Source organism: Pavona decussata, unplaced genomic scaffold, assembly GCF_977016875.1.
Source record: "Pavona decussata unplaced genomic scaffold, jaPavDecu1.1 SCAFFOLD_441, whole genome shotgun sequence".
NCBI classification, from domain to species: domain Eukaryota; kingdom Metazoa; phylum Cnidaria; class Anthozoa; order Scleractinia; family Agariciidae; genus Pavona; species Pavona decussata.
In genome coordinates, this window is record NW_028145795.1 from 136483 (window position 1) to 242500 (window position 106018).

Here is a 106018-nt window from a genome sequence, read left to right on the forward strand (position 1 = left end):
AAATGACGTACGGCTTTTTCGTGAACGATAATTTAATCAAACGCCCAAAATAAATAAATAAATAAATAAATAAATAAATAAATAAATAAATAACTAAAATTGCCATATGCCTTGGTTGCCTCATTACTGGGATGTAACCAAACTATCCAATCACTGAATACCCAGGAAAGGCGTAAAAAGTGGAAGGACTTTCAACTGTTGCGTTCACGTTGTCCATATTAAGAGTGCCTGACTGTAACTTTCGAGAATCGCTGGCCAAGCTTGAAAAATCGAAACTCCTGATAATTTGCCTGAAGTTTACTTTTGGGGAACTATCTTCGAAAATATTATTTGAATGTTCTGGAAATTTATAGTTTTCGAGAATTTTGGAGAAAACAAAATTACGGGTTTTGCCTCATTAATTATGCAAAAATCTTACTCAAAATTAGCCAAGTTCAATACGCTTGTGTTGAAACAGTACGCATCGTTACAAAACGAGGTCGGTTTGAATAAGAGCATAACTCACCTACTTTCTATCAATGGGACCTATGTAAACTTTTGTAGAACTTTGGAGGGTTTATGGCTCTTTGAAAAATTGACATTTTGAGGACTTCGCGATGAGGTGAAAATTGAGTAAGATTGAAGGTTTAAAATGCATCTTGGTATGTCAGGTATCGACTCGAGAGGAACATTGTAATAAAGTTTGGGTCTTTGTCTTTGATAATATGAAATAAAAAATCTGGGCAATCAATGCACCCGCTGACGAAAACCAAAGTTAGCGAGGCTTCGTTAACAAATTTGCATAATTCGCAACTGTTGAGAAAAAGCTGTTGTGGCGACTCGGTGAAAACATTGACCCAGGCTATCTTCAAATGGTCATTTTATCTCATATTGCATTTGCCTGTTTCGCTTTCTTGTTTAATAACGTGGTAGAAAAGGTCTGGACAAAAAAAAATACGCGCCATCGGGAAAGAAAACATTCGCCAAATTCTGGTGGGAAATTTGCATAATTAATGCAAATCTCCCAATAAATCTTTCTGCAAAGGAATCTGATTGGGAAAGTTTCGTGAAGAGACTATTTGACCGAAACACTCCATATCAAAGGAGTCAAAACAACCTTTAATTATCCGATTTCAACAAACAATTTTCGAATCTTAACCTTTAAAATTAATAGTGCCAAACTGACACTCGCTATTGCGTTACCTGCGTCACGTCAATACCTGTCGACATATTTTAAATAATATGATGCCCAGAAACCAACTTGTGCTGCGAAATTGCCATTTACAACAACTAGAATAAAGACCTTTATTTGCTGGCAAATAAGCGGTTTTGATAAAAATAAAACATTCACAGGACACCGGAATCACGTTTAAAAAATACACGCTTATCAAATGAGGTAAGAAAGTTAGACATAGAGTAGGTCAAAGCGAACATTTTAAATTAAATCAAGTTTGTTTAGTGGAATGCTTTTCAAATAACCAGTCCAACCTTTTTTCAGTGGCTTCCAAATAATGATCACTCAGAAGCGGGTCAGTTAAAAAAAACTCTCTGTTCGTGTTGTTTGATACTGTACCTTCGCAAGCGACTGAAAAACAATGTCAGCCGGCGAGTGATAAAAATCTGCGAGTCAGCGAGCCATGCGAGCCAAGGTGTGAGCCATGCGAGCCATGCGAGCCATGCGAGCCGTGCGAGCCATGCGAGCCGTGCGAGCCATGCGAGCCATGTAAGTCACGCGAGTCATGCGAGCCACAGTATAAATGTTAAGAATTTTTATTTGTTGTATTTACATTCACATAAGAACAAGAACAAGAGCATCGGAACAAGATGAATAACATCGCAATATTTAATTCTTACAGTGGGACAACGCAAACCATCATATTTCAGTTTTTTGTTACAGTCAACCCAGGTCATGCGTGAACGATATTTTTATAATTTGAACGGAGTGTTGAAATTTACATGTCAGTTTTGAAAAATCGCCAACGAGATTTCAGAGTTCCCGTATAAATTTCCCTAGCTTATTGACGGTATAAAGCTATGAATTTTTCTTTACACTGCAAAATTGAATATTTCAAGAATAACAATTGTTTCCCAAGTATTTTGATTCTTTTTTTTCAGTTAATGCGTCTTTTTCGGAACGATTTCCAGAGAAATGTCCAACATTCCATTCACGCGTCGGACATTACAAAGGGAAATTCGAATGTTCATTTCACTCTTGGAAATACTGTTCACGCTTGACCTGGGTTGACTGTAATTGACACGTCAGGACTGATTGTCAGTGTCATTCCAATCTTGTAAGGTATGATAAATGAGTACTCAAAGATGAGCGAAGTCAATATTGTTGCACTAAATTCAATTTGAAAAGAAGCAGCGTAACAGAAGCATTTGTCGTCAGCTGGTGGGTCGAATGCTATCTCGAAACCAGCCTCTGCCACTCTAGTGGCGAGTTTTGAAGAAAGACTTCTCTAAGGGAAAGGACAACCACATGCAGCAGTCAGCCAACCGACAGAGTTCTGATAACTCTGATTCTCCACTAAAGACCAAACCTGTTAAAATGGCGCGATTTACTCACCATTCTTGACGCCAACACACGGAGTTGAAGTGCTGTTCTTTTCTTCTTTTTTTTTTTTTTTTTCTTGAATGAAGTTCCACGTGGATATCAATGAATGACATGTGTCAATAGATACCTATTCGAGTAGCGGTGCAGCCGTATGTTTTTCTCGGATTTTTTTTCCCTGAAGTCTTGAACCTTAATAAATTTTTGCGTATTGTTTTTATTTTTTTGCGCATCTTGGGCGATTTTGAATAGGCAAAATTCTCTCCAAAATTATAACAAAAACGAAAAAAAAAAAAAAAAAAAAGAAAACCAAAGAAAAAAATTCGTCCAATATTTTCTCACGCGAATGTAAATAAAACAATTAAATAAAAATTCTTAACATTTGCACTGTGGCTCGCATGGCTCGCATGGCTCGCATGACTCGCGTGACTCGCATGGCTCGCACGATGGCTCGCATGGCTCGCTGGCTCGCAGATTTCGCAGACCCTCAGCCGGCACGCCATACTTTAACGTAATTACTGGTATGAAATATCACACATGCACGAATACCTGTGTGTCAATTTCTGTTTAACCAAAAAATAACTCAGTTTATACCTACAGTCCACATTGGCTGTAAGGCATGCATTTATCTTTGTTGAATGTCAACAAGAGAAACACGGGTATCTCAGTGACACTGTGTACACGCAGTGTTTACCTTGTCATGTCACGATGAGTGTTACACAATGGCGTAAATTATAAGGGTTTGTATTGGAATTTACGAACGTGTTTTGGAGTCGAAAAGTAAAGGGCATGAATTGAACAAAAATGGCTTACCTTTTCTCCTTGATATGTTGCCAGTGTTTGTGTGCCATATTTTGCCCATTTCAGTACGATTCCAGTGGGTTTTAGGTTCGCTGAAAGTTTTCGTTTCTCTATACGGTATCCTACTATATATATCTATACCCCCAAAATCTTGGTCACTTCGGTATCAATAGTATTTTTAGAAAAAAATTGCAACCTTAACAACGCAGTCAGTATAAAACGTGAGTCGCAGACGAAGAACTGTGGACCACGGACTGGGTATAAAAGAGGTAGTACTAACGATATAGGAGGACTATGGACTACGGACTACGGACTGACTGCATGCTCTACAGTCTACATTGGCTGTAGGGCATGTATTTACCTTTGTCGAATGTCAACAACAGAAACACGGGTATCTTAGTGACACTGTATACACGCAACGTCTACTGCATGCATGCACGACATCTACATGATTGTGGACATGGGCTCATTGGTTGATCACGATCAATGATCATCAAACATCCTTTTGCGCATTTAATCTGCACTGCAAGAGCAAGTTTTCACCAAATCGAGCCCTGAGATGAATGCTAAAAATCTAAAATGCCGGGCTCTCTTCAGCGCGTATTGAAAATTCAGCTGTTTCGCTGAGATAAAGCAAGATTTTATGTTTGCACTGGCGATCCTCACTATTTTATTCCCAGTCCATTTTTTGTTTCTCAAAAACAACAATAAAGGGACAAAAACAACTACCGAAACTTGTTTTAATACATCTTAAACTTATTGAAAATGAATACATGAAAGATATGATTTTCAGACTTCCAGTTCTCCTTTAAGCCTAGTGCGTAGTACGTAGTCCTCCTATTATACACTTACCTTAGTACCTCTTTTATACCCAGTCCGTGGTCCGTAGTCCTTTGTCCTCGCATTACGTCGTATTCTGACCGCGTTGATAACGTGCGCAAGTCTTCGAAAGTAAATTACAGGGGACTGAAGTGACCAAGATTTTGGGGATAGATATAAATATAGCAGGATATAGAGCGAGGAAAATGTCCAGCAAACCTTTAAAAATCCACTGGAATCGTACCGAAATGACCAAAATATGGCACACAAACACTGGCAAGAGATCGAGAGACAAGGTAATCCATTTTTGTTCAATTCATTCCCTTTATTTTCGATTCCAAAACACGTTCGTAAATTCCCATACAAACCCTTATAATTTACGCCATTACGTAGCACTCATCGTGACACTCAAATTACAACATGACAATAAAAAGGTCAAAGGAATTTCTTTTGAACGCTCATAGAGCTTCGGCTTCCTGTGATGTATGCAGTAGACATTGCGTGTATGCAGTGTCATTAAGATACCCGTGTTTTTCTTGTTGGCATTCGATGTCCAAAGATAAATGCATGCCCTACAGCCAATGTAGACTGTAGGTATAAACTGAGTTATTATTTTGTTAAACGGAAATTGGCACACTATTGACGTGACGCAGGTAACGCAATAGCGAGTATCAGTTTGACACTATAATTTAATTCGACAATTATTTGTTGAAATCGGATTATTTAACGTTGTTTTAACTCCTCTTATATGGAGCGTTTCGGGTCTCTTCACGAAACCTTCCCAATCAGATTCCTTTGCAGAAAGATTTATTGGGAGATTTGCATTAATTATGCAAATTTCCCACCAGAATTTGGCGAATGTTTTCTTTCCCGATGGCGTGCATTTTTTTTGTCCAGACCTTTTCTACCACGTTATTAAACAAGAAAGCGAAACAGGCAAATGCAATATGAGATAAAATGACCATTTGAAGATAGCCTGGGTCAATGTTTTCACCGAGTCGCCACAACAGCTTTTTCTCAACAGTTGCGAATTATGCAAATTTGTTAACGAAGCCTCGCTAACTTTGGTTTTCGTCAGCGCGTGCATTGATTGCCCAGATTTTTTATTTCATATTATCAAAGACAAAGACCCAAACTTTATCACAATGTTCCTCTCGAGTCGATACCTGACATACCAAGATGCATTTTAAACCTTCAATCTTACTCAATTTTCACCTCATCGCGAAGTCCTCAAAATGTCAATTTTTCAAAGAGCCATAAACCCTCCAAAGTTCTACAAAAGTTTACATAGGTCCCATTGATAGAAAGTAGGTGAGTTATGCTCTTATTCAAAACCGACCTCGTTTTGTAGCGATGCGTACTGTTTCAACACAAGCGTATTGAGCTTGGCTAATTTTGAGTAAGATTTTTGCATAATTAATGAGGCAAAACCCGTAATTTCGTTTTCTCCAAAATTCTCGAAAACTATAAATTTCCAGAACATTCAAATAATATTTTCGAAGATAGTTCCCCAAAAGTAAACTTCAGGCAAATTATCAGGAGTTTCGATTTTTCAAGCTTGGCCAGCGATTCTCGAAAGTTACAGTCAGGCACTCTTAACATCTTCAATTCAGTTGTTTAACGTTCCTAGTATCAAGGTCAACGTATCAACGTCAGGGGTAAAGGCAAGGGGAAAAAAGTCCTAAATATATTAATAACTGACGTCGAAGCTTCAAATAGTAGTGAAGCAATGAAATTTATTTTACAAAAAATAAGTTTATTTTCTGATCATGATTACACAAATACGAAGAGTTTAAATTAATGGCTACAACCTTCAACAAACATGGATAAATCCTTTCAACAAGTTCTCTCCACATCTTCTCGCCTAGGGTAGCGTTTACTTTATAATTTACCTTACACCAATGACCTTGTTTCAAAACAGATACTTAATACTCTTCGAAAGAAAACTGAACCATTCGTTACGAATAACGAACATCAAGCTGTACATTCTACAAATTCCAAAAAAGGGACATTTTTAATGAATCCGCTGCTGTGAAAATGCTTCTCAGTGACAAGCAAACTGCAATTATCTCTCCTTTAACCTGGTTCTTATTGATGGAGTAGAAAGAAAATCGCAAGGACTTCCGTCAAGAACTCAACAGCACTGCATATGCTTACGACGCTTTGCTTATTAGTGAGGAAAAATGCTGCTACGTTACCCACAAAGTGGGAACGCCATTGTTCTATTAACAAAAATAATTTTCTATGTACTTGTTCTTTATCTCACAAAGCAGGAACCAGGCTTTAGCAAACACCTGTTAAGGATGGCTTGTCATGAAAGTAGGTATTGGGAGATTGGTTTCCTACTTTATATTCTCCTCCAAGGCCGACAGCTTTGTAAGAAAAGAACGTAGACTTGGCAGTCCGTTTTTAGTCTTACTCTATTGATACTCTAGACGGAACATGGTTCTGCTTTGCAGTGTAGTGAAAGTGTATTTCATAATCGTTTGTTTATTCATCAGAGAAGTAGTAATCGTCTCCACCTTCCTCTGAGTCGTGGTCTGAAGCAGGATGAGCTTCGAATATCTCGGAACCTAACACCGCGGGAAAATGGCGGCTTGGTGGTGCCGGCTTTTTTGGGGTGGACGTCCTCATCTGCTGTTAAGAAAATAAATCGAGTGCCAATAGTCAATTCTGATTCTCTTCAAACGATAAATAACTTCATGAATGAATAAGTTGAGAATTTATATTGCTTGGCAAACGTTATACGGGGAGCTGGAGAAGGCTAAATATTTTGACTGTTGACTTTTAGTATTTGCCGCTTGTTACCTTGTTCAGTTCACCTCAAGGGCAACGTACTCACAAGAACGACATACAAGAGCTTGATATATTAATATTCACACAAGCGGGTCAGGCACATGCAGTCAAACCGGTCTGACCAGTTCATTTCGATAGCTCAGTGTACCAGATAGAGATTCTCCTACCAGTGGAAAGCTCATCAGATACAAACCCCTTTGTTTGTCTGTCTGTTTCAACCTTGTCGTTGCAGAATGAGGCTCATATCGCCATAAAAAAAATTGTAAACGCAGAAGAAATTTTTCATCTCTGACCGTTATCGTAAACATCCCTCCCCTCCAATAAAAAATGATAACGAATTACAAAACATTTTACGCTTTCGTAAAGATGCTTTTGATTGCAAGGAAGAGTGAAATTGAGAACGGAGTCCAGTGCCAAACCACGGAGCCGCTAAGCCATTTATGTACCCTATGCATAAAGTTAACGTTTAATACCTTGGCCTTGTGTTTTCCATGTGCGTGTACGCCCCGCTTTCCCTGTTGCATTCTGTAAATGTAGTGATCCATGTCTTTTCTGAAATGTAATGTGTACATTAGATTTCACTACTGCTTGTAATAGCCACTTTTTCCGTCAATCCTGTTTCTGCTTTATAATTTGTAAATAACTTAATTTAATTTGATTTATTTTGTAATTGTAATTATTGTAATTTAACAGGGAAGAGCCACCCAGTGGATCTGTTATAAACCATTATTATTATTATTATTATTATTATTATAATTATTATTATTATTATTATTATTATTATTATTATTATTATTATTATTATTATTATTATTTTGACAAAAGCGTTTTCGTTAAGCACGGAAACCCTATTTGAGTGTTTTTTCGCTATGAGTGTGTTCATGGTACCAAGACACTGTTTTGCCTAACGTCTAACTGAGTACTTAGGAAGCAAGGGAAAGTAGTACACAGTCTGTACCATTAGGAAACTGACCTGTTGACTTGCTGTAGCAAGCTTGGGCTGATAAACTCTGAGCTGGGAGTAGATGAGGTTGGCAAAGGTCCCAGAGGTCGGAATCGACTGCTTGGTGTGCGGCTACTGGGTGTCTTGTATGATGCGCCGCCATGTGCTGTTTCACTCTCATCGTCGTCATCATCATTGTCATCATCATCTTCGTCACTACTGTTACTGTTCAGGTTAAACGGAAGCTGAAACAAATGAAGAAAATTCTTCTCCATTAAGCATGGACATGAAAGCCACCTAACACTGGGTAAACAAATTACAGACAAGGAACTTGAAGTTGAATGATTTCCTCTATTAGTATGTCAGTCGTGGGTTATGAAAAATAAATGGTTGGCTGGTTCACTAATTGTAGGTTAAAGCACAATTTGTAAGCTCAACTTGTTCCGCTCTATCTCTCAGGTGAAGTCCTCAGAAGAACGTCAATTCTCATGATATGGCTGGAATTGAGCTTTGGCGCATCCGAACCAAAGAATATACTGTACGGGGGACGGGTGGGTAGAGTCTGGAAACAGTGTAAACCTACAATGTAGGCAATGTCTACCTCTGGTACATGTGAACACTGATCAATTTTCAAGCTGGCTGTTATCACCGTAAGCAGTCTCTGGACAACCTTAAAAATTTCAAGTACTAAGTGACAAACAAGAGTGCTGAAAGGATTTAATACCTTGAGATCTTTCTTTCTTTTGAATGGTGTAGCATCAAAGATATCGTCCTCGTAGTTCACGTCTTGCTGTTCAAGCAGTTCTCTGATCTCTCGTTTTCGCTTGATTGTCCCTACACCACCAGTAACTGTCTTCACATTCTGTTGTGAAGAAGCTGAAAAACAAACATCGGACGTTAAGAGCAGTTTTCATTGAGTGTCAAAAGAAATTTCGCGTTTGAATTGGGTTTGCTTTACTACACACTGTGATTGGTTATCAAAACTCGCGCCATTTTCTCTACCAATGACAGACAAAACCCAAATCAGTCGCGTGTCGCTCGCGCGTGTTTTCCCGCGCTTGACGCGCTGGTTACACGCGTTTGTCTGATTGGTTCATTGCACTGTTTGCGTTTGTTACTTCAGTTTCGGTTTTACAACACTCGACTGAAAGCTCTGTTGTCAGCTTACGACAATGGACGTGAAACCATTCCCATCAATCACACGATCATAATTAGCACCTTTGGCTCCTGCTGCATCGTCCTTTCCCTTAGCAGAGACTTTCTTGGCCGTGGAAGATGCTTTCTTGTTGGAAACAAGCACCTGTCCTTGATGCTTCAACTGACACTCCTGTGCTGTTCTTGATGCAACTTTCCTCGAAATCTTTTGCCAAAACATTGGAGTGTTTCCAGGAATGGTGCAGAGTGCTCTGAACAAGAAAAATAACACAGGCTTCATTAGTAAACTTTTTGATATTGTGATTGTACATATCTCGGAGGTGTGGTGTCAGACGTGCTCTGAAACTCAGTGATTCAATGGCTTGTAGGGGATTCTTTACATGGAGGATTTGTATTCTGGAGCAATTAGTATTGGAGAAAATGGTAAGTAGGTAAGTAAAAAAGTAAAACCTTTATTAAAGCGTCGATGTATTTAGCCTAGGTAGACTAATTGGGGACACTAATAAAACATCGTACTGGTAGGTTTTAAAACAGGTTGGGCTTGTCAATAGAAACAGTAAAAGTTCTGTAAAAGAACTTTTGCCAGCAATCTAACATCCAAATTAATAGGGCTTATATCAGCTGACCTTTACTGTTCTTGAGTTTTTCTTATTTTCAGAAGGATGTTTGGACGTAAGAATTCCTGGGCTTATATTCTTAAGGGGGGAGGGATCTCATAATGATCTCACCAAGTTTCAGTTGGTCATGCTGTAAAGAACATTGTTGTTAATACTATATAGAACACATACCCATTCAATCTTTGAATCTCCTCATCGCTCCATGGTGTTTCATCAGACATCTCATTTTGCTTTCCGTTGCTGTGTTTATTTCCTGCCTGTTTCGACACTTTGGAAGCTTGGTTTTTGCCTGAGGCCCTGTTGCTAACATCTTCAGTTTTCTCTTTCCCTTTGAGTGTACCAGTTTTGGCTCTCTTATCGTTTCCTGAATCCTGTTGTGCTTCAGTGTTTAGTTTGACAACTTTTGAAGCCTTTGGACGCGTCTGTTTTCTTGTTGGTTTCCGATAAGTCTCATCAGAATCTTCCTCTGATGACTGTGTACTTGTCGTTTCTGTCACCAGCGTTCTCACTCTCTTATGGACCAGCCTTTTGTCCAGATTCCTTTTTCTACCCTTTGCCTTGGAGCCTTTTCCTGAATAAGCAGTGCTGTCAGAGTCTCCATCATATGATATGGAGGCTTGGGTCTTCTTAGCGCCATCCTCAGAATCGACATCAGATATCTTCTGTATAGTTTTCACGTTATTGGATTTCTTACCGCGAGCTCTCAAGAAACGTTTAGGAGGAGATGGAATCTTGGGAGCTGGAAGCTGCTCAATGGCATCATTCTCACTATCTGTGTAAGCATTTGTTGTTCTTTTCCCTTGGTCCTGGCTATTTTCTTCTGCTACTGAAAGCACGGTTATCTTTTTCCTCAGTGATTTGTCGTTGTCTGAAATTTCCTCCTCAGTGGCTACGTGTTCTGTTTCATTCCTTAAACTGCGCCTTTGTACAACACTTGTAACTTTACTTTTCTGAGCACTGTTCTGATTAATTTTCCTCTTATCAGCTCGCTTTTCTTCTTTATCCAGTTCATCTGTTTTACTAACTCTCTGTACGCTTTGCTTTTTGTTTGGGGACTTCTTGGGTGAAGAGAACAACTTTTTCTTCAAGTTTTCATCTGAATCTTTTTGTGAACTGCTACTGGTGTTGTCATCCTGATCGGAAGCAGAACTCACTATAGCATCTCCAGCATCATCTGAATGTTGGTCAGTCTTTGAACTGTTTGATGAGGGTTTCACACCCGACACCCGCTGAACAGCTGCTTGTCTTGTAATTTCCATCATCTTCTTTCCTGATATTTTCTGCAGTAATCCTGCGCCAGGGGATTTGTCAGAGCTTTTCTGTGTGTTTGTTTCTTGCTGTGTCATTCCTGTGCTCCCGAACTTTTCATTGTCATTCGTTTCTCGTGTTGATTTTCCAGTATGTCTAGCGGATTGTTCAGAGCTGCTTACTTCTTGTCTTGAATTTGCTCTGTTAGCGAACTGTTTAAGGCTCTTTATTGCTTTTGGTGAATTTCCTCTGATAGTAGTCTTTGAAGGGCTACTCGCCATTCTTGGTGAATTTCCTGCACTAACGACTGACTGTCTGTTGCTGTTCATTTGTTGTTGTGGATTTCGTCTGCCAGTAAACCTTTTAGGGATGTTTATCTCTTCCTGCAACTGAGTTCCTGCACTAGAGGATTGTTCTGTGTTGTTCATTTCGTGTCCTCTATCAGTAGACCATTGAGGGCTTTTGATTTCTTGTTGTAATGCAATATCAGATTCCTCTGTGGAAGACTTTTGTTGCGACTTCTTTTTGGTACTCATTGTTATTTTTGTTCGTCTTTTCTTGCCTTTTCTGCCTTCACTGTCAGATGCAGCCCGTCTTTGTTTTAAAGGGCTAGATTCCTCAATCTATGGATAAAGGAAAAACAGTATTGTTAATATTAGATGTACATAAATATAACAAGTAAGACACCAATACACAGCAGTGCTACATTCCGGTACCTAACATTAAGCATAACAATCAAATGTCATCTGTTTGATTCTCACACTCTTTACCTGCAGTATTCTCACCTTTATGGGAAGCTTAATGTCAACATTATACAAGGAAGAAAGAGTGGTAAATTCCTCTCCGCCAGGGTCGATTCCTTCAAAATTGTGGTCCCTGTCAGTAACAATCCTCTGTCCTCTCCACCATGCTAAAGGTGGCTTCACCATGCGACCACTTCTTGTAGTCTGTGTGGGAAAGGTTTTTAAACATCTGTTACGTTAAACTACATTTACCTCACATGTGCACCCACCGGTACCCCAAGCTCTATGAGGGATATAGGCTGTGACCTTTGCGTGGGTGTTGTAATTTGAGCGTCACAGTGAGCATTGCGTAGCGGCAAAATTGTAAGGATTTGTATGGGATATGAGCGATTCCTACTTCCATCTAAAAATACCAACGAATTTTCAATAAAAATATCCCTACCTGAACTCCAACAGACAAGGGAGTTCAGGTAGGGATTTTTATTGAAAATTTGTTGGTATTTTTAAATTGAAGTAGGAATCGCTCATTTCCCATACAAATCCTTATAATTTCGCCGCTACGCAATACTTGCCGTGACGCTCAAATTACAACACTCACGCAGAAGTCACGGCCTATATCCCTCATAGAGCTTGGGGTACCTTTGGGTGCACCACATGCTAACAGTTTACTTGGTTTATTTGCCGCAAAGCCCCTGTTTGCCTGACACCTACATGTAGGGATGTACCCCACCTGCTGCCTGCAATGTTGTTACAATTTCCTAACAAGTCAAGTTACAGTTAACAGGAAGAAGACAACATGGAGGAAGTCTCCTGTCTGAGGAACAACATAACAGCTTAAAGCTGGATCACTGCCAGATTAACACTAGTTATATTTATCATTTTCACAATGACTGAAGAACATAATACGGAATCATTTGCATTTAGGTGACAATCGTGACCAGGGAAACTGTGATGTCTGTCATGAAGGGCATGCATCTCATTTGTTTACATTTCTGGACATGATGCCCTAGTCAATTCATCTAACAGTAATTGAAGGAAGTCAGGTCTTTGATAGAAATGGTTTTAAAGTGCCAAAATGAAAAATTACAAAATTTTACTGACTGACAAATGTGGTAGGTGTAACCCAACCTATAAGTTATTTCACAGCTTTTAATCTATAGAAAAAACTGAGATGCCAGACTCAGTAATTGCCTTAAATTAAAACATTCCAAAAATTGTAAGGGTGGTAAACCGCATCACAGTTACTACCGGCTGGGACACCATTTTCCCTTCAAATTTCACTAAAATTGACCAAATATTGACCAAGTTATGATTTAAGGCCCCACTATAGCGAGTCTAAAACCGCTGATGCACCACATCGTACCTTCATTTCCACCTCTCTTGGTAGTTGCCTGTTTTCTGGGGTCTTCAAATCTTAAACAAAATTGCAACAAAGGTATGTGGTGTGAAACTCACAGTCACCAGAACAAAGTATACTGTAATACTATCTATCAAGGAATATATCAGATATGAAACAGAGCTCAAACCAAGACCTAACAAAGACAAGCCACCTGACCCAAACAAACCAGAAAGGAAACTTGTCATGACCAGACAAGGAGGACTTCATCTTCGGTAAATTAGTTTTATGAGTTACTCTATGCAGCGGTAAGTACGAAAAATTCCAAACAAACATTCAATTTCCCTATCACGCATGCACAAAATAAAATTACAAAATTGAAATGAAATGTACCTTTCCTCTTCCTTGTGGTTTTGGATTCAGTTGGAGTGGCCGTTTCATTCGAATGCTTGTCTTCTCTTGAAGGCTTCTTGTCCTTTTTATCCAACTGTTCTTCATTTTGTTTCTCATCATCACTTTCAGAGCTGAAATATAGGAATTCACACAGGCTTGTCAACTTTTTTTGAATTACCTATTTTGAATAACTTATTAGTGTCAATCTATTCTTGGAAGCAGCCTGTCCATCCTGTATTGGATAGGATGCATACAGGGGTTACCCCAAGAGAGTTAGACAACAAAAAATGCTACTACATAAATTTGTATGCTAAATGTTACTATGCTACAAGTTTGTTAGTGTTAGGCAGTATTATGTATTACCCTTGCTAAATAAAACTCTTCTTACTGTTAATATTTGAACTGCTGTGCTAAATACCAGTGAAAGCTGTATTTCAATATTCAATGCAAATTAAATATTGCTTCCATTTGTGATGAAGTATTCAAACTACAAACCTGCTTTGAGAATAGAAGTGATCAGCTACAAGTGAAACCCAGTTGGTAGGAAAACCATTCTTGAATGATTTTACAAATTCTGGTGAAAACCCTGAAAAAAAATTCAGACTTGATTGAATATAAATGTCTGGAATGTCCTAGCTTGCCTTGCTAATAACGGCTTAGATATAAAATTCAATTTGCAAAGAAAGCTTGAGAAAAAGTAATCCAGAGTTTAATAAGGCTTTTACCGAACGGTAAAATGCGCTTAATGGAATGTGATGCCTTAGGGGTGGTAGGTCAGGCAATGTTGTGTCGACCCCAGACAACAATATATACAATAACATGAAAGCCTCATTCATAAATGAATGCTCTCTATTCAGTATGGTTAGGATAAAAGCCTTTCATGGCTAGGAAATTGTACCAGTATGTTGCACAATTGTCTAGAAATGAATCTTACCTTTGCTGGGATTGGTTCATGTTTTGTAAAGCCCCATTCATGGCTAGTAGTTTGCCATGTTGTGTTTATTTAGTTTATCATACATTTTTACTTATTGGTTGAACTTTGAGTTACTGTCTTGCTATCAAAGCGTCAGAACACTATCCCAGGGCGTTATCCTGGCAGTATTGCACGAATGCAAACAGTTAAAAAGTGTATAAAAGCATGCATGTAACATAATTTACACGTCCAGTAGTCCATGGGCAAATAGAAAATATTTCTTGGAATAGTTTTAATTATGAGACCCAAAAAAGTAAAAGAACATTTATTTTAATCAACCATGGAAGAACATTTTTTTTTGTGGCTTCTGTGTGAAAATCATAATCATGTAGTGAATACTGATGTGAAGATGTTTTGTTTAGTTTTGTAGACAATGCAACCTCAGCATTTTATTTACAAGGAAACAACAGTATCAGGGGTTTCATTAAGTTTTGAAGTAGGGGGGCACCTACAGGAGAGTAGCTGGGCAGAAAATTACACTTGAAGTGAATTTCTTTATGTTCAGTTTGAAAGTAGGCAGGTACTGACTCTTGTGTATCCTGGTACTGGTACCCGGGTCCCGCCTTCTAATGAGAACCCTGCAGTATGCAGATTAATGACAGCTTGTTGTATTTTATTTAATAATTAAAATGAGATCTTTCCCAGGGGTTTTAGCTTATATCCTCTCAGGGATAAGGTGAGGTTGGCTAAGAAAGAGACCGGGAAGAATCTTGGCCAACTAAATGTCCAGTGGGTTAATAGAATCATTTCAAAGGTCACTAGCCCAGTGGATAATGACTCAGTTCAACAGATTTGGAATCCTGCTACTGGTTCCCCTTCTAATTTTTTTGAGCAATTAACATACAACTATGCTAAATGTTGCTTGATATAATTTTTTTGCACTAAAAAAAAAAAAAAAAAAAAAATTTAAGGAAAACTGTAAAATAATCCTTTTGCACACTGTGAGCATTAAAAAGGCACCCTTTTCGCCCAGTCTTCCTTTTTAGCCCGCTTTAGGGTGAGCCCCCAGCAAACGCCTTCAAGTTGCTTGTATAATGGAGTACTCCATTCCCTTGGCTGGGGATTGCTTCAAAAATTTTGACATTGTGTTTGCTTTGTTAAGTACTACCTTGTTGAAGAGTGAGCTTGTCATTGATAGGTCCCATCAGTTTGTATTGGGATCCACTCTTGGTTTGCACACATCGTGGGCCTACTCTTAAAACAATGGCCGTACTGTGCCACAACTCACCAGCAGGATCCTCACTAAACGACACAACATAAAAATCATTACACTCCGCAGAGTCTGACAATGTCTGCAGGTACTGATAAAGTGAAGCAACAAATCAAAAAATGCGATAAAAGTTAATGTATCACTTAAAAGTTGATGCATTATTTAGAACATAGAGAAAGGCATATAACATGATGTAAATGTCAGCAGCCATGAAAACGGATATACAGAATTCATGAATATAATTATTATAATTATAGTAATTAATTATTAATTACTTAATTATCCACTCCCCGAAAGGGGCTTTTCAGGGACAATGAAACAAAGAGGAAGAAATATTTAATATTTCAAATACAACATAACATGGTTAAGAATCCCAGCTGGTAGGAGGCGGACCAGCTGGCTATTTACAAATGAGGCCGAGGAATTGAACGGGGGGCTACCAAGAAACAACTCCAGATAGTGGTCAGAACGGGACTGAACCCTGGACCTCCGGACTCCGAGTCCGGCGCCCTAACCACTCGACCACGCTGCCTGTCTGCCGGTCTGCCTGTGAAAAGCTTATTGACATGATGCTAGACATGCAATGCTCTGTTCTGAGCTTCTGATTTATGAATAGACGCTGTTGTTCATGAGTTACAGCACAGTAAATAGAATCTCACTTTCTCTGTCCTTCAACAATGATTCCCATGTGTGTATGAGTCTTCACTGCTTTTATGGACCACATCTTAAGGACATTAATCTTTGATGTCTTCTGCTGCTAAAAGAAAATGAACAGGCAGGAACAAAAGGGAGACATATATAAACTTTATTTATTCTTTACAGAGTAGCATGACTGCTAATTTCTTCGAGCTACCTAGTGATACAAAAATGAATAAATTAAAATTGATAAAGATTTATGCAATATGATTATAGGATAAAATTAGCCTGCGAAAGGAGTTGAAATCAGTTACAGTGCAGTAGTAATTAGGAAGTGCGTTCCAGGATTTGGCTGCCAAAGTGGAGAACTCCATTCACTTACAGAAATCTCTGTAAGTACAGTAGAACATAATAAATAAGTAATAATACTGCTTTTGACTTGACTTCAGCGAGTGAAATAAACTGCTTGATAACAGCAAAATGCTGAATGAGATTAGGGCCTGTACACTATGTATAATTTTATCAACAGGGGCCTGGCAGTAGCTTATTGATCATGTTGTTCTTGTTTTGTGCTGAATGATTCATGGCAAATATTAAATACAGCAAAATGTATTAAAAAAACTCAAAATATAACTCCATGCCTCCCAGTTTAACTACTTTCCTCACATCATTTTGACTAGTATAATTTCTTGGCCATGTATGTGAATAGTTGAGCAGTAAAATTTATTGAAATCAGATTCCCATACAGCAATACCTTTTCCCTGTATCATAAAAATAGTGGTCCTGGCCATGAAACTTTCAGAAAGACACACAAGACACTATCAATCTGTATACATGATGTACTAGAAGTTTAAAAATGCATTGTAAGAAAACTGAACTCAAGCCAAGAAAACCTTTTACACGAAGACAAAACATGGAACGGGAAAAATGCTGCAGAGTGTCTAAGGATGGATTGTTATTTTTGCTCTACATTTATTTTAACCAGTGAGCACATGAAACAGATTTGGGTAGTGTTAGGTTATCAGCTTCCAATAATTATACTGTTTTTTGTTTACTGTTACTAGTTGTGTGCTCAAAGAAAAAACAAGGCAAAACCTTACTAGAGTTTTTTTTAATTAAGGCAATTCATAAACAAAGCTGAAAAATGATGCTGGCCTTTGGCCTGCATTTAATTCTCACCTGTCCTCTGGCCAGCTCACTTGAGTTGCTTTGCCTCTGCTCCACAAACTTTTCAGGGTTTTTAGTGGTAAATCTGTTGCTATTGTCCTGAGTATTGTTACTCCTTTTATCATCATCTTTGTCACCACTATCATCAATGTCATCATGATCACCAATGCCATTGCCCTCACCATCGCCAATACCAACACTATCATGATCACCATCTGCATCGCAAATACCACCACCAACACCATCACCATCACCATCGCCATCGCCAATGCCACCACTATCACAATCACCAATGCCATCACCATCGCCTTCATTGATGTCATCAACATCACCAGCTCCATGACCATTTTTATCATTATTGATTTGTCCATTCTCCTCCCCACTAACAACATCTATCTCCTGATCACTATCACTCTCAAATGAAAGGCATATTTCTTCTTCACTATTGACAGCTGGAGCAGTGGATGAAACATGATTGTGATCATCTATTCTAGTTGGATTTCTTTGCTTTCTTTCTGAAAGCATGCTCATTCCCTTGTTCACAACATTGGCAAATGTTCCTTCACTACTCCCCCCAGAATCACTTTGCATGTCATTAAATCCAGAGTCTACATTTGCACGCAGTTCCTCATTTGTCTTTGATCTATTTCTTGTATTCACAATAGCAGTATCATCACTTCCCAATCTGCTGAGAACTAAACTGACCTTCTTTTTAATTGTGCTATCATTCACAGATGGTTTAAATGGACTCACTTCAAACTGCTTCTCTTTCACGAAACTATCAAAAGGCTTTGACTTTGCTGAGGTCACTGACTGATCAGACAAAAAGGAATGGAGATTTGAACTATGCAAGCTACTGTTGTTGTGGTAAACCTCGGCCATTTTGAACACGTCATCAAAACTCCTGCCTGTGGCTGACTTTTGTGGAGTACATCTAGGGCCCACAGAAGCATAAATTGCCTATGTAAAAAAAGAAGTAACAGTAGTAGATACGTCAATAATATTTTAGTTTTCTTGGTGTTCCAGAAACATAACTGGTTAGCTATTGTCTTGGTGTAGGTATTGATTATTGTCATTTGAATGTTTTAAGGACGGTGCCTACTAATACCGAAGTATTTTTGTGCGGTTTATGACTATGCAGGAAAAGCAGATCTTAGCAAGGGCTATTGAAATCCAAAAAGAAAATTGGGGGTAACCACGCATTTCTCAGAGATAATTAAGCAACAATATTTCCAAAAAGCGCCAAAATATAAAGCAATGTATGGCAGTTTTTTCTAAATAGAAGCTTGTTTATCTCACAAAAAATGCATGGCTACCCCCAATTTTCTTTTTGGATACCAAGAGCACTTGCTAAGTTCTGCTTTCTCCGCATAGTTTTAAACCGCGCAAAAATATCCCTGTATTAGTAGGCACCACCCATAGGAAACCCGAGTATCTCGAGATGCGCAGAACGTATGCGCAGTAACAATAGTAGGCACCGTCCTTAAGTCATAATTTTGGTAATACTAACATCTGCAACACCAGGTACTAACGATACATAACCAATGGAGAAATAGTTCTAGACAACATGTCACTAAGGAAGCCAGGTAAAAAAGAAAAATGTCTGTATTTGAAGAAGAGGGCCTTACTTGAAAATTTCTGCAGCATGTGTGTCACTGTAGAACATGGAGCTTCAACAAGTATATGATATCATCACACAATTATGGTTAACCGGGTTTATCACTTAGCATAGTGATAACGGAATTCAAGACATGTGTCATAAACATGTCTAAATGTTTTTATCAGTTGTCACCTATTTCAGACTCTTATCTGCAATCAATGTTTTCAAAACAAGGCCAAACTACTTGTGTTAAATCTTGATGGTTGTTTAAATATGGGTAAAAAAAATAGAAGAACCCTCATCGGGCAGACTGCAAAAGATACATGTGGCCGCTCAATAGAGATGGCTGTTTAACAGGGGTTTTATTTAGTGTATTACGTATACTAACCATAGTTTTGGGACTTTGATAACTGGCCGCTTTAAGAGGGGATAGCCGCTAAATAGGTGGCCACTTGTAGGGGTTGGCTATTATTATTTTGGAATAGCACATTACCTGAGCTCGTGGACTTTGAAGGAAAACCTGCTCAAAACGAGAACGACTATCAAAAGTGTCTCTAGTTGCTGCTAAGTTTTGCTGAAAACTGTTTACTGGGCGATTCTGTTGCTGCAATGGAGTTTGAAACACTACAGGTTAAAATATTGCTGTGAATATGTTTTAAAAGTATCCTGGCTGGTCAATTTTATGAGCAAAATAGAATGACGGAGTTCTGATGTTTATTTATTTAGCATAGCAAAAATCATTGTTTAATGTTCTTAGTTTGCTGAGTACAAACAAATTAGACCCAAAAACTGGCATTTATTTTGCTTGTGTTTACTGAACTTGAAAACTATGACCAAAGTGAGAAGGGGTGCACTGTACACAAAACTCAAAGTATACTCCTCATAAGCCGATTTTGCGTCGTTTGGAAAACAATAGAATTTTGACTGAAATTACACGCAGGTCGAGAATGTGCTCCTTTAAAATAATGCAGTTAGAATAGCAAGATATTTACTTCAAATTTACCACATTTAAGCTTACATACAGATTACGTACATTTTGAAACTAGCGGCTTAGCCGCAGAATACCCTGCCACCCCAAAGCACCTCCAATATTCCGCGTATCCTGCTTTTTCAGGGGCATAGTTTGATGTGGCCGGGTACTCTACAGTCTACAGTTACTACGAAATAGTTCTTCACATCACCTGAGTTCCGGAACCGGAACAAGAAAGGAAAATCCGCTCAAAAGAGGGAGAGCTGTCCAAAAGTCGTCCAGTCGACGATCTTCTATCCATGAACGATTCTGTTTCGCTGGAAAGTGCTCCCTGCGCGACTTTGCTCCTTTGGTGGAGGTTTTCAGGGCCCTAAAGTGTGATTTTGTCTTGCTGTAGTCGGGTCCATCACTGGAAATCTCTTAAATGTGAAATGATTCTTTTACTGGCGTTCCAAAGTACAGGAACTCCAACAAGAACTCAAACTCGCGCCAAAAGCGGTCAACATCCGGGATTTTTTCAGCGGCTTTGTTTGTAACCTTGTGTACGTCATGTACGGTATCTTTAGTTATCCGTTGGAGTAGGCCGGAAGATATCTACCGCGTACCGAGGTTTACAGAATGGCAGGAATATTTACTAGGTGGTACGGAAAACGTCAAAGAGAGAGCACTGAAACCCCAGGTAAATTAAGTAAGGTGCTGTGATGTGCACGAGTGAGGATTCCACATCCTTCCACCTTTGTCAGCACAGAATTCCAAGATTGTATATTTCCACTAAAGCTTATGTCAAGCTTATTGCTCGTTAAAAATTAATAGCAAAAATCATAGTCATTGAATAATAAACGAGTTTACAGGATTTTAAATTTCAGACATGTAGCATTGTTAGTACTTCTTTTCTTCACAGAGGCCGCTGAAAGTGAGGGAAAGTCGCCGTGGAGCAAATTTGATGATTTGCCTTTGGAAGAGAAAAGGAAACTTTACAAATGCGGAACAAACTATGTGACTTTGAAGAGCATCCCAACCTGGTCGGAATACCTACAAGAAAATTCGTATGCTATTTATAAAAACAAAGGTATCGCTTGCAGTGATGACAATCTCTGCAGATCTCTGTCTTTTTGCCAAAGCCCCTCCTCCCCACTCCCCCCCCCCCCCCCTTACCCAGCAGAGCAAGAAAAAAACATTTTCCTGATGCCTAATGGGGCGTGTTTATGCATAAAGGTGCTGTTACACTACTGGGCAAGTCTTCTTGCAACTTGTGTTGCAATTTTGTTATGATAAGTTGCACAAATTAATTGTTTCCTAGTGTATAAACATACCCTGAAATGGACATGTCTCGTAATAGGTTCCTTTTAAAATATTAAAATTCAACTTGATCATTGTCGAGCTGAATTTTAATTTATCAAAAGAAGCCTATTTTGTTGTTGCTACAATGGTTGGAAGAAGTAGAAGTCAGTTCTACTTCTTACAACGGTAACTGCAACAAAACCATTGCAAGACATGTTCATTTCAGGGCATGATGCACTAGCCAACAATTTGGGCAACTTGTGTCGCAATGAGGCAACAAAAAATTGCCTAGTGTAACAGCTCCTTAACAGTCTAGCTCTTATGTAAGCCCCTACCCCTACACAGAGACTGCAACAATAACAAACATGTTGTTTTGTTGGAGAAAATTGAGCCCATGGCAGCTCAGGTGACCTGCATCAGTGTCAGTAAGCTATCAAGCATACTACAGTTTACAGTCCATAGTAACAGCCTATGTAGGGTACAAAGTTTGAACATTCTGGTCTAACATAGTAAAACAGAGTATGTTTTGCCTATTAATAGGGCAAAATTATCCATATTTAAAACATTTTGGCTTTGAAGGAGGCACAGCTTTTATAAGGTTTTAATTCATTGTTACAGATAACAGAGGGGTCTTATGTCAAAAACCTGTCTGATAAAGCCATTGGACCCAACAACTTGACTTGTTGGAAGCAATATTCCAACTAACTTTCAAAGTGAGGGAGTCAATGAAGGATTTTGAGGGGTCAATAGCTCTGGTTTTCTCCAAATCTTCTTAAAGTTTATCATTCATTTTGTCGGGTCAGGAAATTAGCTCTCACAGGTTTTTGACCAGAGACTCCGCTTTTATCTGGAACGCTGAGAAGCACTTCCTTCTATGAATGACTAAGCTGCTTTCCAAATGAGTAGTTAAAAGTCAAAGACTGCAATAATAAAAATTAAATACCAGAATCTTTCTCTGTCATGATAGGAAAAACAAGTGAGGAAACGACTTTTGAAGTCAACAAAACACTAAATGAAAAAGTTTCCTTATGGCAGGGAGATATAACATCTTTAGAAATTGATGCTATAGTAAATGCAGGTAAGATGTTCTAACTTCAGTCTTTCAGCAAGTTTGCTCTGGATTCGAATAAAATCCTAATAGGACCTGACAAGGGTCCTCAGCAAAGAATCTGTATATAGGTAGTATCCAATGTTTGTTCCCATTACATTCTGTACAATGCTATTTATTAAAATCCTGTTAAGGACCCGATATGCAGGATTATCTAAAATCCTGTAATGATCCTGAGAAAAATCTTATAGAATATATGGGTAGCATTTCACAGGATTGTGCAAAATCCTAAAGAACTTTCTAAGATTTCTACCAGGGAAAACCATACAGTCGCTTGTAAGTAGTTTAATATTGAAGTAGCTTGAAAAGACTGTACATTTTTAGTCTGTGTTACACACTGTCTAGACATTGTGTGGTAAATACTTTGGTTGATGAACTTAAAACTCTTAGTTTGCATTCTGACTTTCAACTCTGTGTTAATACTGTTTGAATCATTGCCCCTTAAAGTTGTGGAAATTTGAGGTTTAACTGTGTTGTTTGGGGTCTTACCTATCTCCCCCCTTAATATATATTATTCAGATATCTCTGATAAAAGGCTTAATTAATCATTATTTTCCTTTTTCTCAGCAAACAACTCTCTTTTGGGTGGAGGTGGAGGTATGACTTATCAATGACATCCTTTAATGAATTGTAAATAGCAAGTATTATTTTAACAATATTTGTGATTTTAGGGGACTCTCCCCCTCTTCCACCAAGCTCATTATCCTTCTCCCAGAGATCTCAATGCTACTGAATGTGCTTGAATGTTTGTTTTTCTTAGTTGATGGCTGCATTCATCGTGCAGCTGGTTCAACTTTACGACAGGAGTGTGCTGGTCTTAATGGCTGTTCAACAGGTGATGCAAAGATCACTTCAGGTTAGTTCAGGGTTAACAGTTAATAGTGTAAATATGTACGTAGTTAGTTGTTATAGTGGAATTCCATATTATGCGCCGATCAAATCGAAACTTCAACATCCCCCCCCCCCGGGCAAACCCCGGGCATTTGACTATTTTCTGTGCCCGGGAGTGGGGAATTTGACGGGTAAGGCTTTCCCGGGGGTGGGGAATTTGACCTTGCCTGGGTGGGGTGGGGAAAATTGAACCGGAAGTGTCAGGTTTCAAATCGCTTTTTTTTTTAAGGGGGGGAGGGGGGGGGGCGCCGAAGTCGCTAACAGCTATAAACACGTGTTTGGACGAGATGGAAGAGTTTAAAGGAAGAGATACAGCATTACCAAAAAAGCTTACAAAAAAAGGTCTTCAAAAGTGAGAGTGCTTAAATATTAATTATTTTTATAGATTGTATATAAACGATGTAGATTTTATATACAATGAGTCAAGCTGCGGCTTTGCCCCGCAGTGAATAGTGAAAGAAATAAACACTGTCGAATGGAAATCCGCCATTTTGGCTTAAACTGCAGAATGCCCTGCCACTCGAACAGTCTACGTTGCCGGCTAACTCATTTTAAATATGTTATTGTGTATTTCTCTTTAAACAACCTTTGCCGTATTTCGGAGTTAGAGCAGCTTACACTTGCTGATTGGCATTGTCCGACTTAATAAATTCAATTTCCAATCATTAGTTTCAATGTTAAAGTAGTGGGTTTTTTTAGTAACTCATAACAGGAACCGACAACGATTGTTCTTTAGGATGGGTATTTGACAGACAAATCCGACGATAAGGTAGGGCATTTGAACACCATTTTGGACCGAGGGGGCGGGAATTTGAACGAACCAATCTTCAAAAGTTCAAATGCCCGGGGTTTGCCAGGGGGGGGGGGGGGGGATGTTGAAGTTTCGAGTTGATCGGCGCATTAATATGTTCAGTTCATAAAGTTATTATTCCTTGAATGAAGAGAGATCAGAGATCAGCTTATTCCAGAATTGTACAGCAATTTCAATCACTTAATTCATGATGTACGTCACACCACTTTACCATAAATGAATGGGAACAAGTCCAATTACAATGGAACCTTAATTTAGCGAACCTCTATATAACAAAGTCCTTGGTGTAACAAATGATATTCTCTAGTCCCACCTTTTAAAATGTATGGAACAGAACCTTGATATAATCAACTGAAGGTTCCACTGTATCTCAGTTATTCCAGCATTTGCAACATCTTTATGTAATGACTTCATCTTATTTTTTGGTGTTTATTTTGTTTGTTACAGGACATAAGTTACCAGCCAAGTGTGAGTTGTATTTTGCAGATAATGTCACATTTTTAAATTAAGAGGTGTCTTGTAACTAAGGTAATTTACAATAAAATATTGTTTTGTCTTTTGAGACCCAGGATAGAGATTTTACATTTTTATTAGAAGTAATTGCACATTCCTGTTTTTAAAACTTCTCTTGAAGATTTTTAGAAGTGATGTTAGCCATATCTCTTGTAAGGGAATTTTGAATCAGCCCTATGAATTGACATTCAAATGCTTTTAGGTACTACATATTTACACTTTTGTGGCTCTTGAGCAATTTGATATTAACATTTTTATGTTGCTGCTGCTTTTTAGATGTCATTCACACTGTTGGACCAATTGGAAAACAGGAAAAACAGCTGAGAAGCTGCTACAAGAAATGCTTGCAACTGGTGAAAAAGTATGGTGTTCGCTCTGTGGTAAGAAAGAGATGCTGATAAGTTTTGGCAAATAATTTGGATCATAATAATTTTTTATGATACATATAAAATTAACATTTCGGTTCTCCTTCCACAATATATGCAAAAACTTAAAGTACATAAAATCCAATTACACTGCAGTACTCCCAGACATCATGAGTGGCTACATCAAACCATGCAAACCAGTTTAACTATTTGAACTTGACTGTTCAGAAATCTCTCACTATTTATAAGTCAACTATTTGAAGTAAGAGGTATTAGCAATCACACCATGTTCCATTTTACAATATTATTATGTTAATTAAGATTATAATTTAAAATTGCTTTCATTTTTTTCCCTCTGGGCACAGGCATTCTGTTGTGTTTCAACTGGAATTTATGGTAAGGACTGGCATTTAATACATTGTGTTGATTTCTTGAGCAGAAAGTCAGTAAAGCAGAAGAAACCAAAAGAATCTCCAACTTGTCAGCATTGTTACAGAAGTAAACAGGAATACTACTGCTTTTATGGTATCATGTGACATAAGAGATATCAAACTGATTTGTGTCCTGTTGTGTCATTATTTCCTGTAAACTTACAAAATTGAATACTGTTGTTGTTTTGTGATTGGTCACAGGTTACCCAATTTATGATGCCTCCTGTGTGGCTTTGAACACTGTCCGTAAGTGGCTGGAGCACGTGGATGGCGAAGGAAACAAAAATGCAGACCTTGTATGTTTTTAAATTTTGCATTTATGGTATTGATGATACACAATCCACTGTACAGAAAAAGATGGCATCTGTACATTTTACCACAATACCTTGCAAAACTAACACAACCAATACGCACATAGAAAGCCATATTTTTTTTTGTGACATTTGTCCCCGACTACTAGCAACTTTGTGTGTGCCCGGTTTGAACTTTTTAGAACTTTTCTGTGCGTTTTTGAGCAATTTTAGGTTCTTCATACGCTAAGAATTATAGGTTAAGGTACTAGGCGCTTTTTTTTTTTCGTATGATGAATTGTTGTACACTTCATATTATAAGATCCGATTAAGATCCCAGTGGTCCATTTCATGAAAGCCCTGCTAACTTACGCATCAGTCAATTCCAGGAGTGCCCTGCCCACCACCCCCCCCCCCCCCCGGCCAATCCCCAGGCATAAGGATTTTTAAAAAACAAACCGGCAAATGCCCTACCTGCTGGGACAAAAGAGCCTTTCAAATGCTCCAACGTACCGTATTTTCTCGATTAAACGCCGGCTTCGTATAAACGCCGGGTCAAAACTGCCGATTTTTAAATAAACGCCGGGTGCGTTTAATCGGGGCCCCGGCGTGTATTATTTAGCATGTAACTAAAACTTAAATAATCAGTTTGCACACATTGGCTGACACAAACGAGGAGCACGTTCGCGACATTACCGTTTATAAACTTAAATCTTTGTTCTCAGATCATTTACTTGCTCCTACATCATTCATATATTGTTTATGTGCTGTTTGTTAGTGATACAAATCTTGATTGCAACATGGAACACGTGTCGTATGTACGGTACCATAATAATGTAACTTTTGGAAATCCAGGGGAAAATTGTCCAGCACTGGCAAAATGCCCCTAGGTTTCCGAGGATCAGTAATAATAAATAAACGTGGAAAAATGGCTGAAAATCGCATTTCATTAATAAACGCCGGACCCCGATTAAACGCCAGCCTCGAAAAAACGCCGGGTCAAAACTGCCGAATTTTAAATAAACGCCGAGGGCGTTTAATCGAGAAAATACGGTACTTAACAAAAATAAGTTGATTTCTTTGTTTCTGGGCCTACCTTCATTTTAATGAACAGTAATTCACGCTTCAAAGTCTCAAATCAGTCTCATTTGTCATTATTGTTCCAATGACCTTTCATTCTGTGGATCTACCATCACGAATTTATTGTCTTTGCTAGTGAAATTTTCATTGAAGGAAGTAAGGGTGCTATGAAGTATAAAGTCGCAAGGCTGTTAAATACCCCCGGGGTAGGGTAATGCCCGACCTCCGGGGACGGACAATGTAAAAAAACAAAAATGCCACACTAATGCCCGGGGGGAGGGGGGTGGGCACTGTTGGACTTGACTGATGCATTACTGTACGTGAATATGACAAACGAAAACTATATTGTGCACAGTGCTGGCAACCTGAATCCAATATTTATTGGTTTGAAAGCTTAACTGTTTAAGAAACTGGCATATGGTGCTAAGAATTACCAGCAAGTAACTGAAAACGAATAATAATAAAAAAAACGTATCTGGCCTGGTGACTTCTCTGGCTTTCGAGGGAGCAACTAATTGCAGACATTTAAAGTGGGAGACTTAAGACTTTAGGGGGTGCACAACGCTTGCTTCTGCTGATTTTGTTCATGTAAATTAAGGTGTTTTTTTAGTATTATCTTATTCAATGGCTTTTCTCTCCAAGATCAGTGAAATCAAATGTAAACTCTAGAAAGGATGTCAGCTGGTCTGGCTTATCTTTGATGTTGGAAACTTAGACAAACACTGATGAATGCACTTAATATTATGTTTCTATAGGTGGATCGCATAATCTTTTGCGTTTTTCTTGGTGGAGATCTTGAAGTCTATCAGCAACTTTTACCGAGGTATTTCCCTTCAGCTGATAAAACTGAGAAAAAAAATGGCCAACAACAAAATGAGATTAAAAAGGAGGAACTTGAGTTGGGAGGAAACAAAAACGACCAGTGTCAAGAAGAAGGAGAATCAGAAGAAACACAAGGTGTGCCAGAAGAAGGCAAAATTGATGAAAAAACACAAGGTGTGCCAGAAGAAGGCAAAATTGATGAAAAAACAGAAGGTGTGCCAGAAGAAGGCAAAATCGATGAAAAAACACAAAGTGTGCCAGAAGAAGGCAAAATCGATGAAAAAACAGAAGGTGTGTCAGAAGAAGGCAAAACCGATGAAGAAACACAAGGTGTTTCGGAAGGTGGCAGAACCGATGAAGAAACACAAGGTTTGTCAGAAGATGGCAAAACTGATGAAGAAACACAAGGTTTGTCAGAAGATGGCAAAACTGATGAAGAAACACAAGGTTTGTCAGAAGATGGCAAAACTGATGAAGAAACACAAGGTGTGTCAGAAGATGGCAGAACCGATGAAGAAACACAAGGTGTGTCAGAAAATGGCAGAACCAATGAAGAAACAGAAGGTGTGTCAGAAGATCGCAGAACCAATGAAGAAACACAAGGTGTGTCAGAAGATGGCAGAACCGATGAAGAAACACAAGGTGTGTCAAAAGAAGGCAGAACCGTTGAAGAAACAGAAGGTGTGTCGGCAGGAGAAGCGGAGAAAAACGATGAGCAACAGGAAAAAGGAGAATCACAACAAGAAGAAATAGAAGGTGTGTTTTCCGTGGGTATTGAAGGCCTTTTTCTTTCGGAATAGTAATGCATATATCGCGGCGGAAATTTCAGATTTATAGGTCGGAGCAATTTGTCAAGATTAGTGATATCGGAAGACAGATGAGATCGAAAGCTGACCAGCACTGACTGGCAGCACATGGGACCCCTCACCCACCCAACCCATGTGACAGTGCAGATCAGCAACACTGGGAACCCCCACTCTTGGCCTGCTAAGCAATGAACTATACTAGTCTAATAATGAGCTGTAAGAGACATTCATGATAACGGTATTGAGAAAAGCCACCGAGCTACTGAGAGTGGTGCTGTTAAGTGATAGCGTTGTTATCTGACATTATGTTCGCTCTTACAGATGTAGAGATGGACGAAGCAGCGATAAAACAAGGCGTTCCTGACCCACCGAAACTTGAAGACCTGTTAGATTCACCAGAATCCGACATGAACGTCGACCTCGAAGAGCAAGTCAATATGAACGCACCTCCAGAAGACCAGGACTCTAATAAAAATGAAGAGATAAAATCCGATCCCGGCGTTGATCAAGCCAAGACTAACAGTTGCGGATGCACGATTTAAAGAAATTGGACGATAAAAACAAAACAAAACAAAACAAGAACAGTTATTTATCAGAGGTACCTGAACACTTATAAGCGTGACACGGAAGTTTTATTGAAGTGAACCTGATTCACATCCTCGATGGTTTATTTTTACCATGTTATTTGTTGTTTCAAAGCGTTTTATCACAGAAAGAAAATGACGTTGTAATTCATTAAGAGAAAATATAGTATTAACGAGCAGTTTTTTAATCTAACCTTCAAGGTAGCAGTCTCCGCCCCCACCCCAACCCTGTGATTAGAACAACAGGAACACCATTAACAGAACGATATGAAGAGGTTAGTGGGTGGGTGGGTGTGTAGGGGGGGGGGGGGGCGGTATTAGCGGCAGTTTTGCGTTCGACGTAGAAAGAACGCACTCCTAATTGCGTTTGGAGTCGAGATGTATGGGATAATTAACGAATGAATGGATCATGGGACGCGTATCTGGTCCCCCCCCGCAGATTTTGCAGGGGCGGATGACGTCATCACCAGCCTGGGATCGAGATCATCGAACGCACTCCCTAATCTTTGATTATTACCAATACGCTATTCTACTCAACACCTGTCATTTGAAATTAAGGATTTTATTAGGAATAGCGTGGGAATGACAATGGAATACTTGTGTTATTCTTTATAGACAAAGATAATCAGTCAAGTTACATTTTGACTTGTTTATTTCATTCCTTTACCTAAAGTTATGTTAACCTTACAATCCACTTTATTGTTCAACCTCTTAAAAATACAATTTTATAATTACTTCAAGCAATTTTGTACAACGCATTTACTACAAAGATGGTTTCTCATAAATAGACTCCTGTGTCAACGTTGATTAAAATAATTGTTCACATAGCTAACTGCGTCCGATACTCTACAAATACGACATGAAATTTCTGTGCAGTTTCGTTTTGTGAACAAACATTGTTTTTCTGATATTTCATACCGGCATTTAAGACATTCTGTGCCGTAGTTATCGGAAAATTACAACCGGATTTGATGAACTTGAATGCAACAGCCTGCACGCATACGAGGATCACCCGTCTGTAATTGGTGACATTCACATGGTGATTTCCGTGGAGTAACTTTGCGCATTACAAAAATTGGAGGGGCACTTGGTTTTTGCGGATCACACAGAAATCTAGCTTCCCACGCAGTCGTTTTTTGGGGACTCGTATGTTACCTCCTCCCCACAGGAGGTAATACGAGTCCCCTAAAAACGACTGCTTGGGAGGCTAACAAATCCCAATGAATTGGAAACAAGCTAAGAATTTCATGCCATAGAGTACGAGTTTTAGGAGATTGTCTGCTACAACTTGCTATTCACGTGGGTTGGGCGAAGTGACTCATGTATGTAAACGTCTGAATGGCAGCGAACAACTCGCCGCCGACAGATAAGCACGACTCCACAAGAGGATGAACCTTGGTAGATAGCCTGCTTCTGAAAAGAAACTTATCAACGTACAAATTCTCTGACTACATTTCGTACATTTCTTGTAACGCCTGTTGGGAGAATTTGGTAACAATAAGTTAGCTATTATACAGACCAGCCAATTCGATCTGTTAGAGAAAAGAATGTTGATGAATTCAGTGTGCGAGCCAATCTGGTTCTCTTTTCCTATAACAACATGTTTAGCAGATGTTATCTTTGTAAGATGTTCTTTTTTCCAGTGGACGGTGAACCTCTGTTCATTCTGAGCTCGTTTACCGTTCTCCACAAGTCATCAAGGCTTTTGCTTATGTCTCCCAGTCCACTGAGATTCTTCAGGCTTTCCTTGAAGAAGGCGAGATCAGAGGTGACAAGCCTAAAATAACAACATAATTCCAAAATAAGATATTTATTTGTCACTCTATTCCAGTAAGCCTGCACCTTTCAAAACCTCAATTCTCTGGACCTTAGGAGCATTGATCTGCTGTTCATTCTTTTGTTCTCTCGACCAATAACATGACACGTTGCAAACCGTGCACTGAATAAAGGGGCAACCTAGTAATCACACGAAACAACCTAGCCCAGTCCTGGACCCTCCGCTCTCTGTCACGCAACTCACGGTGAGTTACGTGACAGAGAGCGGAGAGGCCAGGAGACAACCATGTACACAACCTGTTTGAATGGGTGTCCTGGGACCTCGTTCTCTTTTAACCTGAAACGCATGCGCTCTTGAAAAGCAATCGGAGCCTGTTTGAACTCGTCTGAAGCGCTCTACACTTTCAAAGAGTCCGTGTTCTCGTTTGGCCGGAGGTTTGACAACAACAATTCAAACAACCTTTATTTTTTACTCAAACTTCGTGCTAGACTTAGCATATGTAATACATACTGTCAAACATGAAGTCGCATAAAAATGACAAACAGATTTGTCTAATGTGAAGTGCGCAAATTCGGAGTTGCGTTCAAATTATTCAGGACATGAGTGGGAGTTTCACAAGTTCGTTTAACCCAGTCACTTCTTTGAACACGAGGCTGAAATTTTAAAAGACCGAAGGCAAGACAGTCCAGGTGATGGTAAATTTTAGTTACTCAGTAGAAAGGAGACTGAACACGTTTAACTCGGCGCATAATTGTGCTCAAGTTTGGTGACAGTACTCACCCGTGCTGTGGACCGCCATCATTACTCACTCCAAGCTTGTCCAACTTGTGCGCTAGACTTTCCTTGAAAGCTCTTTTGATGTCGCGGAATATGGACTGGCAAATATGAAAAAAATACACGGCCCATCAACAAGCATCTCTTTATACTCTCAATGAAAAGGAAATAATATCAGCTTTGCAGTGTGTTTTACAGTTAATCCGGGCTAACTGTTACCCGATAAACGAAGGAGAGAAAAAGGAACAACAAGAAAGCAAAAAGGAGTTGACAGGTACTTTGCAGCGCCAATTTTAAACTTTCCGTCTTGACAAACAATCCGGTACAAATTAAAATGCGTTTTTCTTTCCCTTGGAAAGAGAAACAAATGGCGCTGGTCCTGAAACAGAAGCTAAGTGAACACCAACTAAAACACGCTAATTGTTGGCGCAGTCAATTCAGACAGCACATCGAATTCTGAACTGCAAGAGTGTTTTATTGGACAAAATCCAGATGTATTCCTAGATAACAAAAGCTCGAAATCTCGCACATACCCCTCTTCCAAAACATTAAAAAACTTTTTTCGTTTGCTTGGAATTTGTAACGGCAAAAATCGTCAGGGGAAAATCTTACAGAAAACAGAATCAAGTATCACATTACCTCAACTTGAGCTTCAGGTAAAACAGGCGATAAAGACTCGTGGAGTTTAGTGATCTGCTTGGCCGCGCTGCGCATGGACTGGGACGGCATTGGAGCTTTCACTTCCCACTGTTGAAGACGTAAGATGCGTTAAACACACGCAGGAATAACACAAAGGACACAAAATGGCTTAGATTAACAGAAAGGCAACAGTTTGCACATACCTTTGAGAAAATACTTTTGAATAGCTCTTCCATGAGATTAACAATCTTACTAAACAGTTCCTGGCGATGATTGTTGTAATCCTGCGAAAAATAAGGAGAATAAACTCAGTTAGTTTTTTTGTCGTTTGATAAGCACAGAAGCTGTCATGATTCTTACCTTGAGTATCTGGTCAAACTGTGATAACAGCACGTACTGTTTAGGAGGAAGCCTTTGTTCAAAATGTGTTTTGAATACAGGAATATGAATTGTAACAACTTCTAAACAGCGCGCAGCAAGAGCTGTGAATTACAAACAACACCACGTTAGAAATATACACTTTCGCTACGGTTCTTGTACAAAGATCTTCAACAACTACAACTGCTTCTGTAAAAAATACCGCCAGTTGTGCCCACATAAAGAGCGTCACTTAATCACGACCAACATTAAGTAAAACAATCCACATTTTTACAAAGTACGCCGAAACATAACTAGTTTTTTAATGTGTATAATTGTGACCAGTTTCTCTGTGCGTCATAAAAAATGGCGGATCTTGACTTAATCCTAATCTAAATTCACAGCAAACAGAGCGCTTTTTCTCTTGCCAGTTTAAGTCATTTTGATATCTAGCTATTTGTTCTTATCCCCCGGCAAAATAACTAACGTAGCAAGCATTTCTGAGTAACATTAAAGGAGTACCAAGAGTTTAATTCGTTTGTCTTTTTACGAGTGTACTATGTTTGTCTAATTTCTTGTGGTTTGGTTAAACTTACTGCACAGTGTGAGGATATAAATACCTAAATGCTTGGCAGTGATTGTCTTGAGACCAACAAGCTGAAGAGCGCCTGCTCCAAGGACCAGCTGGCATGTTCTGGAGTTGAACATCTAGACGCACAAACAAAAATAACTATGATGAACTTACATGGCTTCACGTTCGCTTAACAATTAAATGAAAAACACATTTAACGAGAAGAAGGAGTCTTCGCCGCAAACATGGACTGGAAGAGTGGTCTCCAAGCCTCGACAGAGTGAATGATCTGTGACGCCTGCAAACTATCGGTCCTAATTGATGTCGCAGCTTTGTAACAGCTGTAATAACCAAAAACCGACCAAAAGAACTCACCTTCAGCGTCTCAAAGAGTTTATTCATGATGTCTGTGACCAACATAGGAGTGTCATCAACACATTGGCAGTATTCTACCAACATGTTCACTAGTAACAACACGGTCCTACAGTCAACAGGAGAAAAAAACAAGTTTTAGTCAAGTGTCCAGCTCGCAAGGAATCACGCACTAAATTTTGAATCAGTGACTAACTTTTGAGAGTAGGGATGGAGCATGATAACGAAACCGGACTTCACTCCTCGGTTGGAGTCTAACTAGTAAATAAATACATCAGCCGTTCCTTTTCCCCCTTTCCCTCTCCTCTCCTGTTCGCTTTTGTTGTTTTTGGATATTTTAGGAACTGATAATCGAGACTTTCCCCTGTTTTAGGCTGGAAGTAAAAGTGTTGAACTGAACATAACAATAAGGAACATCCAGCTGTGTTGAAGAGCCTGGTGGGCACAAAAAGGGATGAACTTGTCATATAATATTTTAGATTTAACGCCATGTTACTAGTGCCAAAATTAATATTAATTGGAGTTGTGAAATGTATTTCTACACTCACCCAACAACTGCAAATCTTTGTCCATTAACAACTAATTCTGGGGATGGTTTCTGTTCATTTGGCACAGTGGGACCTGAACAAGACAGGGCTCCAGTTTATTGGTGCATTATCATAACAGCTAATATCTTTCCGTTAGCTCCCCTACTATAGACAAACTCACTACAATCTAGGACAAAAGGGTTGGGACAAATTCTAATTTACGATGTATTCATACGCACGCGACAGAAACACGGCAAGCCAGAACGAAAATATTCGGTCACCAACCCCCACCCCCGTACAATGTTGAGTCCCTGTACGAAAAATGCCTCATGGGACTTCAACATTGTATGGGGGGGGGGGGGGGGAGGGGGGGAGGGTGAGGGGGAGTAAAATGCGTTGTAAACAAATAACATGGCTCGGTTAGTCACACTAAATTAGCGGTTAATAGAATACTTTGTAAGATTTGTCCCAAGACCTTTTGACCTTGATTGTACATATATCTGTAAATACATCAAGACGGTGTTAGCCTCTGGTGAATAAGAACCTTTAGACTGGGTTACAAGGGAATGTTGGGAAGGAAGGAACGCAGGAAGGAATAGTTGAGTTGTAATGAAGTCGTTGGAACTCCAACTACGACGGCGACGGCAACAAGGTCGTCACAAAGAAAGGTAATATATATATTTAGGCAAACCTAAAAGCGGAGCTCCACTTGTTCGTCGCCTGCTTTCTCGTTTTCTTTCTCTCTCTCTTTCTCTTCTTTCGGCGTTTCTCGACATATTCATATTCTTTATGAATTTCCGTTTACTTTTCTAAAAAGCTCAAAAAGCAAAACTTTGGCAAAGTAAACTTCCCGCCAAAAAACGGTAGCAGTTCGCCATACAATTTCCCGCCGAAAAAACGCGGGTGTCCGCACAGGTTGAGTGTGGCATTTCACAATAGCCTACATAGAGGGGCGGACGTACGACGGACGGTCGGAGAGTGACGTCATAACCAAAATTTTTTGCTTTCATGGGTATACCAAAATCTTTTATCAATGGGGCTTTTTTTTCCTGCATTGACACTGCGGATGCTAGAGTTGCCTATTGGTGTGATCAGTCACAATCTCACTTAGGCCCCAATCTGCCATATCTCACGCCAATGTTTTTATATTCTGCTGTAGAGGATATTTTGTAGTGTAACCCGAATGTGTTCCTTCTATTCAAAGCTGTGGTTACACTGTTTATATAACTGAGGAAATGTTGAGTAACATTTCTATTCACACTTACCAATGGAAAATTTGGGTTCTTTACCCCGTGGGTAGATTCCTGATAAAAACAAACGCACAAGAAAGGTAATTAAAAAAACACACACAAACACAATAAACTAAACTAATTAATGCAAAAAAATTCTTACCATCAACTAAAGAATCAACTAAGGACTGAAGTGCTGATGGAACGTCTGCTTGCTTCCATCTCTCATTGTCTAATATCAAACTAAGGACAGAAAAATGTTAAGTTAACATCAAACTAACGAAAAGAATGTCAAGTTTTAAGGACATCTATCCCCTTTAGGTCAATCTACTACCAAGAAATGACACTTCATCAGAAGTTCAGGGCCCAGCTGCTCGAAGCATGGTTAGCGCTAACTCGGGTTAAATACCATAACAACCTATAGGTTTTAATACTTCTTAACCAATGGTTAGCGCTAACCATGCTTCGAGCAACTCAGCCCAGTCAACAAAGCATTGTCTTACCACGGAAAAGGAATGAGTTCAGACCTTGTTAAGCCTTTTTTTAAAAGCTTCCTTTACAATTGAACAAATCATTTAAGCATTGCAAGAAAATTATTCTTTTTTGGTTTCAACTCAAGTTAAGTTTGAGATGAATATGACGATAATTAGTTTTACATCACAACTCTATGGATCACACATATTTCTTTTTGTGGACCTGAAATGTAAGCATGGTAACCACAAAGTTGTCACAACTGGTATAGAAGAGTTGCCACAATGACAGTGCTGTAATGATATCTATAGGTTACCTACATATTATTAGAACTTCGTTTTTGTAATCTTCAATTGTCTCAAATATACTACATTGTACGTGAAACCCTTAAGCATCCATGAAATCCATGAAACCCTTAAACATCCATTTTTCAATGAACATTTCCATGACTTCAATTATTGTCTGACTCACAGCACTTATATCTAATTTCTTTACATATAACCTTACCTCAATTTATTCTTCCGTTCTTCGTGAAATCTTTCCACAAATTTCTTGGCTTGTGTGAGTAGAGTGGCCCTAAGGCTGTGGCTTTGTCTTCCACAAATCCGTTCACAGTCCATCACAAAGTCTTCCACCATGCGAGTCAGTGTAACAAACTCTGATGACGTTAAACTGTCCAAATAACCAGCCTACAACAAATAAGACACTTGTAAACTACCAATCATTAGCTGGGCTTTGATTGATACAGTCTGGCTACAAAACAGTGCAGTAAAGTATATGTATCAAATAGAAGAAAGATCCTTGCAGTTACTACGCAACTTAAGCAGTTGCGAAAAGAAAGCCTGAATCCTTCACGGGTATATTACGAACTCACAATATGACCAGATGACCAGCTCCCAGTTGGCTTAATAGCTCAGTTGGTAGAGCACTGCCAGTTTCAGGCTTTCTTTTCGCAACTGCTTAAGTTGCGTTGTAACTGCAAGGATCTTTCTTTTATTTGATTTTTCATCCACAGTTCAAAATATATGTTTCATATATTTACATTTATTTAAAGTATATGTATGTTCATTACAAATTTAATGTTACTAACAAAACCACAAGTAAACAGCCTCCTATTGAAAATTTTTCTCTATATGAAAAATAATCATTAGTCACAATAATCGTTTATTAACAAAAATTTCCCCCATAACCAAATGGTACCAAATTTTCAGAACAGATAATGTGGACAACAAAGACGCTACTTACTTTCCCTCTGACATTGATAAGTTTTGCGCATCGTAGCTGTGCCATTTCACATGTTGCACAAAGCAGCTCCTTACTCTCTTGAGTCAGTTTGCGACAGTCAGCTGAGGATATTAAGATATCCATACCACTACTGGAATGAAATCAAAAATAGGGTGTAAATAATACTTTTTACTATATACCACACAAGTGAATGGTACTTTTCGCGCGCGCTGATTGGCTAGCTTGGAGGTGATTAGCCAAGTACTATTCACCTCCGAGCAGCCGAAGAGAAACAAGATAGCTTCCTGTTTCACCACGGCTACTTAAGAGGAAATTATTTCGATAAACGAGGCAGCTGTTAAAAAAAGGACATAAATGATGACCAAGTTTAGTTTAACAGCATTTAATGGTAAGTTATTTAATCTTTTGAACTATACTGTAAGGCGAAAAATGAAAATACAATCCCTTGTTTATGAAGACTGCCGAGCACTAAAATTACAATGAAAACAATGAAACATTTAATATTTTTCAGAAAGGTTTCAACAACAAGACGAATTTCACAGAAAAATTGAAGAAATGACACTGTAGGAACTAAACAAGTGCCTCCAAAAGTTTTAGTTGCCTGCAAGAAAGCGAGATGGAACTTTCTACAATGAGAAATCACTTACCGCGTGGTGCGCGAGATTTTAAAATTTCATACCATTTGTCGGTATATTGTCAGAAATAAATAATGTTTTGGTCCACTAGTTATTCAGCTTGTGTGGCATATGCTAAAACAATAATTATTATTCTCCTCAGTGTTGGTGAAAGTGATGGATTTGTTTTAAAAACATTGAAAGGTTAAAGGAAATCATTTTCAAGAAACAGAAGTCAAATAAAAGTTTTTCCTCACCAGACAGGTTTAAATGAGTCAGTTTCAGATTCAAACACATCCACATTTTCCAGATCTTCAGGATCTAAGTGTGAGCGGGATTTGGAACCACCAGCTGCCATCACCAATACACGTACAATGCTTAGGTGAAGTACCTAGAAGCAAGTTGCCTGGTTTAGTTCTGCTTTTTTTTTCAATGATTCCTTACGACAACTAAAGGAAGTCTGTAGTCATGCAGCACTGAAATTTTCAAGTGAAACTCAAACATTGTGCCAAATCTACCTGCATTCTCCTCAATACGTTCAGTGACATACTGAACACTTTCTTCAGCATGTCCATCCATTGGAGGAAATCCAAGCTTCTCATAGCTTCAGCAAGACTTTGACTGAAGTAATCAGAAAAAATTACAACAATTTAAAGTAAATAAACATATATTAAATAAATATGTGATGTACGCTAGAAACAAAGACTTGATCTGATGGTGACCAACAAGACTGACAAGTGCCTCTAAGGAAAGCACTCTTGTTTAAATCCACAGTAGTCCAGGAGGTGTAACCTAGCAACTTACCTTGTCTCTTCTTCACTTTCAGTAGTCTCTGTAACAACATCTTGAACTGTCTGTTCACAAGAAAAGAGGTAAAAACGTAACTATACAAAAGAGCCTGGATGCATTTTCTGGTGATTCTGTCAAATACAAAATGAAATAAGGGAAAACTCTAGCCACAGGTTAGCGAAATATTTGTAGCATTTCCATTTTGAACTGTGGCATAAAGCAACTAGGGTTGTTAGTAATCCCACCCTGAGTGGGATCCTAGACAGTGAATGGGACTGAAATTCACATTGTTCAGTATGTCAACTTGAGGATAGGAGATTTACTGTTCCAGATAGATTTTATTATAACATTTTGGGCCATTAGATAGCTTGCAAACATAACATACCTGTCTTATTGTGGTCTTTATCGTTGAGTATGCCTCATCACGATAAGGATGCAGGAAGTGAAACTTGTGTTTTCGTAGCAGTCCAAACAAGACTGACATAAGTCGATCCTAGTTTGAAAAGAGTGTACCAAACTTTACAAGAATTCAAACCACTTTGTACAATTTGTATTTAACTTCACTAGATTAACATTTTTGGCTGGTGCATAATAATAAACATCACAATATTCCAGCGTTTATTTTTTTTTTGGCAGTAACAAAATATGGTACATAGTTTGAATTAAAAAAGTGAAAAACATGGCTTTTAACTGCAGCTGATCAAACACAGTAAATACCTCATCAACCAGGTCTTCACTGCCCAACTCATCTTCTGTCACCCTGCTCAAATTGGCTGTAGCAAACTCGACAAAATCTGCTTCCATCATTCGTTCAATCACTCGCTCAAGTTCTGCTAACTGTGAGCCCAAATGCCTGCATGATTGTAATTAAGCAAGTTTCATTATAGATCCACAATCAACATAAATTTACAAATGAGTCCTATTTGTAAGTACTATACAAACCTAAAGCTCTGAATGCCGGCCAGTTCCTGCTCAAGTACCTCCTGAGTGGTAGTGATCAGATCCAAGGCACCAACAAAGTCAGATGTCGACAATAAAAGCTGAATGGTGGGCTGAGTTTGATGAACTGTGGCCATCAGTTTCAGCTAAAATCAATTTGCACAAGGAATTAGTTTTATTCAAGTAGTTCCTGTTATTAATTAAGTGATGCAGTGAATGTGAACATAAGAAATACAGAAATATCAAAAACCATGTGATCATTAGGTTTTTGACATTTTCCACGTTTGCAATGTGCTAACCTCTGCACATGGAAATTGGTAGGTTGATGTCTCTTGGAATTGCTGATACATTACAATTTGGTTAAATGTTTTGGTCACTGGATTGTTATTAGTTGAAGTACGCAGAAAAAAAACGCAGCCAGCTTTGTTTTAAGAGGATTTAAATCTGATTAAAAGAGCATCCTGGCAGACTTTGTGATCCGGGACGTACATTAATTACGGAGCTTGAGAACAGATGTTCATGAGCCATGGACAGCAACCGGAAGTCGAATTTTTCCTTTTTGGAGGGTTTTGATGCCATCACATTTGTGACATCAAGCCACAGACGTCCAACAAGAGCTTTTCCTGTCCGTTGTGAGGAGCAAAACACCCCAAAGAAGGAAGCATTTAACTTACGGTTGCAGTCCATGGCTCACAAACGTCTGTGCTTAAGCTCCCTAATATTATTGTTCACTTTACTGGCTCTTCCTGGCCATAAAAAGATCTTTATAATAAAGCAACATCATCAGTTTTACCTTCTCATAAACACTAAGGTATCTGGACCGCAAAGATGACAGCCGCAGAACATCTAAAAACCCTGAACACAAAACTTCTTGTACCTTCTGGACCTTCATTCTAAAAAATATAGACAATTTATGTCAGTAGTGAAATAGGACATAAGACACCCTGGGTTTAAGCCTACCCTCTCCTGAATACTGCACGGGATGTGCAAAACACACAGCTTTCCAGGTCACTCACCAAACAGTTGTAATCCAAACATTTCTATCAAGGCATTACCTTTCAATTAGATCTATGTTATGTCCAAAGAAGAAAGTTTTGTGTCCAAAGGATACAGTAGCTATGGCCGCTGGCTAGCCCCAAGGGCTTGAGTCATAGTGGGGTCTAAACATCACTTCACATATGCCATCTCACTACCGTAAATATCCAGGGTGGTTTAGTACCTTTGTTGTTAAATCTTAAGGCCAATTTAGACGGTACAACTTATGCTTACAACTGTCGCATGCGATTTCTAGAGCGCGTGCTGCTCGCGTCATGCAAAAAATCGCACACAACTCTCGTCATTCAACATGTCTATACCTACGACATTTTTTGTGATGTACACGACAGTCGTAAGAGAGTTGTAAATTTGATTTACATGAAACAATTCGTGTCGTAGGCCTGTCGTAAGCTTGTCGCATGCGGCAAAGTCGTACTGTGTAAATCGCCCTTTATTGATTGTCTGCCATGAGTGTTTATAGATCAGTCTGGATACAGTAAAGAAACATCAACCAGTGGTTACCTTAGATGTTTGATCTCACTAATTGTTTGTCCCACATGATCCTGCAGTTGATCCTGAGATGCCATGGCACTGAAGAAGTCCTCTGATCTCAAAGAGATTTGATGAGCAAGGTTCACTTCTGTGATATCCAGATAGTGTGAAAGCTGACAATAAAAAGTAGTGGTCTTCAGGCTTCCAAAAACTCATTAATAATTCATAAGCCCATTGACCTATCAAATGGTTGATAAAACATCACGTGCAGTGGTTTTTAAAACCTGATAAAACCTCCTCCTTATTAGTATGCGGTGTTTAATGTTTAAAAAATTCTCGTATGCTAATTTCCAACATTCACAAAAGCATTGATCATTGTTATGAACTCTCTTGACACAAGTTTTTCCAGAAATGTTTTTGAAGCCGTTCAAAAAAATCGCAGCACGTGTTTTATCGGGTCTAAAACCACTTGGCTGTGCCTCGTAGTTTTAAATCCCGATAAAACACTGCTGCTCCTGTTTTAAACATTACAATAAATAGGCAATCTCTGAGCTTCCCCAGCTTTTTATGGAAATATTACTATGAAACAAGGGTAATAGGAAAAAAGGTGTTTTGAAACCCCAAAGCCCATTTGGTCTTTACTCAACTTCTATAAATAACAAGGGGTACTGCCCCACCCATGCTCTTTCAACAGCCCATTTGTCAGTCACAGGTCAGCCATTACACAGTGGAGACAATGTTAAGCTGGTTTGCCAAAAAGTCTTTAAATTGTAGTAACCTTTTCCTGAAGAAGTTTTGCTGAGTTTCTTGGTACATCCTTAACTCCATCTTTTGATTCCTGTGTGACCATGCTCCAAGGAAGGACATTGTTAAAAATATCTGGATCTTCAAGGGCAAAGCTGGTCTGCATGAACACCTGAATGTGTATAAACAATTTATCATCAAGAAACCAATGGACCATTGCTACAAAAAAATCATAATAAAACAAATTTGTCATGCAACCAACCTTAGGTATCAAACTGACATCTGAACCAACTTTGTCAACTGTAAACACAAAGGTTAAAAGACTTTTAATTAGCTTTAAAAAAAATAATAGGTCATTTATAACTATTATTAAAAGTAAGGATGTATATGCTGGGTTCAAAATTTATTTTGGTATGAAGGTTTGATAATGGTGCCAAGATGACACCGAAACGTCGTTCTGTTTTTTCGCTAATTTTTAAAGTCAACTATGAAGGTTTGAAAACTTTTATTCCAAAAAGAATTTTAAACCACAGCAAATATATGTTGTGGTTTAAAGAGGAGAAATGGACATAAAAGAATATAGCGGCATTTTAACTTTCCTTATTTTATGGATACTCAAAGGTCAGACTTGCCATATAATATACTTACCACCGCTCTGTCTCTTGGCAGCAGCAATAGCAGCTGCAGTAAACCCAGTGTCACCAGGAGTAGCTATAGAATTCGCACCAATGGACTGCCTCTTAAGCTTATGGTGAACTTTAATTCTCTGAAACAGCAAAAGAATACAACAAAGAACTTAATAATAGAAAGGAAAGCCATAGTATACTTAGTTTCTTTATAGCCACCAAAGTCCAACTGGAATTGAGAAATGCTGTGTTTTTGTGGATCAGGGAGAAAAACCAGAGGGCCTGGTCATAGAAGAAAACAACTGAAGCAAGGTCCACAAGAATCAACTAAAATGACACAAAATTTATGCTTTGAACCTGGGCCACACTGGTGGGAACACAGGCTACAAGCATGGAAACGAGCTCTTTCATTTATGTGACACACTGGGAAGAATTAGAGGAACAGTGTGCATAATTTGTATTGTGGTTTGAACATTTTCAATCTGCAAACCAGTCAAAATTGTTTTGAGTAGTAGGCAAGATGGTTTGAGTAGTAGGTGACTTAAGTAGACACCTAGTATTATTTTTTGAGATGTGATATTAATTTTTGGTGTGAAACAGGTGGCAGATATTTCGTTAAAGGCGGCAAAATCGCCAGTTACTAGAACATGTTGATTGGGCTGAATCTGTATTTCCCTTTGTCTCAGACTTATTTCCAATCTAGGATAAAATGTCTTTATGTTTATACAAATCTTCTCAACTAGTAAAGTAAGAAATATGTAACAAAACTGTAAGGAGAATATGTATGTTAACATTGTGGTATCACCAGGAGAAGCTGTAGAGTTTCCACCAATGGACTACCCGTTAAGGCCTGTTTAAATGCTTTCAACATTTGCTTCAACATACGTTCAACACTTTGTTGAACCAAATGTCGGGGACGTTTCAAAAGATCGTTCAACATTGTTAAAAGTGTAAAAAAAATATTGAAAGCCTGTTGAATGCTTGTTAAATCGAATTTAAACTTTTATTCAACATTGATTCAACATTTCCTTTGCTCTCAAAAATGTTAAATGGTGTTGAAACCGTTTAAACACTCCCTAGTTTTTGCTTCCAACATTTGACCAACACCAATGTTGGTCAAATGTTGAAACCATTTAAACAAGCCTTTAAGCTTATGGTGAACTTACAGAACTACATGCAATATAAAAGAGAATCATTAAGTAACTCACAAACTCTGTTTTCTTTAAGTAATCATCAAAATAGATCTGTGGAATCTTAGGAAGCAGTGTGAGTGGCGGCACTCCCTGTGGTATAAAATCCTCTCCCCATGTTTTTGTAAGGAAGTCTGTCTGGCGTTTAAGCAATCGAGGATCATTTAGGATGGCAGGGAGGTTCTGTGTCGATGAGTAGACAGTGAATGAGCTTGCATTTGGAAAGGAGATAGGAGGTAATCTTGGTCTTGGATAAAGTGTTTCTTCAGCAGCAGTTGTAGTACTTTCTGATTTTTCTGAAGACAGATATGTAAAACTCTTAGAATAAAACAAACCAACAGTATGTCTGAATTATTTTCCTTAATTATACTCAGTGCTCTAACTACTAAGCACTCATATTATACCATAAATACTTCCTCAGTTAAGGTGGCTGGTACCGGTTTCCAGCACTTAAACTTTGATGGATCATTTATCAGTTGATACAACAAATTATAATGAGATCAAACAAATGCCTAATTTATCAGTCAACAAGTAATAGTTGTTTTCTTGACTTCACAGGTTACCATAGCAACAAACATGACCTGTAAAAAACAACCCCTAAATTTAGCTTTAATGATTATAACTAAAAATGAACCCAGTGACCCCATTTTTAACTATCAATCAGCATACCAAGATGTAATGATTTGGCGAGCCATAATTTGAGGTGCTGTAAATCGGTTGAGTATTTAACAAAATAGTGTAGTATAGTTCAGCATGTACTAATGAGTTATGGATGTACACAGGAGGTTGCTAAGCAAGAAGAAAGCATAAGAGATGCTCAAAGCCAAGCTGAGAGTGACTCTAGTTTGTAACGGCCAGAGCATGCGCTAGCTTATTTTATTGCTATTTAATTTTTCCTCCATTTCTCCATTATATAATAATTACAGTTACTAATAAAATAGAACTACAGGGGGAGAAATGGAGAAGGGCAAAAATATAGGTTAACTATTATTATGTGTCCTTTTGGTTTATTACAGTTTTTAAGGTAAAAGAGAAAAACTTACACAAGAGAGGAAACAAGAAAACCAAAAGATAAGGAGGTATTATAAGTATTATATACGCGCTAGCTTATGCCAGTCTACATCCATAGACAAAAAATAAATTGACCAATCAGAGCATGCACATTCACTGTACTTATCAGGGCTTCTGATATTATGCGATGTTGCGATTTCGCATAATTGACCTAAAATCGCAACAAATCGCATAATTCATGAAAAATCGCAGAATTTGTACAAAATCGCACAATTTAAGAAAAAAAGAGCAAAAATCTCGCTTTATGTTAAGTTCTCAGATAATTTAAGCATTATCTCAAGGAGTTTTTTCTTTCAAAAGGCGTCAAAAATCACCTGGAAGCGTTCGTTTGCTGATGAAGCGAACAAACAGGCGTTCTATGCTTCATTTTACAAGCTGGGGACCTGGTGCTGGTTTTCAATATTAAACAAGTGATCCTTGGCCCAGAATAAACAATCCTTTTATGTAAATACACCAATCACAATCATTGATATATTTTTAAGATGTCATTCGATCCCTTCATACTTGCGATGTAGGTATTGGCATAAAAACTGCTTGATAGTCGCTTGCAATGTAGTTATTTTGTTTTAATTGAAACAAACATCCTAATTATGGATAAGTTTGTTGTTAAAACATCGAGCGCTTCTTCACAGGAGAAAAAAAGATCGCACCTTCCTGTAAATATTTCGGCAAAAGACGGCAAGAAAGTACCCGAAGGAACGTTTCATGTTGACGATAGTCTGTTGTTTACCCTGCGAGCAGTGTCTCCTTCGATCTTCCTAGATGTTTTGCTCTTCGTGCAACATAGTGGTTGATCATCTTCGAAAATTTTTTTTGACAAGCACATTAATAGAAGCTTAGTCACATAAGCGGAATGCGGGCAGGAAGCAACAAATGCTGACTTGACCTAATTAGCAATATCTGATTTTCAATAATTTGAAATGAGGCAACAAATGATTTATTTCAGCTGTTTCTTCATTTCTCCGTGCTCTAATTGCTTCTTGAACAGCAAAAAATGGATTGTGCTCCTCTTAGACCTAATAAAACAAAGTTAAATTAGCTTAAATGAAATCGCATAATTTGCCGCATAATAGACCTTTCTTGCCGCATAATGAGACTTAAAAGTGCCGCATAATTTCCAATTTTTTTCCGCACCCTATCAGAAGCCCTGACTTATGTTATTATGTTGGTTGTATAACTTTTTTCACCACAATTGTTTCGAATCTCACAATCTGATTGGCTAATTTTACGTTGTTGATAAGAGTCTAGACAACACTGCTCGCGTCAATCAGCACGCGGAAATTTTGACAGTTAATGTAAAAATTTTCTATCTTTCTTATCGACAACGATATTCGTCATCACTGTGGTGAAAATTTTGTTCCACAACATTTTGACCACTGTGATGACGAATATCGTTGTCCATAAGAGTGCAGACAACACTAAACCACATTCGATTTCTTAAATAGCTCATGCCTGGATAGCAAAACAGATATAAAATGCCTGGATGTCTTTATTGAGCTCAGCATTGGGAGGTATTTAGATTATTTCATGATATACTTTGTTAATTTATGACAAGCTTAAAGCATATCATAAGTAATCACACAAAAAATATAAGTAAGTAAATGATGTCAAGAATTACATGATTATAAACATGTAAAGCTTACACAATCAGGCAGGCCAAACGTCTAATCTCAAGCAACACCCAACTTAATTTGACTTCACCTGTCAGTTAACAATTATTTTAAAGAAGCATACTTACTCTCTTCCAGCTTGGTGTGATTTTTCTTCACATGTGCCTCGTAATCTTTGTCACTAACACCCTCAACAGGTAGAGAAGGACAAACGCCATTCTTACCATAATGGCAAACGAAGGAACCTCCCTCTTTTGTACAATGTACTTGTCTTAAGTGAGCACTGAACTCTCTTGGTGTTCTGAAAAATATCTTGGTGCTACAAATTGCACAGCTCTGCCACGGTTTTGCCTCATTTGGATCCACTAATCGTAGCATAATCAAAGATATCGAAACCAATAAAAAATTGTCTGTCGACCTTGTCCGGGATATATTTTAATAAATAATATCTCGATGTTGATCCCCTTCCATTGCGGTGATTCATTGGGATTCTTGATCCTTATGATGTAAAATACCTCTGCTTCGTCTCAACCCATCTTTTTCCCTTTCCATTACCAAATGAAGCGTTAAAAACTAACGAAGTACAGTTTATGTGTTCACAAGAAACTATCGCTTGATTCCGTAATTGCTTAGTAACCACCCGTTTCTTGTCCCAGTAAAAACAGTAGACGTCATCGTGAACTTTCGACTAGTTTTCGAAAGAAATCGTGAAGTGTTCGGAAATAATCCGTTTTTCGTGATTCTTTGTATCATCTTTGGATCTTTTGTCCAATAAAGTTTCGTCTTGGTTATAGATAAGTAATATTGAAGAGGAAAGTCCAAATTTAAAATGTTTTGGGGATTGTTTTTTCCGCTTATTGAGGCTTATTTTGGTGTATTTGAACATGTTTGAAATCAAGTCATGTGACTATTTCACCCAATACAATTTGTTTACCGTACATGACGCTATTTGGGTTCCCGCGTTGTTTCAAAATCTTTGGCATAAAGACAAGAAAGGTTTCTTTTGAAAATATCTGATTTGTCCCTTCGAAGTACCGAGGAAAGTCTTTTTATTAACTTTGATAGCAGGAAATTGCTTTCTCTATTTGTTGCGAGCATTATTTCCAGAGGAAAAATTATGCAGCGGGAAAGACAACAAGAACAAGTTGAGCATGACGCCTCGATGGAAGAAAACGCTGGGCCATTGATGATCAACAAACTCGAGGTAAATCTCAGCTGTATTAAAATCTTGACAGTAACATATGAGTCTGAATGGATGGTTTTGAAAACAATGCAAGGCTTTGATCGTGACTCTATTAAATCATTTTTTTAACTTGACCAGTTGAGAGTAGTCGCCAGTGAGCATGCTGACGCGTTAACTTTCTTACATAACCAATCTTTATAAGGGAAGTGTTCAAAACTACTATATATACTTGAACAGGACCCACCGAACCACAAAATAGATGGTGGTCTCTGCCTGTATGCCCCTTCCTCAACCTCAACACACGGTGTCTTCATTGCATAGCCACCCCTCTATCCAGCAGTAAAAAATGACAATGAGACTCAAAGTTCGCTTTTCTTATTTATCTACCAATACTGACCCTTGCTAGCTGAATATTTCTGTGTCAACTTAAATGTTAAAGCCGATAAAATTTTGTTGGTAATGTTCATGAGATAGGGAATGTCTTTGATCATCCCATTAATACCCTAGACAAGGTGGGTCCTAGATATATCTGAGCAAACTTGTTATGACCAGTTCCCAGACACACGCATACACAAGAAACGGAAGCCTTCTAAATTAGTCCTAACTTAGTCGTCGATCTCAATAATTGAGGCCTGTTCTGTATAGAAGCTAGCCTGGCAATAGTCATGGACTTGGACTTGCTGGAAAGCCAGCAGAGTTTTCAGGAACTCCCTGCGTGATCCCGTGTGCCTGATATGTATGTTTAATAACATGATATAGTATTGATTGATGGATCATTATTACTTACAATACTCTGATGAAAGTTGCTCAATCCAATCTGTATTTGAAATAGCTAGCATCTAAGCCTTGTAAGGGAGGTTTTCAGATTTATCTAGTACAGGCTTTAATAAAAACCCTAGCTAAGGTACCATGCGACAAGAAAAGTTTCTCACTAGATTTTTAAGAAACATACAAGTAGGAGTGATAATTTTTTTAGGGGTGGCTTGACTTGAGTTTTATTTGTTCTTAACTTCACAACTTTATCATTAATTTGACACAAACCTTGTTTCATTTACATTAGGAGCATGGGATAAGTGCAAATGATGTGAAAAAGCTACAAGAAGCAGGTTTCCACACGATTGAGTCCATAGCATATACACCCAAAAAAGCTCTGCTTGCTATCAAAGGAATCAGTGAAGCAAAAGCTGACAAAGTGCTCAACGAAGCTTCCAAACTGGTGCCTATGGGGTTCACTACTGCCACAGAATTCCACATGCGGCGATCAGAGTTGGTCATGATTACAACAGGCTCAAAAGAGTTAGATAAACTTATGCAAGGTAATGTTCATGAATATCCTCGCACAAGCACTCTTCCTAAAAATCACAATATTATTAATTGAAGCTGGTGGCTAGGCCGGGTATTTGGAGTAACATTATACATGTATCCTGATCTGAAGATCATTTAAAAAGAAAGTATTAATCAATTTATTGCATAATCCAGGGAGTCTATTAGTATCAATGTACTGTGGAAACTTGATTTGCAAGTTCATCTTTGAGCAAAATGAGTTCAAACTTTCCAAGGATAAAAGAGGCTTCAAGTTTCTGACTTTAACTTGGAAGAGAAGGGTAAACATGGTCACAGGTATTTTAGCTGCTCAATACAAATTGCTTTTTGTCTGCAGGTGGAATTGAGACAGGAAGCATAACAGAGATGTTTGGAGAGTTTCGTACTGGAAAAACACAACTCTGCCACACAATGGCAGTTACATGCCAGGTACAATGTGAATTCAAAGGCCTGTTCTCTACATTACAAGTAAATTAAAATACTTGAAGGTTTGGTATTAAAAAGTAAGAAAATACATGTAGAAAGGTGAGGTGTCTGAATAGCTTACAAGTCAACAAAGCCAGCCTCAGGAAACCATTTGGTTGGCTACTTCCTTTATACCCAAGGGGTTGAACAAATCCTGTCTGACCAAAGATTACAAATAAAAGTATCTTGACCATTCTTACTGTAATCTTGTCAGGTTTTTTCTTGGTTCAAGTTAACACAGTAATGCAAGATTGATAGTCTGTGACTTGCAGTTTCATGTGTCTTTTCTAACTGCCATTTTGTAGCTTCCCATTGACCATGGTGGAGCAGAAGGCAAATGTTTGTATATTGACACGGAAGGCACATTCAGACCTGAGAGATTGCTGGCTGTAGCAGAAAGGTAATTGCCCACTGCATACTTTACCAATAATGGCCAAATTGAAAGTGATACGTCGAGAGTGCTTTTTCAAATAAGTGCTGAAAGTGATTTCACATTGGTTTTGGTTTTGTTTTACTGCACTCTGTGATTGGTTGGCAAAGTGTACACCATTTTCTCAACCATTGGGAAGCCAAACCAAAACCAATCATTGTGGCTTGGTTGCATGCGTTTTCCATGCTTGACATCAGTTAATACGTGCTTTGAATTCTGCTCAAGATTCATTGCGCTGCTTACACCTCTCATCTGATTGGTTAGAGAAATTGCTTTGGTTTTTGCTTTTACGACGCTCAATTGAATTGGGCCTTATGACATCAATATGATGCAACAGACATTCCTGGTAACATGAATTTGTTCATACAGTGATGTTATAAGCTCCCAAATCATACATGTATTCAAGAGTTAGCCTGCGAGCAAGCTCTCTTGGGGGTGGGGGGCGGGAGGGGGAAAGAGGAGAGAGCTTGCAACGATGTCTCAGGAATTTTAATGCCACCCCCAATACTCCCCGCGGCTCCCTGCTGTCCTAGCTGTCAGAGTTTGGCCAATCAGCGCAAACCGGAAACAATAGCAAACGTAAACAAACATGTGAAAGGTACAATGTTATCAGATACACTTCGAAAGACGGGAATCCTTGCTGACAAAAACTATAGTTTCTCTGATCGAGTATGCCTACCGAGTGCCACAAAAATCAGAAAATTTAGTGAAGGATTTTACTTAATTGTGAGCACACTAAAAGCCGATCGACCAAAAGGTCGAGGTCACAAACGTCGTCCCAAGGGTCAAGCGAATCTTGCCGACTGCACTGCAGTGTCAACGCCACAAAACTACTGGACATAAAAAAAATGTCGAAAACTTGACACGGTCCGGCCAGGGAAAAAAGAAGCAGTGCAAGGAAATCAGAAGGATCTCAATTTTGCAGCCGGGTCTCCGAGAACGAGGACGCAATTCTCAATATCAACAATGTGGTTTCATTGGAACTCTCAACTCGTGTGAAATTTGTGATGTTGTGAACAAGTAGCAAAGCAGACGTGAGAGTGCCAGATCAAAAGGAAATCATTGCGCTTCTAAAGAACGTTGCCCTAAAAAACTGGCAGTTCGCTGTTAACGCCGTACCGAAGCACTCGGAATTGAGTCAATATATTCAGAAAGCTTTAATTTGTGGCGTAAGCTGAAAGATGTTTATATTTTTTATCGGCTGAGCCAAACACCTAACAAAAGCTTAAATTTGGCCGACCTTGACTCTCCATCTGAAATATCGGCAATCGAAGCGGCAGGCATCCCCATTCTTCTTGCTTCTGCGATCAAGTAATCGATAAAAATACTTTGCAATGGGCAAACAACTAACATTGTTTGATGCAAAAAAGTTGAAATATCAAACTTGTCCCAAATCTCGTAGGTAAAACTGCAAGAACATCGCTACTTTGAAGTAAAGCATTGGCAGCTTGACTTTGCTTGGGTTTTAATTCCAGAGAAAGCTTAAGTTATTTAGAGAAATTCTCGCAACCTTCACAAATAGAAACTCCGCCACCATTTTTGTGTTGTCAACACGACGCACACGAAGAGCAATGACGTTAGCACCAAATTCAATATCCACCAATCAGCATTTTGCGTTGAAAAATTCAACGCAGAAATGAAAATTCCTGAGACATCGTTGCAAGCTCTCTCCTCTTTCCCCCTCCCGCCCCCCACCCCCAAGAGAGATTGCTCGCAGGCTATTCAAGAGTGAGAAACTTTGAATACTCATTGAACAACCACTCTCACAACTCCTAGGGTAATTTTAAGTGTTTCCTACCAACAATAGCTTTGTGATGTCACAGATGTCCTACTACACTTCAAATAATGAGATTATCCAGACTGGTAATCATACCTTGCAGACTACCACACACTTACTACTGAATAAAAGTATTATCTGTCTTTCCCCTTGTGTGAAGGACATTAATTAAAACAAAAAATATGTTTCCATTGTTATTGATGCAGATATGGATTATCTGGACAGGAAGTGCTAGACAATGTGGCATATGCCAGAGCCTATAATTCAGACCATCAGTCACAACTCCTGCTACTTGCATCTGCTATGATGGTCGAGTCAAGGTATATACTGTTTCACATTGAAAGACTTTCTTTCATCCCTACTAGTATTTTTTTTCGGTGACCACTGGACCGTCAAACTCCTTTGTTTGGATGAACCCTCTTAAAGCTTTTTTTTTTAGATGTTCCCCCTTCATATTCCTCCAATATCTACCATTTATCTTTCTTTATCACAGCAATAATTCAACTGTTAATTTTTTTACTAACAAACTGACTTCCTGTCCTGTTAGATATGCCCTCATGATAGTTGACAGTGCCACAGCATTGTATCGTACAGACTACTCAGGGAGGGGAGAGCTGTCAGCCCGTCAGATGCACTTAGCACGATTTCTACGGACACTTCTTAAACTTGCAGATGAGGTTAGGCATTGGTGACAAATGACATTGGTGACTAATGTAGAACAAATTGAAAACAGGGTTTAACAATTTTGCTGACTTTATGCTAAGCCTTGAGTTTAGCTTATCAATCAATCAGCATTTTTATAAATCTTTATTGAGGAAGCCGACATCAAGCAAAGTGGTTTACAGAAGGGTCCTCAAAAAGAAAATTACAAAATAAAAGAAAAGAAATTCATGTGTAGCAAATATCAAGAAAACATAGCAAATAAGAGTAAATTGAGAAGAGAACAAGCTAAAAAATTGCACATGACTAAAAATAGGAACTATGAATTAAAATTTGGCTTTGGACAAGCCATGCTTAAATGCTGTTAAGGAGGACATTTGTCGTTAAGTAGGGAAATGTCCAAAGAATTCCAAAGATCAGCGCAGTAAAGTTTAGTGTAGTCCAATGTCCCCATCTCCAAGAGGCAAATGATTTACAGATATCATGCTTCGATCTGGTGTTGTTTAAATGATCAAAACTTTATAAGTAAAACAAGGATTTGGCACATACATTCCTTGTACACCTGTACTGAGACATCTAAGGCATATACATTAAAACTGACACAGCACATCCAAACAAATTCAGTAATTAGAATAAAGCATTGGAAAAAATACATTTATATACAGTACACTTACTATAAGTTTATACACATGGTTTGATGATTATGGACAAGTGACAGAAAGGCCAAAACATCATGACTATCATTTTGAATGGACTATCTCAATATTTTTAAATTTTATTTTATTTTCATGTTCAGTTTGGTGTAGCAGTGGTAATAACAAATCAAGTTGTGGCCCAAGTGGATGGAGCGTCCATGTTTCAAGCAGATCCTAAAAAGCCTATTGGTGGAAACATTATGGCCCATGCATCTACAACTAGGTAGGAAATATAACCATGCTTGTTCAGGCATGTAAAAGTGTTGTTGTTCTGCAGTAGGTTACAAGAGATGGGTCCCCTGGTCTGATACAGTAGTATGGTATTAATAATTAGCCAGCAATAATTAATGCATATATTAATTACAATTAGTGATGATAATGATGATGAGTACAATGTCAATGATTATGATGATCATTCAATGTACCTTGACACTGTTTCCTTTCCAGGTTGTATTTACGCAAAGGAAGAGGAGAAACAAGAATTTGTAAAATTTATGATTCTCCTTGCCTCCCAGAAGCAGAAGCCATGTTTGCCATAAATGCAGATGGAGTTGGTGATGCAAAAGAATAATACAAAATTTAACATGGACGCTAATATTTGGATCTTTCAGATGAATTAATGTCTGTCCAAAAGACATTTACAGTTGTGTAGATATAGAAAAGGTCATCTGAGCTACATTGTATCAATCACAGCCAGACCTATAATAACTGCATTTGATCATTGAGAGGCAAGTAGTAAGAGTAAATTGTATCAAATAGTTAAAAAGCTGCACTTTCTCTTGGTAAGTAACATTTAATTCAGTACAAAAATTAAAGGTGTATTCATCTCATAATACGAACCATAACTCATTTCCCCTTAAGTTGCAAGAGAGTAAAAACTCAAAGGAACTAGCCAGATTAAATTAAAACTGTGTTCACTGCAAACCTTTAATACTATTTCAGACTTTTTGGTTAGGTACACAACCTCTGCAAAACATTTGAAAAAAGCTGACAAGCCAATATGTTATTAAAACAATCTTGAATACTGTACTTATTTTAAATTCCAGGTCTTGCTGATAGTCTTGAAGGTTTTATGTGATATGGTGCATTTTTTTGTATTTTCTGGCAACCACTCCGTTTCTGTATTACTCCTGACAATTATAGAATTTGACCAGGTTAATTAATGTTTGTAATTACATCATAAGATTGTAACAATTTATTATCATTTGATATGAGTAGTGTTAGTATAACAAAAGCTTTATTAAATATACAATAACAGCATTTTTGTATCCTGTACATATTCATAACATAATTATACAAGTTGTAATTGCCAGCATTATGTACAATCATGTTTTCATCATAGCTATATTCAGTGTTTTCTGTATTATTATAAATAAAATTGTCAACAAACAGTTTTGTTTCTTAGTGTGTATAGTGTTTGATTGCAAACAGTGAAAATAATAAAACTTGAAACACAATGGTTTGAATTAGACAAAAAATGCTAAAATTTTCAGAATTGAGTGTTAACCAAAGTTTTTGTCTCCCTAGTTGAAAATAATTTTCCAAATTCAGATTTGTTTTGAGAGTGAAAGGTCCAATTCAAAAATTTAAACTTGTGGTCATCATCACAATTATTCCACGAGCGTGTGTTGGATATGAGATGATAGATAGCCAACAAGGTGCGTAGCGCCGAGTCGGCTATAATCATCTCATATCCAACAAGCGTGAGTGGAATAATTGTTTTATTAAAAACAATCGAGAAATGTTGCTAGATCTTACTGATTTTGCTTTGCAAGAACAACCAGAAGACAATTTAATGGTCGCTATTTCTTGGGCATAGTATAATGGCTCATATACCATGGCTGCTAAGCCAATCAAATCCCTGGAATTGCATTATACAATGATCCAGTTTTTAATAATTAATTATGTCACCTAAGGGATTTGACTGAAAAATGTCCAAAATTCATATATTGACAAGAACACTACTTAGGAGTGTTGGACTGCATTATATTTTTTTTATGGAAATGACATCACTGCATGATAAGTTGAGTTCTAACAAATGTTTGGTTGTATCAACAGAGTTAACAACTGAAGGTAATTTTGGCCACCGTAAAGAGATTTGAGTGCTGACATTTCAAGCATTAACCCATCACCATCTGGAGCAAATCACTCTCAAATTACCTTCTCAACCCTGTTGATAAAACAAACATAAATTTTGTTTCCACTCCACAGTTTCTTTAGAAACTAACCCCCTTTGCCAACGAGTTGAATTCTGTTTTTGCTACATAAAGAGTGTTATGAAACTGGATTTTCATTCTCAAGAAGTGGTGGGAATTCCTTGCGTTTTCCAGGTTTATGGCATTGGATAATCCTATAAAAACATCAAGAAAAAGAAAATGAATATCATCCAATACAGTACACAAGTTAACCAACTGTCTGCATACTGTGAAAGATAATGTAGAGTTAAAGTTCTTGTCTATAGAACAATGCAACAGTACAGAGACTAACTTCTTTCCAAATCACAAACAAAAGTTGTTCAGTCATTTTCACAAGTATGTAGTTGCCAGCCATAATAGCCAGTTGCATACAATTATCTAATGTACTCACCCAATAAGAATCATAGGAATCAACAGCAGGCCGGCATTGATGAAGAATGTAATGCCACCAGCAAATTCTCCACTGAGTGTTGTTACAGTCCATGTGTACAGAGGGTTGAAGATCAGCTGACTGCTAAAATTACACAGGCTTTCTAGAGATGCCAAAATGGCAAACAGAGCACCTGAAAAACATCAAAATAATATAGACTGAGAAAAGAAAAAAACATCATAAATTAAAGATTAATCAAAGAACAGCTGAAAGTGCATCAGGGTTTGGAGAAACTAGCTCCACAACCAATTAATTGCAGCTACCAATGATAGCACAGTGTATCAAGATTCATAAAAGTTCAAGTTTTCTTTTTGACAAAGTTATACAAAAAGGCTTAAATATGCCAATTAAATAATGCATACAAGTATGTACTCAAGCCTGTCTGACCAATGCAGATACTTTCATTCAACTTTCAAATTAACGAGACCAGTCTTTTCAGTTATTAATATGTGCTAAAGTTCAATTAACTCATCAACGGTAATATTAGAACAATGAGCCCAATGGATTGCATTAATTTTGCTTTTATGGGGTCATTGACTGATTGATAGACTGGTTGTTTGAGTGACTTAAAAATAAATTGATTTACCAACTGAATAATTGATCTATTGATTGATTGATTGATTGATTGATTGATTGATTGATTGATTGATTGATTGATTGATTGATTGATTGATTGGCTGGCTGGTTGACTGGCTGATGATGTACAGACTGATTACTTCACAGATTGATCAATGGATAAGATTGATTGGCTGATTTTAAAATGATTGATTGGTTGCCAATCGGTTGATTGATTGATTGACAGTACCATACCTTGCTCCTCTTTGTTTACTAGTCTGGACATTTCTGCTCTGATGCAGGGCTGTGGAATCCCACTAAAGAAACCAAGCACAGTGGCTGCAAAATCAAACTCAAATTATGGCCAATCAAAGCAGGCTAATGTTAATACAATCCTTGAAGACCCAAGGGGCAGACAAGGCAATGAACTGTTGAATTGTTCCCACCTGTTTTGATTTCCACCCCTGGGTCTCCGACAATGATGGATTGGCTTAAGGTAATAAGGGCATAGATTTCTCATATATTATCTAGATTAAAAATTCACATTATCTAGATCATAAACATGTATGGTTAACTCCAAAAGAATGCTGGACAACTGCAGGGGACTAAATAAAATATTTATAATTATAACTGGTAAAGAAGCCTTGACTGTGCTCTGTTCTGTTGTAAGGCACACACAGGAAGCAGCTAGAGTACCGAAGAAGACTAGTGTAGTGGGAAACATGAGACGTGTAGTCGAGTGTTTCCCTACTTCTTGAGTGCTAGATAGCCGCTTCCCAAGTGCTTTACAACAAAACAGGGCACAGTCGAGGCTCTTTATTTGTTTTATGATAAAGAATCCTTTAAATTTTCCCACTCATTTGCCCTTACTTTTCCAAACAAACTTTATTTTCCAAAAAAAAATTATATTAAATGAAAACAACACATAAAATAATCAAGAATGACAGTAAATACATAGTAAAAGGTTTTGAAAACTCACACATGAAACTTACCAAGAAACATTTCCAGTGTGTTCCTGGAGAATCCAATCATCACTAATGTTGCTGTGAGGAAGAAAACTCCAAGCTGAATGGCACCAAAATTGGAGATTCCTAACCAAGAACATAATGAAATTCCTACAACAGCTCCAACAGCCTTTGACAAAAGCATTGTCCCTGAAAAATATCCTATAGTGGATTCTTCCCAGCACAGTGGGGCATTTTTACCGTAAAGAACTAACAATGTTAGAACCACAAATGACGCTAAATACACAAGAACAGCACAGATCAGAAGGCTAGACAGCACCCAACGTCCAACTCTCTTACGACTGTAAACCAAAAAAATTGGCTTGATGCTATCGCAGGAACAGACGGCATTGTTTTGCTTTAGTTCTGCCGACAATGATTCGGGCAGAAAAATAACAACATATAGCAGATTGAGTAGATGCACTGTCAATATCACCAGATACACATATTCATAGCCATAGTTCTTGATCCATAAACCACTACTAAACTGGACTACTGTTCCGCAGATGAAGGTGATGGCTTCCAGTATACCAAGTTTCAATGCTCTGGAGTCAGGTTTACATGTGTCAGCAACATAAGCTAGAATAGCTAGCGTGACAGTTGGGTAATACCCACTCAGACCTGCCATGCCACTTGCTAGTAACAAGAAAAGAAAAAAAAATGTAAAGCTTTTTCACTAGCATTGAAAACTTTAACTTTATTTTCTTTTACCGAAAGGCGTAATTTTTACACTCTGGCTATTAGTAAGAACTCGCTGACAGCTAATAAACAATTTATCATTTATTTACTTTCTGATGGTGAACTGTGTGCGGAACTGAAAGATGAAGTTTAGTTAATGTGGGTAATCTCTATTTAATAAAACCGTAATGACAAAATGTTGCCATTGCATTGATACATGTAAATTGACCATCTCTGAGTGAATTAACTTACACTTCTTGTAATTTACAAAACAATAACAGTACTAGAAAATATCTAAACGAAGGTTTTAGCCAGAATGGTGTACAGGCTTTCCTATGCCTGGACGCCCGGTTTTGGAAAAAAGGTTGTCAAAAATTCACCTGGCTAGTAATCTTTTAAAAGTTTGAAACAGAAGATATGACTCTTAGATGCCCAATTTCTAACTTTGGCTATAAACAAAGGCTTATTATATAAGGTTTTTGGTCTAAAGTACACAGCCCTGAGAACCTCTTTGCTTAAAAGTATAGTCTTCAATTTGTACAGAAATTAGACAAGTCAGATCTACAGCTGTATTTGCTGTAACTAAACATTAGTTCTTGAAGGAGTATTTGCCATGTACGTACCAATCATAAAGATATAAATTGGAAGTTTCCAATAGATTGCAACTAGAATTATCAAAGAAGCCAAAGAACTGCCAATGGATGCGACTACCAAAGGTCCCTTGCGTCCCCTCTTATCAGACCAAACACCAAGGAAGCAAGCAGTAAGCATTGCAGGAACAGTCAGAGCTACGTTGAACAACAGGATGTAGTGTGAAGCTTTCTTGTGTACCTTTTGGTCCGTACTGCAGAGGAACAATTATTATTGAAAGCTATTCATTTTAATTTTTTTTTGTTTTTTACACCTAAACCAAGAACTGAGAGAACATGAAATTTGCAATGTTATACATTAATTTAAACAAAATTGCCCAAAAAACCCTGACAGAGTCTCAATAGAGTCTTTGTAGAAATGACAGGTAGCCTGGTCTGTTTTAGAACTCTGACTAATATAATTATGACTCAATTAAACTAAGTTGGTGCACCAAGTTTGGTGACTGTACCATAATAGAGCTATTCTTGCATTGTGCAGTTTCAGCTTGCAAATGCTATCCAATACAGGGGTCCAATGGAACCTGGGGGACAGAGCACCTCTTGGAAATAATTTGTGGTGACTTGTACCACCCAGTTCAATAAACCCTGACTCTAGTTGGCAGCCATGTGTCTCGGAAGATGTGTCATGGAGCACATCCTGGAGTGGCTATATAGTCCCAGTTTATTTCATCCAGTAAAGACTACTGAAAGGGCCCCTACTCAGTGATCTGTCCTCACCTGTATTCAGAGCTGTTTTTGTAATAAGGATTACAGACAGTATCATTTTCATTTGTCTCAGTTACTCCTAGTTCTTCCCTGGCCTTGTGGTATAGATACTGTTGAATAACTGGAATTTCTAAAAGAATTCCACTGGCATACAGAAATATTATAATTTCCACTGTCAGGAATCTGTGAGGGTTATTCATCCATGATGTTGGTGGATTGTTACTGCTCTTTCTTCTCGTGCTTGAACTATCAGATTCCATTGTACATGTACATCTACTAAAATCCAAGCGCTAGTTAGCATAAGCCAGTTAAGATCTAAAAACAAACTAAAAGGGAAAATCAGGGCAACATTCAGAGCAAGAAATAATATGCAGAAAAAAACACATACATGCAAGTCAATAGTATCCACAAAGAAATGAACTCAGCCCTCACCTTCCTTACAAGTAATGCCTATTCTTCAGAGAATATAATAATAATTATCATTGAGATAGGATCTCTGAACTTCTCTTTTCAGGGATAGCAAATGGTAAATTTAAGACTTCACTGACTTCACGACAATCTGCAAGCCCCTGACTTGACTTTCTTAGTCTTGCAAAATAAATTAGGACTCCAAAGCAGCTTCATGAAACAATTTGTGACTATGAAATTGTTATGAGAGATCAAACTTTTTGAAAGACACAGCCATTGTCCTTATTTTCCCATGCCAATTACTCTCCCACATCCCTACCCCTTCCTGGACAGCACCCTCCACTTACACTCATGCTTTTATTAAAATAAAAGAGTCAAATAATGCATTCACTGCCAATCTCGTACCCAGAGTCTTCAGGCTTTTTGGTCAGCGGGGCAACGCCGGGAAGACTCTGGGGACATCGAAAAAATTCAATTTTTTTGATTGGCTGTTCCGTAACGGTTTCCATTGTTTTACCGCAGAAATCCTGCGGTAATAAAATTCGATGTCCCCAGAGTCTTCCCGGCGTTGCCCCGCTGACCATAAAGCCTGAAGACTCTGGGTACGAGATTGATTCACTGCTATTTCTTCACCTTTCAATCATCCTACAAATACCAATCTCTTTCTGTTTCCTGGCAATTATTAATAATATTATTATTCATCCCAAATCTTTCTCCTCAGCCCAGTCCCCAGCTTTCACACCCCTTCCACGAATCATGTAGAACAGGCAAGTCAAATATATTTATTTCCCATTGTATTTACACCTTTTCTCGGATTAGCCACTGGACGTCTACTCGCCTAAACACTGTCGGGAAACAGTGCTTACTCTTTGGTTTCTTCTTTCAGTTTCACTTGACCACCACATGTAACTCAGGGCACAACAGTTGGGCTGGTATTACACTTCTTTTAGCAAAATACTTAAGTTCCCTCTGCAGGAATTTAACGCTGGAAATTTACAAGTGAATCAATATTGCATTTCTAACACTGGATCCGAGCAAAATGAGCTATTAAAGTAGCGTGACTTAGCGGCGAATCATGTTTGGTGATAGTTGAATGTACAAGTGCTGATTTTTAACACCGGAATTGCGCTTGGGAAATTATTTTAATAAAATACAGCTGAGACCTTAACATTAAAACTTGAAAAAAATGTTGGCTCACTCCTCACTCACCTTCCATGGAATTACGACAAGGTTTCAAGTGAAAAGAAATCCATATGATTATGGACGCAGTTGACCAGGGACTCTGTAGGTTGCGTGACAGTGACACTTGCATGACGTAGTTGGAAATCGGCTCTCACTCGTTCCCAGTCACGTGTGAGTCAAATGACACACAAAACATCAAGATGGCGGATGAGTGTCGATATTTGACTTGGATAATTAAAATGCATCTGTCTAGGTTGATGTTTCACTGGAAACCAACAATGTAAAGCTCAGAAGCCATCATGAATGATCAAGCATTGGTTACACATCCGTTTGATCGGGAAGAGGAAGTATCTCTTGAACAACTGTTCAGATCTTTCTGTAATCATCTGACTCTGGGTCAATGGGAATTGACGCGTGTGTGTCTACAAGGGTTATTTAAGAAACGACATCAGCTAAAAAAGCCTCTGAAGGAGATTCTGAGGGCGATAGTCGACCAACCGCATCATGCAAGGTGAACACATGAACTTTTTTGCGTGGAGTAGGCAGCTGGCCAATTGGGTTATGTGATATGATCTACTAAGATTTCACAGCTGATTTTTATTATTATTATTGTTATTATTATTATTATTATTATTATTATTATTATTATTATTAATCTCATTTATTGGACACTTGAATCAGAAAGCAAAACTAGGCTAGATTGCAGAATACGTGGCCCAACACTGTTCCTCCAGTCGATGGTGACAGCAGGACTGAACGACTGGCAGTTGTACTAACTTAGATTAAAATTATTTATTGACTACTGGACTGGGGTACTGAAGGAACTCGAGTTATACTAACCAAGACTAAAGAATTCATCGACTACTGGACTGCAGGACTGCAGTAGCAGTAGATCAGTGCGGCCCCTTTGTAATGGGCTTTGTATTCTGCAATTTCCCTTACATTGACAAGCAAAGCATGTTGTAGTATCATTCAGTGCAAAACATAAAAAGTGTCTTTTATCACCAGTTTACAGAGGCCGACCTGTACATTTCCAAATAGCTATTTAGGCCCAACCTAACCTTTGGGCTTAATCCTTAGAATTAAACCAAATTTTCTTCACACCATTTGTTTATTATGGTATAACATGTACTCAGTCCTGTTTATTATGGTCTAATATTCTGTGATGTTATTTCAGTTCTGGATCCCAGTCTGTTCCTTCTCCATTTCATTTATCATGGCTTTGCTTGGTGGAATATTTGGATTTATTCACTGATGAAGAGGTCAGTATATATACATATAAGGCATGTGTTATTTAATTTGGTGATGTTCTTACTCCAAACAAGATTCACTTTTGTCAGTGTCAAATGCAAACTGCAAACTGAAAACTGAATCTTAAGCCTGATTATTGTTTAGGTTAAATTTTATCAGGACTGGTATAAGGCCTGATCTTCCAGTCTGCAGTCTCAATTTCACTGAATTTCAATTTCAATTTATTATTATTTCCAACAAATATACCAAGACAATTTACACAACCCACGTATAGCATTAGCTAATCTTGGCGGGTATTAGTAATAGACAAAAATTAAGACTACAACATTGCTACAATATCGGCACTACAATGTAAGACTGTGACATGCAATGAAACACATAGCTGTAAGGTACAAATTATAATAATTATTAGTAATAAACAAAAATTAAGTATTAAAGCTAAAAGACTACAGTATTGCTACAGAATCACTACAACATGAGATATTGTAACTGAGAAATCTACATGATTGTTTGCAATGGTTTAGCGGGACAAACGTCAAGATAGATGAATCATTTGTATACTTATGTTTCAGATTACTATGATAATCATAACATTTCACAGTAATTACTGAATAAATTAATTTTGTTGAAAATGCAGCTGAGCTTCTTTGGAGACCATTTCTATAAGTTACGGTAAACTGTTGCTTATAAGCCCCCCTCCCCCCCCCCCCACCTCGGTTATAGGCCCATATACCTGTAAACCAAAAACTACGTCCAATTTTATGCCCCCCCCCCCTCCGATATAAGCCCCCCTCTAGTTTCATTCGTGTTGTTAGTTGTAATCTTGTTCTAAATATTGACGTTTTAAAGCTCAATTAAAAACCAGTAAATTAAAAAGTTAACATATTTTGATCAACACTGCCATAGCTCGTTTCGAAACGTTTGTTTTATTCCAGTTATAACCCCCACCCCCTGATATAAGCCTCTCCATTTATAAGCCCGTCTAAAACCCATTGCAATGATGTAAAAGCCCAGGGCTTATAAGTGACAGTTTACAGTATTCAGAATAATTGAACATTGACACCCCCCCCCCCCCACCCCCACAAAAAATCTTTCACAGACATTCTTCTTTGCATGTTAACATATTTTGTGAATAACCTTGTCACAGGATCAGATTCCAGAGCAGATTGTAAAGAAAGTAGAATTTGGGCTTCTACTCTACCTCGCTTGTCAGAATGCTCCTCAGAACATAATACAGGTAAACTTCCAGATATTTCAAATTTCATGTATTTTTATTATTTAATTTTATTCCCTGACAGGTTTTACTTGATTGGCTGTTTTCAGGGTTGTAGCAAATCTCCACAAGGAAATAGCCTTGAACCCCAGTGGGGTGGGGTGGGGTGTGGTGGGGTGGGGTGGGAGGCATACTCAGGTATATTAGTGATACCAAAAAGGTCCTGTTAGGCTAAAACTTGACTTAAGTCTATCGGCCCAGACCATTACGACCCATTACCCAAAAAGTCCCTTCTTCTCTACATAAGGCCGAAAAAAGAAAGGTCTCTCCCAAGATCTTTCCACCCTTAACACATCAACAGAAAATTTTTAATCCAAAGGTCTTTGTACCTCCCTCTACCTGTTACTAAGACCCTCCCCTCCCCCGACCTCTGACAGCTTTAATTGACATTTTTGTCTTTCCAATCTTTGAGTTTTCAGCCATCTTCATTGTAGTTAGTAATCATAGCTCAAGTGTTTCATTTTTGATGGCAGTGAGTAATAACAGACTGGCACATTTCCTCCCCCCCCCACCCCCCCTTGGGGCCACGGAAATAAGTCAAGAGCAATAACAGAAAACAGCATCTTTAGAAATCCCAAACTATTGATTCAACTGACATTTATTTCTTTTTAACAACAGGATATAGACGACTACCACAGTCAGATTGTTTACAGAGACCCTGATCTGTTTGCCTCAGGAGTTTCTGACCTTCCTTCCTCAACACTGTCCTTCTTGAAACAACTTCTTTCTGATAGCCCTCAGTTTGGACGAGCTGTTGTCAATGACCTCACCTCTAAAGGAAAGGGGTTTCTAAAAAACAACCAGTTATTACAACAACTTTATTTGGATGTCATTGGTGAGCAGTTGAAAGCATTAGATGGACAGGCTGGGGAGACATGTACTTACACTACCCAACTCAATACTGAGGAAAGCACTCAAGATTCTGAAGCCAAGTGCTATAAACTTATTTATCAAATGCTCTCATATATGAACCCCACTCCTGAGATGTTCAGCTTATCCGAACGTCTAGACGAACTGTTCAAAGATTTGATAAACCGGATAAACAGACATGAACACAGCTGTCTTGACAAGGGAACTTTATATTCCTGCCTCCTCAGTCAGCCCACTACTTACTTGATTGAAAAGTTCTGCAGCATTGAAAACCAGATGCGATTTTTGGTGGAGGGCCACCCTAAATTACCTTTGTCCAGATCTGCTGTACAGGGATTTGGACAGCAAAGCTTACCTGTTGGCTCTTTTGTTCAAGTATGTTACACTCAGTCCTTTATGGAGACCAGGAAGAGTGCTTGGCAGTATTTGTTTTTTCACGCACTGGAAGAGAACCATATCTTGGAAAATATAGTGGTGAGATTTGTGACCAAGTGGCAATGTTGGTATTTATTAACCAGGGTAGAATGTAACCCACGCTTTCCTGTTTGTCAATGGTTTGATCCCCAGCTGCCTGGGACAAAGTTACAGTCTGTTGTCTGTTGTATGCAATACATACATGTAGGCTTGTTTTGTGTACATTAAATCAAAAAGTTCTTGTAACACATAAAATGTTATCTAATAGGATTTTGAAAACCCCATGTCAAACTGTTGGTTGAACAATGAGAGCACGTGATGTTTGCATGGCATGACCAGCAAACACTACTAATGCTGGGTACGACAGTTGTAAAAAAAAACAAAAAACTTGTACAATCTTAATTGACTTTAAAAAAATAACATTCTACCTAATGTTCCAAACCAGCTATTCTATAAAGCAGTTAATATGTGATTCACTTAACATTGTATTTTCCAGGAAACAGCTCTGGTGTTTGTTAAGGAAGGTGACTTTGGTTGCTTGACACAGCTACTTTCTTCAGAGGAGTTCTCCAGGCTCAAGCCACTTGTTCTTCTCTTGGGTTGGCCCTACTGCTACAGTTGTGAAAATGCCAAGAATCTTCTGGATGCCCTCTGGAATCCTTCTGTAAGATCCTCTCATTTTTAACCATTTGACTTACGCATGTCCGTACAGCTCTACACAGTTGCAGCATTTCCAAACTGCAGTCAAAAAAACATTAGGGACAAATGTATTTAATATTAAAAACACCTTAGGAAAACTGATAAGATTGAAGAATTATTTTGTAATCTCTGTGGATTCTCTGAATTGTTTGGTTTTCCAGCTAATTTAAAACACCTTGGTGCACCCTAAACTCAAGACTCTATTTCAGAAAAAAAAAACACATCTCTGTATTTTGTAGCATATCTACAGCTTAATACACTAGTACTCTCAGTTATGCATAAAATGACGAGGAATGAACAGACAGACAGACAAACAGATATGCAGACAGGCAGAGAGACTCATTACCAACAAGCGAGCAGAATGTCAGTGTTGGTTTGTTTTCTTGTGTAAATCTCATCTGTAAGTAATGTTCCACGATTCAAAATACTATTCCTCCACATTGACTGTGTTTAGATTTTCGTAGACATGGCTGTTATGAGAAGATGGTATTACATCGACACCCCTTTCCCTTGGTGGATGGTATTGCTACTACTAGCTATTACTATAACTATTGTAAGGATTTTTTGGGTGAATGAAGACTGGTTGGATTAATCATAATTTATCCATCTGTAGATTTACCTGTCATAGGGAAATGTGTTATATATCAATGTCTTGAGATTATTTGATTTTGTGCATTTGTAGGACAAGGCAGCTCACCCATTACTGTACCAGGCCTGCCAGAAGCTGGCTTATCAAGTCCAGTTGGTTCAGTGGTGTACAGAGAAAGCACGGTAAAATGATATAACAGGGCTGTAATGATTATTTTCTAAATATCAGCAATAATAATGATGATGATGATGATGATGATAATTATAATTTGTTCTTTTGTATAACTGACAGATAGCTTTAAATAGTGTGTGGCCTGTGTTTTAAGTTTTGAATTGTTCATATTTAGACAACTGCTCCATTTCAGAAAGTTAAGATTCTTGAAGACAGCAGAGTATTTGCAGATCGTTGAAACTGGGCCAGTTGTTTTAAACTTGAATAAACGTCATTGCAGATGTCTCTTTGTAAAAACAGATATTGAACGGTCCCTGTTGTGTTTGTGTTACAGTCCTCTGCTGGCATCATCTGAATCAGGCTCAACTCGCCATCAACAGGCTTCAGAAATGTTCCAGGGCCTTGAATCACACTCTGTGTTACATGTTCTGCACAAGTCTGTCAATCTTGCTCATCTGCCCGAAAAAGAAGTTTTTGAACTTCTGAGAAAAAGACCCGTGTTTGCTCCTGTGGATGGCGACAAAGAAAAGAAAGTGAACGAAACCCTGAAAACTGATGATGCCCCAACACCTGCCGAAAAAGGACAAGATCCTGAAATTCACCCTGAAGTTCAAAGAGATCTCTTTCTATACCACAGTTATTGTGCACTTAGGAATTTTATGGAGGCTATTACCTCTTCTGTGGAAGGGAATTGCCGTAAAGATAATTTTGAAACACAACCTGAGAAAAGCCATGTGAAACTGAGCGGTGAAACAGGTCGTGATTTTGATGTATCTTCTGAATTGACCCATCAACAGCCGCCATATTGTACTCAAGTTGCGAACAAACTGGAAGCTGGAAAAGCTCACTTGGCACAAGTTTATCCTCTGACTTACAGAGTTGAAGTTCTTGAGAACATTTTTAGTCTTTTGTTTGGTACTTATGAGGATCTGTATGAAGGAAGAACTCAGCAAAATGAAAGTGATGATGTGGAGACTATGGATGAAGAAACAAGGAGTTTATCAGCAAGCAATCGCACGGGAAGCTGGGAGAGCCTTACTAGCTCTGTTGACCTATCTACTGACATCCATGGTCCCCTAAGCCCGTTAAAAGACCAGGACAAATTTTCAAGCCCAGTGTCACTTCCACAAAACCCAGACTCACAGCAGAAACCCAAGGAAGTGGCTACACCTGCAGGTATGGAATCTACATCCCGCCGACAGCTGTTTAAGAATGACAGGTCTGTGTCAGATTCAAGTTTATTAAAGAAACTACATCCAGTGGTTGATGAAGAGGAGCGGACAGTGCCTGCTCCGCCACAAGGTGTTACAAGACACCCAGAAAATGACTCATTCAGCGGTAATGTTGTGTCCAGTAAAGGATCATCACGGGATGCTGTATCTGATGACAATGATTTGAAGTGTGAGTTTGTGATTGATGACGAAGTTGTACCAGATATTTTGAAGACACTGAAGGAGTGTTTGATGGAACTGAATAGCGCAAAGTTCACTGAACACAAGAAAGGTACGTAACCGAAATGCTTAAGTAGAAATTCAAAAGACTTTGTTTCTGAAACTTTGCTGAAACTGAAAAAATAAACCCATAACCTAAAACATTTATAACAGTGGTGTCAAAGAAAGTCCCAAGCGACGAGACCAGATAAGAATACACCAGAGATGAGCGAGTGTTATTCATTTTATGGAATGAATTTTAAATAGAGCGGTTTTCAATTGAGTGGTTTTGCATTACTACGCTCTGTGATTGGTTGATAAAACTCGCGCCACTTTTTCAACCAATAAGATGTAAAACCAAAACCAATCGTGCCTCGCTCGCACGCGTTTTCCCGCGCTTGGCACCGGTTACATGTATTTGCTTCGAATTCTGATTGGTTCATTGCGCTATTTGCACCTGTTGTGATTGGCCAGATAATTACTTTGGTTTTGGTTTTACGAAACTCGATTGAAAACCGCTCGATAGCTTTATTTTATATCTACGATATTTATCCCCTGACTCTTCCCCAGTCGTCTCTTATGATCTCGTACGGTCGATAGGAGACTAGAACGGCAATGCAACAACGTAACCATCTTCCATAGCGCGCATCTCTCCTGCGCTTCTCTTCTTAATAAAAGACGACTTGGGGACGGGTCCATACTAAGTCTTGTTAAGTACTCAAATTCTCAACGACTTCCGGTTACTCAATACCGCTTGCACTCAAAGGTCACCTTAAGTTTATTATCCCTCGCTCTCTCCCAACGTGAGCTTGGGCTGCCTGTGGTATCGTAAAATCACGCAACCAACTTTTAGAGCTTTCCTGTTCCAAACCCGAGCCAAGTTACAAATTGACATCCGCTATAATATTTTGTTTGTACAAGTCGTTGATGGAAAAGCCAGAGAATTTTCCAGTATTTTACGAAAAACCAGCAGCGATATATGGAACAAATAACGGGGATAGTTGAACAAGAAGTGGGAAACGAAAAACGTAAAATAACCGCGAAAAGTATGAAAAAACATAAAAGAGAAAATTATCTTTCCATATCTTATTTTCTATTTGTATTTCCTGTTTTCTATGTTCCATTTTTGTAGTTTGTATTCTCTTCTTTGGGTTAGGGCTGAACTTATTAATTTGCAAACTAAAACTCAACAAACTTTACATGTGAGCAATATACATACTAACAATATAAAAATACGACAAGTAAGACAAAAACGCCACCGATGAAAAGAAAACTACTTGTCGAAAAGAAGACAAAAACTGGGAGCTATTTACACCCTAACATAGGATTACTTTAGCAACAAAATTCTGGCGCCTACATGCGTTATTGTGATTCACGCGTACTTGTATTTTTGTTTATTTGCTGTGTTTATCTTTCTTTTTTTCAGAACAATCGGAGCTAAGTTCAAACAGACAGGACTGGCTGCAGACATCAGTTCTCCGTAACACCATAGAGCAGCGTACCTCCAGACTAGGACAGTACATCAATGAGGCGCAATGGAGATTCCAGCTTGTCTCCTGGAATAATGCAGCCAACAATCACAAGATTAAGAATTCCAGGAAAAAACTAAGCAGAAAACTGCTTCGGATAGCTAGCTCAGATGAACTAAACTGGAAAGCTGAGGCAGCTCAAGATGAAGATTCCGATGACACTTTGACAGAAGACGCTGCTGGTAAGAATTGAATGCACGCTGTCATTGACAATGCTGCCTGTATGAAAGTTTTTTCAGTGTTAAATGTAAAAACTTTCATCAAGGTGACTGTGTAAGGTACATACGCTAATGTAAACTTAGAACACACACGTAAGTGCTAGGAATCCGGAAAACAGATCTCTGTAACGTTAAACGACCCTCACGGATACTAACATAACGTGTAAGAAACCGAGAGTCAAGAATCAGGTAAGTTGAACGCCACAAATAAATAATAAACAGGAATTATTTCTTTTTAGTAGGGTTATCCTATGGTTAGTAATCGAGATCCTCGATCCAGTTGTATTGTTATTAAGCTTTAGTTGTATTATTTTTAAGCTTTGTAATGGTCAGTTTGCATCACATGCGAATTTCAAGCCACAATACTTACAGTTTTTAGAGCTTCACATGCTACGAGAATCACGTAGCGCGCAACGCGAATCAGAGATGAGTTGCATAAAATTTAACGTTGGGTGTAACTGTTAACGCCAGACCTTCAGCCCAGTGACATTCAGTATTTTAACGTCTGTCAATAGCATTTACGCCCGCCGTTAAGTTTTATGCAACTCGTCCCAGGTGTGGTTAGAGGATGGTAGCCTTTTGAGCAGTACTGATAAATTCCCTGCTAATCATTGGTGCTCATATCCAAAGTAACCTTCCGATAACAACTAAACTTAATGTGTTTGTAGAAATGTCACGAACATCAAGACGGAGAGGAACAGGCTCAAAGGAAAACTCTGGTGAATCAAGCTCTCATCTCAGCCAAGACACTGTAACTACAGGTAGAATAAACACTGAAATGTTTGTCTGCACAAGGACTAAGGGGCTAATTACAAAATTGTACCTCGGTGTTTATAAATACTTGTGAAGTGAACATCGGATCTTAGGACTTTGTCCCGTGTCCAACCAGTTGCTTTGTTCTTTTAGGACCAGAAGAGAATAAAGAAAGAGTACGAAAGAAGAAAATTCAAAGGCGCCGACTAACTTCACGAAGTTCAGCATCAGAAGTGTCGAGCCTGCTAACCAAGGATGACAGCGTCATCGCACGCATGCTCTCTTCACCGGATACGCTCATTTACATGTGCATGAGAAAAGATAACTATGAACGCGCCCATCAAGTCATTAAAATGTTTAATATGGAACAGAAACCCAGCGCTCAAGCTGCAGTGTTTGCAGAGAAGTACGCTAAAAGAGTTAAACATCTTGAGAGTTTACAGCCCAAAACAAAGCGAGTTATGACACAAGGCCTCTCCAAATCACACAAGCCTCTTGGGGGACTGAATGCTGTTGCCATGGCAGCAGCCTCCGGTTCCCACACGTCACTGGTTTCCAGTCTCGATGAGTTATTGAACACACCCTCATTAGCAGCTGTTTTGAATCCCAGTCTAAAAGCCGAGGATATGGCGAGTGGGAATTCAACTCTGGTCAAGCTTATCGATGCAAAGATGGTCCCAACGATGTTATGTACGGATCTGGCTTGTACAGTGGCTGTATCTTGGTCAATGTGCAAAGCTTTGCTGGACATGGCTAAAAGTCGGATCACTGAAGGTATGTCATGGGACCTCTCTGAGCAAAATTATTAACCTAATGTATGAGTTTTGTATGGCGGCTTTACCTAAAACAAATTGTTTTGTTTTATATTAACATATTAGACCCATCGTTAAGTTCCTCCAAGGAAAATTCGCTCCTTCTTGGCATCAAGCCCTTCATGAATCAGTTAGATGAGCTGTTAAATCAGGAACAAGCACGTGGTGGGCCCCAGGGTCCATCAGCTGGTATCACCATCTCCATGACTCCCAAGGCTAATGCTCTGGAGTTGCTGCTTGTTGGTTCCCACCCTGTGAGTCCAAACGACATGGAAGCACATACAAAACTTCTGGCCAATCAAGAGCAAGCATTCAGGTACGCTTGATTTAGCACTGATATCACACCCAAACTTAGGTTCACAGTCTCGACACAATGTTTCGGTTTATAGCATGTTTTACAACGCAAGTCAATTTACAGCATGTTAAGGAGTAACATAACACTTATTTCTTTGTGTAAATCAAACCTACAACTTGTTTCCTGCATTTTTACTACATAAGTTGTTTAACTTAGGTCAACCTGTTCTTGATACAAGTACAAAATCTTGATTTGTTAGTAATCAATTAACTAGTTAATATAACTATGAAAAATGTTCTCTTCGCAGGCGATTGGAGCAAGCATTAGAGGAAGGGGACCCCATTATTCACAGTTTGGATGAGGTCTTTCAACTCGCCCCAGGCCGTAAGCACCTTGGTGGGAAAGCCTCGTTCAAAAAAACCGAGAGAAACATGGCGGTGAGAATAGCAATGGTGGAAATACAGGAGGCGTTCCACTGCGTCAAAAATGCCAGTCACGTGACAACGGCTGTAGGAAGGGGACTGGAGGAGAGATATGATTACATGTCCAGCTTGTTTACACACGTGGATGCATTGGCCACTCTGCTGTTGAAATGGAAGTCTGCTGGTGTGTATAAATTAGAGAAACTTACATGAAATTATACTTCAAGAAGCTACAAGTTTACTTCTCCCGATCATTTAAGGTTTTTGAATGAACTGTTTACCAGTCAAAAGATGAAGACAAAACTTAAAGCTGCGTAATGTAAATATTAGCAATGAAACTTCATTTAAATAAGTGACTGCAAACCTGTAACCAAAACTTTCACAAATCTTCATACATATGGTATACAGTCAATCGGATGTGGTTTGTAGGCTTTATTCCGCAAATTTCTTAACTGCAAAGTAATTCTAGAACGACTGGGCCACAGGTAGCTTAAGAGCTAATCGAGGCGGACCAGTTCTTCTCATTATTATTCTTATTATTATTAATGTTCGGCCTTTAAATATTACAACACTTTACGAATGTTCGTCTTTAAATATTACAATACTTAACAAAATCAAAATATTACAACAATTTACAAAATCGAAAATCAATAGGAAACAAAAGTGACACGAGAAAGGGCGGGAAAAGAACAAAATATTTTAAATATTACACTTTACAAAATCAAAAATCAGTAGAAAGACAAAAGTAAAACGGGAGAAGAGATGGGGTGGGAAAAGAACAGGAAGAAAGAATTACTATGAAATTCTTCATTAATGAGCTTGTTGCAGAACTCTTCGTTGAAATGACCGCCCTCTTTCTTCTGTATTACTAATGTTGTTTGTATGTTGACAGTTCCTCTTGATGTTGATTTAAACCGCCCTGGTGCCAAGGTATCCAACCCATTTCTTGTTTTAAATGAAGGCATCGCAGAAACTCTTGGAACACCCATGTTTGAAAAGAACATTCCTCCAAAAGAGTAAGTTTACTGTTTAATCGATTTTACGTTTGATTGAGCAGACTGCGATTTGTGTGTAATTTTTGGAGACTTGAAGCGGCATTTTTCCTGTGATAAACGACACGACCCCCGGATTTTTTGAATAAATGAGAAACCATCGCAGTTACGTACGCAACTTATGCAGCTGCGAAAAGAAAGCTTGAAAAAAAAAATCAGTCTTGAGCGGGATTGGTACCCAGAGGTGTGAAAACAATTATTGATACTGGTGCAGTTCTCTAGCAACTGAGCTATTGAGCCAACTGGGAGCTGGTCATTTTTGAATTAGTAATGTTCTCGTTGAGGTGAAAAGATGCAACTAAAATATATGACTTTTTGACATTTTACTTGCCATGTACGTCGCATGCACATGGAATACAAGTATAGTGCATTTGACTAATAAATCCCTCAAAACACGGAAAATGTTTTCACAGCTGCTAGCAAAACATTGTTTGTAATTTTGATCTGTTTTAGACTGGAGGGTGAAGCAAAGAAGTTGCACGTGAACTTATCAAAGGTGATTGTCTACAACTGCTGTCCTGCTGTGACGTCACTGGGTGGAGTCACTCGACGAGGTTGGTATAATAGCGCATTCGTAATAAAATGCAGTTCTGTACAGGTGCATTTGGGGAAAAATTAAACTGCGTTATATTGAATCACAACTTACTTTCACTTGGAAAATGAAATACGACACACTTTCAGGATTTTATTCAACGAGTACAATGTTGTGATTATTGAGTCACACGATATATCGCCTCATACAGCGTGTTAAACAGTACGGCAAGGCAAGTAAGCACTCGGTATCCTTTATAACACTGTAGGATATTATTAGCAGACTGAAAATTACAGCCAGGTTGCAACACACATTTAGTCCATACGTGCAGCCAAGGTTGTTCTCTTCAACGTTTTTGTCATTTGAATGATTACAATTTAGGATTTCATCTGCAGTCTCAAAATCAGAACCGCTTTGAGAACAAAAAGAAAACCACCCTCCTCAGCACAATTAACAGTACCACAGGAAGGTACTGCTCAGTAACTTTCAGTTAAATGATCACACTTCAGGCTTTCAACCAAATTAGAATGGCATAAAATTTACTTGAGGTTTAATTTGCCCGCTTTCATGAGGATGTAACTTTTATTAACAGATGTCCGCTGGCCGTCCTCTGATCCTGTAATCCTGAATACCGGCAGCTTGTGGACTGAGAGTGTGCGAGATCCTAACACTGTCGCCAGAGATTTGCTGTCCAGGATGATTAAAATGCTCAGAGGTGCGTGATATTAACCATGCTGTTGAGTTGGCAAAAGTTCAACACAATTCGTGGATTTATCAGTTAAGATAGCGAAATGTTTGCGGAATTATGCTGTTACAAAAATACCGAAATGAACTGGGCTGGACTCTTGTGCCATGAAAGTAAGATGATACTTTTTCAAATGCATGTAATAGCCGTTTATGTGATCATCTTTCAGATGTGGCCGAAACAAACGGCGGTGTGGTGGATGCTAAGTCAGCGGTTAATGCTGTAAGGACTGCTGAGTTCCAGGCCATCGCACGTTACACGGCCGAACTGCAAAGCGTGAACCTGGACCTTCTCAACTCACACACGGCTAAAGTGTGCTTCTTTGTCAATACATTAAATCTTCTGATTGCACATGCGTCACTAGTTCAGTTTGCTGACGGCTCTATGGATGACTGGAATGACGGGGAGGCAACTATTGCCCGGCATGCTTCATTTACTCGGCTCATGGATGCGTTATCAACCTCTGGGGGAGAGGGCAAAGTTGAGGATGCAGTTCCCCTGACTGCCCTCGAGAGGATTGCTTTTCTGAAACAGCACTGCTATTTGATTGGACAGTTGGGTGTGGTCAGGTAAGAGAACATCATAAACAGCCGCGTGATACTGGGCTCGTTTCGTAAGACTCCCAAAAACATGTTGGTCCCCAAACAAACTGTCTTATTTGCAGAATGTTTGTGAACATAGATTAAATTCTAGTCGATTTTGAAAGCTAAATGGTAAAATGTTTGTTTTAAAATGTATCATTTTGCAGCATACAAATTATCCTCAGCTTAAACCTCATAGTAAAGGGAACCTCCACTCTGACAACAAATTGACAGTAAATTGTCGGAAACAGTGTCTACATTCTAAATTTTAGTTTAAAAAGTAGAAGTGACATTCAAGTGTGCTAAAAATTAGATATGATTATCGCCTATTTTCGATTTAAATTTCCCGGGCGTCGCCATTTTGGATTTCTTGACGTCATAGGGTTGCCGCTATTGTCAGTAAGCAGAAGTTCTTTTGTGTGAAACAATCGAGTGTGCATAACAGTATCGTATTTTGTATAATTTTAGGTAGCCGCAGTTAGCAGTTGGAATAGTTCCCCCAGCTATCGCCACTTCGACGCGTTAATAAGAGCAAACGGTGTTTATTGTAACACAGTAATACGATGAGATTACGTCAAGACCTATTATCGAGTTTATCGCCCACTGTTCCCTGTCCATGTTGTCAATGAAGCCAGATGAAGACTGCTTAGTTTAATGACATGTTTGTATTTATCTCCAGCGCGTTTGATCTGCAGTATGTTATTTTACACAAAGGACTCGTGCCTCCAAGCACATTCGGCGAGGGTGTCATCATGTGTTTTCCAGGTACAAGTTTAGCTTCCTTCTGATATCTTATATGAACCGAGTAGGAACACACGTGGAAACAGTCAAAACAGTGCAAGGAACCTAATGAAAACCGCGCCACATTTAATCGCATCTTGAGTTCTCCTTCATGACAATATTTCACGTGCATAAATATCTGAAGGAAATAACAAAAATGTACTTAAAATACGGACGAACCAGTGAAACATACAGATAAGAAACACGAATATCTTACCGAACGCTGAATCAAGCCGTCCGTAGCAGTAAATTAGTATCTAGACTGCAAGCAGTCCCTTTCTGGATAGTCGAGAGGTCGCGCGAAATAGCCGAGCGCGAAAAAACTGGAGCAAACGAGCAGAGGGGGGCTTGGGGAGAGGTGGGCTCCAGTCTCGCTGCGCTATGAGCGTACTCTCTCGACTGACCAGAAAGGGACTGCTTGCAGTCTAATTAGTATCCATAACTGCACACGCAATTATCAACAAGCTTTGGTAGAATAACGAACAATTGACCCAATGCAAAAATGGCAGACATTCTTTTGTTTGCATTCAAATTAGCCTTACTAACCTCGTTCTTGAGTTCAAAAATCAAAAGAATATTTCACCTTGAACGAGGCTAGTGAGGCTAATTTGAATACAGACACAAGAATATTAAAACGTGAGCTATTTTTGCATAGGGTCTATTGCCTCCGCGAAGCACGATTTTAAATGTGCAAACGAGTGGGCCTGGACCTTCGTGAAAATGAAATGCCCTGACGGAAATGATTTTACAAAAACACTCTAAGTAATGCAATGCACCCTGGTTTTTGGCACAGATAAGGCTGTGACAATGTAGCAGTGATGTTATTTTCAATGTACAGGCAGAACTTTGAGTTGCCTTTCGATTAACAATCGTACAAACGGTTGCTATACTCCACCGTACCGAAAAAAGATAGCGACTGGTACATTTACCCATGATAATTCTTAGCGTACCAAAACCCTAAAAAGGCTCTATAAACGCACAGAAAAGTTCTAAAAACTTCAAACCTAGCATACACGATGTTGTTAATACAGGGACGAACTTCGCAGAAAATATGGCTTTCTATGTGTATAATGACTGTAGAAGCTTCGCAAGGTATTGTGGTACAATATAGAGCCGCCATGTTTTTGTGTACGGTGGATTAGAAAATACCTTGTGAGAGTTTGAATCATTTATTTTGTGTGAACCTTCAGAGCGATCTACAAACCTTGCCAAGAGAAAATACAGGCTGGCTGCAGCTGAAAAACGAGTCATTTTTGCGATCTGTGACGGCTGTGTGTCTTCACCGCCAATTCAGGTGAATTTGCCATTTGTAATTAAATCTGCAAAATAGTTTTCATTTGCTTTAAGTTCTTAGGCACTGTACACACTAATGCGTTTTCAAATCTCCGTTTTGATCTCGCTGAAAAAAGTAGCAAAACATTTTCGTCCACAGTAGCGTTTTCTTATCGTTTTCACCTGTTCAATTGAGTATCATAAAACTAAAACTGAAGCAATTACTGTAACCAATCACAAGAAACGTACGCACAATGGACCAATCAGAACTCGAAGCAAATACATGTAAATGGCGTCAAACGCGGGAAAACACGCACGTGACAGCAAGTCGCGATTGGTTTTGGTTTGAACTCTGATTGGTTGAGAAAATGGCGCGAATTTTGCCAACTAATCGCAGAGCGTAGTAAAGCAAAACCAACGCAAAAGTAAAATTGCTTTCGACACTCGATCCAAAAGCACCCAAAGTGGTTTATGTAAGTAATATATGAGCTGCTGCTGTTTGAAAACTGCATCGCACCACACCATATTTCACGACTCTTACTTTTCGAGATAAGAAAGATTTAACTCTTTATTTTCTTCAGGTGTTTGATGTAGATGAGCTCGACGCGCAACTCTCAACAGCTGTAGTTAACTACATAAACTCTCGGGTTTCACTAAACCAGCAGACAGGACAGATAACACTGCCAGAGATCCTTCACTGGTACAGAAAGGACTTCGAGATGAGTTCACTGAATACTGTTCATCCACCCGCGGGACCTGATGTGTCTTTATTACTTCAGATGGAGCCTTACTTGTACCATGATGCCGCTGAAACGCTTCAAAAAATGCTGCCAAATGTCACCGAAATTAGCTTCACGCCATTTTGTTGGACATTTGGTTACAGGTTTGAACCTGCGGTATTCGAGCGGTCTTCCTCGAGCTCAGGTTTCCAGCGGTCTAACTCTCTCCCTGACAGCTTGTATTTGAGCATGGAGTTATCAACTCTTGCACGCACAAGGCGAGCTGAAAAAAGAGGCTTGTTCAGCTTGAATGAGACGGCACTTGAATATTTAGAAGAAAAGTCGCCTTTAGTGGCGGCTTTAGCAAGCTTGGTTTGCTCGGCCCCTAAGAAACTACAGCTGGAAACAGGAGATAATTTGGAAAATTCTGAGAGTTACCTTCCAGACTCGCCAGACGAATCAACCGAGTTTCCTTTTCAAGTTGCTCTTGAAAAAACAAGAAAATTTCCACTTCTTCAGCGCTACATTGTTTGCAAGCTGTACACAATAGCGGAAATGCTGACCCTGACTCCTGACGACTCAGACGAAGCCAGCGGTAGTCTTGGAAGCTATGACTTCATCAAGCTTGATGCAAACCTGCAGGTTTTACAAGAAGGTATTCACCCGCCAGAAATCTCCCTGTTTTCTGTGGCTTTGGCGTCTGAGGGCAGTCGGCCTCTGCAAAACGCTGTTCTTAAAGCTAGCGATTTCTTCTTACGTAAAGGTTATTTTGAAGAACTGTTGGAGCTGATAAGCTCTTCGGATCTCCGTGGTGACGGTGTAGCAGGACCTGCTATTGACTTTTTACTGAGCTCTGCGATTTTGAGCAAAGGAGGCTCCAGGTCACAAGTCCGCGATAAACTCAAAAACGTTTACAGCCAACTTGATGTTCCGGCATTAAAGTTTAGTCACTCAGTACATAAAAAACCCTGGACTCTGCTTCCAAGAATTAAAGATCACGATCAGTTGGCGCAGCTGGTGTTAGGAAAGATGAAAGAGTGGAACGCTAATACATGCATTGACTTAATTGAGCTCTGTTTATCTCGACCGCTTGAAAACATTAGCTTAAGAGAGGAGCTGGAAAGGAAGAGGAAGACAATATCCCTACATCAAAGGGTAAAAAGCAAGCTTAAAATGTGTAAAATACCTCCTTTACATCTACTTTTCGTTTGCGCTATTACGCCATTCTTTATTTTTTTTTCTTTATTTGTTTGATGACATTTCCTCCTTTTGCGTATTTCCAACTGTTGTGTTTCTTGTCTGAATGTCTTTCTGTCTGTCTGTCTGTCTGTCTGTCTGTCTCTCTTTCTGTCTTTTTCTTCTTCATGGTACAAATTTATTACAGAGACACAGAACAATCCCGAGCAATGTAAAGAAAACTTTTTCTTTTGTCAGATTTCTCGATGTGCGAAGTCTCCTCAGTTCCAAGCCACCAGCAACGAACAAGAAGAGAGTACACTTTCCGGCCTCAAACAGTGGCAGGGCGTGGCAGCCTCATCTGAGGATGAACCACATGTGGTCGTGGAATTCCTGCTGTCTGTTCAACAGTTTGATCTCGCTACGGAATGGGCAGAGCTACATGATCTTCCGAGCCATTTCCATAAGGTAAGGGACACAGTAGGAGAGATTTGTGAAGATGGGTTTGGGTAAGGGCCTAGGGAGCGGGGATGATATTGCGGGAGGTGCCCATCCTCTTCTGGTAAACTTTTTGTTCCACATATTATCCTGGAAAATGGAAAATGATAGATGAGGAGTAATCTGACTTATTTAAAAAAATATTCTATATCAGTGTTTGTTTGTTTGTTTGTTTTTACCCTCATCAGGGACCTATTGTTGACATTCATTGGAAAAGAGTTATTTTGACTGACGTTCTATAAAGTGTGCGTTATAAGTAATGAACTTGAACATACCACTGGCAACCTTAAAGTCGGTTGTAACGTTTTAACCCTCGGATGAAATCCTGAAAATTAAAGCTTTCGAGCAGTATGTTGTTATGCTGTTCAGTTTCTCAATTTTTTCAGAGTTATTTTTTTTAATTTGTGAGATGTACTGTTACCCGCTTCTGTTGTTTGCTTGGAACAGACTATCAAGGAGAGGCAGTTGAAGCATCTGTTATCTGACAGTCCAGAGGAACATATGAAAGCCTACAGGATCCTAGAACGACTTCAAGATCATGACATGTCGCTTGCCATCTGCGACTCTCTTCTCTCACAAAACCTTCCTGTTGGCCAAACGCTGTTTATAATCCAGTTTATGCTCACCAGCCTCTCCTCCCTCCTGTCTCCAGTTCGCCTGGAAAGACTCCTGAGTACTAAGATGGGTGCAAAAGCTCTGCTGTGCTTACCAGACTCCGCACGGCCCAATTATGAGCATCTCGTCTCCAGGCCTCCACTGTTGTTGGAGCAGCTTCTGATGAATATGAAAGTGGAATGGGCAGCCAAAGTGTTTCAGCGAATCCAGGTGAAGTATATAATGTCCTGCTTGGAGTTTTGATTGGTTGTCAGCCAAGTGTCAATCATGTTCTGCTGTTTGGAAGTGGGCTCCCTAATATTGCGTTCTTTTTATGTATAAAAGTTTGACCTGAGCTGCCTGGAGGATATTGAGAGCCTGGGTGATCACGGGTGTACAGTCAAGGCGTTTGATGAACTCTTAGCTATGTACTCTGCCAAAGCACTCGAGTTCCAAGTTGTGCAAATGGAACGAAGTCAAACCAGAGGTGAGTAATCATGATTTTAATCAGAGAGAAGAAAGATCATTGATCGACCGCTTTTCCACAAAAAGATCGTTTGTTTTGTACAACTTTATACCGGATTGATCAGCAGCCATATGTACAGTAGCAGTTATCTGTAACTTTTAACAATCCACGCGTTGTTATATGCTCGTTGTTGCTGTTGTTAGCTTTAATAGAGCTTTCTCCTTTTACAGAACTTTGTAGCAGCATCATGCAAACTCTGACCCAGACTCCCTCTTCATCGCCAACTTTCTCAACCACAATGGGCGGAAGAGTGACGCCTTTTCAGGAGTCTGGGCACCACACACCAGTAACGTCAACACCGGTGAGAGAAAGAGTATCTCGTGAGTCTGTTGCTGGGAGTGTGGAAAGGAAAGTACACACCATTCCACGAAGAAAGATTTCAGCAGATTCACGAGTGCTTGAAAAGGAGAAGAAAACTCAGCGTCTCTCCACTCCACCGCGCACGGTCATGAGCCAGGGGAGGAAGATGACTACGGCACATGGTGGTCAGCAGGTTTTCGTCCCACCTGATGTACCTCCGAAGATGACAGACTGGATGCCTGACCAGCAGGTCTCAATGTGTGTCATCTGTGGAGAGAAGTTTAGTATGGTAAGACACCACGGTCCTTCAACAACCACACAGAACACGACTTTCTAAAAGGGAATTGTTCGAACTATATGATGTGACCGAATTATCCTGAAGCGGAACTCGAAGGGAAGGTGTTCAAGTTTATAGAGAGAGAGTGTTAGAAGTACGATTCCGACAAAGAAATACACGAAATTTAAAGCCAACGGGCGAACCATTGCAAAACTGGTGAAACTTTTTGTTTTGCGTTTTTCTCGTTGCCGTTGCTGACGTGTTTGTCTCAGATTCCCATTGTAGCCTACGAGACGCTTGTGAGTCTTACACCAAGATATCGAACTACAATTGGAGTATGCAATTGGTAAAGAGCCCTGTTGTTCGGACAAATTTTCACTCTCCTGCAAATGGATTTCTGGTCGTAGAAATCCCTTCCCCGTTCCAATGTTGTTCAACAAGGAAGACAGTTTTTGACGAATGATATCCAACCATGTGGGGGGGGGGGGGGGGTGGAGAGGTGACATATTCAATCAATCAATCAGTTTCTGTAGTGTTGACAACTGACCAATCAGAGCAGATGGACTTCGTTAATAACTATCTTATTCCAGACGTTCGATTTTAACAGTCATTTCTAATTTAAAACCATACAATGCAGTGGTAATATGCGTGATGTTAAATTTTAATCATGTTGTGTTTCCTTTTAGTTTAATCGCCGCCACCATTGCCGTCGCTGTGGTCGCGTTGTTTGCGGGACTTGCTCTCAACACAGTCATGTTGTTGCGGGATATGGAAAGAATCCCGTGAGAGTGTGTGATACTTGCCACGAGTTTTTCTACTCTAGCAGGTGATATGGATCTTTAGATTTGATTACGAGAATATGAATGAGTAGGAGTACGACTTACGACTTTTCAAATCTAGTTCAAGTGCTAAAGATAATCGAGTGTCAGACCAATCCTGTTTCTAGAGTCTCTTTATCTGCTGTTAAACAAACAGGAAAAGGGAAGAGTTCTGGGGACGTAACTAGTTTGACACATAAAAGTTGTACTCGTATTTTCGGATAAGATTGTTCAAAAGTCATTGCAGAACTCCAAGATAGTATCAGTTATATTATGATGAGTACATGTCATTTCCAAGGAAGTTATTCTTTTAGAACTAAGAAACTACAATTATAATAAATACCCGCTCACAGAAGACATGTTTTAATTTAGTCGTCCCTCACTCGTCTTTATCCCTTCAGCACATATTTTAACTGTGTTTATGATGTGTCATATTTTGCATTCTTATTTGGTCATTTTTAGCTCTCGTCCATTTCATGAGGACTTCTCCACTTCCTTTCGTTCGAACCCAGTTTCTCTCGAAAAAGGGCGTGGTTCCCAAGGTAACTCATCAACACGTCATTATATTTATTGTTAATGTTGTAAATCAATTAAACAATGAATAACATTTTATTGCAAATTTATGGTACTGTACAATGGAGTCATCTATACAACTTAAACCAGTCACAAAACAAGTCATTCTAACTTCATTGAGCTAATAATGTGCTAAGAATTTTGTGTATTTACAGAATGCTCACGTCTTCCTTATTGAGATGTTATGTTCACTGTGATTCGGGCATTAATAATTACTTGACTTTTTGTCTGCATAACTGCAGACTATCTATTCTAAAGTCCAGCGCTCCCAGTGGGGCAATCATTGTTTGTTTTATGTAGACTACCTAGAGTCTAGCGTTCCTAGCAGTGCAGTCGTTGTTTGTTTGTTTGTTTGTTTACCTGCACGCTACCTAGAGTCCAGAATCCCTGGCAGTGCAATCACGTTTTGTTTGTTTGTTTACCTGCAGGCTACCTAGAGTCCAGCGTTGCTAGCAGTGCAGTCGTTGTTTGTTTGTTTGTTTGTTTGTTTGTTTACCTGCAGACTACCTAGAGTCCAGAACCCCTGGAAGTGCAATCACGTTTTGTTTGTTTGTCTGTTTACCCGCAGATTACCTAGAGTCCAGCGCTACTAGCAGTGCATTCGACAGCTATCTGGAGAGAACGCAGTCCACTGAGTGGCTTTCTGAAGACTTGAATGCGCGCTGCTTGTGGAAACTGAGTTTAGATGAAGAAAATAACTCGATACTCAGGGAAGATTTCTTTTATGAACAGGTGATGACCCATCACTGATAACACAATGAAGATTGAAGCAGGGCAAAGGCAGAGCAGACGCCAGTTGTTCAAAGAGTAGAAAGCTTAATGCAGTGGATAAGTCGCTATTGAGAGGATAAAATAGATAAAAATAAGTATTGTAATTCCGAGATCGTATTCGCAAGATGATGATATATCCAGTGGACAAATTACTCCCCGCTCTTTGAATAACTGGGCCATGTAACCCCCAGGCTATCCTGCTGGCAGTGTTGCTTTCTGGCAAGTCTTTTAGCATGTACGAAGTCGTTCGCGTCTCTGGTATTTCGCGTACCCGGTTTATTTACTTGTCTCGGGGAAGTAAACAAGCTGACTACGCAGGCGAAATACGAGAGACGCGAACGACTAAAAGACTTGCCAGAATGAAACGCTCTGCCAACAGGGTACCCCTAGAGCGTGTCCTAAATCACTGCTCATTACCCTCCAGGCGGGGCGGCCCAGGGTTTTTGTTAGAGCAGGGACACAGGGACCGTTACTTGCCTATTATATACTTCATCCCGCCTATTTTTACATTGTATACAAAAGGGTGAGAGCAAATCTACCATGTGGTCCCTGCTAAGTTAAATTTGGTCCCTCCTAATCAAATACTTAACAAAACCCCTCCAGACCCCAAGTACTTTCTTGTGTGTATCTAGTTTGTATCTTCATAGTGACACGAAGGCCTGTGAATAATTGTGCTATGTAACCCCTGGGTCGTGTACTAAATCACCTCTCATTACCCTCCAGGCCCCAAGTGCTTCCTTGTGTGTATCGATTTTGGATCTTCATAGTGACACGAAGGCCTGTGGCAGGCTCATTCTGGACTTGTGCAACTCGCTCTCTCAGAAACTGGTCCCTTTGGCCCCAGGAGTGAGGAATGAAGAATTGGACCATAATCTTGTCATAAGGTCAGTGGCCTTCATGTGATAAAAGAGTTTACGGATGAATGTTGTGAGTCACAGACGGCAACGAAAGTTCGATGTTCCTTTTATTGGCTTGTTTTTGCTTCTTGCTAAGGACTGGCTCGACAGAAATTGTCAAATGAAAAACATTCAACTTTCGGTTGCCTAATTCATATAGTATCAACTCACAGGGAGGTGCTGTTGTTCTTCCAGTATGATCCGCTATCTGTTGTTTAATGCCAAACTCAAGATGATGAAGGCAGGAGAGACCCAAGGCGTGGAGCTATGTGACACGTAAGTTTTTCTAATACCTTTATGCTGAGAATTACTCTCGCGGTGACAACATTCGTTTGGGTTCCTTCATGTTAAATGTACGCTTTTGTCCTACTGTTGTGTCACAGGTATCTCGGTCACGTGGATCTGATGAAATTTCTGGTAGAATCGAACTGTGGAGATATTCCGTCGCTGCATGATCTTATGCACCCCGACTCTGCAAGGTAAGGGAGGGGAGGGTTAGGACGTGTGTGGTATGAGTAAGATGGCAAAGCTATGCTATCATGTCCTTTAATTACAGGCGTCTTCGTGACCGATTTATTGAAGCTGAGCGACTCTCTCTGGCAATGGAGGTCTCTACCAAGTGTGGACTTGACACCTCAGGGGTATGGGGTGCGGCAGGTTTTGCTCTTCTTCAAGCTGGAGATTTTCCTGGCGCCAGGGAAAAGTTTAGTCGCTGTATGAAGGTGAGCGAGTGGTCTGCTTGTTTTGAAAATCGGATAGAATGACTAATGGGATCGTGTACAAACCAACTTACTCTGAATGTTTCGAAATCTAAATTCTTGTTAATAGGTAGATTTCGCCTACAGTACTTGCAAAAAATTTCGGATGTTTAATTTTCGGACACTTTTTCCCTCATTTCGGACAATTTTTGGACAAAAATTTCGGACACTGCGCTGAAACATGCCTAAAGTAAATTTGCGACTAAAAAAACATGAATTAGACTGAAATAATATCTGTCAAAATGATAGTTTTACTTTACCTTCACGGTTTTACAGCCGGATACACCAACGAGAAAATAACACAAACTCAATCAAGCTTATGCCTCAAGCAGTGTCTCAAATATTTTCCTTTCCAGTGATAAAAAGAACGACTGAGCAAAGCCGCCTAATCCGAATTCTAAAGATATCATATATATTGGCTTTGAATATGTGATGCCGTCGCCCAGAAAGTACTTTTAAAGTTTTGTACTATACTGTAAAAATTTCGGACGCTTAAAAATTTCGGACGGTTTTATTTTCGGACACTATCTTTGTCCGAAAATAAAGTCGTCCGAAATTTTTTGCAAGTAATGTAAGTAAAGTTGGCTCAATTCGTATTTCTGCTGATGACACCTCTCTTAATAACGCAGACTCTTATACCTATTTGGGTATTGTGATCAACAACCGGTTCTCCTGGTCTGATCATATTGGGTCTGTCCGTAGCAAAATTAACAAAAAGTTAGGTCTCTTGAGGCGTATTAAGTCATGCCCCCCCTCCCCCCCCCCCCCCCCCTTTGCGCAAGAGTTACTTTTTTTAATAGTTTTGTTTTACCTCTATTTGATTATGGGGATATAATCTGGGGTGATAGAGGTAATGCCTCTTTGATGTCTGAGCTATAAGTGTTGCAAAATAAGGCTACTTGCCTTATAGTAGATCTTCCTGCCCATTTATCTGCATCTGAAGCGCTAAATAGACTTGGATGGAAGCCCTTAGTGTGCCGTAGAATGCTATCTTCATATATAAGTTACTTAATAACCATTTTTGCCACACGGATCCAATCTTATTTGATGGCGATTTTCACGGTTTTTATACCAGGCTCCAGTTGTTCAAAGGCCGGATAAATTTATCCTGTGGATAAGTCACTATCCGACGGTTTCAATCTGTGCAAAGATTTCAGTATTTCCTCTTGTACAAGCAAATATACACACTCTAACCACAGTTAAGTTTGGGAGTGTACGAAAACCTTGGACAATGTTTAACGTGAATTTTATTTTAGACCCTGAATAGTGCCTTGTCCAGCGGATGAAGTTATCCGGCCTTTAAACAACTGGGGCCAGGTCTAAAAATAATATCCGCAAATCCACTGCCAATAGAAAATGGGGACATTGGTCGTCAATTAATTTTATTTCAGAAATCTGGAACAGATTAGCTCCCGCGATAAGGGAAGCAGAGTCTCGGACTGCTTTTAAACGTGGACTGTCAGAAGCCATTCTATGATCCTTTTAGTTCTACTGTTAACTCTTGTATATATATGTTTTTCATTTTTTGTTCCTATAATTGCGTTTTTATTTGTTCTTGGTAATTTTCTAGAGGACCCTTCTGTAAACCACTTTTGTGATGTTGGCATCCTCATTAAAGATTACCCTCAAATAAAATGATTAAAGAAACTCACAAAAACTATAAAACAGTAATGTTGCGCAGTACTAATTGTTCATCTAGACGAACCAAGTTGCGATGTCTTCTGTATATAATGTTTCGTTTCTTTTTAAGTGTTCAGACGTTTTTTGTAGGTCTAGAGCCTTCTTGCCTTCCTTGTTCTGTGTCTGTTACGTCCTTTGTTCATGTCCTCAGTCGTATTGATATCATTGTAAAGGCAAAAGCTCCCAAGATAAGCTATCCGTTAGCTTATGGAGCAATTGCTAAATATTGTTTAAACAAAACAATTAAAAAAATTAAATTAAATGGCTTGGTAAAAGAAATAGACTGAGATAGTGTTATCCATAATTCTGAGGCTGACAGAACTTTTCAAGCCTTCTTGACTTAATACCAGTACCTTGGTACTTTCGACGTTTCAAAGCAGCATTGCGCAGGGCTCGCCACCAGTCTCCCGGTAGTCAGTGGTTACAGCACGCGTCTGATGTGCAGAGGGTCATGGGTTCGACTCTTGTTATGGACTCGGACTTTTTTCTTTTCTCTTTTTTCCCTGTATGCATAGCATGAAGTATCAAAGAAACCTAACTCTCAAACGTCAGCCGTTTAGCCGTAAAACGAATGTAAATCTGAACTCATCGTCTACCTGTTGATCAAAGTGAACAATTTTACTTGGCTTTCCCTCGCGGCTGCTTAAGTTGCGTTCATAACTGATATCTTTTTTCATTCATTACATCCTAGTGTCGTTAGTAAACCAAAATTTGCTTTTGCAGCTGGAGGAAGGAGGTAAACAACATCAACAGAACAACTCAAAATACCTGGAGAAAATTATTGACATCCTGCAGACATCACCTCTGTTAGCTTACAGGCAGGTATGTATCATGTGACTGCCGCCGCCATGTTGAATTCTATAGGATACAAACCTTTGCTTATATCTTTTAAGTCTCTCTGTTATTTTGTCTGGTTAGCAACACTGTTGTTCCGTTCTTATGTGTTCTTCAGTCCACAGATGATCTTATGTCTCCTTTGCTTGGTCTATTGGAAATCAGCCGAGTGAGTTATAATCTTTATTATCTACTACCTTTTGAACATTTTGAGACGTGAGCCATTTTAATGAAGCTAAAAATGTTCTTTTTATTTATTGGTATTTTTACTTTTATTCCATCTATTCTATCATTTACTAGTCTCCGCACTGTTTTACAGGAAAATCACGTAAAATAACAAAAACTAAAACTAATCAAAGCTTTATGAGTTGTTTGTTGTGTCACTCTTTCGCTGTCGTATTGTGAATCAAACAGTAGCGTTTCCAGAGTGACGCTTTGTCCTTTCTTTGGTATTCACAGAATTTCCAGGCAGGTGACTCGTACCTAGACCCCAAGCGGTTTGATGAATGTCTTTATTACCTGCACAAGTATGGTAGCCCATCATCCCTTGTGGCATTCTATGTCAGACACGGATGTCTCAAACTTGCCTGCAGATACATCTTAGATCAAGTAAGTTTATTCAATCTGAAAATGTTTTCTCAATATCCATGCGAGACAAACCAATGTTTGTCAGTTGTTTTAGCCTATGAGTTAATTTAGAATGTTACTTCCATTTCAAAACTGTTCCAAGTAATTTATAATGAAAACCTATCAACTTGGTGACTGTTTTTGTGTAATTTGCTCCACCTACTCCCCACCCCATCCCCCCGTGCTCCATTCCTATAGATAGATAGTTTATCTAAAAATCACTTCACAGCCTAAAGGCTGAAATTACGTAATTATTTACAAATATTTAAAATTAAACTTAATTACAGAAATAATAGAAAAAATAGAAAAATGTTAATATGTCTCATCAAAGATACGTATATTAAACTAAAATTAAAACTAGAAACCACAGCCCAGATAAAGTTTAGCTAAATTTCAAGTTAAATTTTCAGTACGAAGCCGTGGCATATTAAAATGGTGATGTTTCGTAAGATTATAACGTGAATCATCATGCAATGGTGGAAGGATTGCCCTAAGCTTGTAGCATGGGTCGTCTGGTATGATACATCACAGTATCTGTACGTATATCATGTTATCTTTCGTTTCTATTTCCGTAGCAATGCTCCGCGGAAGTTTTTATCGAAAGTTTATTCATGCGCCTCGTTCTCAAGGGCAGTTGGGGACAGCTCAAAGAGCAGATGGAGACCGCTGACCCGACACTGCAGGCGTGGATGCCGTACTTGACCGCAGCTTGTAAATTTTTACTTCGAAGAAGCTTTCATCATCTGCTGTATGAAGTACAGGTCTTTATGAGGGTAAGTGGTTACTAGCTAGTACTAGTAGTCATAATCTTGGCCCATTTTAAAGGAGTACTCATCGTGTGTGAGTGTTTTACCTCCATGTAAATTACATTAACGAATCGAGCGTCCTCTTAGATAATGGTATTTTCATATACTAAAATTAAATCACATTGTTAATCATCGGACTCCCCAGAGCACCAAGATGGAGATGGGTGAAGGTACTGTTCAAGAGCTTTCGACTGATTTGGTTAAAACTTCATAAGTTAACCACCTTGTCCCGTATAGCACTCTACACCACAGACGGAAATGAACGAATGGGAAACTTTAGAGCGTCGTCTACAAACTCAAAGCCTTAGCTTCACCTGCAGAGCATAATAAACAGCACTACAAGGAAGTGCTACTGAATCATCTGCAGACTCAACGTCGGAACCAACTTGTACAGAAATGGAATGAAATGATTTTTATTGTACAGCTGGCAATAATCATAGCAGTTGATTTCGTTAAGAACTCGTTACAGGACTTCTGTGATTTTTGTGTGTTGGCTGCTGCGATTTTTTTCATTACAACGCGTGCGCGCTATATAAATTCTTGATTTAGTATTCAATTATTTTACCCAGGACTTCTTCCGCGCCGCTCAGACGTGTATCCGGTTTTACGAGGGCGTGGCCGGCGGTCCAGTGACGTCATACGAGGACCTGTATTCTCGACTCCACTACTTGGAGGAAGCCAAGAATCACATCGAGGCTGTGATCGCGGAAAAGAAGTCCCCCAAAGGAACTGTAAACACCGTGTTCGCGTATCTAAGGCAACGAGGAACGGCAAGTGCTAAGAGTACTGCTGAGGAACCCTCACACGAGACCATGTCCCTGTCAGAGTTGAACAGTCACGTGAACACAATCAACTTACAGACGGAAGTAACATACTTCATGCACCAGTGTGCGGTTGAACGAGGGGGACTGGGGCTGCTGCGAGCAAGTGAAGGGAGTCGTTTGCCGACTCTGTTTGGGAATGGACATGTAAGAGCAGAGGTGGTCATACAGGTAAATACGGCATTTATCAGCTTGTTAGGGCCGTAAATGTTATTTGTATTGGATAATGGATTCTATGTTCTTTAACAGTGAATAAGTTGTAGTGGTGATTTATTTGTTGGTAAATTGGTATCCAGAAATTTACAGTATTACGAATACTTGCGTCGTCGTTAATCGTATTGCTGAGCTAATTTGGCGAGTTTTAGCAACTCAATCAGATTTCAAACTATAAATTATTCGAAACGATATTTAATTTGAAATAAGCATCACGAATCAGTGTGCAAATCGAGCCAAGAATTAAGAAGTTGAACTTACTTGTTATGCTGTGACTACGGTTATAATCGTTTTGCGTGTCTGTACCGACAGTTATCCGAAAGTTCCCATTTTTTGTTATTGAAATGATATTGAATATTTCGCTACTTTTGAAACAATTTTTGAGGCACTGTCGGTAGATGTGTATAAGACAAAAAAAGGCTCGATATATCTCCTTGAAATTTTTTTGTTTTGTTTTCTTCTAGGTCCTTCTTGCGGGAGCGACAATTCAAGATGGCTTCAGTTTAGCAAGCCGAATAATTCAGGTTTGTTCCGAATTTATTTTCTGTTATAAACAGTATGATTTCAAAAACGTTTCTCGTTGCCATGTTCCTTGAGCTAAAATATGTTAAACGTTCGTAACTTCTATAACTCTACACAGGGTTATAGTTTGCCCCAGTACACGAGTACGCGGGTTAACAAAATTAAATACCGTTCATTCTTCCACACAGGATTTTAATTTGCCTGCGGCTCGAGTTTATGTTGACGCTGGCCGCTCTCTGGCGCGGCAGTACAAGTTTTCACACATTGAAGAGCTTCTGCGATGTTCAGGGGAGACTGGACAAGTAACAGACAAGTGTCATGATGACATCATACTTGCATGCGTCAGCATTGTTTCCGCTGACCAAAGTCAGGTAGGACCGTTTGTCATTGATTAATACTGATTTAAGGAATGATGTAAATTATCCCTTATACAATGTTCGAGTCTTCATCTACCTTCGATTTGTTCTTTGTAACAGGCGAAGCACCTTGAAGCGCTTATAAAACTTCTCAAGAGCGACACGAACAAGGTACAACCTCCTGTATATTCATTGTTTTACTTATTTTCAATGCCTTAAAGGATGTTAATTCGTGTTATCCAATCTTAAAACAGTGACATCCGTTGCGATCTGCGCAGGCTCAGGAGTGATGATAATACTTAGAATGAATGGTATCTTATGAATTCTATTATTATTATTATTATTATTATTATTATTATTATTATTATTATTATTATTATTATTATTATTATTATTATTATTATTATTATTATTATTATCATTATCATCATTTCTTTAGATCAACGCGTTTGTCATGTGCGGTAAGCTCAAGTCAGCGTACCTGATTGCTGTCAGAGAAGACCGCGTGGAAGCCATTCAGGAGATCGCTGAGGTGGCCATGAGGACTGGACAGAGTAAGATGGTGGATATCTGTAATAAGTATCTGAACAAGATGAGGAGAGAAGTTCAGGAACGAAAAGTAGCGCATAGGAAACAGGGCAATGAACCGAACAGATGACGAACGGTGTGAGGACAAGATAGAAAACTAGCAATGAAAAGAAGCGCAGATTAGCGGAACGGATGGCGAGCAGTGTTAGGAGGGAAGAGAAAAATAGGACAGAAAGAACAGAGCCTAATGACTAACAAGCATTATGAGGGCATCGAGGAAATTTCGAGGCGAACAGATGACGAATACACATTGTGATGAAAGGAGAGAAGAGCCGGCGTTGCAAAGACACCGAAAATCTTTTTCCTACCGATGACGAAGAACTTATAAACACTTGAATATGTAGCTCTGATTACCAATGATTTATTGAATTGGAAAATTGAACATAGAATGGCTTTAGAGAGTCCGCGTTTTCATTCTTTGTCCTGCGGTACTGTTGATACTCGTGTTCTTGATATTACGAATTATCACTTTTTTATGCTACCGACGCAGGTACAAGAAAAAGCAGCATTGTTTTAAATTTGCTTGCTTTTGCATGGAGGCCAAGCTCGGATAAAACAAACCTGAAATGACGCTTTAGTCTGTTTAGTTTAGCATTCGCCACAACAATTATAATGGTAATGAAAGAATATAGAGAGATTTAGCATCGCGTTTTCGTGAAACGCGAACGGCAAAAATGACCACGTGACCACGATTTTCCCGCCATTTTTCGCGTTTGCCGGTTACCGTTTCTACGTGAAAAAAGGCTATTTCGCGTTTGCCGTCTAGAACTATGTAAGCATTTCTTCCTTTTTTCTTATACACATAAGTGTTAATTGTTGAAAACAAGTACCCCAATAATTTTTCCGACAAGTCATACTAGGACAAATTAAGTTTCATGTTTAAAAATCCTTCATAACTCACTCCTTACCGGCGTGGGGTAGCTGGAGAACGGAAGAGAACTTTCGTCCTAATTGCCACCTAACTCCCTCAAGGTAAAATAATCTAAAATTACAAACAGTAGAAGGGTATTCGGAAACAAATGTTACAACAGATAATTCAAAACAATTACAATAGGCCATTTCCTAGTTGCTTTGAACTTCATTATGAAAGCGAGACTAAGTGCAAATTAGTTTTCATTCACATGCAAACAAAACTCATTTTGAGAATGATGTATTATTCAAGAAAGTGACGCAGGCATACTCGGAAATCGGAAGGTCTTAGGTTCGACTCCTGATAGGAGCACTCGGATTTCTTTTTTCCGAGTATGCCTGCGTCACTTTCTTGAATAATACATCATTCTCATTCATTCGCCAGGCTGCAAATATACCATCACATTTCTTTCATAAAACTCATTTTCATATGAAAAGCTTTGCACTTAGCCTGAAGTGTAATGTTACAATTACTTTGACGCCGAAAGAACAAACAAGAATTTTCATTTAAATTCCATTGCTGACATCAAGGGGAAATACATAGAGCGGGCCGGTGTAAACACAGGCATCAAAACAGCCCAGGTAGCCTCTTCGAGAAAACTGGAATTTTCATCAATTTTCAGACATACTTACAGCTCTTTCATAAAATGTAAAAGAGAGTTGTGATGGCATTAAGAAAACTCATAGGAATAGGTATTAAAAATTATTTTTGTAAAAAAATTATGGTTATCCCAATAAACAATTGCATCCTTCCAACTAAACTTTTTTCTTAGTTACGGCTTTACTTCCATGTTTACTTGGATCCAGGCCCCCAAGCACAATTTTGAAACGGACATAAGAAGCATTACAAAGAATGCCGAGCAAGGATTTGTGAAAGCTCTCGCGCGTTTTCACAACGACAAATGCAAATTCTTACCTTTTGTAAGGAAATATCGTCTAGTAGTGTCTCCTAACCAGTGCTCATGAACAAATGGCTTCATATTAGAAAACAACCACTACTAAGACAAAAATTCAAATGTCCACCCTAACATCGTACAAAAGGAGACGTTCTCTACAGAACACACTCTTCTATTACATGTTGCACAGCTCTAAAAGAAGCTACAACGATAAAGTAAAAACCAAAAGACAAATGGCCGTGCCAAGTGAAAAAAAACCTTTAAACAACAAATGTTCGGGCTTGGCATCACTAACTCATCTCATCGGCCTCGGTGCCAGTGAGGCATAAATGCCGCTATGACAAAAACTAAAGGATGAAGTTAAATTGCACGGCCAAGCAATGACTCCTAAATCATTACATTGGCTGCCTGGCTCCGCTAGCCCCCATGGTTATTCCAGCCAACCAGTAATCTTACTTAAATTTAATTACTTTTTATAAATTACTTTAACCAACTCTTACTTAAACTCGAGTTTTTGGTTCGTTTCAGTCACGTCATGTTAGTCAGTTTTGACTCTCTCGCTCGACTATGCAGGAAGGACTTTCCGCATGTACACGAATGTTTCGTTTTATCAACAGAGTCGAGAGAGCAATTTGGCTACCGTAAAGAGATTCGAGTGCTCAAATTTCGAGCGTTAGTCCCGCTTTGCTCTGACGAGGGGCTAATAAACGCTCGAATCTCTGTAGTGTGGACAAATTACCTTATAAACTCTGTTGATACAACTAAACATTCGCCTCCACTCCCCACCGACCTAGCGCCACTGTTTTTTTAGGAGGGAGCGTTAAGAGTTTCGGTTTTGGCCATTTTTTAGGTCGGTATTTCGGTTAGGGTCTAGGGTCTGTTGTGCATCGCGGTTTGTCCTTTTATTGGCATTTGCTTTTCGGCCAAAATTCACGCTGATTTTTGGATTTGGTATCCGATGTGGTTTTCGATTTTTCCCAGGGCACACGTGACTGATTGCTGCAAGATTTCAATCGAATCTCGGAATTCACGTCCAAATTCTCAAAATTCTGGATTTTCGATGGAGGTTTTCAGATCTATAGGATAGCTTTTTTGCGATCGTAAAATTCTCCCAAAGTCCTCTATTGCAATTCAATAAAGGATTTTTGTCAATTTCCCTGATTTAAACAGAGACTAGAAGATATGTCGGATTCACGACCATAGCATCTGTGACGGGAGGTTTTTCCACTCTAAGTGAACGGGAACGATTCGGGCTATCCTGTACTTCAACGGAAAACTTCTGCGACAATTCTTGGGGAAGACTAACTCAAAGGAGAGCTCGCTTGCGAGAAAGGCCCGTCACTCCCTCGAGGTACCAAGATCTAGCCGCAACTGGATGACAGAATTAACAGCGACAACTTTACTTTTGGTCCCAATAGTAATTTATTCTTGAAGGCCGAACTGACATAAGTTCGTCCAACAGTAAAGGTTGTAATCATGTAATCACTGATGTAATCACCGCTGTAATAATTTAAGCCTGGTTTACACGTACGACGCAAACATAAGCACAAGCAGGAGCACAAGAAACCTACGTGTAAACCGATGCGACGCAAGCATAAGCGCCTTGTGCTTGCGCTTGTGCTTATGCTTGCGTCGTTCCGGACGGTTTACACGCTAGGCGCAACGACGCAAGTATAAGCACAAGCACAAGAGAATTGAACGATTTCCATTCTCTTTTGCTTGTGCTTGCGTCGTTGTGTCGTACGTGTAAATCGGGACGACGCAAGCATAAGCACAAGCGCAAGGAAAGAAAACTGAAAATCAGTGACAAGTTGTCAGCGTACATTCTAGTCCGCCATGTTTGAATCAAATTTCGCGCCAAAAGGCAGCCCGGCCGCGCGATTGTGCCAAATTTTTATACTTCTGTGCTTTCGTGTGTCACCTTATGCTTATGCTTATCGCACGTGTAAACATCCTTATGCTTATGCCTGCGTCGTACGTGTAAACCAGGCTTTAGCGCTACATACAGGGTTGTATATATATTATTGTACATGTATCCATTGTTGACGGAATACAGTAAGTGCGGATGTGAAAAGTAATTACAGAGGACGCGGCAGTACTTTGAATAACCCGTAGAAGATTAAATAGCCAAGTTTTAGCCAACCTCACTGTTGACTACACTTGTTAATCAAGGAGAACTTGCACTATTCAACTGTCCTAACGTAAACGTTCTTGAGGTGTGTAAACGTAGCAAATGAGTTTTCCGAAGTGTCAGTGAACGGCCCGTGCCGCGTAATTACCGTCATTACAGTTCACAAAGAAACTCACTTAGTATTCATGACTAAAAGGTTGAGCTATTCATACCAGAGCGGAGTGGGATCTGTAAAGGCTTAAAGATAAATGTCAAACTTACTAGTTGTCGATTAATCCTATTGAATACTCCAGAAAACGTAATTACAGAACGGAACTCATTTCAAGAGTATTCATTTGAAACGAAACCAATTTACTTCAAGCAACACTTCTAGAACCTCTAAGTTGATTAACCTTATTCAGATATACTAAGATAATTTAAAAATATTTCCTTGCATAGCTACTGTCGGCTTTTCTAATTATTTTCCCTTTAGTAACAAGCATGATAAGGATTCGAGATATTTTGCACAACTTGTCAAATTACTGAAAAGCTAAAACGGAAACTAAGGTTACCATTGCTCTTACTAATTGAACGCTATACGATATAGAACCAATAATAACACAACCTTAAGCCACAAAATATACTTGGATAAAAATGAAATATTCCCTATAAATTAGAATATGAGTACGATAAATATCGACTGAAGTTTTCCTAACATACGCCTTCCCTTAAGAACTCGACGTCCACGTCGAGCAAATAAGTAACACTCACTAACTTGTTGTCAAACGGCTAACGGAGTAATGATAATTGCCCGGTGTCGACATGCTAAATATTATTTATTTTATACGCACATAACGGTCCAAAACATAATTTTTAAATCGACAACGAGAAAGGCCAAAAGTACACAATTCAACCATTATTTGGGTTTTGCTTCCTAACACAAGTTCTCAAAATTCTGGATTTTCGATGGAGGTTTTCAGAGGTATAGGATAGCTTTTTGCGAACGCAAAATTCTCCCAAAGTCCTCTATAAAAATTTTTTGCCAACTTTCCTAATTTAAACAGGACTAGAATATATGCCGGGTTCACAACCATAGCATGCATCCACAATACCGTAATGGAATTAATATAGTTTAATCTGTATGCTCCACGTGTCAGCAATGTGTCAAATCGATTAATTAGGGTTTTGGAAATTGGGGTGTGTACATTTTCAGTTTTGATCGAAATTTATTTCGATTTTGGGTGATTTTTCGGTTTGTAGTAGACCTCAATGTCCCCCTCCTTTAGAAATTAACCCCCTTTTTTATTTTTTTTTATTTTTGTGACGCTAGGTGAATTTTTTGTGACGCTATCAAATGCGGAAGAACCTTCTCTAAACGCCTTGCCATACATTTGGTTGTTAATTTATAATCTACATTTAAAAGCGTGATAGGGCGCCAGTTTTTAAGGACGGTGCCTACTATTGTTACTGCGCATACGTTCTGCGCATCTCGAGATACTCGGGTTTCCTATGGGTAGTGCTCACTAATACGGGGATGTTTTTGCGCGGTTTAAAACTATGCGGAGAAAGCAGAACCTAGCAAGTGCTCTTGGTATCCAAAAAGAAAATTCGGGGTAACCATGCATTTTTCAGAGATAATTAAGCTTCTATTTGGGAAAAACTGCCATACATTGCTTTATATTTTGGCGCTTTTCGGAAATATTGTTGCTTTATTATCTCTGAAAAATGCGTGGTTACCACCAATTTTCTTTTTGGATTTTAATAGCCCTTGCTAAGATCTGCTTTTCCTGCATAGTCATAAACCGCACAAAAATACTTCTGTATTAGTAGGCACCGTCCTTAAGCAGTAGAGGATCTTTATTCTCTTTTTAGGATCAAGGAGATGATTCCCTGTCTTTGAGATATTGAAAGTTCACCGACAGAGGCACTGTGATTGAGACAATCGATCAAAGGGTCATAAATATCGTTCCAAAAACGAAGATAAAACTCAGCGGATAAACCATCGGTGCCGGGAGTTTTATCATGTTGAAAAGATTTAAGCGCAGCGAGGCATTCTTCTGCGGTAATCGGACCTTCACAGAGGTTTTGTTTTTCATCGTCGAGTTTTGCGGGTGAGGATTCGTGCTCAAGGAAGGTCGAGGAGCATGTCGCAGATGGTTGGTTTAGAGAGGAGTAAAGCTGATTATAAAAGTTTTTCATAGCATCTAGTATAACTTTAGGATTCTCTGCTGTGATGCCCTCAGAGATTTTTAATTTTTTAATTTTGTCTTTTTTCGTAGCTTCTTTTATCTAAGTTAAAAAAGTATTTGTTGCATTTCTCACCTAGTTCGTACCATCTAGCTCTGCTCAAAAACGAGCTGTGCGAGCTATGACAAACCCTAATCACCTTGCACCTTCTGCACCTTTATTGGCACATTTGAATATCCTAAATATTTTTAAAATGAATTCCCTTTATATTGCAAAAATTATGTTTTCCTATCACCAATGTTAGCTGCCCTCGCCCTTTCTAAATTTATTTCCGACTGGTGGTCAAATTCATAATTATGATACTAGAACCTCAGCTCATTTTCGACCTCACACATGCCGAACTAATATCAAACAGTTTACTACACTCTTTGGAGGGCCAAAAATATGGAATGCTTTGCCATCATCAATTATGTCTTCCCCTAGTCTATCCACTTTCAAAAGAAAGCTTCTTGATTTCGTCAGTTAATTGTATGAAACGTCCGACTCAGTTATGTCTTTATAGTCTTATCACCGTATGTTAAAAAAATCTAAATACAATGTCTTTACTAGTCTTACAGGCCTAACAAATCTTGGAGGAGACTTCTCAGTATAAGCCCGGGGGTTTCTTGTGTCTCCTCGCCACTTCTTACTTCTTCTTTTTACTATTATTATTCACTCTAAACTTATGTAAGATCCTAGTTTATTATTCACTGTAACTTTCTATGATTGTATGTCGTGGTTAATAAATAAAATAAATAAATAAATAAATAAATAAATAAACAAACAAACAAACAAACAAATAAATAAATAAATAAATAAATAATGGCGCCTCTGGTTTTCCGCACGGCAATTTCCTCCAGTTCAATTTTTAGTTTCCTGGCCTCGTTTACAAGGGAACTATTTTCGGGGGTCCCATCAATGCGGGAGTTTATTTCCCCTAACTTTTGATGGAGGTCTAATTCAATGCTTCTATCTGCGCTGGCTTTCGTCCTAGCGAAACGAATTCCAAACATCCGAATCTCCATTTTTATCATTTCCCAATAGAGTCTTTTATCTCCGATATCCTTATGTTTTTCGGCTGCATGTTTAAAAGTAAAGCTCATTTTTGAAGTTAATTCTTCGTTTTCTAAAAGAGAGTTATTTAATTTCCAATAGCCTGGACCTCTTTTTTCATGTTTTCCCTCTGGTTTAATAGAAATGGTGACGGGGGAATGGTCAGAGTCATAGTAAGCGCAAATGTCGGTTTTCGTGACGCGACTTAATAGTCGTTTTGAGATAAGCCAAAAATCCAGTCTATATTTGATTTTCCCTGAGCTGTTTCTCCAGGTAAATCGTGTTTCATGTGGGTGTTATTTCCGCCAGGAATCGACTAGACCATAGTTGTTACAAAGCTCCTCGACAGATCTAATTACAGCTTTTTGGATTGAACGTCTTTGCCACCGAATTTATCTGACGCTGACAACGGGTACCGTGTAGCATGAAAATTTTGCGGGAGTTTTATTTTGCGGATTGGCGATATTTTGTAGTTTGCGGGAACAAATGTTTGCGGCTCGAGATGACTGAAATTTCTGATGGGAACTAATTTTTGCGATTCATTGTTCAAGAAGCAGAAAACTTCCGCAATCATTGAGAATGGATGTAAAAGATCTGGCATCGGAAACGCCCTAGCAAATGGTGTTCCTTCAGATGACTCCATTCGTGCCAATCTAATGTACTGAATTACTGTACACTTTACATTTTCTGTTCTTTACACATTGTTTTGTTTGCGAAACAGACTACCGTATGTGTCCAAGCTCTGGTTGCCTTTTACAATGGAAAGTCATGTCCGTGTTCTTGTTTGAGTCCAATTTAAACGCCCAGTGGCAAAAGTCTATTACAAGCAAAGTTTTCAATTTGACTGAAGGGAGTTCTTTTTTGCGGCGTTTTATTTTGCGGGCATTTTTTTCTGCGGGAACTAATTTTTGCGGATTGTGGTCAATCCGCAAAATCCGCAAAAATAAGAACCCGCAAAATTTTCATGCTACACGGTAGTTATCTCCACCAATTAAGATTTTGTCGGTTTGGCGGCAACGAATGGAATTGATCATCTTTTTATAGAAAGTAATTTGCTGGTTTTGGTCGTTTGGAGCGTAGATATTAACGAAGCAAAATTCTTCATCGTTAACGGAAATATTAGTTATAACCTTAGAGAGAATGAATACAAGCTCGCTGTTCCACAACCCCGCACTGAATTTTATAAAAGAAGTCTTTCGTATACCGGAAGTGTGTTATGGAACAGCTTGCCTCTGGAGGTGCGGCAACTGACATCCCCTAATGTATTAAAGTGCCCATATCGGAAAATTTTTTATCTTCTTATCTGAATCTAAACATCACCCTAAGAACTTCAGTGAAAAAATTTTTCGATTTGCATAAAACGCGAATTTTTTATGAATTTTATAAGACGTTCAAATTTGCCGCCATTTTGGCCCAGGATTCGCATTAGTCTCCTCTCGGTTTAGCAAGAGCTGTGACGTAGATTCAGGAACACGTGACTTCAGCCTTTCTCTGGATCTCACTGAAAACAAGTCGCGGTATTTCTGCACGTTTCTCGAAAATGCCGGAAAGATGTGTTGCAGCGAGATGTGGAAACATCAAAGACGAAGCAAATGGAATAAGCATGCACAGGATTCCTTTCTTTGGCACTACATTCCCGCAAAGACTGAGGAGGCGAAAGAAATGGATCGATTTTATGCTGGAGCGGAGGAAGATGTGGACGCGCGCCTGGAAAGACCTCGTCCTTGTGCTCGATGCACTTCAATGACGAAGATTTCACAAGGCTGATGAATTCAGGTTTAAACTTAAAACGTGAACTGAAGTAGGATGACATCGCGTTTGTGTTTATCCTTTAAAACAGCTAAGCGAAAGGAAGACGAAGACCGAGAGACACCTTCGAAGAGGAGCAGGGAAAAGCGAATGGTAATTAAGCTTTCGATGCTGAATATTCACACCCGCTTGTGACATTCTAAGCGTTGTAACCTTCTGAGGTTTATAGTTTGACCTCACTGTTAACTCAGTCGCAAGTTTTATAAAATATAGCGTAATTGTTTTGGTATATATTCTCATAGATCGTGAGATCCGCGAAGTTTCGTTGAGACCAAGCTCTCAAAAAATACTAGCACAAATGCTACCACTGATGTAAATAGATCGATGCGAGAACGGTCGCACTCGGCGGACACAGAAAACATTGTAAACCACGATGTAGATAAGGTAGATAAACTGCAGCAAGAATTCAACGAGCTCAAACAAATATTGTACACACATGTGTTGCAGAATTCTGCAAACAATAAAAATGTTGAAAAGTATAACAGCTTTATCTCTGAAAACCGAACCACCACAACGGGGGTTCAAAATAAAAAAGGGCACAAAACAAATAACAAGCGCAAAGAGCGCAGAAAAAAATTGGCAAAAAAATGGATTGAGATACAAAGAGAAAAACACGAGAAATTCATGAAGAATTTTTCAAACAAACAACTTAGCGACAGCCTGTTAGCGATATTTCTAAAGGGCTCAAATTTGTCCCGACACCGGTGACAGACACGAATTACATTAGACGCCAACTCTTGTTAGACTTCGAACATTTCGCAAGACGTATGCGTCTAAAAGATACAATGGATTTTGTAAACTGTGGGACAGTGACAAAAAGGAAATTAACCTGTTCATTGGACAAGCTAACAACTTCCATCCTACAATTAAATTTACGGCCGAAATTTCAGAGAACGAGACAAGCTATTATTATCACAGTTCAACACGTGTCCTTCCTGTAGTTACGCGAGAACAATGTCGCTAGTCAGCGCTTCCCAATTGCCTTCGAGTTCCTTGCAGCAGTAGCACTCGCTGATATTTGCTAGCAGATCACGGCTACAGTTACCACAAGTACATCTACATGGAAAATAATTCGTTCGAATGTTTGTGAGTACTTGGCCATAGTTTTGACAGATGATAATGAAGAGCGCGTATGCAAAATGCAAGGTGAGAACTTTACCATCCACTAACACGCACTCTATTCTCCAAGCGTTTCGTTAAATCTTCCTCGAGTCGTCGCTTCTCCTCTTGTTCCTTGCGATATCTTTTTAGCCATTCTTCGTCTGCTATCGGCTCGTCCGCGTACGGTTCGAGTGTATCATCATCTTCACACGTATTACTTGTCTCGTGGACGCCATCTATCGCCTCGACTTCGACGCTTTCAAATTCGTCCTAGCTGCTTTCTTCAGCGGTTTGCTCACTTTCCGTGTCAGATAAGTTTTCTGCCATGGAATATACTTATTTGGAGCTAAGTTTTTCCTTCCTACCGGTGAATCTGACGATTTTCTTTCTGCCGCGAATGTACTTTACTGAAGGTCAAGTGAGTGCATAGACTCGAGAGTTCCTGAATGTACGTCACAGACCATGTCACGTGGCCCTATTGTGAGCCTGTCGGCATTCTCATCAGCGGGGCGGGTGGACCGCAATAAAATAGGATTTTAAAGATTTGTAAAATTCATAAAAAATTCGCGTTTTATGCAAATCGAAAAATTTTTTCACTGAAGTTCTTAGGGTGATGTTTAGATTCAGATAAGAAAATAAAAAATTTTCCGATATGGGCACTTTAAAGGGAAAATTAAGGGACCTTAATTTCCATTGTGAACTGAATAATTTAAATAAGCTATATGTCATTTTTACACACGGCCTCCCTGAAAAGCAGGTGTTTTCTTTTCATCTTTATTATTTTAGTTCTTATCTTACACCAGCGACAAACTTGACGATTTTATACGCCGATCGCCGCGATCGGCGTATAAAATAGCCGATATCTGGCATGTCAGACATCGGCGATTAAATTCGCCAAGTGTGCCTGTTCTTGCGATTTTCTACGGTCATTGCTGCGAATCGCCAGAAAAGCCAACCCATCAGGTTGGACAATTATATCACATGAATTTTCAAAACTGCCACATCGCCGCGATCCACGAAAAAAATCGCCAAGTGTGTCCGTATCAATCGGTGGCGAAAATCGCTTCGCTGGCGATCAAATTCGCCGCGATCGGCGTATAAAATCACCAGGTGTGTCGCTGGCTTTAGATTCTAGTTTAGTTAGGTATTTAGTTTTCTATACTTGAATGTAAATGTACCTGAAGGAAATACCGTGTATAAATAAAGTTACCTTACCATACCATACCATAGCAGAACGTTATATCAGCATGCCTTGTCACAGCTGTGTGTTGGGTCAATTTTCAAGCTCGTTGGTACCCTGTCTTCTTTTCTTGGTAACTCCATAAAATGTGGATATTTTGAAGATATTACACTGTTCCAGTTGTTCGGAACAAGAACGTTGAAACCTTCAAATTGCATTTCTCGCAGAGGAAATATCCCCCAGGGAATTGTACTACTGACGAAAATGTCAAGCTGGAGTCCATCATGCCAACCACATGGCGCATCATAACATGAACAATAGCAACTAGATCGATCTCTGATCTTCGGGTGAAATGACCCAGGCCAATACCTACCCACTCTTCTGCTATACAAACCACCAGTGTATCGCCAGTTACTATTCTGAGGGTGATAATGAATGTCAGTAGCAGATGTTTGAAAGAACATGTCGTCGGGCAACTCTTTGGAATAGTTTTCAAAAAAATCAATGTAATACTTGAGCGGTATTTCTATGTCGATGTCATCATCCCATGGAATGAATCCCTGATGTCTTACAGCTCCTATCAGAGTACCCGATCTTATCCAATAAGGCATGTTGTATTTCCGTGCTATCAAGTCGAAGATTCTTAGCATGCGAGTGATCACCAGTTGAGCTTGGCGGAGTTTTGTCGTTCCATTGCGACGGATATCAGGACAATCAAAGCCATTATTCTCAGTAAGTTCACAAGAAGCCAGTTGGGTGTAAGGAGTGGGACACATTTCTCCATAAGACTGATGCTTTCCGCAAAATCTGTTCCTAGAGGAGTTTATATTCAGTGCGCGTTGGCCTTGGGGAATATCGTGCCCGACAAAATATCGATGAACAGTTTGTTTAACCACTGGATCAAGACGATCAAGTCGATCACGGCACAACCTGAGGCACAACCAACCAACAACGCATACAAATCCGAAAAAGACCGCGTACTTTAGTAGTCTCTGAAAATGTTTCATCGTGATAGCTTTGATCACTGAATGTAGAAATGTTCTAGTGGTAGCCAACAGTTCGGTGTATCCAATTGAAGTACCCTTAATGGCGCGGAATATTAATATTGTATGAATCTAGACATGACAACATGACAGTTGGGTTCAGGCGATTGAGCAACAAAGCAAGTAAGTCATAAGACTATTCACAACACTCTTAATCATATGTAAATTTGAAATATGCTCCAACAATGTAGCCTGCGAACGAAGACGCTTTTCCGGCTGTCGAGATCGGAGAGAATCTCGACAGCCGGAAATGCGTCTTCGTTCGCAGGCTACCAACAATGCGGCTAGTTAGGCCAAATGAAAATATCTTCGTGATGATTACGTAAGAGCAGTGTCATAAATAGCGAGCGGACTGTCAACTCCACTCACACTCAGTTTTTCCAGGAACGAGGGGAAGGAAACTTTGAGTTCGTTTTGGCGGTTCGACCCTCGCGATAGTTCAGAAAGATGGCAGACGCTGCAGATGCTGTTCAACACCCAAATCCTGAACCACCAGCGGCGCCGAATGCTGCACCCGGTGAACCTGTTGTAGACTGAACAGCCGCAGCTAGTCGGACACGTGGTAGCCAACAGTTCGGTGTATCCAATTGAAGTACCCTTAATGGCGCGGAATATTAATATTGTATGAATCTAGACATGACAACATGACAGTTGGGTTCAGGCGATTGAGCAACAAAGCATGTCAGTCATAAGACTATTCTTGGGTTTCACGTGACGTCACCAAATTCTAGGATTCAAAACCGGGAGGCCTTACAAAATTTTTACCTTCATTCAAGGAAAGATTACGTAAAAATATGTCTTTTCACAATTTCTTAGCTCGATGTCGTGCTTCCTTTTGAAAATAGAACAGTTTCAATTTCCGCGTTTTCATCGTGCGTGACATCATGAGGACGGCCGTGATATAGCTGTTCCGTATCTTAAAAATGCCTCTTCGGGTGATTTCCAGCATTCTAAACAATTTAAGTTTGAGGATAAATATTTATCTTAACATTCAAAAATTCACAAGGGAAAACAAACCTCTTTTCTAGCAAAAGTGAACTCCAGATGTGTTTTCCTATTTCCGGCCGCCTCAGAGACGCATCCTGACCCAGACAGACACATGATCACTTCTAACAAAGTCTCAATCAGGCAGAAAAGACGTAGACGAAAACGTAGAAAAACAAATAGGAAACTAGACACCACGACAGTCATAAACTTGTCAAGCGGGCAATTAACTCAAGACGAAGTCAATTTACTTTCTCGTGGCCTGAAATTTTGTCCAACCCCAACCCTTTATATCGACTGGCCTGAATTTAAAGCAGACATCTCTGATTTCATGAGGCGACTTCGACTGCACGAATATTTTCACGATGATAATAGTAACAACAAGATGCTTATACTGGCATTTACGCGAGATGCAATCGCAGCATTTATTCCAACTGTATGCTTCGCAGATTTATAAAACTATCCTTGCTAATGGAATAGTTTGAGTCACGACGATCGCGTTACGTTGTTTCCCTTGTGTTACTCAGGCTTTCACCGGAAATTTCGGAAATTCCATTACGATAACGTAAGCTTCTCAATGACCTCTTTCGTGGTATAAGACTGTCAAACAAAGCATGATTCCTTCGCCAGGAACTCTCCAATTTCCACCGTGGCTAGATTGCAGAATACCCGGCCCACCAAATATCTTACTTGAAAAGCTGCTCCCGCAGTCCGGGAGTCGTGTTCTTTAATGCTGCTCTGCAGTCCCGCAGTCGTCGCGCTAAACACGAATATACCTCGTTCTTTAATCCATGAACCGAAACTAGCACGCTGCACATGAATATAACTCGTTCTTTAATCCATGAACCGAAACAAGCAAATCCACGAGCCGAAACAAGCTTAGATTTAAGTACCCATCGACTCTGGGACTGCGGGACTGCGGGACTGCGGGAGCACTCGTTTCACTCACTTAAGCTTCATTTAATAAGGTGGGGCTCTACCTGAATTTGAGTGAAATTTGAAGAGGTTTTAAGAATGGATAGAAGAAAGAAAATGATTTTTGGAACACTCACAGACAGTCGATAACCACGCAAGAGCACCCCAGGTTGCTCCCGCAGTCCCGCAGTGGTCGCGCTAAACACGAATATACCTCGTTCTTTAATCTATGAACCGAAACAAAGGAATAGGTATTAAAAATTATTTTTGTAAAAAAATTATGGTTATCCCGATAAACAGTTGCATCCTAGCAACTGAACTTCTTTTTTAGTTACGGCTTACTTCCATGTTTACTTGGATCCAGGCCCCCAAGCACAATTTTGAAACGGACATAAGAAGCATTCCAAAGAGAGAAAACAGAGCAAAGGAAATTCTTACCTTCTGTAAGGAAATACTGTCTAGTAGTGTCTCCTAACCAGTGCTCATGAACAAATGGCATCATATTAGAAAACAACCACTACTAAGACAAAAATTCAAATATCCACCCTAACATCGTACAAAAGGAGACGTTCTCTAAAGAACACACTCTTCTATTACATGTTGCACAGCTCTAAAAGAAGCTTCAACGATAAAGTAAGAACCAAAAGACAAATAGCCGTGCCAAGAAACACATCTTGAAACAACAAATGGTCGAGCTTGGAATGACTTACTCATCTCATCGGCCTCGGTGCCAGTGAGGCATAAATGCCGCTATGACAAAAACTAAAGGATGAAGTTAAATTGCACGGCCAAGCAATGACTCCTAAATCACATTACATTGGCTGCCTGGCTCCGCTAGCCCCCATGGTTATTCCAGCCAACCAGTAATCTTACTTAAATTTAATTACTTTTTATAAATTACTTTAACCAACGCTTACTTACACTGGAGTTTTTGGTTCGTTTCAGTCACGTCATGTTAGTCAGTTTTGACTCTCTCGCTCGACAATGCAGGAAGGGCTTTCCGCATGTACACGAATGTTTCGTTTTATCAACAGAGTCGAGAGAGCAATTTGGCCACCGTAAAGAGATTCGAGTGCTGAAATTTCGAGCGTTAGCCCCGCTTTGCTCTGACGAAGGGCTAATAAACGCTCGAATCTCTGTAGTGTGGACAAATTACCTTATAAACTCTGTTGATACAACTAAACATTTGTCTCCACTCCCCACCGACCTAGCGCCACTGTTTTTTTAGGAGAGAGCGTTAAGAGTTTCGGTTTTGGCCATTTTTTAGGTCGGTATTTCGGTTAGGGTCTAGGGTCTGTTTTGCATCGCGGTTTGTCCTTTTATTAGCATTTGCTTTTCGGCCAAAATTCACGCGGATTTTTGGATTTGGTATCCGATGTGGTTTTCGATTTTTCCCAGGGCACACGTGACTGATTGC

The 106018-nt window shown here is 39.1% G+C and overlaps 7 protein-coding genes across 27 annotated transcripts in view; 3 read left to right on the forward strand and 4 right to left on the reverse strand.

Moving 5' to 3' along the window:
* Positions 1-5888: 5888 nt before the first annotated feature.
* On the reverse strand, positions 5889-20426 carry LOC146450554 (uncharacterized). Of its 4 annotated transcripts, none has more exons than XM_085100250.1 (15): positions 20152-20426; positions 19464-19574; positions 17383-18330; positions 16227-16324; positions 15466-15599; positions 13880-13970; positions 13385-13515; positions 13019-13068; positions 11698-11859; positions 9836-11535; positions 9111-9298; positions 8617-8768; positions 7923-8137; positions 7423-7501; positions 5889-6787 (listed from the first exon to the last, which is right to left on the reverse strand). In XM_085100250.1, the coding sequence occupies exons 1-15, from the start codon at positions 20239-20241 to the stop codon at positions 6644-6646; spliced, it is 4293 nt and encodes a 1430-aa protein (XP_084956376.1). In that variant the 5' UTR covers positions 20242-20426; the 3' UTR covers positions 5889-6643. The 4 variants fall into 4 exon arrangements, with proteins under 4 accessions (XP_084956376.1, XP_084956375.1, XP_084956378.1 ...); XM_085100249.1 differs by having other exon boundaries at positions 5889-6790; XM_085100252.1 differs by having other exon boundaries at positions 5889-6790; positions 19464-19568; positions 20152-20403.
* A 55-nt stretch (positions 20427-20481) lies between these two features.
* On the forward strand, positions 20482-29115 carry LOC146450555 (ADP-ribose glycohydrolase MACROD1-like). 15 transcript variants are annotated; one of them, XM_085100261.1, is made up of 13 exons: positions 20482-20619; positions 20842-21009; positions 22189-22299; positions 22897-22926; positions 23090-23185; positions 24479-24499; positions 24821-24924; positions 25275-25305; positions 25542-25636; positions 27466-27862; positions 27902-28018; positions 28214-28288; positions 28660-29115. In XM_085100261.1, exons 1-13 carry the CDS (start codon positions 20559-20561, stop codon positions 28878-28880), a joined length of 1527 nt encoding a protein of 508 aa, XP_084956387.1. In that variant the 5' UTR covers positions 20482-20558; the 3' UTR covers positions 28881-29115. The 15 variants fall into 15 exon arrangements, with proteins under 15 accessions (XP_084956387.1, XP_084956384.1, XP_084956390.1 ...); XM_085100258.1 differs by having other exon boundaries at positions 27466-27667; positions 27824-27862; positions 27902-28288; XM_085100264.1 differs by lacking the exon at positions 27902-28018 and having other exon boundaries at positions 27466-27667; positions 27824-27862; positions 28058-28288.
* A 441-nt stretch (positions 29116-29556) lies between these two features.
* LOC146450556 (vacuolar protein sorting-associated protein 54-like) lies at positions 29557-46746 on the reverse strand. Its single transcript, XM_085100253.1, has 25 exons — positions 46123-46746; positions 43332-43609; positions 42146-42263; positions 41760-41797; positions 41532-41669; positions 40784-40926; positions 40020-40119; positions 39230-39372; positions 39005-39140; positions 38673-38780; positions 38303-38352; positions 38017-38119; positions 37756-37889; positions 36885-37014; positions 36147-36328; positions 35332-35411; positions 35205-35243; positions 33961-34033; positions 33416-33521; positions 33090-33177; positions 32473-32594; positions 32316-32396; positions 32113-32220; positions 31480-31574; positions 29557-30699 (listed from the first exon to the last, which is right to left on the reverse strand). The coding sequence occupies exons 1-25, from the start codon at positions 46370-46372 to the stop codon at positions 30537-30539; spliced, it is 3006 nt and encodes a 1001-aa protein (XP_084956379.1). The 5' UTR covers positions 46373-46746; the 3' UTR covers positions 29557-30536.
* Positions 46747-46930: 184 nt separating this feature from the next.
* LOC146450557 (DNA repair protein RAD51 homolog A-like) lies at positions 46931-53918 on the forward strand. The gene is made up of 8 exons (XM_085100275.1): positions 46931-47198; positions 48238-48493; positions 48838-48929; positions 49271-49365; positions 51379-51492; positions 51720-51849; positions 52629-52750; positions 52975-53918. Exons 1-8 carry the CDS (start codon positions 47112-47114, stop codon positions 53096-53098), a joined length of 1020 nt encoding a protein of 339 aa, XP_084956401.1. The 5' UTR covers positions 46931-47111; the 3' UTR covers positions 53099-53918.
* Positions 53919-54511: 593 nt separating this feature from the next.
* On the reverse strand, positions 54512-60443 carry LOC146450558 (lysosomal proton-coupled steroid conjugate and bile acid symporter SLC46A3-like). Of its 3 annotated transcripts, none has more exons than XM_085100272.1 (7): positions 60362-60443; positions 58757-59070; positions 58013-58233; positions 56700-57347; positions 55963-56046; positions 55114-55285; positions 54512-54877 (listed from the first exon to the last, which is right to left on the reverse strand). In XM_085100272.1, exons 2-7 carry the CDS (start codon positions 59002-59004, stop codon positions 54802-54804), a joined length of 1449 nt encoding a protein of 482 aa, XP_084956398.1. In that variant the 5' UTR covers positions 59005-59070; positions 60362-60443; the 3' UTR covers positions 54512-54801. The 3 variants fall into 3 exon arrangements, with proteins under 3 accessions (XP_084956398.1, XP_084956399.1, XP_084956400.1); XM_085100273.1 differs by having other exon boundaries at positions 58757-59059; positions 60362-60440; XM_085100274.1 differs by lacking the exon at positions 54512-54877 and having other exon boundaries at positions 55147-55285; positions 55963-56024.
* Positions 60444-60505: 62 nt separating this feature from the next.
* Positions 60506-92035, forward strand: LOC146450559 (zinc finger FYVE domain-containing protein 26-like). Its single transcript, XM_085100276.1, has 39 exons — positions 60506-60845; positions 61512-61596; positions 62733-62822; positions 63477-64202; positions 64639-64806; positions 65524-65612; positions 65936-67104; positions 68458-68742; positions 69447-69539; positions 69685-70305; positions 70410-70659; positions 70946-71244; positions 71953-72076; positions 72566-72666; positions 73237-73359; positions 73559-73958; positions 74650-74735; positions 75941-76044; positions 76604-77896; positions 78176-78385; positions 78863-79240; positions 79355-79496; positions 79706-80124; positions 80799-80938; positions 81393-81472; positions 82072-82235; positions 82998-83158; positions 83366-83446; positions 83554-83649; positions 83727-83892; positions 86332-86430; positions 86561-86611; positions 86902-87051; positions 87645-87842; positions 88445-88867; positions 89374-89433; positions 89620-89802; positions 89908-89958; positions 90227-92035. Exons 1-39 carry the CDS (start codon positions 60634-60636, stop codon positions 90443-90445), a joined length of 9789 nt encoding a protein of 3262 aa, XP_084956402.1. The 5' UTR covers positions 60506-60633; the 3' UTR covers positions 90446-92035.
* A 9187-nt stretch (positions 92036-101222) lies between these two features.
* The window catches only part of LOC146450560 (uncharacterized), a 10876-nt gene continuing 6080 nt past the window's right edge, over positions 101223-106018 (reverse strand). Inside the window, exons 2-3 of one of the 2 annotated variants that reach the window (XM_085100277.1) lie at positions 103720-104080; positions 101223-102774 (exon numbers count right to left, since the gene is read on the reverse strand). In XM_085100277.1, the coding sequence (XP_084956403.1) occupies positions 101722-102774; positions 103720-103893 (1227 nt within the window). In that variant the 5' untranslated portion in view covers positions 103894-104080 and the 3' untranslated portion in view covers positions 101223-101721. Of the gene's footprint in view, positions 102775-103719; positions 104615-106018 lie in introns of those variants that run through there. The other variant, XM_085100278.1, reaches the window with a different exon arrangement.

Coding starts and splice junctions, on each gene's coding strand:
- LOC146450555 (XM_085100255.1), top strand. CDS start 20,559: ATGGCAGGAATATTTACTAGGTGGTACGGAAAACGTCAAAGAGAGAGC. Junction 24,500..24,820: donor ACATAAGTTACCAGCCAAGT/GTGAGTTGTATT, acceptor GCTGCTTTTTAG/ATGTCATTCACACTGTTGGA. Junction 25,306..25,541: donor TGTTTCAACTGGAATTTATG/GTAAGGACTGGC, acceptor GATTGGTCACAG/GTTACCCAATTTATGATGCC.
- LOC146450559 (XM_085100276.1), top strand. CDS start 60,634: ATGAATGATCAAGCATTGGTTACACATCCGTTTGATCGGGAAGAGGAA. Junction 69,540..69,684: donor CCAAGACACTGTAACTACAG/GTAGAATAAACA, acceptor TTGTTCTTTTAG/GACCAGAAGAGAATAAAGAA. Junction 76,045..76,603: donor TGTCTTCACCGCCAATTCAG/GTGAATTTGCCA, acceptor TATTTTCTTCAG/GTGTTTGATGTAGATGAGCT.
- LOC146450558 (XM_085100272.1), bottom strand. CDS start 59,004: ATGGAATCTGATAGTTCAAGCACGAGAAGAAAGAGCAGTAACAATCCA. Junction 55,286..55,962: donor AGTAAACAAAGAGGAGCAAG/GTATGGTACTGT, acceptor GATGTTTTTCAG/GTGCTCTGTTTGCCATTTTG. Junction 54,878..55,113: donor ATTCCTATGATTCTTATTGG/GTGAGTACATTA, acceptor ATGTTTTTATAG/GATTATCCAATGCCATAAAC.
- LOC146450556 (XM_085100253.1), bottom strand. CDS start 46,372: ATGCTACGATTAGTGGATCCAAATGAGGCAAAACCGTGGCAGAGCTGT. Junction 35,244..35,331: donor AGTTGATTCTTTAGTTGATG/GTAAGAATTTTT, acceptor TGTTTTTATCAG/GAATCTACCCACGGGGTAAA. Junction 32,595..33,089: donor AATCACTGCCAAGCATTTAG/GTATTTATATCC, acceptor TGTAATTCACAG/CTCTTGCTGCGCGCTGTTTA.
- LOC146450557 (XM_085100275.1), top strand. CDS start 47,112: ATGCAGCGGGAAAGACAACAAGAACAAGTTGAGCATGACGCCTCGATG. Junction 48,930..49,270: donor CAATGGCAGTTACATGCCAG/GTACAATGTGAA, acceptor GCCATTTTGTAG/CTTCCCATTGACCATGGTGG. Junction 51,850..52,628: donor TTCTTAAACTTGCAGATGAG/GTTAGGCATTGG, acceptor TTTCATGTTCAG/TTTGGTGTAGCAGTGGTAAT.
- LOC146450554 (XM_085100249.1), bottom strand. CDS start 20,241: ATGGATAGAAGATCGTCGACTGGACGACTTTTGGACAGCTCTCCCTCT. Junction 19,575..20,151: donor GTTCCGGTTCCGGAACTCAG/GTGATGTGAAGA, acceptor ACTCCATTGCAG/CAACAGAATCGCCCAGTAAA. Junction 13,971..15,465: donor CAAGCTCACTCTTCAACAAG/GTAGTACTTAAC, acceptor ATTTTTTTTCAG/GGTTTTCACCAGAATTTGTA.